Below are 139,730 nucleotides of genomic sequence, written 5' to 3'. Positions count from 1 at the left end.
GTCTAAGACACTGGTGCAATAAATTCAAAACAACATTTCCAAAACTGGTAAGTTATGTTGCTTGTGGTTCCCCCCCTCACAAACCTTTTCACATGATGAACACAAAAGACACAACCAGTGGATACATTGGCACATTTTTATTCATACACAGAAAACACACACACACAAAAATATATTTTTTTTTCCTGTTTTACTCTTTTTTTTTTTTACTCTTTTTTTTTATTCTCTCCTCTAATTTTTTTTATTTATATTTACTTACAGTAAGATTTGTGTGACCAACATATGACAGTAAAAGAGCACACACAAACCATATTCTAATATGGAATTCAAATTGTATTGGAATAGTAAAGAGTGTTGGTCGTGACAGGAGGGTCTCCACTCAAGGATACAATATGATGGATACGTCTAAGGATGTTCCACATATGGTTGAAATACCATCATTAGCCTAGAAAGACAACATTCTGGGAGTCAAGACTATAAAGGATGAAGGATGCCCTCCCTTCACTGTCACACTCTGCAGCCATTCTGTGTGACTGTACGACTGCTGGCCTTGTCTTGCAAGAAAATAAACCTCATCAAAGACTATTGGAAATGTTTGTCTCTTATTCAGTGATAGAATTTTGTTTGCCACCACACCTCCATGAAGGTTCTCGAGGCGACGGTAAAGCGACTCAAATTTGGCCTTACTCGTAGCCCAGCCTCCCTCATAGTCATACCATTGACTAACACATGGGCAACTAGAGTGGCTTGAATTTCATCTGAGACTGCTTGTCTTCTTGTCCTTGCCCTTCCTCCTCCTCATTCTTATCCCTCTTCCTTCATGTCTTTCTGGATCCATTGTTCCAAAACGCAATAAACTGATTTGGGCCCTTTTATATATCTATTGAAGGTTCTGATTGATGTGTGTTAAATTTTGACTCTTAGTGTTTCCACCTGGGTAATTGTGTGCTAACTGAGCTGAAGCTGTGCTAACTCGAGTGGACAATTTTGAATGCTAGTGCTTTCTAAATGACAACATGGTCTAAGCAATGAGAAATGAAGGGATTTGTGTGTAGAGTTTTGCAGTGACAGTTCAACAAATCTGACTCATGTGTCAAAACAGGGAATAGTGTTTATAGTTTAGTGAAATGGGTGTGCTTTTTGATAAATGGTGTTATGGTTTTGAAATTTTAGTTCAAAAGCCTGGTTATAGTGTTTAAGCAATCGAGAAAAACTGTAAGAATTAATTATGACATAAATCATATGCATTAGTACACAAATGACATACTTGTAATAAAAAAGCATTTTATGCCCCATTGCTTAATAACAAATAACTTTGTCACAAAACATACTTTAAAAATGTTATTTCTTTCAAATAAAAGATTATTATATGAATTAAGGGGTTTGGTTAATTACATTAAAAATTGTGATTCCATAATTTTATTATACTGTTCTTTAGTCAAGGCTAGATTTTATATTTTATATTTATACCCACAAAACATAGCTAGCATTCTGTAATTTATTTAAATGTCTAAACTGTTGATACGAAAAATAGTAATATACACAAATAAGCATTATTTTAAGAATATTTTAATAAATAAAAGTGTAAAAAATAATTACATAATTATAATTGCATTACGAATGGCTGTGAATATGGTAAGGCAGTATCAGTGCAGTATAAGCTCAGGAAAAGCTCATAGCACGAATCACGATCATCGGATAACGTTAGCTGTATGCTATGCTATTATCTAAGCTAACTAAAAAACACTACCAACGAGAAATGTTTAATTTCACAATCTATAGCTTCGGTTAAATACTAGTATATGAAACGTATAATTTAAAATACATTAAATACATTAATGATTCGTTATAACGTAGTACAAACGTCTTCTATAATATAGTGATTTTGTATGATTTGTAACCAGGCACTAAAGCGATTACCCATAAAACGTGCTTTGAACCAGTCGGATTGCTTGGGTCCTCAGCCCGTACCCATCACTATAGGGTTACAGAATACTATACCACACCGGCACTGGCATGCATCATGTCAGCCAACTGTGGGCCATGTGTGGCAATGATGGCACTGCATGCATGACGGCAGACAACATTTGGGCCGATTGTGGATGGGAGGTGTGTGGCCCAGATCATGTCAGCCAACTGTGGGCCAAGTGTGGCAATGATGGCACTGCATGACGGCAGACAACATTTGGGCCGATTGTGCATGGGAGGTGTGTGGCCCAGATCAGTGTAGCGATTATGGGCCATACTTTGTGTACGGGACAATTATAAGTATTTAGGCCGCTACTATTATATTCAAGGATTGTCCCCCCCACCACCACAATTTTTCACGGGAGAAATAAAACAGTTTAAAGTGTTGTCCATGGATAGTGCAGTTATCAAAACTACGAAAGAGATGAAATGATTTTAATAATTAATAACAATAATAATATGAATTGACTTATGAGTCAGTGAAAAAAGCTATGTCCAGAAAAAATTATAAATAATTATAAATATAGCATTCAGTTTTCAGCAGTGTTCACAAAATTCAATAATCATTTAAAAATTCCCAAATCCATTTGACCTGAACAAAATATACATGTTCCTAACATGACAACTGAGTTACATGTTTTTAAATTATTTATTTTAATTTGTTTTTATGAATTTCTAATAAAAAAACTTAATTCACATACAAAATAGTCTAAAGTTTTCCATACTCTTTAGTTTAAGAACCACAAAATCATGTTAAAAACTTACTATATATATATATATGTATATATATATATATATATATATACATACATATATATATATATAGTAAGTTTTTAACATGATTTTGTGGTTCTTAAACTAAAGAGTATGGAAAACTTTAGACTATTAGGTCGTACACAATATAATATATGCAACTGTGTATATATATATATATATATATATATATATATATATATATACACAGTTGCATAAATATGTACAGTTAACTGTGCAGTGAACTATTGTTTATTTTGTGCGATCTCCACGGTAACAGCAGCTTTCTGGTTGGTGGATGAGGTTCACGTGATGCGTCGTTTGAAATTTCTCCCGCTGAAGGGTGACGAAGACGTCTGACAAACCGAACCGCTGTTCAGGTAAGTGAAGCTATTTTGTGCACGACCCTATTTTTTTTTACAGTCTATATATTGTGTACGACCTAACATTAAATGCAATACATACAGCAGATATGCAACCACATGGGTTCTCTTTTGCACTCATGCCGAAACAGATCAAGCCTGCGATGTGTTTACAGCTCTCTTATTTTTTTAGTATTTTTATTTAACCTTAACCTCGATTAAAAATCGACCGTGGCGGGTACGAAGGTTATTTTGGCAGGTTATGTAATGGCAATCTTTAAAAAATAGAAGAACATCTCTTTTTTTGAGCTTTTTTAAATACCTGAATTTTTTGCCTATGAACTTTTACCTATGGTAGTTGATTCACTGCCCTGAACTTGAGAATGCGAGTACAGACTGACGCGACCGGGGTGCTTTTGACCGGCCTGCGGGTCATTCAATAGTGCCACATTATAAGCAATCATTTCCTGTATAAAATGTAACCGAAGCAACCTTATTTTAATTTGTTACCTAAATTTATTTACAGTTGGTGGATGAATATTTGTATATGTATTTATTAATTTAGTATTTTGTCTTTTAGCTGCTGTGAGGAAAAAATCGTCTGACACATGCCACTGATCAGGAGAAAGAAGCAACAATACAAAGATGGCTTCAGCTCCTGAAACAGCATCATAGTTTCAGCCGTTTACTGTCTATGGTTTCAGCCCAGATCTGGCCCAAATCTGGTTCATGTGGATTTCACACGGTCCAGATGTGGGCCGGATCTGGGCCGACACAGAAAAGAGGGGCTGCAGAGCTGTACTTCACTTCCTGAGGATAGCATCACTCTCTCCCTCACACATACAAACATTCTTATGTGCAAATTTGTTTTAAGTAATTTGTTTTAATTTGCTTTATGTTTGTTGAGAGTAAAATTACATTATAATATGTTTAAATTTCAGTGCTAGATTCATTGATAGATTCATTTAGTTAGAATTGAAAAATGTTTTTTTTTTTTTTTTTTTTGGCTTGTGCATTACTACAATAAGTAAACTACTGTTTAAGACAGACCAGAACATTTTGAAATTAAATGCACTGTGAGGTGGTAATAAGATGTTAAGCTTTGAATGTTCTAAAAAAAATTGAAAATAATAATAATTTATTATTATTGGCTTGTGCCTATTGTTAAATAAACTATTTTTGAGAATTGAATTTTCTTGTGCCTTATTTGTTCAGATGGTTTGGGTAAGATTAGGCTGGGTTATGGCTCAGTTTTGGGGTTTCTGGTTAAAGGGTGGCGTTGATATGGTTAACTTATGGCTGAGAATTGGTACCAATAATAAAACCTGTTTTGGCCCAGTTCAGGGCCAGTTAAGGGTGACTAACTGGCTGAGATTCGGGCCAGTTATGGCCCATGTGTGACCCTTGTCTTTAATCCAGTTCTGGGCCACTTCAGGGCCGTCATTCTTTGCGGTACTTGGGCCGAGGGAAATGTGATAGTGTGGCCCGGAGCTGGGCCAGAAAAAAATTGCTATGTGGGTAAAGGTATTGTTGAAAACTTTTTCTTCGTCGAAGCAAGAGACCAGGAGACGTTGGGGATCACGTTCAAACAAAGTTATTCTTTATTGAGGACTTCGCGTTGACGCGGCTGCAGTTCTTCCCAAATCAGTCTTACTAATGTAACTTTACATGGTTTCTTTATAGGCATTTCAGTGGGCTGTCCCTTAAGGTTCTGAACTTACACACAGCCTTTAGGGATGACTACTGCTAAAGACAATAGAGGCAATTACCCCCAACTGTGCTCCCCAAATGGTATAAACACAAATGGTCACGAGAACTAAGACTAGTAACATTCACACACAGTTCAACTCTTAGTTGGAAGATCAAAGGCTAACAAAACCCCTGACTATTACAATGTTTAGACAGCTGACTTAAAGCTAACTTCTGATCCATCATGTTCACCTTGAATGCCCAATACAGTGTAATTCACCTTAGTTTTTCATGTGATGTTATGTAAGGAAGTAAGATCAGCAGATCTTAAACATATTCTTAAATTTGGATCCTTCAGTCCCCCGTTTGAGAGTTCTTAAAAACTCTCACAAAATACAAATTTAAACACATAAAGTTAATTCTTGTAACTGGTGTAAGTTACAGGCACATCGCATATGTTCATTCTTGTAACTTGTGTAAGTTACAGGCACATATAACTTGCTCTGTGTTGTTCATCTGTAATTGCATGTTGACACAGAAACAAACATGCACTTAGGGTCCGTGAAATCTTACGGGTGTGCTGGACGTGAGTCATTTGCTGGTTGACAAACTTGATACTAACAGGTTTCCGAACCATGAAAAGTTATCTTCAGTCATATTAACCAGGTGCAGCACTCAGATAATGGTGCAGGCTTGTAGTCTTGATCATATCGATGGATGACTGAAGGTTTTGTATTTCTGCGTTGTGTATTTTTTTTTCTTCTTTTTCTTTTGTGATTGGCTCGTTCAGCAGTGGGTGTAGTTGTCTTCTTGAGGTTGTGGCTTCATATGCAGGTGAGACGTCGTTGCATATGGATTTTTGGAACAGCCATCAAGTGTTTATCTGCACAGAGGAAGAAAGAAAACAAAAGACGACAGAGCAGTATTTGTCCAAACACTAGGGTTGTAGCAGTATTTGTTTAAACACTAGGGTTGTAGCGTCTGCTGCGGTTGTTTCATTCTTTCCCTATTTCTTAATTGATTTGACACCTATGGACCAGTGAGGTGGGGATAAGAGGGGGGATGAGGAAATCTTCACCACATGGCTGACCCCCGAGGCCTGTTGCACATCGGTTCTTCCATTGGCTCCGCCCTGGTCTGTGTGTCCTATTCTGTCCCTGTTGTGTGCACACTGTACAGTGTGTGAGAAAAATTGGCACATTTCCATTCTCCAGTGAAACATCAGTCCTACTAGACATCATTAACAGAGGATGGTTGTCTGACTGCAATATTCTATGGCATAACATTTAAGGCTGTGAGTTTTCTGAATGTCCCCCAAACAAAGGCTGTGACAGTCACTTTCCTTTTGTTCTATTAAACAAAAATAAGTCTTTCATCTTTGTTGTGAGTTACTGGGGAAATTAAGCACTCACAGCCTAAATGGTTAACACCGTATCAAGTTGCCCCACGAGTTTAACGAGGAGGGGAGGGGCTGCTTCAGAGTATCAAGCAGGCTAATCAGAAGCTGGGTAACCTTATTTACATCTTTAAAGTTCTTTTTGCTTTTCCTACACTCATTTCCAAAATGTCCGTGCTTGCCACAGTAAGAACAACTGGCTTCTCTAGGACTTTTGCGTTTCTTTGGCTTCTCTGAGTTGACCTTAACAGAAACTGCTGCAATTCTTACTCTCTCTTTGACATCAGAATCTCTTTCCCAAATAGCTAAACTGTCCAAGTTGTCTTCCAGGGATCTCGTACACCATGTGATGTTTAAGTAAGGCAACGCCTTTCTGTGTTCTGGCAAAAGACAATGAAACCATGTGCGAACCAAAGGGCCATTATCACCTAACACCTTCTCTGGCGTGTCAGCAATTCCGCTGTAAGCGGCAGCGGTCTGGCAAAATCTTTCTGTGTAATCACAAACAGTTTCCCCCTTCTTCTGTACCAAACTAGTGATCTTTGACCAGTCCACGTTCGGTCCAACAATGTTCGTTAACACTCTCAAAACTCCATCTCTCAATTCATCTTTTCTGGCATTTTGAAACTCAGAATTGTTTACAGCACTTTCAAAATCATTGAATTCTGACTCAGTCAAGATCTGTGATATTAGCTGAGTGACTTCAGCTAGAGACATATCGTAGAGCCGCATCTTTTTGGACTCTCTCCTAAACTCAGAAAAATTTATTTGCACTGATGGCAAACTTTCAGCAATTCTCTCAATATCTTTAGGACATAAAGATGTTTTGACTGCTTGTGGCTGCAATATGGGGGTTGCAAATGAAACTGTATCAACACCTTTTCCCTGAGGCTTTTGTCTAGCTACGCACACTTCAACTGCATTTACATCTGCATTGACATTGTCCTCTAAACTATCAAAAGACTGTAAATCAGGATAGCTTTCATCTGACTGTTGGTTTTCTGAGTCACATTTGGTTGAGGCCTTGAGGCCCACCGTTTTCGTGAAACGGGACACTTGAGTAAGCAATTTTTTGTTCTGTTCTTTCAAATTATCTATACAACGAGCTTGTTCTTGTACAATGGATAAGCTAAATTCTCTGTGACAGAAGATAATGCCTTTGACACTGTTCTTGCGAATACTTTCTCCTAGTACCTTCTTACAATCTTCGATTGACCAAACTTTGCCTGGATTAATGCCAAATTTCTTTGTTAAATTCAATCTGACTTTCTCAGTCACGATTGAGTCCATGTGCTCTGATAACAAAGACTTGAATTCACTATCTGTCCAAAAAGGTGTAATCTGTCTAGTACTTTTCCTAAACATTTTGTGAATTTTTGTTACCACAAACAAACACTAAAAAAAACTTCTCTCTACTGTCTTGCAAACAGAGGGTACAATCTTATTAGCACATGAGGCTAAATCTAATTCTAAAGCTAATTCTCTAGCTTACAGATAGGTCTTCTCTAGCAAGAGCATACACACAATATTAACATGTAACTGTTAATCTTCCCTGTCAACAACAGAGGGTAAATTTCATCTCTAAAAGAAAAACTTTTTAGAGGCTCATCTTTAGTTAACCAAACTCTACAGCTGTTTAACTACTTCTCTGAACGGCGCAGAGGAAAACATTTGTACTGGTCTGCATTGGTTCTTTGAATGGAGTGTAAACTCACCGAATCGTTGGTTGTACAGAAAAATTTCGTCTGGAACTCAGTCAGCTTTGTTGAGATCTTTGAGCTTGAAGTTTCAAGATTCAGTCTGGAACTCAGTCAGCTTTGTTGAAATCTTTGAGCTTGAAGTTTTCAATCTGGAGGAAGCTGGAAAGATTCAGTCTGGCAATCTTTGTCAAATCTTTTGTTGAGCTTGAAGTTTCAAGATTCAGTTCATTGAGCTTAAAATTCTTTGAGTTTCCTTCTCCATCCGGGTCACGGCACCATCTGGATGACTACTGGATGACTACTGCTAAAGACAATAGAGGCAATTACCCCCAACTGTGCTCCCCAAATGGTATAAACACAAATGGTCACGAGAACTAAGACTAGTAACATTCACACACAGTTCAACTCTTAGTTGGAAGATCAAAGGCTAACAAAACCCCTGACTATTACAATGTTTAGACAGCTGACTTAAAGCTAACTTCTGATCCATCATGTTCACCTTGAATGCCCAATACAGTGTAATTCACCTTAGTTTTTCATGTGATGTTATGTAAGGAAGTAAGATCAGCAGATCTTAAACATATTCTTAAATTTGGATCCTTCAGTATGATCAAATTAAATACTCTTTTGCTCATAAAATAAAGTTAATAAGTGATCGTTAAATAGTCAGAAAAAAAGAGACAAAAGGCAAGTTAAAGTTTAAGGCAGATAAGATAAAGATTAAATATGATTTAAAAAATAAAGGGTCAGAGCATAAAGATTTAAGAAATCAGTTAAAAGCCTGATTAAAAATATGCATCTTGAGTCTTTTTTAAAAAACATCACAAGTGTAGAGAATCTTTGACCTTCAATATAATATCATAAGTGAAGACCAGGGGGCTGTTCCATAAAAGCCGCTTAGAAAAGCGGGGATTAAAGTCCAAAACCTGACTTGAATGAGCCGAGCTAAACATCCGCGCTTAAATTGGTTCCATAACAGTAAGTTGAGGATCATGTGATCTTACTAATTTGAGTCAGGTTTAAATAGTCTAGATAATTGCGCGTGCACGCCATTGTTTAAAAGTCCTGAAAAGTCGAGCATGGGTCAATCGATTTACTGTGGGCTACCATGGCAACAAAAGGAAAAGATAGAGCAGCGATGTTCACGGCAACGGAACAGCGTTTGCTATTGGAAACATATGAAGAATTTAAAGATGTCATCACCAAAAAAGGCAATAAATAAAGCAAGAGAGAAAGGTTGGCAGGAAATTGCTGATCGTCTCAATGCGCAAGTAGCGGTGTAAACTATTTTAAATACTTTATCAACATTGAATGTGTGTCACAATACATTGCAAAGTTTGTGTGTGAATAACAGTAACGTTAATTGCTTTCACGCAGCAGCAACTTAAGTGAAGGAAAAAGAACCTGGCAGCAGGTGAAAATAAAATATAAAAATATAGTTCAGAATGGTAAGTAAATCTAATGGTATGTACATATGTAATCAATGCCAGCTTGAAGTTACAACTATTCAGGTTTTTATTTTATTGATTTTTTTAATTGCAGCGACCAAAAAGAAGACCACCACCAGCCAGCTTCACTCCTGCAGAGGAGCTGGCTTTGGAAATTAATAAAGGGAGGCCCGTCCTTGAGGGAATAGAGGGGGGGACATCATCTAAAATGATATCACGTAGTATAAGGAGTGAGTATATAAAAGGTGTGTGTGTGTTTTATTATCATTATTCCTTCCTTCACGTAGAGGTACTTGTGCTACTGTAATGGTGCATTTTGGTAAACCAAAATATATTTTTTCTATCAAGATTCTGTATGCTTTATGGATCCACCAGACATCATGTTGCCTGTGAGTATGAGACCTTTTAAATCAGTCATGTAAGCTAATGAGTTTAACTGAGTTTAATCAGTGGTCACAGGGAGAAGGCCCATCAGTTGAGGAGGATGAGGAGACTGTGTCTGTATGTTCAAGGAGGCCTGAGGTAGTCACAGGTTCCATGCGATACTGTATTGAATATTAAAAAGTGTACTTGTGTGATAAAATGATCATAATGTGTTTTCAGGATGCTGACACTGTTCTAGAGCCCTCTCAGTCTGGGACCACATGTGACAAAGTGAGTATTAAGAAATGAAAACAATGTGACAAGAGTATTCAATGAAATAACTTAAATCTATGTTGCTACAGAACCCAGAAAACATAAAAGGAGTGTATGAACGCTACCTCCTTAAACAAATGGAAGCGATTGATATCGACATCCAGTATAAAAAACTGAAGATGAGGAAGTTGGAGCTGGAAATTCAACAGCTACAGAAAAATGCAAGTAGAACTACCATTTTTAAAAAAGGAAAAGAAAAAAAACACATTACCTTTTTGATCACTTTCCACAACATTTATTTGTGTGTTTTCACCCCTAACAGGCAGATTCACTCTGAATAAAGACAAATCACATTAAATACTTTGACTTCTGTGTGTTTGTTCAACTAAGGAGAAAGTTGAGGGGCCAGTGGAAAATTTTAAAGGCTACACATGGTTTAGACCATATTAAGAAAAATAATTATTTGCATATGTGTCTCGTATAAGTCTGCCTGTTTCGTTTTCTTCCAATACTGCTTCATTGCCCCAGTCTTCCTCTTCAACAATCCTTGGTTGCCTCTCTCTCCTCAGACAAGCAATGTTATGGAGCACTACACAAGCAACTACAATGTCACATGCCCTAGGTGGAGTCACTCTGAGGTGCTTCAGGCACTGAAACCTTGACTTTATCAGCCCAAATGCCATCTCTATACGACCTCTTGTGCGTGCATGGGCAATGTTGTAGCGGTGCTGTGCCTCTGTCTGGGGCTCCTGATAGGGAGTCAAGAGGTAAGGCAGGCATGGGTATCCCTTGTCTCCCAGCAAAACTCCTGAGAATTCTCCTGCATAGACAGAATGAATATATATAGATATATAATGTAGTTTTTTTTTCTTCTTTTTTTTTTTTAAGACTTTTTGCATTTAAGTGATTACTAGCATACCTCTTGCTAGTTGCTGGTAGAGAGATGAGGCTCTAAAGATTCTGGAGTCATGCACAGAGCCTGGCCATTTGGCCTCTACATTTGTGATCATGCAATCTGCATCACTAATCATCTAAAATAAATTAAACCTGTAGGTCACTACATTTTAATTGCAATGAACTAAACACTGGTGCCCAGCTTAGTACAGAACACTCAGTGCTAGAGCATAGCCTTCAATATCATCTCAGTGGGACCGTACCTGTACATTGATGCTGTGTACTGATTTCCTATTCACAAAGTCCGCTTCATGTGGACCAGACGGACACTTAATACGCACATGGGTGCAGTCCAATGCACCGATAACATTTGGGAAACCTAGGAAAATTATTTGTTTGTTTTAAATATGTCCCATGTAAAATCAACAGTCAAGAAATATTTCCATGTTTTATAGTTATTTGAACTTACCAGCTATTCCATAAAAGGCATGTTTAATGGTACGAATAGCTTTGTGGCCAGGGAATGTGATGAACACATTGAGTAGTCTTTTTAAAGAAAGGTACACAGTTCATACAGAGCGGCAAACTGATGCTTTGCTGATATTCTCTGCATCTCCAACTGTGTACAAAAATGTTCCACTGGCAAAAAAGCGAAGTGCAATGCACACCGTCTGTGGGACTGTGAGCGCTCTGTTGCGGCGTGTATTATTTGCAATGTGTGGGCTTAGTAATCTACAAATATATGCAATCCCATCTCCTGAGAACCTATATCGCTCATACAGGTAGCTGTCATTAAAAGCCAATGGGTCTGACCTGTCTCTGAAAGTTCTCTCTCTTTGAAATGCCCTCCGCAAGACTATAGATCCCTCATCCACCACCTCATCTATGAAAGGACACGCCATGGTTAAGTTTGGAAACGAGTTCAGCTCCCTTTTAATTAATTAATTACCAAACTCATTAACCAAACTCACCAATTAAACACACAAGTTTTGAACATTTCTTAGTGTATTTATACCTTATAATTTCTTACATTTATTAGTAAAGTACATTTCCTTATTTATTTATTTATTTAAAAAAAAAATGTATTAATAGTGGTTAAGTAAAATAAAATGACATCGAAATACCAGCAGGTGAGTATAAATGGTATGCTCGTTAAGCCTGAACAAAGACTTAGCCTGACAGTTAGCCTGTCCCGGACCAGGTTAATTTGCCAGCATAAGTTGCCGGGGTAACTGAGTTTGAACTTTTTTAAGTTTGATTTATGAAACCGAATCTACCAAAAATAAGCCTGACTAACCGAAATAAGCCTGGCTTATACTCTAATCTTGGTTTATGGAACAGCCCCCCGATCATAAGGCTAGACAATCATTTTAATATAGTCATGATGATCATCAGATACCTGATAGTCTTTGATCAGCTCCTCTCCACTCTCTCCAAGATACTCAACTAAGCAACGGATGATAATGTCCCTTCTGCCATCGATATGATGCTATTAAACACAAAAAGAAAATTTATTGCAGAAAATACATAACATAACATATGTAACATACATACATAACAGCACATACAGATGTAAACAGAAAGTTACCCATGGTTACCCTGTTACCCTACGCCATTGTGGAGGTGGGGGGGTGCTACCACAGAAACCAAAAAAGCTCGGGCCAGCAGCATGTGTCCAAATTTTAATCAAAATCGTTCTATTTCCTCATAAACAATCTGAAAACAGGGCTTTAAGTGTAAAATACCGAACTTGTCCTTTAAATAAGAGTGATACATTCTCAGTGTGTATGACCTCATCATTAGATTATGTAATTAAAATAATTTGAAATTTTACCTCATTCAGTGAGTCCAACATTGGTTTTATTTTGGTCCCTGCAGTCCCGCCCTTCCTCCGAAATATCTCCAGGAGTTTGGTGGTGTACCCGTCCAATCTGGACAAAAACGTTCGCTCCAGATGAATTGTGGTTATTCGCTTAAACTCCTCTTTGATCTGAAATGAGAGATAAAAACACAAAAGCATGTCAAAGATGACTCATGAGAACTCACATACACTTAGTTGCTACACGAACAAGAACTGGATTTACCTGATTTTCACAGAACAGAGAAGGCCATCTCTCCAAGAGGTCTTGGATTGCGGGGCAATCCTTGACAACCTCTGTTCTTCTCATAGCGAAAGACTTCTCCATTTTCTCATTAATTGCCCTCTCATTGTTCTTCTTCTTTATTTCCTTCAGCAAATCTAGTCTCTCCTTCTCTAAGGTTTCCTCAGTCTCACCAAATGGCAGTGGTGGCAGATAGTTGACTTAAGCTTTTTTTGCCCTTTTAAAGCCTTTAAGTGAACCCTCTTCACTGGAGCATCGTCTCTTCAGTGTGTTCACCTCGAGCTCTGGAATGGCTTGTTGGCGACCTCTTAACTTTGCCCTGTAGTTGCCCATTTTATACTTTAGCCTCTGTTGCCAACCATATAAGCCATTAAAAGACCCTGTCTCTTTGAGGCATGGGTATTTTTGTACCAAGGCTTCAGCAACAGCTAAAATCTGGACACCAGTTTGATATGCTGTGAAGCCAAATATAGTCTCTGCAAGCTTCTCAAGAATGCTACTAGTTACGCTTGGGTTGTTCAAAAGTGTGCCATCATTTTCATAAGCTTGCTTTCCTGCTTCAAGTGCAAGGTCTATATCATAAGAAAAGTCTGGTATTTCAAACTTAAATGGCCATGGCTTAGACCTGTAGGATGGTCCACTCTCATCTGGGGAGGACAACAGGATTGTGTCACATCCAGATGAGGAGGAGCTTGCTTCTGTAGATAGTGGAACTGGAGATTCGACTTCTGACATGTCCACAGTAGTGAGACTCAAGATCACTGGTTACATTTTTACTACTTTGAGGTTAGCTTTATCTTGTACTTCCTCAATCGAGGTCAAATTGAAAAACTGACCGTCGAAATCCATGTCCTGGTACATAACAGTGTATGGTCCTGTAATATCAAATGTCTCTCGAAGAACATCATTGAGGTCCTGAAGTGTGCTTGGGATGCCTGCAGGTAAAAGTAGTTTGCGGACATCATTCTCCCCAAAAATTATCCGCAGTTTAGCTGAGGGTGCCATATCAACAGGAACAAGCTGCAACAACAGAGAAGAGAAATACACAGACATTTATTCACAAGCTTCTCTCCTCACACTTAAAAGGATAGGCAAATGTGGTGCTTCAAAGTTGTCAGGCGTCTTCCTGCATGGGTGTATGAAGCCAAAGGATAAAAATCTTTAAGCTCTCTTTGCTCAAGTAACTGCACACTCCCTGTGTTCTCCAGCTCATAACTCCTCAGGTGTTCATTGTACCATGTATTTTGTTGTCTCACGAAAAAAGTCAGTTTGTTACAAATCACCATTATCTGTAACACTTCAGAAAAGTCAGGCAGTCCTGCAGTGGAACCACAACACAACAACATTCCCACTGCATAGTTAGTGCCTAAACTGCACACATTATTGGCAACATGCACAGCCCTAACAGCAGGGAATCTGCATTTCACCAGGTCTTTTAGATCATCCTTAAGCACATCTAAAGAGACCTCTGTTGTTTTTGTGACTGCAAGTGATGGTTTGACAGAATGTGATTGATGGTATGCAACCATGAGCTGGTGCTTATTTGCAATGGACAGCAAAATATTCCTGAAACAACCAGTGTGTCTGACCACCTTCTTGAAAAAGCTGTGTTTGGCCTCGAATCTCATTGTCCAGAGGGCAGCTAGGGGGCCAAATTCCCGAATGAGCTGAGGATAGTGCTCAAGGAAATGGTGCTTGGGAATGAGCTTATGTTGGGGGAAAACATCAAGGAATCTGCTTTGGTGTTCTGAAATGATGCTGTCAAGATAGCAAATGCTTTCTTCGGTATGGGCTGGAGACATGACAAGGTCCACAATGTCTTTCAGTGTCATCAGCATCTGCCATACAGGCTCTTGTTCGGGTACTTTTAAACCTATAATCAGAGGCAAAAGACGTAATAAGCACCAATTTTCATGTGCGTTGCCCCCTACTGATTTTCGAGTCGAAAAGTTAGCAGGAATGAGATGAGGGCGACTTGTTTTATCACTCCACTTGTATGGGAAATTGCAAATGGCATCATTCAGTTCCATGAGAGAAAAATATTGCCAAAGCCAGTTCCACTGGAACAATGCCCTCCAGCAGATCATGTAAAACATCTGGAGGGTAACCAGATGTAACATGAAAATGCTCAAGTTTTTCTGACAATGCACACTGTTTTTTTTACACCATAACAATGTGGGTGATCTGGACTAGACACAGCTGTCTGTACATGCAGTGTATGTTGATCTTTGGTTCTTTATTGAAAAGACCCAGATCTCACTTCATTGGACTGAAACTTGGATCGCTCCCCAACACAAAACCGGCAGACGTATGACCCTGCAAAGCTTTCGACAAATCCTGCCACAGAGTGCGCCCCCAAATTATCTGCCACCACACTGACCACAGTCCCTTTAATGGCTTTCCCTAACGCTGGAACAAAAAGACCATCTTTCTCCAAGCTTTGGATATCTGTTAACAGTGGCTCTAAAACTCGCTGGAATCCAAACTGCTTGGTGTCTTCAGCCTTACACAGAATTGCAAGGTAGATTGATGTCAATGTGGAACGTAACTGCACTGGAATGTTTCCCAACACCCAATAGACAGCTGTGACTTTGTGCTTTTTTCGAGATGTCCCAAGAGGATTACATACCTCAAAGTCATCAATGTACAGGATGAGACTCACTCTGTTCTCCTCTACAGAGAAAAACTCATTTTTTTGATAGTGAGATCCATCACGAAATGTCTGGTACTTAACCCTCTGGGGACCAAGCTGTTTTTGGGGTCCTTGAGATGTTCTGACATGCCTTGACATTTGTGCTTTTTTCAGTTATTTATAAACATGTTAATGGCAAAGGTGTAAATTCACTCTATAAAGCACAAACAGGGCTACCATAATATGCGAGCAACGTGTATGTAGATGTTTGTATTTTTAAGAGAATAATGTTTATGCGTGGTTATTGGAAAAAATTAAAATGAAAGTTGCTGAATTAAGACCACAAAACACATATTAAATATGTGTCCACAAGACTTTTGACTAATGGATGTTGTCCCTTTGAGTTCTAGCTTCAAAATTATGTAAAAATAGTCTTGCTTTATCGTTCACAAAAAAAAAATACATTGATTTAAATGGTGTAAAACAGGTTTTGCTTGGAAAGCCAATATGCGAGGGGGAGGAGTAGTTTACACCTTAGATTATGAATGTCCCACCCACTCTGCATAATTAGCCATTCACTCAGGTGTGAAACTGACTGAGCCACAATGCAAGGACAAAAGATGTATTTAGAAGAAGACTTATATTGACCATTTAAGATTTCGCTTACATCTCTCTTGTAAATATGTTTTGCTATTTTATTAAAAAGGTTACAATTACAACAATAATTACAATTTCAACAATATTTCAAGTGTACTCTTTCTTTGTAAAAAAAAAAAAAAAAAAAAGATTATAGGCCTACATTTTATCATATGTATTCATTAGTTTGAATATAGCCAACATTGGAACATCTAACATCTATTTTTGACAAAAATAGTATTTTTTTTGCAGTTTAATACGTTGCTTATACAAATACATTTTATTTCAACATATTCCAGTCGATTTTTACTCATCTCAGTAGGCTATAGCAAAGCAGTTTATTCTTTCACACACAGACGCGCGATTCATATTTAGGCTAAACAGTCTTTACAAATATGTCCCCTTCATTCATCTCACAGAAAGGCGAGTCATATTATAGAAATGCAATTCATCTTTTTGCGGTTTACATAGGCCTACACTAACGTTATTCCATAACGTTATTCCACACGTGAGAAAAGAAAACAGCCTACCTCACTCCTCAGCGGAATCTGCTCCTCATTTCAGGAGATATTGCTCCTCATCAGCACTGTTCTGAGGAATCTTTTCTCCATAAGGTAGGCTATGTCTCACTCGCGAGGTGTCGTGACGCGCTTTGTTTACAGCTGATGTGGGCGTTTCACAGCTATGAAATAGTTCTCAGAATTTGCGTTTGAATAGCACGCGCTCTCCGGGGAGTGGTCACATTACTGTGAATTAGGTCGTAATGAGCTCGACAGGAGTCGCTCTCTTTTTATACAGATTACAGAAGCTGAGAATATTTGTTTTTTTACATAAATGACTTCATTTAAAAGATGCGATCTCAAGCTTTATGCCCGTGGGTCTGTTTGCCTGTTTGACTGAATTTTCGCGGAGTTATAGATCATTTTCGAACGCGTTTCAAATGGGAGTTTACTGACAGAGAGAAGGCAGAAATCGCATCATGTTAATTTTTCTTTATTTGTCAAAAAGCAAAACACTTTATTTTTATTGTGAGTATACAGAAAAAAAATAGAAACTGAACAGGATCGATTGATGTATTACACGAAAATGAAAGATCAAAATTAACAGAGCATTTAGTGTTTATTTTCATTGCTAAAAAAAAAAAACGAGCAAAACGCGCGGGCGCGTTTGTGGTCCCCAGAGGGTTAAAGTCATTTTCAGATTTGTTTTCACCTTCAAATGTGTTTTCTTGAAAAGACTTACTTAGGACCTGCACCAAGGAGGGCAATATTGGGACATACTGGAAGGTTTTGCCCTTTTTTTTATCAAGTATGTGTTCTTCTGGTTCAACAACTGAAAAATGCTTCTCCATAAATTCTCTTCTCTTGTATGAAGTTGTGAAAGGGCCACCTGTCCCCAAGGCAGTACTTATAGGGTGTGTCTCACAAATATTTTTCACTAAATCTGAGATAATGGCTGGATCCAGATCACAATTATGGCTTTTCAAGGTGGACACCACCACATCTCTTAAAAGTGGACCAGATGCAGAGGTGGATATAAACTGAAGCTCATCTACTATTTCATCAATGCATTTGTTTGGGACATTGAACATGCTTTCCAACTTTAAAAATAGATGGCCAAATTTCTCTTTTATATCTTGAGACAACTCCTGTGGTTCCCCATCCCAAAGCTCTAAGCCAGGGGTCGGCAAGTAACTTTGGCCGCGGGCCAATATTTTTTTTAGCCAGTAGATGGCGGGCCAGCTACACAGAGTAGGCCTATGGATACAAATTAAATACTCAATAGGCCTATAATCGCGGAATATGATGGGTCCGTCACCGTCTGTGGATCATTCGTTCAATCATTTTTTCAAATTAAAACCAAAAATAAAAAGATGAAAAACGACTTGTTTTTCCATTATTTATTTCCTGAACTAAAATGAAAAAACGAATAACGACGGGTTTTCTGATTTTCTGATTGTGCTCAGATCAAAAATAGAAAAAATTAATTACTGGATTAGACCAATTTTAATTTTGATTTTTAATTTTTAATTTAATAACACCTTAGGCATATATCAAGGAAATCATTTTAAACAGATCAAGTAGGCCTAGCCTACTGTGGTAACAGATTACAGCCATTTTAATAAAGGTGTGAATAGCAATCATGCCTCATTCGTTTACAGTCCGACTTTTGTTTTTATTATTATTTTTTCGGGACACACACATACACACCTAAGGTTTAAGGAGGTCTGCGCGGGACTGTTTCCCCCGTCCCGCTCCCACGAGGTTCTATTCAGCAACCGCTTAAAATACACTCTGTGTTCACCCGCTTTATTTCCCAACCTGACGGGTCCGCAAAATTTAGATCTCGTTTCCATAATCTCACATTCAAATGTCTCTAATGGAAAGGAGATTAAGTATAATAATTATAAATGCTATACAATAATTGTGTTCGTGTCAATATAAATATTAGGCTATTTTAACATTGTAGCCTACTGTCAGCAGAGAAAAAAAATGCCACAGAAAAAATTTATGAAATATAAATAGCATAAATTAAATAGGACAAAGCCTATCACTCAAATTTCTAAGCAACATAAACGAAAATCATATTGCCCTACTGACAAATGAAGTAGGCCTAAGCTATTTTCTGCCGATTCCGAACTATTTCAAACATCCTTGCAAAAAAAGAATGTTGTTCAAGTTGACTGACAATGGTTTCAGTACCAAACAGCTCCTCAGAGCTAGTGTACAGGCGGTCAGAATGAAGTGCGGATACGCTGTCAAAAGATGTCGGGAGTGGGCTATTGTCAGTCAGACCGCCCGCTCCGTCCAAAGTACACCAGAGTTCTGACCGCTACCGTCTTTTGATGCGCGAATGGACACAAAGTGGTCAAGCGTATAACTAGACGCGGCAGGCGCGAATTTGACGCGCTATTCGCGTCCGGTGTAAAAGCACAGTTATAGGCTACTTTAAAATGTAAAGCGCCGCATGATTCCCTATGGGCGTTTCACACAGTATGCGGCGGTGAAATCGCCGCGCGACAACGGCTTTTCTCAAGTCGTGGAAGAGTTTTGTGCAGCATGTAGGACTTACAAAATAATCCGGCGGGCCAAGAAAATATTACTGGCGGGCCAGTTTTGGCCCGCGGGCCGCCAGTTGTCCTTCCCTGCTCTAAGCTCTCTTCCACACAGGTCTCATCCTGAGCAAACATGGGTTCATTAGGTTGGCTTTTTAATACTTCAGTTTTAAAATCCTCAAGGGTGTGTGACTGGTGTTTTCTGTGTCTATGTGTAGCAAAGGTGGTATAAATATTTGTACTGAAGTTGCAGTTTTTGAAGACACATGCAACTGCTTCAAACTTCCTTAAGTGTTTGTTAAGATGCTCAAAATACTGCTTCTCTGAATAAAAAAAAACAGAGCAGCAAAGTAGACAAGTAAATGAAAGAGGTCCACTTTGTGTGACCATCTCCACATGGTGTCGAGACAAATGGGTCTTAAGGGAATTAAATGTTTTAAACGAGCAAGGGCAATCAGTGTGAAGACAAGGGACTGACTGGCTGCGACCAGCATTTCCATGCTTTAGTCTGTAGTGTTTTAACAATCCCAACCTCTTCTCTGACTCAAAGTTACATATCTTACACATCCATCTCATGTTGTGGCACCTGACACAGACAAATTAACCATCTCAAAATTAAACCAAACTGCCACACATAAAGAAATTATGTGAAAAGTTAAACCTAATCATTACTAATTTGATCTTACCTTGTGTCAGTCGTGGAGTCCAAATTAGCAGTCAGAAGGTCCTATGTTCTGTAAAAAAAAAAAAAAAAAAAAAAAAGTTATCTACATGCTTTTCAACTCATTTCTACTAACTCAAGGATGCACACTGATATTTCATTTTTTAAAATTTACATACTGTACGCGGACGTTTGAGGGTTCATAGTCCAGCATACCGTGTCAGCTCGGTGTCGCATTTAAAACAGGTCAATATGAAGACTTGAGTGAAATCGAGTGCGTGTACACGGAGGCCACACATTTGTCCGCATCGAGTAGTTTTTTTTTCTTTTTGTTTTTTTTCTTCAAAATACACCTCATGGCAGCGGTGCAGCAATTATTTCAAACTGGACCGTGGTCGTTTTATTCACAAATACACAATCATAAATTCCGTGCTGAAGTTCAGGCCCTGCATATTATATATATATACAGTGCAATGCATAAGTGAATACACCCATGCTAAAGTTGACTAAAAAGAGGAATAAAAAATCATATTTTGGAAATTGAACTTAATGCCTTAATTTAAAAAATTAGGAAAAATCCAACCTTTAAAGACACCAATTTTCTTTGTGAATGAATAATGTATCGTAAATAAATAAATGTTCTTCATTAAAATACATGGTGCATAAGTGAGTACACCCCTATGTTAAATTCCCATAGAGGCAGGCAGATTTTTATTTTTTATTAAGTTCATTAAGTTCAATTTCCAAAATATGATTTTTTATTCCTCTTTTTAGTCAACTTTAGCATGGGTGTATTCACTTATGCATTGCACTGTATATATATATATATATATATATATATATATATATATATATATATATATATATATATATATTTTTATAGGCAGCAGCAGGCGTGTGTTGTTTAGGCGGCCGTCTAAGCTGTAAAGTGCTGTGGGAAATTCTGGACATATCTCCTGCCAGCAAAGTTAGTTAGCTAGTTAGCTAGCTAGCAGGAAAATACACTATTTGCTAGCGCAGCAAGCGCCGCTGCTTTCAGTGCGGAGAAACTGACTTAAGTAGGTGAGCCAACAGGAACATACAAAGTTTGTTTCGCTTAAAACTTACCTTCATGGTTCCATATTCACTTCTTCCCGTCTCCGTCAACAAGTCTGCCAACCGTCGAAATGTGGACCATGGACTGTCTGGTACATGTCTGAGAAAGACCGCTCAAATGTGGGGAAGGGCTTTGACGTCATGCTCCGAATGCAGAGAAGGTTGCCATATTCACTGATGTCACTCCATTACATTTTACTTGGAAATATCAACTAATTAAGCCAATGAACTGGTTTAGTGAATATTACTTGGATCGAATGATTCAATTTACATACAAAACTGAGGACACATAATTACAAACAATCACCAAGTAATGCACTACATGAAAAACTGCTATTTTAAAGTAATAGCACTGAATTGGTATTTTTTGTAGAATTTATATAGATAATTGAAATAATAATTACAGGGCCAAAAAATCATTTTTTTCAGTGTGCAAGCATAAAGGAATATTTGTAGAATGTACATTTTCTGAGTTGTGTTTTGTGTTGACTCTTTGATGTGCTTTTGGAATGTGAAATCTATGTTTTATTGCACTATATTTTATTTAAAATGTGCTGTTTTAAGTATAATAAAGCTATTCTCTCTTTAAAGCTTTGTTTCATTCATATGTTAATCTAAAATGTTATTTGTCATGTTAATATGTTGGGACTTGAGAATTGACAATTGTCAATAGGCATCGAGTAAACGTTGAAGATTGACCTATTTTCAACGTTGAAAAGTCTGACAAATTTGACGTCTTTTCAATTTTCATTTTCAACCTTCAGTGGACCGTAATTAGACGTTGAAGATTTACGTCTATTCAACGTCTAATAGATTACTTTTTGCTAGCTGGGAGTGGTGTGTCAGTGCTTTCCAACGGGAAAACACAGAAACAGCACTGTATGTTTTTTTTTTTCCTGGTTACAGGTTCCCAAAGACTGCTCTGTCACCTACCCTTAAATACCCAGACCAGAACAAAAGGGTTATACAAATATTTTTTTAATATTTAACACCTGGTTTCAGAGGAGAGGGGAGATGTCAGGATTTGTACAGAGGACCCAAAAGCAGAGGTGAATGCAATAATAGAGTTTATTCTCTGTAACTAGTAACAAAGGAGACTGCCATCAGCAGATGCAGATCTGAATTCAACACAAAATAATAAAGCTTGACTGAAGAACAGCAGGAGCAGAGAATCCAGTGCAAGTGAAGTAGCGAGCACCAATAGAGCACAGTCCCCGAGCCAGGTGGAAGAGACACTCAAATGGCTGGTAAGGTGGAGAACCACAAACAGCGGGTAACTGGGCAGAGAACAATGTTAATGCTCCAACAAATAACACAGGACAGGACAGGACAGGACAGGATGAAGTAACTTCTCATGAGAGATGGTTCAGGTAAGATAGCCAACGAAGAGACAGAGCGAAAGCTCAACGTTCAACAATAATCTGGCAAGGAAGCAGAGAAAACAGTGACTAGAAGTAGCAGAGTGAATTAGGGAAAAGAGGGAACAGGTGAGAAAAGGATCAGCGTAAGTGCTGATTACTATGAGGAACAGCTGCGGGTAGAGTGAGCGAGAGAAAACATGAATGGGAATGCGTATGTGTGTGCGCAGCGCGAGCGCTGATATGATGAGGATCAGCTGAGTGTGTGTGCTTGTGTGAAAGAGGAGGAAAACAGAGAGAAAGATGCCCGGATCATAACAGGAGAATTATCAGATATCTTGAAGAGACATCACCCAAAGAGGAGAACAGGGGCACGTTCAAGTTCAAAACGGTGCGCAACGTTTTGCTATGGTTTCCGGGTTGAACGTCATGTTTCCTGGAAACGGCGTGCACCGGTGTGCAACCAAGCGGGAAGGAAGTCGACCGGAAGTTGAAGCCGGCCGCGTGCCACCATCTTGTAGCAGAACTTCACTTGCGTTAGCATTCCATTGACTCCCATTCATTTTGGCGTCACTTTGACAGCGAATAACTTTACATCTGAGGCGTTTGAAGACTCCATTTGTCCATTATTTATTTCTAAAGAAACACGACAATGTATAAAATGCTCCATTACCTTGTAGCTTATATTATGGCCCTGTAGAAGCAGTTTTTGTAAAAGTAGGCTAACGATTGCGTCATAACCACGCGACTCTCTGTCGCACAGTAGAGAGATTACCGTATGGACTGGAGGAGAAGCTCGCGGGCAGTCGGGGGGATGTGGAGGCAAAATGACAAAATAATTAATCAGAATACCTAGCAAAAGTTTCTCCTGCTCCAAGATCATGGACAGCTCCTACTCACACTCTCCGTCTCTGCAAGTTTCGGAAGGGAATGATTCAGATTTCTCGTGCCACAGCCACTAGAAGACAGACGGGTTGCTGACGTCACATCTACGTCGTCAAGCTCAGTTTGAGTCTGCGCGTCAGGAACGGAAGTCCTAAAAAATCGCTAAAAATGGGCTTCACTTGTCTCAAATGAGTTCCAATGAGATGGCTCTGTCCACTTCTTATACTGTCTATGTGTGCAACGGGGTTTGAGATACGTTTTCTCTTGTTTGGTGGGTGTGTCAGAACTGCAGTCCAATCAGCAGCAACATGTATATAAAGCACGCGGTATTAAAGTGAACTCGCACAATGGGTTCAAGGAAAGTAATTTACAAATGTGTTCGATGCAGCTCGGTATACGCAACAACTGAGGATATTAGAAGACATGTTTGTCGTAAGTTTTATTGTAAAAATATAGGATATCAACATAATGATGTAGTTGTCTATATTTTTAGCTTCATTGCAAGTGTATGACATTTGGTATAGAAATAAACAATGGTAATTAAGTGCTTTTCCTAAAAACGAGAAAGAAAAAACAGGGTATTAAAACAGTATGAACTACAAATAAAGTCAGTATGTGAGGCTAAATAGATGTGTTTTAGTCTGAATTAGGTAAGATGTGTGCTTCCATTTCAGTTTCAGCAATCCCTTCACTCGATTGGGATGTTCTCTTTTGTGTTGGGTGGCAAGTGCAGTAACTGTAACATCGGGCATATTTTGTAGCATTAAACACATATTTATACCGACTTCATCAGGCTCCGAAAATTCTTCACAAAGAACACAAAGAATGGCCTTCTCAGCTGCCATAGTTGCAACTCTTGCGTCATCAGAACAGTGTGTTCACCGCATCACGTTTCTGTTTAAAAAACGTTGTGCAACGTTTTGTCGGGGCTGAACGCAGCCCTGGTCTCCTAAGTTCTCAATCTTTCTAATAGTACCAATGACTGCAATGAAATTTAACATTTAAATTTTATAAATTTAACAGACATTTAAAATGATACCAAACATGAAAAGGAAAAACAATAGATTCACAAGATTCATCATATGTGATATATAGACATTCTTAGTGAACTTTTGGTGACTTGACTCAGGGGGAGAGGAAGGGAGGAAGGGAGGAGGGAGAGGGGGGTGCAGAGATAAGGAAGGAGAAAAGTTTGGACAGGACAATGTCCTGTGCTCTTTCTTTGCTATCTTCTGTCCAGGGTGCTTTTTATTGCTTTATTGCAGGGTGAATTTTATCTCAGCTTTTGTTTTAGCAGGAAAATCAGTTCTTACACTGTTTAATCTTCTAAACGACATACAGTAGCGGTGTTCATCAGAGAGTCTTACCAGAGGGTCAATTTGTGGGAGAAGCAAAGTCAAGAAAAAAGCCACAGGCGCCTCTCTCCAATTGGTGAGACAAGATGGTGGGCCAAACATGAGGCACTCCAAAAAGTTTTTGGACATTTTGGAAAGCCAGAGAATGGCCTTTTCACTGATGTATTGTTCACACTGGAAGCCATCGAAAAGAAGGTGCATGAAAAGCCATCTGTACGTGCCAAAGCACGAGGCTTTAAAGAGGGCCTTCATAAATATGAAACCGTGTTAACTGCTCAGATATTCCTCCGAATATTTGACCAAACTACTCCACTCTCCAAGTACCTCCAGACAGAAAGGATGGACATCCTCTCTGCCCATCGAATGGTGATTGCCACACAAGAGAGCCTCAAACGCATAGCAAGGGATTTCTCAAGTGTGAAGGCAGCGGCGGACACGTTTGTGAAATGGACAAATAAAAACATTGAGGAAAGGGAGGAAGGAACAGACATTAAGGTAGAGACTGCATTGCCTCAGAAAGCAGGGCTGAAGAGATGGCTCAAGATGATCTTATTAAGTGATGCAGAGAGAGCGTACGAGGTCAATGTACAACACTCAATTCTTGATACAGCTGTTGAGGCCATTCACAGAAGATTTATGACACATGGCACTCTTTTTGCAGATTTGGCCTGGCTGGACCCCAGGAAATTTCAGCAGATCAGGGCCACTTCTTTCATAGTCAGGCACTTCAAGACTTAAGTAAATGCCTCATCAAATTTGACAGCACAGCTACAGTGGACAATCTACAGTCAGAACTAAAAAGTTTAGCAGGACAATGGGACAGGCTCAAATCGTCACATCTGGATGAGTACAAGACCAGAACAGCGGAGGATGTTTCGATAGGACAGGAAAAGGAGACTGACATTGTGCATAAAAGCTGTGCCTCCTGCAAAAATTGCCCACTGTGCTGCTATGAAATACTCAAGTAGTTCAACATGTTGTCAGGTGCATATCATCTTCTTGGGCTTGCATAGAAGTTCCTGCTTACCCTTTCCCTGACTCAGGTGGCCTGTGAAAGAACGTTCTCAACACTCAAATTCATCAAAAGCAGACTTAGGAGCACTTTGTCAGCAAACAAACTGGAGGCATTTATGATGATGGCCACTGAAAAGACATTCTCATGGCATTGGACTCAGACGTAGTCATCGATAGGGTCGCTGAGAAGAGTGAATTATTGAGAAAGCTGCTCTTGTAGCTTAATAAGGTAAGATGTTTTTGAAATGATTATCAAAATATTCATTGCAATGAAGCAGCTGTCTAACCTCTCCCTCTCTCGCTCACTCTGTGAGTTTACAGTAATTCAATGTTACTGATCATCTGAGCAATCATTTATCGGTAACACTTTATAATAACGTTCAGTTGTAAGGCATTTATAAGTGGTTGGTTAATGGTGAACTAATCATTTACAGAACATTCATAAATGATTAGCAAGTGATATACTAATATTTTATGTATGTTTTGTAAATTCCGTTACAAGTCATTTACAATTGATTAGTTAATGATTAACTAATCATTTACAAAACATGACTATGCGTTCATAAATGATTAATTAGTGATATGTTCATTATTTTATGTATGTTTTGTAGATTCAGTTAGAAGTCATTTACAATTGATTAGTTAATAATTAACTGATCATTTACAAAACATGACTATGCGTTTCATAAATGTTTAATAAATTATGTTACTTTTCTTTTTTTTTATGTTTTGCTCACATCAGGTGCACAGTGGTTAAAGACTCCATGTGTTTCAGAGAAGACAGCTGTCTATACCCTCACCAGTCAGCACTTACACTGCAGTGCACACTACACTACACACTACAGTACACTACACTACAGAAGACAGCTGTTTATACCCTCACCAGTCAGCACTTACACTGCAGTGCACACTACACTACACACTACAGTACACTACACTACAGAAGACAGCTGTTTATACCCTCACCAGTCAGCACTTACACTGCAGTGCACACTACACACTTACACTGCAGGACACACTACACTACAGAAGACAGCTGTCTATACCCTCACCAGTCAGCACTTACACTGCAGTACACACTACACTACACAACACACTACAGTGTTCAACACCTGTTATAGATGTGTAAATGCATGAATAAATCATTTACAACCCTTTCTGCATCCCCTAATCTAAAGTGTAAACTATTTATCACTTGTAAATGTGTTACACATCATTCGTAGATTACCACTTCAAGAATCAAAAAGGCATAAGATCAACGAATCGAATCTACGAATGTATATGTAACACATTTACAAGTGATGAATAGTTTACACTTTAGATTAGGGGATGCAGAAAGGGTTGTAAATGATTTACAACCCTTTCTGCATCCCCTAATCTAAAGTGTAAACTATTCATCACTCTTAAATATGTTACAAATGATCTGTACATGTATTCAAGGCATTTACAGCACTTTCTGCACCATCTAATTGCTACATACATACAAAAAATACATTATTTATTAAACATTTGTATATGATTAGTTAATCATTTACTAATCAATTGTAAATGACTTCTAACTGAATCTACAAAATATACATACAATAATTAATATATCACTTATTAATAATTTATGAATGCATAGTCATGTTTCATAAATAATTAATTAATCATTTACTAATCACTAGTAAATGACTTGTAACGGAATTTACAAAACATACATAAAATGTTAGTATATCACTTGCTAATCATTTATGAATGTTCTGTAAATGATTAGTTCATCATTAACTAACCACTTATAAATGCCTTACAACTGAACATTATTATAAAGTGTTACCCTTTTGTTTTTAAAGGTTCATCCAAGGAGTTCACAAGCCTTCTTTTGACTAAGTGAGTTTACAGTTTATTCAGTGCTATACTTTGGAAAGCATTGATCATTTGATCAATCATTTATCATGTGTATTTTCTTTCTCTCTCTTTCTCCCTCACACACAGGATGCCATCACAGGAGTTCACCTGCATCTTTTTTTACTTGGTAAGTTGGCAATTTATCTAATGCTAAAGACACTTATCCTATGATCAATAATTTATCATATTTACTTTGTCTCTCTGTCACAGTCTTGAGTTTTAAGGATTCATCTAAGGGGTTCACAGGGCTTCCTTTGACTTTTCTAAATGTAAGATTTATTCAACACCACTTTGTTTGGAAAACAGTGATCATCGGATCAATCCTTTCTCATGTCAGTTTATAAACTGCTACTTTTATCAATCACTGATCAATCTTTTACCATCCTTCTCTGTCTTTCTCTCTCTCTCTCTCTCTGTCACACACACACACACACACACACACACACACACACACACACACACACACACACACACACACACACACACACACAGACAAGATGTCCTCTCCTGATTTTTTTTAAGGATTTATAAGGAGTTCACCTGTTCATTCTTTTTGATTGCGTAAGTTTACAATTTATTCAACACCACTTTTTTTGAAGTACAGTATTTAATGTGTCAACTCTCACTGATTGTTGCTTACACATTACATGGCGTTAGTAGTTTTAAGGAGTAGGAGTTGGTATACATATCCAGGGGAGCGCACGGATGGGTGGTTTTTGTGATCTTATGTGGTGGTGGGCCGGTCTGAGCCAAAATGCCAGGGCCGATTTTTGTTCCCAGTCCGTCCCTGCCCTCACGAGTTCATAATGCGGTGAATACCCGCTCCCATTTACTTCATAGTGTAGTGATCTGTGCACTGCTGTCTCTCCCTCGCGCTCGACATACAGGAGTCACTTGGAGAAGTCGGCAGCTTACACTCTAAAACTGTGGGAAAACACCTTCTGTATTGAAATTGGAGGACCAGATTCAGTATACAGTGCACCTTATGAACCATGGCGTTAACTTGAACTGCATTTCTGTCAGTGTGTGACTACAGCTCGTTAATAAAAACATTTTTTTTTATTGATCCATTTCATACAATCCGCCTTCATTTAGCAAGTGCACTTGCGCAAAAACATTTTTCAAATTCAACATTTGTTGTTGTTGTGGATGCTGCTGATAAAACAGCTTCGCTGAGACTATAAAGAGATATGCATTTGTTTGTGTGTTTCTTTTGTAAAAGCTTTCCCGAATATACTTCCCTATTTAATGCACAATTGTCCTTACAAATTATATGATCAGCATTACAATTTGAGTAAATGTAGCTGTGTAAAATGTAAGGGATGATGCCACTCTTCTAGAACAATGTGCATTTACGTTTCAATTGTAACATATTTAATGGCATGGAATTACAGTGTAATTAGTGTTAGCTCACTATCTTAGCCTTTTTCAGTGCATTAGGTGAGGTAAACTGATAATATTAGTGATTCTCATTTCTTTATCAAAACACAAATACTGGTACTGTTTTGGAGAGAAACTGGGTATTTTTTAATCTCTCTATTTAACCCATCTCATGGTGTGTGATGGTGAACTATCATACGAGTTTCGAAAGGTTTTTATTTATTTATTATTTGCACAGTTATGAACATTGATATTTTATGTGCAACAAGTATGCTCAGTGGCTTTACGCCTAATTTGGAATATATATATTTTTTCAAACAATATGATTTAAATGGTGATGAGTGAACTGATTTGATGCATTTTAAAAAGATGGATGATAGATATTCTTCAATCTTTCTGACAAGAACAAAAGATAATTTGAATTATAGTATGTACAATGTTTTTTTGTACTTTATGAATTGTAGTGTACAGTGTTTATTACAAGGGGTAGAATCCGCAGCTCAATACTCACTACTCATGAGTACTTTTAAAGGGATACTCCACTTTAAAAATGAAAATGAAAAATCTGTCATCATTTACTCACCCTCATGTTGTTTCAAACCTGTATGAATTTCTTTCTTCTGCTGAACAGAAAGGAAGATATTTAGAAGAATATCAGTAACCAGACAGTTTCTGGTACCATTGACTTCCATAGTAGGAAAATAAATATACTATGGAAGTCAATGAGACCAGAAACTGTCTGGTTACTGATATTCTTCTAAATATCTTCCTTTCTGTGCAGCAGAAGAAAGAAATCTGTGATCTGTGATCTGTGACATCAGACGTTTTGACGTCCGATGTTTTGTGATCTGTGACTTTAAAGACTTCCAGACATTTCATTTGCACACTTCACTCAAACACAGAACCAGGAAACAGGAATCACATGAGTTCAGGGAAAGAGTACCTGAAGTGTAGTTGAGCTGTTGTGTGTTTGTGTCTCTGTATTCATGCAGTAAAATGGCAGAAGCCAGAATTACTCAGGATGAGTTCATGTGTTCAGTGTGTCTGGATCTCCTGAAGGATCCAGTGGCCATATCTTGTGGACACAGTTACTGTAAGATCTGTATTGCAGACTTCTGGGATCAGGAGGATGAGAAGAGAGTCTACAGCTGTCCTCAGTGCAGACAGACCTTCAGGCCAAGACCTGCTTTAGCTAAAAACACCATTCTGGCTGAAATGGTGGAGAAACTGAAGAAGACTAAACTTGCTGCTGACTGTTGCGCTGGAGCTGGAGATGTGCAGTGTGACGTCTGTACTGGAAGAAAACACAAAGCCATCAAGTCCTGCCTGGTGTGTCTGGAGTCTTACTGTCAAACTCATCTCGACCGTCATGAGGAATTTCACTCACATAAGCCACATAAAGTGACTGATGCCAATGGACGACTGCTGGAGATGATCTGTCAGAAACACGACAAGCTCCTCAATGTTTTCTGCCGCACTGATCAGAAGTGTATATGTGTGCTGTGTGCGATGGATGAACATAAAAACCACGACACTGTATCAACTGCAGCACAGAGGACAGAGAAACAGGTATGAACATTAAACTACACACTGATGAAATAATGTTTATATTGGCACCTATATAATAAGGTAACATCGTTCACACTGCAGACGTCACAGAAGTGAACAGTAACTGCAAGTGGACTTTGTAACTGCTGAGCGTATTTTTGCTTTGCATTGAACTTAACAGAAAAGATGGTGAAAATGCACTCTGTAAACATAGTTATCAGTTTATATGTTTATAGGTTTGACAAAATATGATTTTGTGATTTTATTTTCAAACTTGATTTGCTGTTGTGGTAGGGCAGTTTCAAAGCACATATTTGGCACACTACCTTTGTCTTGCCCTCGCTTGATCTTGTCCTCACTTGTCCCCACTTGATGCTCAATTTAAAGTGCTCCCACACAGCAGAGGTCTTTGGCATTTTTGTCTTATCTTCCAGATGAACTGAATCATGACGTTCACTCATGGGGGATTTTACTGGGGCATGTGAAATCCCTCAGGCATGTTCAGGAATGCGCTTCTGTCCATACAAGTTCATGCAGATGTGCGATAGATAGAGAATACTTCAGTTGCAGGGAAGACTTTACTAGGCTAAGAAGGAGCAAATATATTCATTAAGTATAACGAGGTTGGGTTCCTTCAACTTTCCATCCTATTAAAAAACGACTAGGCTATATAAGATAAGTAAGGGATAATGTAGAGCGAGGCAGTTGTTATAGCGAATACAACCCGGAGGGGTCTTGAATCAGCCTGAAGGGGTTGTATTTGCTATAACAACCACCTCGCTCTACATTATCCCGCTTATTACATGGCTACCTACCAAATAAATCAATAATTTGACACAAAATATTGATTTAAAAAGGAGTTTATTGATTTAAGAACGATTGTATTGCTTCTGCTAAAGTAAATAGTCTGTTCCGTCGCTACGGTTAGAATCCTGGGTCCATAGCAACGCTCTGTTTTTCATGGCAACGGTGTGTTATACTTAGCAGCGGTCTGTTATCAAGAAATAACAGACCGCATTCTACATTAGAATTCAACCAAGCTGTGTAATAAAAAAAGAGGGTAACACTTTATAATAACGTTCAGTTGTAAGTCATTTATAAGTGGTTAGTTAATGATGAACTAATAATTTACAGAACATTCATGATGATTAGCAAGTGATATACTAACATTTTATGTATGTTTTGTAGTTTCAGTTATAAGTCATTTACAATTGATTAATAAATGATTAACTAATCATTTACAAAACATGTATATGCATTTCATAAATGTTTTTTTTGTATGTATGTAGCAATTAGAGGGTGCAGAAAGTGTTGTAAATGCCTTGAATACACATACAGATCATTTGTAACAGGTAAATATAATTTGTAACAGGTAAGTGTAACATATTTACAAGTGATGAATAGTTTACACTTTAGATTAGGGGTTACAGACAGTGTTGTAAATGATTTATAACACTTTCTGCATCCCCTAATCTAAAGTGTAAACTATTCATCACTTGTAAATGTGTTACATATACATTTGTAGATAACATTCGTACATCTTATGCGTTTTTGATTCTTGAAGTGGTAATCTACAAATGAAGTGTAAGACATTTACAAGTTATGAATAGTTTATACTTTAGATTAGGGGATGCAGAAAGTGTTGTAAATGATTTATTCATGCGTTTACACATCTATAACAGGTGTTGAACACTAGTGTGCACTGCAGTGTAAGTGCTGACTGGTGTTTGCAGTATGTAATAAACAACCAGGATCCATGTGCCTCTTTATTTATCGTACGCCATTACAACTGCCCGCAAACCGCGACCAACAACGTCACAACAGGATACATACCATATATGGTATTCACAGTAACAACTGGTGAGGGTATAGACAGCTGTCTTCTCTGAAACACATGGAGTCTAACCACTGTGCACCTGATATGAGCAAAACATAAAAAAATAAAAAAAAGTAACATCATTTATTAAACATTTATGAAACACATAGTCATGTTTTGTAAATGATTAGTTAATCATTAACTAATCAATTGTAAATGACTTGTAACATAATTTACAAAACATACATAAAATGTTAGTATATCACTTGCTAATCATTTATGAATGTTTTGTAAATTATTAGTTCATCATTAACTAACCACTTATAAATGACTTACAACTGAACGTCATTATAAAGTGTTACTGGATGCCAGGTGTGCAAAAATCACACACAAAAAAAACCCCTAAAATTCGAATCCCAAAATTGAAAAATGAATACCAACCCACAGAACGAATATTCGGGTCCAACCCTGTTTCACTCCAATGTCAAAATTATTTGAGTGTGCTTTTAAAGGTGCACTGTGTAATTTTAGCGGCATCCAGTGGTGAGGCTGTGATTTGCAACCAACAGAAATTACTGTGGCCGACAGGAAATGATGTCATCGTCTGAGACAGCAGAGAGTAGCCAGTTAAGCAATAAGGTTTCTTTACAAAGATAAATTAAGAAATTAGGTTTACTCCTCCTAAATATTACACATTGCACCTTTAAATAATGCCAATCTTTAGACACACGGTGTATTCAATTGAAAAATAAATAAATAGACAGAATAAAATGAGAAATGTTATATTATTTATTTTAACAATATGGTTTCTTCACTTTCAAGAATGCAACAGTAGCTTATTACTTTTTAGTAAAACTTAAATGAGCCCAAATCCAAGCATATATTAAATTATTGTTTAGTAATACTATTTCACATTCTAAGTAAACCATACCTGTCAACACTCCAGTTTTCCCTGGGAGTCTCCCGTATTTCACACCCATCTCCCGCATCAAATGGAGTAAATAATTAACACAATTAACACAGCATCCGTTTTTTTCTGTCATCCTTTGGCTGCATGGCGTTACATTATATGATGCGCTTTTATTCTTGCTAATGCTTTTAAACCATTCAAGCCATATAGGCTACTTATTTTATAAAACTTTAAAAGCGGAAAGCGCATCACTCATTCCTGGGAATACATTTGACATTACAGCCTGACCTTGACGGAAATAAATATCTTACGCCAAAAGTACCAGAGAAAAAGTCTCAGCTGTGCTCAGATTTGTAAACCATACAGTTGCTTTGGTTTTTCAATCCGTACCCGTTTCGCCCCGTGGCTCAAAAGGGACACAACAAAAATAGGGACACCCGAGAAAGCCAAAATATGCAAAATTTATTAACAAAATATGCAAAATTTATTAACAAAATAGAAATGAAAGCTTTAGCATAAGTTCTGCTGGGAAGACTCAATTACTACGTCACTTATTGCCTTCACTTCTATCCAATCATATTCTTATGCTCACTGTATAAAAGCACGGTACTTACACATGTTTGAGTTCGCAGATACTGAAGCGACGATTACGTCTTGCTCACCTGCTAAAACCGCCATGTCTACTGACGCACCTGTCGTCTGCGATTACTCAGAATCCGACGATGAATTCATTCCGCCTTCTCCTCTTCCAACACGTCGCAGCTCGCGCATTCAATGCCGCGGCTCGCCATGGGCGAGGTGGCCTTCGGAGGACATAATTATTGCTGTGGAGGCCGCCGGTATCCCCATCAGCCGAGGTTTATCCAGAGAGGATTTACTGATCTTGGCCTTCAATACTCTGGGCAATCCACCAGAACCTGCTCCTCACAGCCCGGCAACCGCTCCCGCACCCGGCCAGACGAAACAAGCCGGCAGGAAGAGAATCGCAAAATCCTCGTCACCACACCCAGCAAAAAGATCTACGCAGCATTCTCAAGCTTCTACTTCGCTGGATCCATCCGAACTCGCTGCAGTTAACTCTCAAATTCTCCAAGCCGTCCAAAGCCTCTCTAAAACCGTCAAGACCTTGGAGTCAAAGATGTCAAAGTTTGAACACTCACTCAATAATTCCAATAGCTCGGTTCCAGCTATTAACGTCTCCGCAATGTCCCAGCTTTCTCCCTCAGCCATCGGATTAAGCGATACATCGAACGTGCCATCTTCTTCAGCCCTGCCAACTTTTCTTCAGCCGATAGAGTCAACATTTCAGGACGCCTCTGCCACACCCGAAACTTCCTCCTTCAACCTTTCTTCAGCCGTTCCAGCTCAGTCTTTTGGTAGGCGGTTCGTCTCTCCGGCTGCAGCTACAGTGTCTCCTCTTATTAGAGCGAACATTGTCCAAGGTAAGGACATTAACTTGGCTTCACTCCTGCTTCCCTCGCCTGCCGTTGACAGAAAAATGGTAGACTGTGGTAACGTGGCAGTCCTCCTCAAAACATCCGATCCCAGATTAAACCGGAATCTTTCATTCTGCGAATTCGTCATCGCATTCAGCCTTTACCGAGATATTTTGTGCCAGGTTTTTCCTGATCGGAGGGAAGAATTAGATCTGTATCTAGCTCTAATGGCTGACTTTAACCAAAGGTACGGGGGAACCTTATTCTACGAATACCACAAGTCATTTTCAGCCAAATCTGCTTCTTTCATCTCGCTCTACAACTCCAGACTAGACTGGTCCGTTACCGACACGGAATTGCTTGTTCGCCACTTCGGGGGTCAAAAAATGCTGGCATGTCCCATTTGTAGCGCTCATGGACATTCGGCTTCATTCTGCCCGAAAGCATTCGCTAGTCAAGCGCCGGGTGCTGTCCAGGGTGCTGAAAATGTAAGGTTTTCACAAGAGAGCAGGAAACGCTACGCGCCTGTTAGAAGTGTTTTTCCCTGTGTTAATTTCAATGAATCTGTTTGTGTTTTTTCTCAATGTAAATATGATCACGTCTGCAGTTTTTGCAAGGATCCTCACCCGAAATCGGTCTGCCCTCGCTGGTACAAACCTCCAATCAGAGGGAGAGGGAGAAAATTCTGAAAAAGCACCCTTCAACCCCCATTAATATACCTAATCTCTCTAACTACCTTTCTTCTCACCCTGACCCGATTTTTGTCGATTACTTAATCACAGGTTTGTCACAGGGGTTTCGGGTGGGTATCCTCTCCCATCTTACCACTTCTTTCATAGCCAAGAACTTACAGTCAGCTATTACTGAACCAGAAGTGGTATCTAACCTGCTAGAAAAAGAGGTCAATAAAGGATACGTTATAGGCCCTTTCACTTCCCCTCCTTTCTCGACTTTCCGGATCAATTCCATCGGCGTTGCAACTCGGAAATACTCCGGCAAAAAACGTTTAATATTCGACATGTCATCTCCTCATTCTGCCTCCACAGCGAGCGTTAACGAATGTATACCTCTAACACCTTTTTCCTTACATTATGCCTCAGTAGACAACGCTATCCATTTAATCAAGATTGCCGGTCAAGGAGCTTGGTTGGCTAAAGCTGACATTACCGACGCTTTTAAAACGATGCCAATACACCCTTCCGACTGGCCACTTTTCGGCGTCAAATGGAATTCAAAATTTTATTTTGCAGTACGGCTCACATTCGGTTGTAGAACTAGCCCTCACATCTTTAATAGCCTCTCTGAAGCATTGTGCTGGATCCTGCTGAACGTCTGCAAGCTTCCATTCGTTTTACACCTACTCGATGATTTCCTGCTGATCGATTTTCCGTCTCAGCAATCTTCAATTCTTGACATACTCAAACAGATTTTCAGCGACGTTGGCGTTCCCCTCTCCGCTGAAAAAACCATGGGTCCCTCTACTTCGTTAGAATTTCTAGGGATTTCCCTCGACACAGTCTTAATGCAAGCTTCTCTTCCCTCCGAAAAGCTATTAAGAATTAGATCTTTCCTCAAATCTTTTTCTTCTCTTCAAACTGTCTCTAAGCGCGACATGCTCTCGCTGCTCGGTCACCTTAATTTCGCCATGAGCATCATTCCTCAAGGCAGAGCTTTCATTTCACGATTGCTCACCTTGGCCCATTCCGTAGAAAAACTTAGCGACCAAATTCTTCTCGATGAAGGGTGCCTGTCTGATCTTAAATTTTGGAAGCACTTGTTAAGCGAATGGAACGGTATCTCTTTTTTCTACCACGACATTTTCGAATCGTCGATCGAATTACAATTATTCACTGACGCTGCCCCTTCTATTGGGTTTGGGGGCTTCTTCCAAGGGGAATGGTTTGCCGAAAAATGGCCAAACGACTTTCCTAATGCTCTTTCTGGTTCAGTTTCATCCGCGCTCTACGAGATTTACCCCATAGCCGTCGCTAGTATGATCTGGGGACACGCTTGGTCTCGTAAACGCATCTTGATGTTCTGCGACAACGAAGCCACAGTTGCCATCATTAACAAAGGCAGATCATCATGCCTTACAATCATGCCTTTCGTGAGACGGTTAATCTGGCAATCCGTTGTTTCTAATTTTATCATTAAAGCTGAACATATCCCTGGCCATTGCAATGTTATTGCTGACGCACTCTCTCGGTTTCGATTTCAGACCTTCAGACGGCTCTGCCCGTTAGCCAACCAGGATCCAGCACCCTGTCCTCCCCAAGCAGCAATAATATTAAATTAAACGATCTGCTTACATCGGCTAGAAATTATATTTCTAAAGGTGTCGCTCCCTCAACTTTCAAAGCTTACACGTCCGCATGGTCAGCTTTTTCTATGTTCTGCTTCGCCTTCCAAATTCCAGTATTTCCCATTTTGATTTCGACCGTTTGTTCCTTTCTCGTCTTTAATTTCGAAAATAGACACCAAAAAATCTCTTCCATCCGTCGACTCCTCGCTGGCATTTAATTCTATGCAAAAATCTATAATCCTAATTTTCCTAGTCTTTTTTCTGAAACTTCCATTCGTTTACTTCTTAAAGGTTTTGCTAAATGCTCTAGTAAACAAATCGATAAACGTCTGCCCATTACTCTGCCGTTGTTGCATAAATTCATCAGTTCCCTCCGGAACGATCTCTTTTCCTTTTACATCAATATTCTGTTAGAAGCTGTGTTTCTAGCTGCTTTTTACGGCTTCATGCGTCCAGGTGAATTCTCCTCAGATACTAATAAATTCGATCCTACCCGCGGTATTTCCTTTTCTGATATTTGTTTCTCATCTAATAGCTTCACTCTAATTCTTAAACATTCAAAAAATGACGCTAAAGCCTCCGGTGTTACCTTATCTTTCCCCAAAATTAACAACAATTTTTGTCCATTCACATCTATGGTTAAATTCCTTAAAATCCGCCCTAAAACTTCTAATCATGCCCCTCTATTCATCTTACCTAACGGTGCACCTCTTTCAAAAGGCTGGTTTCGAGCCCAGTTGAACTCCGTCGTTAAAAGCTGCAGTCTATCTCCCTCTCTCTATACCGGCCACTCATTCAGAATTGGGGCAGCTACTACAGCAGCCGATCGAGGAATCTCCACGTCGGCTATCAAGATCTTGGGCAGATGGTCTTCCTCGGCCTTCGAATCATACATAAGACCAGATTCTAAAACCATTCTTCAAGCCCAGCAAGCTCTACAGTAACCATAAGGTAATTTCTTAATGTAACTACTGGTGGTGGTGTATAATCCTAGTTCCTTCATCCCGTTATTATTTTAGCCAGCACTCCTCATTGGCTACCTAGCCATCTATTATATGTGGCCTAGCGGCTCTGTTCAATGTGGCCTCATCTCCATGTGGCTGTAGCAGCCGTTGTGCCTTTGTTACATGTTCGTCAATTGATTAATAAGAATAATATATAAAAAAAATAAAATAATATATATATATAAAAAATACGGCTTTTTTATGCGATATTCATGTTCTATGTGGTCTACTGTGACCGTGTAGCCTAATGTGGCTGTCCCGTGGTCTTGTGGCCATTAAGTATGGCAGGTTCTGTGTGGCCTAGTGGCTCTGTCTCGCAGCCTTGTGGCCCGGTGGGCCTCGTCTCTGTGTTGGTCTCATGGCTTCGTGGTACCATGTTGCCTTGTCCTATGTTCGGCCTTCAAGGCTGTGGCCCTTATGGCCTTGTTCTGTGTGGCTTAGTGGCCATTGTCTGTACGTCTCGTCTAAGTGTGGGATTATGGTTTGGAACTCTTTATGTTCTGTGTGGTCTACTGTGACCGTGTAGCCTAATGTGGCCTTGTCTCGTGGTCTTGTGGCCTTCATGGCATGGTTAAATGTGGCCTAGTGGTCTTGTACTCAAGTATGTCTGTCTACGTGTGGCATTAGTGGCCTTGTGGCCACGTGGGCCTTGTGTACATGTGGGGCTTGGCGCCTTGTGGCATATGTTTGCCTTGTCCTTTTAAAAGATGCCTGATCGGCCAGTGGCCCCTTTGGGGCATAGGTTCAATGTGGCTTAGATGCCGTAGTCTTGTGTGGTTTGTCTTCGTGTGGCACTAGTGGCTTGGTCTTGTCCTTAAATTAAAAAATAAAATAAAATAAAAAACCCTTATGTGTTGTCCAGTCTTACCTCGTCTCTTTGTGGCATTAGCGGCCGTTGTGGCTTAGAAGCCTCGTCTCTGTGGTCTATTTTGGCCGTGTGGCTCATTAAAGCCTCGTCTCTGTGGTCTATAAAGGCCATGTGGTCCAATGAGGCCAGAGTCTGTGTTATGCTCAGCCCCAGGCGGCTGCTATATGTGGTCCAATGAGGCCTGTTTATTATTTTTGCCAAGGCGGCTGTCTGTGTGGTCCAATGTGGCCTTGTCTATGCAAGCCAAAAGCGCCATTGCCGGTCCATGAGGCCTTGTCTCTGTGTTTTCTTAGGAGTGAACTGGCAATTAAAATAAATAAATAAATAAATAAATATAAACATAGTTATATTAGAATTAATTGTCCTTCTTCCCTATTAAACTTTAGGCACGCTGTATTTTCACATCTAATTTGTATCTTCACCATTTGTATTTTCCTTCTCTATTTTCAGGAACCCCAGGACTCTAGACTGGTGGGTATACTCAGTTACCATCTTTTGGGGGTTGGCGTGCCCCGTCCCGGTGTATTCATACTCCACCTATTTTTGGGGGTCGGCTGTGCCCCTGCCTTCATCTTTAGGCAGGAATTGCAGATCCGATACTCTCGGATTATGCACTACGGACGGGGCCTACGCCAAATGACTTTGTAGATTATCAGCTTGCTGAGCTGTCAATAAATGTATGGTTTATTGAAATAACTCTCCCGAGTCTTTCTGGTAGAAATGAAAGCTTTAGCATAAGTTCTGCTGGGAAGACTCAATTACTACGTCACTTATTGCCTTCACTTCTATCCAATCATATTCTTATGCTCACTGTATAAAAGCACGGTACTTACACATGTTTGAGTTCGCAGATACTGAAGCGACGATTACCCCCATCCTCCCCACCACCACCAGGATGGTCCCGTCCATACCTCCCAGGGGGGTCGGCTGCGCCCCTGCCTTCATCTTTAGGCAGGAATTGCAGATCCGATACTCTCGGATTATGCACTACGGACGGGGCCTACGCCAAATGACTTTGTAGATTATCAGCTTGCTGAGCTGTCAATAAATGTATGGTTTATTGAAATAACTCTCCCGAGTCTTTCTGGTAGAACTATAAAAAAATAAAATAAAAAAAACTACGAACAACGGTAACAGTGAACAAATTCATAATCCGTGCACGCTTTCGCAATCGTTGTTTTGTAAATCGTTCTTTCGCAATAGTTGTCTGTAGTATTCAGTTCCTGTGAAAAATTGTGAAATACTGTTCCAATAGGTGAAGTTACACAACAATATGCTGATTGATTACTTTACAATATTTGGATGTAATATTCAGTTCCAGTGAAAATTTGTTCCAGTTAATGGAGTAGGCTATACACAGGTGATGTGTAATATTCAGTACCAGTAAACTCCACCCGCTGGAACAGTTTCTTACAGTAACTGAATATTACACAACATCACCTGTTCAGTTTTGAAAACTGTAGCCTACTCACAGATTTGTGGCCAATGCCTTATTTTAGAAATCTGTTTTTCTGTATATTGATTTGTTGAAGATGAATACAACTGTCTTAACTGAATTTTTCTATGATTTGGCGATGGGGTGTGTAATGTATAGATGACATGAAACTGCATGTGGTTGAACTGACCCCCCCACCCCCCAGGACTCCCGTATTTTGGTACCCAAATGTTGACAGGTATGAAGTAAACGTAATTAAGGCGAGACACTACAGGTGAATAGGGTAAAATTATAAAATAATAGATATAACCATGAAACTTCCTCAGTTGATTACTTACACAAGTATATAAAAAAATGTATTACAAGTTTTAGAAATGTGTATGTTTAATTATGCAAATTATGCATTATTTCATTAAATATTTTCGGTAGATAGATCTGAACATATGATAAAGCCAGGTGCAATTTTTTTTCATTTTGTTTACACACAAGATGAAAATAAAAACACAGAGGGATTTCAGGATATATGCTTTCATTAACTAGGGAATCAAAATATACTGTCCATAGCCTTAAAAAATATATTTTCGCCATATTTTTTTTATTAAAATGTCACATAAATCAGGCCATGAATGATTTATTAACAAATCCCTCTGGAAATATCTTCAGAATACTGCTAAGTGTATAACTGGAAAGTTTGGTGTACATATGTGCTACATAGACTGAGATGTTTGTACTGGAGAATGACAAAAAACTCATTTTGAGAAAATGGCAGTTAAAGATTTAAATAGCTCTAAATGAGATTTCGTCATTAACTTTAAATCCCCCTTTGGACATTCACGATTGGTTACTGATAGAAAGGAAATGCCCATATTTGGGTTACATAGCGTTGTGCGAGAGACTCAGAGCTTTACAGCGATACCGGTCATTACAGACTTAAGTAAACAGACGGATCTCGGCATGTCGCATTGGAATGCTAACTTCCTGGTAAATTCGGGAGAAACTTACTGCCGCAAGTAAACAAAATGTAATAAAATAAACATCTTAATGTATATTTTCAACATTTTCTTTATAGCAGCTTGAAAGAACACATATTGAAGGAGTAAACTAGGCCAAAATTTCAAAACTGACCACTGCATGAAAAATCGATGTTTTTGCCTGCCTTGTCTCGCCTTAATGAAAACAAAAATATCACATATTATTGCCTTTTCATATGAATTGATCAAACTTTGCCCTATTATTATGTGAATAAAACAAAGGCTTTAGTGATGGTATATTACTGAACTCTAGATTGTATTTCCACACACTGTAAAAAAAGAAAAGTTGACATAACTTAAAATTGTAAGGCAACTTGCTGCACAGTTTTTTGAGTTTACTCAACTTTTAAACAAAGTAGTTCACTTAACTCAATTTACTGAGTAAGGTCACATGTCTCCCAACTTAAGATATTTTGTTCAGCTGATTGAGTTTTATAAAATTTCTACTTTTCATGTTATTTTCACTCAACATTATTACAAGGTTAAAAAAAATAACGCTAAAACTACAGGCTTGATATTTTGGTCCAAGTTTTATTTTAAATTTAACACTTTAGCCATACTCATCATCATTAAAAAAATAATAGAATAAAACACTTTTTTTTAAAGAGTACTTTAACATTCAAAGTGTTCTCACATTCAAATGGTCCTAAATACTTTAAAAGTTCTATCTTTTAAATGTTAAACATTTTAAATGGTTAACACTGAACATGTTACAAAAAGAGCAGATTTATAAGTGCAAGTTAATGTTTGTGCTGAAAGTGCTGAAACAGTTGCACAATGTTTTATCACAGCCTCAAGTTGACAGTTTAAACAAAAACATTAAATGCTTAAGATCCAAACAGCTCACAAATGCTACGTCACAGTAATATCTTAGTTTTTAGGGACTGCATCCTAGCAGAGCAATGAGTGGCCATCTTCATGAACACCTTCTCAGAGTGTATTTCAGTTGCTTTTGGTACTCAAAGTCCAAGGCAAACAAAAGGCCAAACAGGTATGCAAGTGCAGACTGCAAGTCTGGAGCATCTCTCAGTACAATCACCTCCTCCAACACAACAGCAAATGTTGTGACACTAGGCAGTGTGCTGGGGGGGACATCATCTTCAATTACCACAAGGATTCCCACCTTCATTCCTCTGGTCATTCCTCTGTCCTCTGGAGTCTTGTCATAATAATAAAAAAGAAGAAAAGAATAAATCAATATCACTTGACACTAACCTCAAAAACAAACAACAAAAAAGATAAATTAAGGAACCATAAAGTAATCCTATACAATGTGCTCATAAGTTTGCATCCCACTTGCAGAATCTCCAAGTAAATGCACTCAAATACGCACAAATAACAAGTGTTTCGTTTTCAATTTAGTACTGCCCTAAATAAGCTATTTCACATAGAAGTATAAAAACTTAGCCTAGGAAAACCCTGACGAACTTCCGGTAAATTTGAGATTTGCTCTGCAAGTCAGTCTGGCCAAGAGCCCATTTCCAATTTTTCCAAATCGAGGCACCAATCACAAACGTTGAAGTGGGCTTTACACGATGACGATCGCTCTGATTTAGGTCTATCCAATTGCGCCCAGAGGCATTTGAGCGACGTCCATTGGTGACGCCCCTTTGGAAATGGGCTGTGAATGAACCTTCCCCAGACCCACTCTAAGGTACAACTTAGAAGGTTTTGGTGTCATCCAAGCTAATAAAAACTATAAGATGGTATAAATCTAAGTAAATGATTAGGATCTGGCCTATCATTTAAAACATGTTAACTGAAATAAATTGCATACCCAATCATTGACTAAATCATGTTGTACTTACAAAAAAATAATACTTTGAATCAAAAATCAATGAATCATCAAAACAATCTGTTTGCTGTTAACACAAAAATTCACATTCCTTTTAGTCACTCATGGTCATGTAGTAAGATGTTGTATAACTGTTGAAGTAATAAAACATACTCACTGTTTTAATAAGTGCAGAGGAATCTTCACTGAGAAACATGGGAGACCTTCCAGGACAGTTTGCTTTCTGCGAGTCACAATATTTGTGGTCTAAAAAAAAAAAAAAAGGATACAAAAGAACAACAAATTTCTTTAATGCACTTATTAATTTTTACTTTTTATGAGTTTGCATGTATGTTTGAAGTCATAGAGCCTCTGCTAATGAGCCACCAAATCAAATTAGATGTGTTAAGTAGGAAATCAGTATTGTATGCAGTATTCTAAGTTCAGGACCAAAATCAGTCTAATCAGCCAGTGTACACTTGACATACATTGTCAAATTCCTTCAAAAATATCTTCAGAAAATGTCCTTTATATAATAGAAACCGGCTCTGATAAATCTGTTTTTAAACCTATCTTTGACACATGATGTTTATCAACAAGTTACCTGCTGAACAAGCTTGTTGAGATGATCTTCCATTTCTGTTCCAAATGCCCCCTTTCTTGCTCTGTATAGCTCGATGAGTTGTGGAGTGTGCTGGTGTGTTGATGCTCTGAATGTCTCGAGGAGGTCCACAATAACTGGTGATAGAAAAAAAACAGGTCTTGGTTGTAACATTGTTTAACTGGCTTCACATGGCTTACAACAGACATTTAAAGCAACACAACAATAACCTGTCCTGTATTAAAGATAATCTACAGCCAATTAATTTAATTTCAACCTTCTTTATATTACCTCATTTGGAAGAAACAGGGCAGGCCATCGTTCAAGCACTTCAGATACCATTGGCACTACTTCCACAATCTTCTTTCGTCAGAGGGATAAAGTCAAGCTCATTTTCTGATTGATGAACACTTCATTTGTGTTTTTCTTCTTCATTTCCTCTACCAAGATGAACCATTCCTCTTCCAGAGAATCATCAGACTGGCCTTTAGGATGATCTTGTTATCTCCTCCTCTTTTCCTATTGAAAAAAAGTTATTTATTGCACCTTTAAATACATGCACACACATCCATGAACTTGATTGAATTTGCAAATTTATTTTGCAATCCACAAACAAAAGCATTTCAACTTGTGTCTGTGAAATTCAGAATTAAATGAAATGAGATTTGTACAAACATTGACATGTTTGTGAATAGAAATATTCTATTTTGTATAAATGTATCACAATTTGTGGTACTTTGAATTCGATCAAATTCATTGCAGACACAAGTTGAAATGCATGTTTGTGGATTGCAAAATACATTTGCAAATTCGATCAAATTCATTGATTTGCATGTATTTGTTAATAATATCAAATCTCAATCAACTCCATAAAATTATACTTACTTTAAATTAGACGTTTGCAGTCTTGTCGACTCCGTCGAGTAACGTTAGTCTGGAAACACGTGAGAAGGGCACAGATAAAAAAAAATGTGCAGATTTTCACTTTGAGCTCAGTCTGAAACGTGAAATTCAAATATTAGACCACTGTAAAGGGTGTGTGAATTTAAATTTAAGATAAGGAGTCGACTTTAAAATATTTATTTGGTGTATTGCACAAATTCTCAAAATAAGTAGCAAGTACATATTAGTGCATTATAACGTCAAAGCTAGTTTAAAATTATAAGTGGCGATTTCGAACTTGTTCCTAACTTACTACGATTACACAGGTTCTATTCTAAACAGTTTACATGCTGAATACTGAAGTTATGAGACTTAGTTAAGAGTTACATTAAGCTTGCTCGTGAAAAAATGAATAACGTTAGCCGTAACCAGGGCTCTGCGGTCAAGTTGATACATGCACTTTTACAAACGACTTCAATATAAATACATATACTTACATAAAATGATGGCTTTCGCGGTGTAAAGAAGCTGAAGAAAGAAGAAACACGTTGGCTGTGAGTACCATAGGTCTCGCACGCAGATGCTCAAAATGGCTCCTTCGTCCAGTCTGTTCGTTGTTGGCGCCGGCGCGCTTCATTGCACATACGCATGCTCCAACCTCCAACCCAACTTGTATGCTTGTGAACTTGCATTTACAAATCGAATTTACAATTAATACTAAGTTAGACCCAACGATTGTTGGTAATGGGGTCGTTGAGCAGCTCATTAGCGCCCCTCCAGCTGTTGGGACCCTGGACAAGCGCCTAGTTCACCTGTGCCTAGAAACAGTCCTGAATGTCAACTGTGATCTGTTACATTTATGTAATTGCCAGATGTTTGATCATCCAAGTGTTTTTCTAGAAAGTTCACATATAGTTTAAGTGGCAAATGCTACATCTTGTGGCTTCAACATGATAAAATGAATATGAGAAGAATGAAGCTGATGCTGTGAAAGTGCTGGATTGAGGAGAGTTACAAAAGATCAAGAGCCGCACAAATCTGACAGTAGTGCAGATTATGATGAAGTGTGGAGGTGATGAGCTTTGATTTCTGTTTTCTGTAGAGTTTCCAGTCTCTCTCAGCTCCTCCTGAATCTACAGACGTAAATGACAATCCCTTCAGTTCTCTCTCCTCTTTTGATGGCGAGAAAGAATCTGACCATCAGCTGAAAGACAAACTGGAGGATTTCTGCAAAGAGGAGCTCAAGATCTCTGACAGAGGTAAAGTCCTGGAGATTCATCAGCTCTCAGAAATGATCCTCCATCATCTCATATCATGTAGAAGATCATATTAGAGATGTCTTAAGAACTGATGCAGGAATCATTTTCTCTTGAAATGATAATCACACTCTTCATGTCTGTTGATTTCCACAGTCACTTTCACCAACATTGTTCCCAGAACCAGGAACGAATTCCTTCAATGTAAGTCACTAAGAAAACAAGCAGAGAAACTCACTAAGTGTCTTCATGTTCTTCCTGTAGAAGGTGAAAGAAAACATGACAGAAGAGTTTTATAGTTGATCATGTAAATTATGATTTGCACAAGATACATTGAACATGAAGAGTTCAGCTACATTAATAGATCTGACAGACTGATAATTCCTGATTCTGATGTGTTTTCTCTCCATCAGATTCCCATCAGCTCACTCTGGATCTGAACACAGTGAATAAACGCCTCAGTCTGTCTAAGAAGAACAGAGTGATTACTGACACTGGCACAGAGCAGACGTATCCTGATCATCCAGACAGATTTGATGATGTGCCTCAGGTGTTGTGTAGAGAGAGTGTGTGTGGACGCTGTTACTGGGAGATTGAGTGGAGTGGGTTCGGTGTGTTTATATCAGTGTCATATAAGAGCATCAGCAGGAAGGGATCGGGTAATGAGTGTTGGTTTGGATATAATGATCAGTCCTGGAGTTTGTTCTGCTCTCCCTCTAGATACTCATTCAGGCACAACAAGATAAAGACTAAACTCCCTCTAAAGCCCATCAGCAGTAGAATAGGAGTGTATGTGGATCACAGTGGAGGAACTCTGTCCTTCTACAGCGTCTCTGACACAATGAGCCTCATACACACAGTACAGACCACATTCACTCACACACTCTATCCTGGGTTTAGGGTTAATCCTGTGTTTTGGGATGATTTAGAATCATCAGTGAAACTGTGTCGATAGGGTTGCCACCTTCAAGGCAAAATAAGGGAAACCCATCTTTTCTGCAAACTGTGCAGTTTGCCTTAGTTACTTGACATTTACAGAGCCATTGATAACTTTTTTTTTCTTATTCAGCCTTATATATCTCGCAGAATATCTTGCGTTTAACATCCAGACGTGAGCTCAACAAGGTTAAAAGGTTTACGGCAGTTTACAAAGCATTATGTCGACTGATCTTGATACTCCGTAGATAGAAGTACAGTTACTTCTATAGAAATAAAAAGCCACTAAAATGCAATTGCGCAAATGAGCTTCTGTACTATTTGTGAAATTGATTTCTTAGTATTCTACATATTGCAAAATCTAAATCAAGTGCATTCTGCTTTAAAAATAACATACAATGTAATACAATATTTACACTGCAAACAAAAAAATTAAAACATTTTACAGATTTTTTTTATTTTTAATAATGTTAAATAATAAGATGGCTTTCTTTGGGATCCAAATTTCAAAAAATAAATTAGATTTGAATTGTAATGATTTATGACTGCTGTGTATGCCTAATGATGATGATGATTTAATGCTCTTCCCTGAATAAAGGTAAATATTAATATATATTTAATGAACAGGTTAAATCTCATCTAACAATGTTTATACGACAACAATGTTGTCACTGTTGTGTTGTGTTCTGTTTAGTTTGTTTTCATTGGACTTGTCTACCTGTCATCTCGTCACGTGTCATCTTCAGTCATTAGGCTTGTTCGACTTCATGCAGCTCTGCGCAGACCTTTTGGCGGCTGACTTAAAGCAGTGCATGCCAGTTAGAAATTTTGTCCGACTTGATACAGCGCCGACGCCACGTGACTGTGACGTATGCCATCAAAGTACCGCGAGAGCAATTCGAGAGTAGCCGGAGAACTCAGCCAGCGCAGCTTCTCAAGAGCGGATGCACGTGGGCTGATGACGACACAGCTGTTCCCCGATTGGCCGGATTCATCGCATGACAACGATCACGTGTGTTTCGTGTTTATTTGAACACCTTTAGTTCCTCTAAAGCTCTCAAATCAGTTTATTATAACAGTGAACACTCTTTTCATGTCGTTGTCATGTTATATTGTGTCATGTTTATCAAATTAAAACTGCTTAAAAAAACGTAGACTCCACTTCATTGATAGTAGCTTATGTTGAACTTTATTCTTGTTCAAACAGACGCTGTATGAAGCAGTACATAAACTATTGATTGAAAATGTCTCTGAAACATCTGTGTATTATTTGGCAAATATTGCATTTATTTCACTGCAGCTGTGGTAAAGTATGCAAACACCACATGAGCGGTCACTACAGGAACCAGAAAGTGTCCGACTTCACGTCTCCGTTTGCAGCTCCTCCCCGTGTGTGTGTGTGTGTGTGTGTGTGTGTGTGTGTGTGTGCTGCCTGTACCTATTGGATAGGGATGGGCAAATGAAGACTCATGAAGCACTAAGGCTTTCCCCTGATTGTTCTGGGAAAAGATTCAAAGCATCATGAGTGTCGAAAACAGCGCCATCTTGTGACTGGTCAAATTTATAGCAGCCATTCACCCGAGTGTGCAGTGCCGTTGTTTAATCTATTAAGCACAAATAAAAGCCTGACAATGCTAAATGTTCAGTTTTCAGATAATATAATTCACATATTAAAGTGTGCCAATAAATTAAATGTAACAATTATATTAATACTAATTATAAAAATTCCAACAGAGTTAATTGCTTGATGCAAGCAAATGGTGGTTTCATTATTTTATGATTTCTATGCTGTTTAAATGGCAGAATATATGATGATGTGACATAGGCTTATTTATAAAAAATATTTTTAGTAAATGGACTTAAACTTCCAAAAACCTCTAGAGTAGTGGTCTGGGTTCAAAGATTCTGAAACGCAAAGTGAAGCATTCATGTGACTGGAAAGAAAGTGAGGCTTCGTTTTTCGTCGATCACGTGTTTCTCTGAAAACAATACGCGCTCCGGCACGGAGCTTCATGAGAAATTGCGCTGCGAATACACGCTTTGAAGCTTCAGTGTCATACTATTGGAATTATATTGTAAGTAATAGTTTGTATTGGAGCCTTTTGTCTTCTCGTCTTCTTCTGCCTGCACCACACCCTGACAGAAGAACGGACCGCCCTCAAATGGACGATAGGGTCAAAATTATTGTCTTGGCTCAGGAGCGCCATAACTTTTTCCTTTGCCCTGGGCTTTTGCAGCCTTGCCGTCACCAGCGCCCTCGACGATGAGAGCCTGAGGACCTTGTTCCTGATTGGGGCCACTTTCAACCGCCCCATTGATCTCCCTGACACCACGGGACTGAACTGGAGGGAAACCATCCTCCGGTGTCTGGAAAGTGTCGGGCCTTGATCAGGAACAGAGCCAGGGAATCCTCATGCCATGCCTGAGCCCTTGTCATCAGCCAAGATGGCCGCTGCCTCTCCACTTGAGCCCTCAGCCAAGAAGACCGCCTGCACTTCACGTCAGTCCTGCCGAGCCTGCGCTTCGCGTCTACCATCTTCAGGGAGGTGGAGTCGCCGTGGGTCTGCCGGCCTCCAGCTCCAGCCTGGTCGGTGGATCCCCGGTCTCCACCTCCAACCTCCGCAACCTGGACTCCACCTCAGCCCGACGGTCCATTAACGGCTCCTACCTCCCTCAGCTCTACCTTGGCCCATCTGGTCACCAGCTCCGCGTGGCTCCCTCGTTCCCCCGGATCCACCTTGGTCGCTTGTCGACCTTCCCTCACCTCTGGACTGCACTCCTCTGGCTATGCCTCATCCCTTTGTCCCCCTGGCTCCATTGGACTCCTCACTCCCTTCAGTTCCTCCTTGGTCCTCACTCCCTCTGTCTCCACCATGCCCATCTGTGTCCCCGCCTGCACCTCAGTCGCCAGAGCTGGCGGTCCCACCATGTCCCGCCGGATCCTCGGGATCGCCCGGACGCGTCGGCTCTCCGGCTCCACCCTGGGCTCCTCTCACACCTGCTCCGCCCCCGTCAGTCGGCCCCCTGGAGTCGTCAGCCCTGCAGACATGCAGGCAGTGAAGTAGCAATTGTCCGATGCAACAGGTCAGTGCCCGAAAGAGCACAAGCACATTAACTCAATTGCTGGAACAGAATAGAATGACGGTTTTCAAATGACCAAGTCCAAACCTCAAACCCACTGATAAATGGCATGAACGACCGCCCTCAAATATCAATGAACTGAAGAAATGTGTAAAGATAAGTGGGCCAAAACTAATCCAACACCTTTAGAGATAACCTGATAAATAATTACATCACATTATTTTTAAAAATCCCATGACATCAAAATTTAAGCTTTGTGGCTTTGTCTATGTGTGTCATGCATTGAGGCCATAAAAGTTTCCCATGTTCACTTTTAGCATTTGCATACATATAATATTCAGTTTTCCTCTTCCAAGAAACAGAGCAAAAATACTGATGATTCATTCTGCACTATGTCAATTTTTACCAATCAAATGCTTTCAAGAAAGAGAATGTCCCTCTCCCTAATAACACTTGTAACCAACTAGCAAAAACTAGTTCATAGCTCTGACGTAACTACAGCCCATTGCCTAAAAGAGTAGGCTAAAAAAGCCCTTAAATATGTCAGTGTTCATGTTTTTAAAGTAATACTTTGACACAGGAAGGAAGACTGCATAGTTCACATATAATTTGTACATGTTGGCTAACTTGTTAACCAAATTATAAAATTGAATCTGTTATGTGTTGTGCTCCATTTAGACTAACTAGTGCAAAATGCCCGTGCAAAATAAGTTTTTAAGTGTGTTTTTAGTAATTGTTGGTTTGGTGTGTTTGAGTGCACATTGTTACAATTGCACAGCAAAAGTTCAGTGACATTTTTATTTGTGCATGGTAGAAAGCACACAGTGAACTCTGAGAAAACGCTATGCTTGAGCAAACAGTTTGTGCATAGGCAACTACAAATGATGCCCGTGAAAGAGACCGTGAACGCATTGAAAAGGATATGTTTAGTTGGTGAATAGCATTTACACAGTAGCGATAACGTTAAGCGAAACGTTAGATTCAGTTTACATCTACAAATGAATAAGCGCGTCGATTCAGGGAGCATGCAAAGTGCCCGTGCAAAATCAGTTTTTGTGAGCTGATCGCCGTCAAAAAAGTTCAGGAGATATTTCTTAGCGATGGCTGATTTCAACAGTTTCAATATGATAAAAAATAACTTTTATATTGATTCAATGGATTAATTGCATTTTGAAAAAAAAAGTGTCAAGAATTTATTGCATTTTTGGGGAAAAATATGGTGAATAGCATAGGGCTACTATTACACAGTAGTGATAACGTTAAGCGCACCAGAATGAAATATAATATTAAGAAGTAAACAGTGTGACTAACAGATTCAGTTAACATCCAGAGAGTGTGTGTTTATTGTTTATTTTTAAACATCCAGAGAGTGTTAAACCACAACCTATTATGTCAGAATGTTTATTTTTAAACCGCAACCTTCTAAAAATTATATATTTAACAATATCTTTTGCATTTCTCATCCAAACAATGTCAAACTTGGCACTGCACTTACTCGTGCCCGTAGCGAGACACCTGTCGAGTTTGAAATCCATCGGACTAACGGTTCGAGAGATATGCGGTTAACAGACACACACACAGACAGACAGACAGACAGACGTTCCTGCTTGTTGGATTATGATTCTTTAATCTTCAGAGACTAATATTAGCGTAGACGCCATTCTTCTTATGATGTAACGAGTGATGATCTAATCTATGCATCCTAATATGGAATTATAGAAGTCTATAATGTATTATGTGAATGCTAGGTCAAAGAGATGTGTCTTTAATCTAGCTTTGAATTGACAGAGTGTGTCTGCTTCCCGGACAATGGTAGGAAGATTGTTCCAAAGTTTTGGTGCTAAATAGGAAAAGGATCTACCGCCAGCAGTCGATTTTGATATTCTAGGTATTATTAACTGGCTGGAATTTTGAGATCGCAATGGATGTGAAGGACTATAATGCGTTAAGAGCTCGCTCAAGTACTGCGGAGCTAAACCATTTAGTGCTTTGTAAGTAATAAGCAATATTTTAAAATTGATGCAATGTTTAATAGGGAGCCAATGCAGTTTTGACAGAACTGGGCTAATATGGTCATACTTCCTTGTTCTGGTAAGAACTCGAGCTGCTGCGTTTTGAACTAGCTGTAGTTTGTTTATTAAGAGTGCAGGGCAACCACCCAGTAGAGCATTACAATAATCTAGCCTTGAGGTCATGAACACATGAACTAATTGTTCCGCATTTGTCAATGAGAGCATATGGCGTAATTTAGATATATTTTTAAGATGGAAAAATGCGGTTTTACAGATACTAGACACGTGACTTTCAAATGAAAGATTGGTATCAAAGAGCACACCCAGGTTCCTAACCGACGACGAAGACTTAACAGAGCAGCCATCAAGTGTTACACAGTATTCTGGTTTAATACGTGAGGAAGTTTTTTGTCCAATAATTAGAATCTCTGTTTTTTCAGAATTTAGAAGTAGGAAATTACTAGTCATCCAATTTTTTATATCAGCTATGCATTCCATTAATTTTGTGAATTGGTAAGTTTCGTTAGGTTTTGAAGAAATATACAGCTGAGTATCATCAGCATAACAGTGAAAGCTAATTCCATGTTTCCTAATGATATCTCCTAATGGTAGCATGTACAGAGTGAACAGCAGCGGTCCTAGTACTGAGCCTTGTGGTACGCCATACTGAACTTGTGATCGATAAGACATCTCTTCATTTACTGCTACAAACTGATAACAGTCAGATAAGTATGATTTAAACCATGCTAGTGCAATTCCACTAATGCCAACATAGTTTTCTAGTCTATTTAAAAGAATGTTGTGGTCAATGGTGTCAAATGCAGCACTAAGATCAAGTAACACTAATAGTGAGATACAACCACGATCGGATGATAAGAGCAAATCATTTGTGACTCTAACGAGAGCAGTCTCGGTACTATGGTACGGTCTAAATCCTGACTGGAAATCCTCACAGATATCATTTCTTTCAAGAAAGGAACACAGTTGAGAAGATACTGCTTTTTCTAATATCTTTGACAGAAAAGGTAGATTCGAGATCGGCCTGTAATTGACTAATTCTGTAGGATCAAGTTGCGTTTTTTTAACAAGTGGTTTAATCGTAGCCAGCTTAAAGTTTTTTTGGTACGTATCCTAGAGACAAAGACGAATTAATGATAGTAAGAAGAGGATCTATGACCTCTGGAAGCATCTCTTTCAGTAGCTTAGTCGGTATAGGGTCTAACATACATGTTGTAGATTTAGATGATTTAACGAGTTTAGTAAATTCTTCCTCTCCTATAGCAACGAATGAATCAAATTTTTCCTCCGGGAGACTACAATGCACTGCCTGATGCGATACTGTAGTAGACGGTTGCATAGTTATAATTTTGTTCCTGATATTATCAATCTTAAAAGTGAAGAAGTTCATAAAGTCATTACTGCTGTGTTGCTTGGAAACTTCTGGGCTTGAAGCTTTCTTTTTCATTAGTTTAGCCACCGTTTCAAATAAATACCTAGGATTATGTTTATTTTCTTCTAATAGGGTTGAAAAATAAGCAGATCTAGCAGCTTTTAAAGCCTCTCTGTAAGTAACCGAGCTCTCCTTCCATAAAATCCGAAATACCTCCAGTTGCGCTCCATTTTTCTGGCTGCTCTCTTAAGGGCCTGAGTGTGCTCGTTGTACCACAGCGTTGGACTATTTTCTTTAATCTTTAAGTGCAACAGAGCAACTGTGTCTAAAGTGCTGGAAAAGAGAGAGTTAAAAGTTTCTGTTGCAATATCAAGTTCTTCCAAGCTATCCGGGATGCTGAGATGATGAAACTGATCAGGAAGATTATTAATAAAGCAATCTTTAGTGCAGTGGTTCTCAATTCCAGTCCTCAGGACCCGCTGCTCTGCACATTTTGTATGTCTCCTTTATTTAACACACCTGAACCAGATCATCAGCTCATTAGGAGAGACTCCATGAACTGAACTGAACTGAGTGTGTCAGATAAGAGAGACATACAAAATGTGCAGAGCAAGGGGTCCCGAGGACTGGAATTGAGAACCACTGCTTTAGTGGCAGAAGTGATAGATCTAACATATTTATAACACGGAGTCGGCTTTGCAGCTTTGGCTAAATGAAGTTTACACGAGACTAGATAATGATCTGAGATGTCATCGCTCTGCTGCAGAATTTCAATGGCATCAACATCTATTCCATGTGATAATATTAGATCTAGAGTATGATTACGACGATGAGTAGGTCCTGACACGTGTTGTCTAACTCCAATTGAGTTTATAATGTCTTTAAATGCCAAACCCAATGCATCTTTTTCATTATCGATGTGTATATTAAAATCACCAACAAAAAGTACTTTATCTGCAGTCAATATTAATTCTGATAGAAAGTTCGCAAATTCTTTGATAAAACCTTTATGGTGCCCTGGTGGCCTATATACAGTAGCCAGCACAAATCTCAAACGTGATTTATCATTTATACTATATATTTTTACATTAAGCACTAACACTTCAAAATAATTATATTTAAAACTTGATTTCTTAGTGGTTTTGAAAATATTACTATAAATTACAGCAACACCTCCCCCTTTGCGTTTCAGACGAGGTTCATGTTTATAACAGTAATCTTGCGGGGTGGACTCATTTAAAGTAATGTAATCGTTTGGTTTTAGCCAGGTTTCTGTCAAACACAGCATATCTAGATTATTATCTGAAATCATATCATTAACAATGAGTGCTTTTGAAGTAAGCGATCGAATATTCAGCAACCCGAGCTTTAGCATTTGTTCATCTGTATTAATAGCTGTTTTTTATTTGTTGAACATCTATTAAATTTTTTACCTTAGATGGGTTTAAACGTTTTTTGGATTTCCAAATTCGGGGAACTGACACAGTCTCTATATGATGATAGCTAGGTGAAAGAGGCTCTATGTTATGGGATTTATCTGACCTTGGTGACATGAGGCCGCTAGCAGACAGTCGGTTAAGCCAGTCTGTCTGCTTCCTGACCTGAGCCCCAGATTGTCATGTTTGAGCTCTAAGACTATGTGCCATATTACTAGAGAGAAGAGCAGCACCATCCCAGGAGGGATGGATACCATCTCTTTTCAACAGGTCAGGTTTGCCCCAAAAACTTTTCCAATTGTCTATGAATTCTATGTTATTAAGCGGACACCACATAGACAGCCAGCGATTCAGTGAACACAATCTACTATCTCATCACTCCTGCGAACAGGAAGGGGGCCAGAGCAAATTACAGTGCTTGACATCATACTTGCGAGTTCACACACCTCTTTAATATTAATTTTGGTAATCTCCGACTGGTGGAGTCGAACATCATTAGTGCCGACGTGAATAATGATCTTAGAGAATTTACGATTAGCATTAGCCAGCACTTTTAAATTTGCTTTGATGTCAGGCGCTCTGGCTCCCGGCAAACATGTGACTATGGTGGCTGGTGTCTCTATTTTCACGTTCCGTGTGATCGAATCACCAATTACTAGGGCACAATCAACAGAATTCTCAGTGGGTGTTTCACTGAGCGGGGCAAATCGATTTGTTATGGTAATCGGAACGGAAGAGTGGTTTTTTGATCCGCGACCAGAGCGATCCCTCACTGTCACCCATTTGCCTGGCTGCACAGGCACTAATTCAGCTGGAACCGCATCATGTAGAGTTCACTATGCTAGACACATCCAAAATAGTATCTAAAGCTCTAGCACTCTTACTATCCTCAATTAAAGTTTGGATGCGTGTCTCTAGTTCTGAAATCTTCTCCGTCAGCCTAACTGACTCCTTGCATTTATCACATATAAATCCTATATTGCCAACAGAGAAGGCTATGCTAAACATGTGACATGAAGTGCAAGTGACAATAACAGGACAAGACATTACTCGCCGTGTTTGTTGACTGATTCTTACTCACCTGAGCTTTTTATGAACTCAAAGGCGCGGGCGCGCGTGAGAAAAATAAATAAAAAATAGCTGAGCACACGGGTGGCGCGTTAACAGGCTAGCGAATTACTAGCGTGTTGTGCTAGTAGTAACGGAAGCTAGCGATGTCAGGTTAATCTGAGATGTTGGGTAAGCTGTATTTAGTAGTAGTATAAACAACTAGAAATTGTAGTAAATGATAGTTCAAAACAAAGAAATACGAGCCTAAGAGATTACAGAGATTACGGAGCTTACAGCACAGAAGCAAACACACTCACAGCAGGCAGTGAGGCAGACAGGAGCAGCACTAAAACGTTAATATGAAAACATTATTTATTGAACAAAAATAACCATTACATATTTAAAAAATAAGAACAGTAATTAAAAATATATATTTTGGTGCAAATAAGTACATTGCAATATGATTGTTCAGAAATAGGTGTATTAATACACAGCACTATCTGTCACAGACACACGGGAAACTGGAAGATCCAGTAGCAGTATGTTTATTTAAGTGTAATCCAAAATCGTAGTATCCAGGCAGGGGTCAAAATCCAAATAAGCAGTCCAACAAAACAAGAACAAACCAGGAAACAGACATCAGAAGTGTAGTGACAAACAATAAGGACTCCATGACAAACACTAACCAGACAGGGTATAAATACACAGAAACTAAACAATGTAATGAGAAACAGCTGCGTGCAATGATGATGGTGAACAGCTGAGTGCAATGATACAGTGATGGGTACAGACAAGGATTGTGGGGAATGCAGTTCATAATGTGGATGACACCGTGAGGAAGAGGACCTCTAGTGGACACCCAGGGAACACAAACCAGACACTGTGACACTAGCGTTTACAACGAGATATAACCAGGGAACGCTTTTTGCTGGATTTCTGTGCCAAATCATACAGTAGGTCTATGTTTATATAAGGTTTGCAAACGTATAGGTGCTTACAACTCATTTATTGCTGGGATGTGCATGTTGCTACAATATTTCTTCACTTGCTACAATAGACTTTAATTACGTTCATGGCTATATAAGGGCTATGTGGTCCAAAACGGACGTGTGTCTTGGCCAAAATTTGGACCAAATCAGACGGACCAAACAAAGCCAAATTTTCAAAGTCTATTTTTGGGCAAAATTTTTACCAAATCAGATTGACTAAACAAAGACCAAATTTCAATGTCTATTTTTGGGCTAAATGAAGGCCAGTTTGGGTGTCATCAGTAGTAGTAGGCATTGCAATTTTTTTGTGAATTGGTGTTATGGTGGTTGTACGTGTAGTGGTGAGTGTGATCTTGTCATTGAATTTTCTGGTGGATAAATTAGTAAAGTTGTAAGATTTGCCAACATCAACAAGGTTTATTTGCGCGTCCCATACGGACAGTGTGATAGTGCCAGTCACGTCCGCCAGGCAGCAGGTCTTTAGTTCACAGTCATTTTCTCTTATGGTGACTGTTGTGTTGGAAATGTCCATAGTGTAGATCAATGCCTCCAGTTTGGTAATCTGTAATGAATAAAATGTTAATAATTGAAGTACATTATGTTCATTGATTATTAATAACAGTTTATTAATAAGTAATAAATGGAAAAAAACATTTGGACAAGCAAAGTTATTGGGAGATTTATATTTTTTTTATTTAAATATTCTGTGCTGGTATTTGGTAATGTGATCACTGCAATCGATTTTAGTTGGCTAATACTCCCATCAATCAAAACTTTGCTGACTAGACATTGGCTGCTTTATCCAGGCTTTTATCCAGTCGAAAACCCAGGTGTGAGATTGACAGGGTGCGGAGCCTGTAAGGCGCTCTCTTACTGTTTTGGTCAAAAACAAAGCCTGTAATTGAAGGAGAGAGAAGGGGAATGTCTCATTTGATCCGGAAGATTCTAAACTACAGGGGAGAGATGGCTTTTGAATGTTGGAATACGGATTAGAATCGATATTTCACTGAAAATGAACATGATGCGAACTATATCTTGAAAACGCTCATGCAAACAAAGGAGGATATTTCTTTTTTTTCCCTATTTTTTCATTGTTTTGGATTAAAAAGTGGGATGCATTTTGAAGCGAAGACCTTGCTACTCTAGGGTAAAGGTAGTGAAATAATAAAGACCTTTTTATGGATTATTAAGTGGATTATTAACGATATGGATTATATCGTTATAAAGGTAGTGAAATAATAAAGACCTTTTTATGGATTATTTAGAATCATCATTCATCAACATACAGTGAATCAGCTTGCAGTAGCCTATTCTTGTTCTTATCCTTATTTATTAGGGGCTCCGATAGGGGCCCCTAATAAATATTAGGGGCTTATTTATTACCCTGTAGTGCGGAAGGTATTCACGTGTAAATACGAAACCAGCAGGAAGTGGCTCACATATTCCGAGAGACGTCATGCATTGTTTTTTTATGTGTATGGATTTTGAGAAGACAACTGTCACCAGCATATTTATGACTGGAATGTCAGATTGGAGACATATGCACCAGCGCACAGAGGAGCATGAAAAAAGTGTAGCACATCAAAACTGTGCCAAAGCTTTTTTCTTGAGGTGCTCCAAAGCAGACATCAGCAGCATGTTAGCTGGAAGTCAGATGTCTGCTCATAGAAAGCAGGTGAGAAAGAGACGGCAGGTGTTGGAGCGTGTAGTTGACGTTGTGAAAGTGCTTGGCAAAAGGGGGTTGAGCTAAAGGCATAAGGAACATGAGGCAGCGTATTCACTGGATGGTAACTCCATAGATCATGGTAACTTCTTGGAATTAATCATTTTGTTAGGGAAGTATGATATCTGCCTCAAAGAGCATCTCAATGATTGTATAGAGAAGAGCAAACAATTGCACCAATCAAGTGGAACGAGGGGTAGAGGGTCACTAATCACACTACTTTCTAAAAGCACTATTAATTCTACAATTGATGCCATTGGGCATCTAATTAAAGAGTTCATTGCTAATGATGTCCGGAAAGCTGGAATGTTCTCTGTTCAGCTGGATGCCACAAAAGACATAACTACTCAGGATCAATGCTCAGTGATCTTGAGATATGTTACTGACACTGTGCATGAGAGGCTTGTGGCTTTAGTGAGGTGTCAGGCTTCCACTGGGCAATACTTTGTCAACCTACTCTCAAAGGTCTTGGAGCGCCTAGGTTTAGACAAGGCCCTATGTATAGGCAATTCAACTGATGGGGCATCCAATATGCAGGGCCAATACAAAGGATTTTCCGCACTTATGACCTCCCAGTCTCCCACTCATGTGCATGTGTGGTGCTATGCACATGTACTCAATCTTGTGCTTGCTGACACTACTCAGACAGTCATTGAAAGTGGAACACTGTTGTAAAGACCACCCATTGGCCCAACGACAGAAATCCAACGGTATGGGCGAAGGGATAATGCGTGTATGTCTTTTCAGCGCTCCAGTTAAGTTCACTTAATTTATTGGAATTTAGTTTCAATATTACTTTATCTTAGCGCTTAATCTGTCACGGTTCATAAATCCTATGTCTCTTTCTTGTCTCGTGTTCTGTTGTTGTGTGTGTGTGAGTGCTGATTGTGTGGGCGTGCCGGCTCATTAGTGCTCATCAGCAATCCAGCTCATCATTCCCATCACCAGCTGCAGCTCATCTCATCACCCTATATATACTCACCACTTTCTCATCCCCTTTGTCAGATCGTTGTTTGTGGTGTCCCGGTGTGTTTTCCAGTCTGCGGTCGAGTCTTGTGCCTTCCGTGTTCCTGTTCGTGTTCCTGTGGATTTACTTTGGATTATCTCACCTCTGGACTCACCTCATCGCACTGCTGCACCTTCACCACTGGGTTCATCTGGCCATCGGGGTCCCTGCACCGCTAGCCTGTTCTCTGGACGTTACGTCAATTATTATCAATAAAAGAGTTTACTTGCATCTTGCTTCCTTCCATAATTTCATGACAGAACGATCTGACCCGACCATGGAAGCAGCGAGTGGCTCTTCAAGTTCACTGGAAACGTTTGTGAGCAACATCATACAGAAAATGGACGCTCAAGAGAAAAACCTCAACGATACAGCTCGCGCTGTTCAGGCGTTAGTGGCGCAGGTGTCCGGGCTCACCCAGCAGATTCAACAGCTTCGCGTTCCTACTGCGCCACCCACGCCACCGATTCCCCCACCACCAGTACAGCCCTCCCAGTCGGAGCCCCGCCTGCCGGTTCCCGAAGCCTATTCAGGTGAACCAAATTACTGTCGAGCTTTCCTAACCAGGTGTTCGATGCATTTCTCTCTTCAGCCCAGGACATTCCATGATGAGCGAACCAAGGTCGCGTTCGTATTGACGATTCTGACTGGGAAAGCGGCGCTATGGGGAACAGCGGTGTGGGAGAATCAGGACGAATGCTGCTCCTCGTTCCAGAGGCTCTCCGACGAAATGAGGCAGGTATTTGATCGTGCTGTTGCAGGAAGAGAGGCTGCTAGAGTGCTGGCCAATTTACGACAAGGTGAGAGATCCGTGTTGGATTTTTCGATTGAGTTTCGAATCCTTGCAGCAGAGAGCCAATGGAACGAGGAGGCGCAGTGGGATATGTTCCTGCATGGGCTGGCTGACCGCGTCCAAAAGGAGATCTACGCCATGGACCTTCCCACCAGACTCAATGACCTCATTGCTCTGGCCTTGAGAGTGGACGCACGGCTTTCTCGTGTAGATCAACGTTGTCAACCTAACCGTCCTTCTGGAGGGATCGAGGGACAGTGTTCCGGAGGCGGGGACGCGGTCAGCCCCGTCTACGATCACGAGCCCATGCAGGTGGGTCGAGCCCGGCTTTCCCGGGAGGAGAAGGAGAGGCGGAGATCCCTGGGCCTTTGCATGTACTGTGGAGGAGCTGGACATTTCGCTTACAGTTGTCCGTTAAAAGGGCCCAGCCCGACAGTAAGTATGAGGCTACTGTTGGGTGGGATCTCTGCCAAGAAGACCTCATCAACATCTACTCTCCTTCCGGTAAGACTCCAATGGTCAACTCACCTCCACGACTGTCGGGCACTTCTTGATTCAGGGGCTGAAGGTAATTTCATGGACCACACTTTTGCACACAAGTTTCAAGTTCCTCTCAGACCCCTCACGCACCAGATTGCAGTACACGCCCTCAATGGTCAGAAACTCCCCACCATTTCACTGGCCACCGAAGACATCACCCTCATCACATCAGGCAATCATACCGAAACCATCTCCTTTTACTTTCTGGACACTCCTCTTGCACCCATCGTCCTTGGTCACCCCTGGCTCACCCGTCACAACCCCAAAGTGGACTGGCAGTCTAAGTCTGTGTCGGCGTGGAGCAATCATTGTCATAAGTCTTGTCTTGTGTCTGCCTGTCCGTCTGTTTCTGTCCCTGTGTTTCAGGAGGAGGCAGTGGATTTATCTAACGTGCCCGCGGAGTACCTGGACCTGAAGGAGGTGTTCAGTAAGTCTCGGGCTGCTTCTCTTCCCCCGCATCGTCCCTATGACTGTGCTATAGAGTTATTGCCAGGTACGTCTCCGCCTAAGGGCAAATTATATTCACTCTCTGTTCCGGAGAGAGAGGCCATGGAGAAATACATTTCTGATTCTCTAGCAACAGGGTTCATCCACCCTTCCTCTTCTCCAGCGGGGGCGGGGTTCTTTTTTGTGGGGAAGAAGGATGGATCGTTGCGACCTTGTATTGATTACCGGGGGTTGAACAGCATCACGGTAAAGAATACTTATCCTTTGCCGTTGATGTCTTCAGCCTTCGAGAGGTTGCAGGGAGCATCTATCTTCACGAAATTGGATTAACGGAATGCTTATCATTTGGTCCGCATCAGGGAGGGGGATGAGTGGAAGACCGCTTTTAACACCCCCAGGGGGCACTTTGAATACTTGGTTATGCCTTTCGGCCTTTCCAACTCCCCAGCGGTCTTCCAGGCACTTGTCAATGACGTGTTACGAGACATGGTCGATCAGTTCATATATGTCTACCTGGATGACATATTGATTTTTTCATCGTCTCTCCAGGAACACGTGCAACACGTCCGACAAGTGCTTCAGAGGTTGCTAGAGAATGGGCTTTTTGTCAAGGCGGATAAATGCGCTTTTCATGCACAGTCTGTTCCTTTTCTAGGTTACATCATTTCGGATGAGGGAATGCGCATGGATCCTGAGAAGATCAAGGCTGTGGTGGATTGGCCAAGTCCAGATTCCCGTAAGGCCCTACTGAGGTTTCTGGGGTTCGCCAATTTCTACCGGCGTTTCATTCGCAATTTCAGCCAACTAGCCGCACCTCTGACCGCCTTGACCTCCCCCAGAACGACGTTCAGGTGGTCAGACGCAGCCGAGGCTGCGTTTGCCAAACTGAAGGGTTGCTTCAATTCAGCCCCCATCCTGATAACCCCTGATCCATCACGCCAGTTCGTGGTGGAGGTCGATGCGTCAGAGGTGGGGGTAGGTGCAGTGTTATCCCAGCGTTCTCCTTCAGACGACAAGATGCATCCTTGCACGTTTTTGTCTCATCGTTTATCCCCTGCCGAGCGCAATTATGACATTGGCAACAGAGAGTTGTTGGCGGTCAAGTTAGCATTGGAGGAGTGGCGCCACTGGTTAGAAGGGTCGGGGGTACCTTTTATCGTCTGGACCGATCACAAGAACTTGGAATACATTCGGACTGCTAAAAGACTAAACTCCAGGCAGGCTCGGTGGGCTCTTTTTTCCGGTCGTTTTGATTTTACTCTCTCGTACCGCCCGGGTTCCAAAAACATCAAACCCGATTCTTTATCACGTATTTTTGATCGTTCCGAACGCCCGTCTACTCCCGAGTGCATTTTACCAGAGACTCTATTCATCTCTACACTCACATGGGAGATCGAATCGAAGGTCAAGAAGGCCTTAGAAGGGGTAACGCCTCCGGCTCGTTGTCCACCGAATCGTTTATTTGTGCCTGAGGGTTTACGGTCCAGCGTTATTCAGTGGGGAAATTGTTCCAATGTGGCTTACCATCCAGGAGTTAATCGCACTAAATTTTTAGTCAAGCAACGATTCTGGTGGCCTCTTATGGCTCGTGACGTTCACAGTTTTGTCTTGGCTTGCTCAGTTTGCGCCACGGGTAAGGCTTCTAATCGACCTCCAGATGGGTTACTTCAACCGCTGCCGGTGCCTTCGAGAACCTGGTCCCATATCGCTCTAGATTTTATCACCGCCCTCCCACCCTCCCAGGGTCACACGGTAGTTTTGACTGTGGTGGACCGGTTCTCGAAGGCGGCCCATTTCGTTCCCTTGCCCAAATTACCCTCAGCCAAGGAGACAGTGTTGATTGTCATTAACCACGTCTTTCGGCTACATGGCCTCCCGACAGACGTGGTTTCTGACAGAGGACCCCAATTTGTGTCCAAATTTTGGCGAGAATTTTGTAAACTCCTGGGGGCGACTGTCAGTCTGTCCTCTGGGTTCCATCCCCAGAGCAATGGTCAAACTGAGCGAGCCAACCAGGATTTGGAGAGAACGTTGCGATGTTTAGTGTCCAAGAATCCTTCCTCTTGGAGTCAGCAACTGTCTATGGTGGAGTATGCCTACAACACGTTGCCAGTGTCATCCACGGGCCTATCACCGTTTGAGTGTAGTGTAGGGTACCAGCCACCAATTTTTCCTAGTCTGGAATCCGAAGTCGCGGTCCCCTCCGCCCACGCCTTCATCCAGAGGTGTCGCCGTACTTGGACTAGAGCCCGTGAGACTCTACTCCAAGTGGGGGCGCGCACAAAGGCCAAAGCCGATCGCCACCGGCGTAGGCCTCCCGTATACGTCGTCGGTTCCAAAGTGTGGCTTTCTACCAAGGACATTCCTCTCCGCTCCGTTTCGAATAAGCTTGCACCTAAATTCATTGGCCCATTCTCTGTCACTAAAATCATTAGTCCGGTGACAGTCCGCCTCAATCTCCCTCCAGTGTACAGGAGAATTAATCCCGTTTTTCATGTGTCCAAAATTAATCCCGTTTTCTTTGCTCGCATTAATCCCCGGGAGGGGGGTACTGTCACGGTTCATAAATCCTATGTCTCTTTCTTGTCTCGTGTTCTGTTGTTGTGTGTGTGTGAGTGCTGATTGTGTGGGCGTGCCGGCTCATTAGTGCTCATCAGCAATCCAGCTCATCATTCCCATCACCAGCTGCAGCTCATCTCATCACCCTATATATACTCACCACTTTCTCATCCCCTTTGTCAGATCGTTGTTTGTGGTGTCCCGGTGTGTTTTCCAGTCTGCGTTCGAGTCTTGTGCCTTCCGTGTTCCTGTGGATTTACTTTGGATTATCTCACCTCTGGACTCACCTCATCGCACTGCTGCACCTTCACCACCGGGTTCATCTGGCCATCGGGGTCCCTGCGCCGCTAGCCTGTTCTCTGGACGTTACGTCAATTATCATCAATAAAAGAGTTTACTTGCATCTTTCTTCCTTCCATCATTTCATGACATTATCTTACTCCAATTTCAAATGATAATCAAATTTGTGTTTCTTATTCTTATTTCGTGTTTCTTATTAGAAAATAATCATAAATATTGATTATGATTTAATTTAGATCTTTGATTATTCTGAGTATCCATATTTTCAATTATTCTTTCATTATGGACCCAATGCTGCACAGAGTCACATGCCCCGGGATTACGTGTTTCTCATGGACACAAACTTGTCAGTTCTGAAATAGTCAGTGGATGTAGGGTTTGCTAATACCTCTGAAGTCGGTTGCCTACTGCTCACTCGTACAAAAAAGTGTCGTTTATTTTAGCCACTTCCATACAACTTGCTAAATCAGTGATAGACAGAAATCAAAAGGTCTTCAGATGACGTGCCTACTGCTCCATTCATACATGCGCCTTTAGTTTGACCTACCCTAACTAAGATTTGCGGTAGCACCAGCCTGCTTATAATCGACTAAAATAATGATTTCAGAATACTTCAGAATAAATCAAGATGTAACATTTATTTGTCAGGTAAAATTGTATCATGCCAATTACACAAGTAAATGATTAAAAGCCAATTCAGAAATAAGAAATACATGACATCAATTACTCAAAGATGACTCTAAAAGTAAGCAATGCATTCCTTTCAGAGACACACAGTGGTGTGTGAAACAGCACTGTATGTTTTTTTTTTTTTTTCCTGGTTACAGGTTCCCAAAGACTGCTCTGTCACCTACCCTTAAATCCTTAAATACCTAGACCAGAACAAAAGGGTTATACAAATATTTTTTTCATATTTAACACCTGGTTTCGGGGGAGAGGGGAGAATTATCAGATATCTTGAAGAGACATCCCCCAAAGAGGAGAACAGGTCTCCTACGTTCTCAGTCTTTCTTATAGTACCAATGACTGCAATGAAATTAAGACCATTTTACCAATCGCACTGAGACATTTAAAATGATACCAAACATGAAAAGGAAAAACAATAGATTCACAAGATACATCATATGTGATATATAGACATTCTTAGTGAACTTTTGGTGACTTGACTCAGGGGGAGAGGAGGATGCAGAGATAAGGAAGGAGAAAAGTTTGGACAGGACAATGTCCTGTGCTCTTTCTTTGTGATCTCTGTCCAGGGTGCTTTTTATTGCTTTATTACAGGGTGAATTTTATCTCAGCTTTTGTTTTAGCAGGAAAATCAGTTCTTACACTGTTTAATTTTCTAAATGACATAGAAGTGTTCATCAGGGAGTCTTACCAGAGGGTCAATTTATGGGAGAAGCAAAGTCAAGAAAAAAGCCACAGGCGCCTCTCTCCAATTGGTGAGACAAGATGGTGGGCCAAACATGAGGCACTCAAAAAAGTTTTTGTACATTTTGGAAAGCCAGAGAATGGCCTTTTCACTGATGTATTGTTCACACTGGAAGCCATCGAAAAAGAAGGGGAAAAGCCAACTGTACGTGCCAAAGCACAAGGCTTTAATGAGGGCCTTCTTAAATATGAAACCGTATTAACTGCTCAGATATTCTTCAGAATATTTGACCAAACTACTCCACTCTCCAAGTACCTCCAGACAGAAAGGATGGACATCCTCTCTGCCCATCGAATGGTGATTGCCACACAAGAGAGCCTCAAACGGATAGCAAGGGATTTCTCAAGTGTGAAGGCAGCGGCGGATCCTGCTTATCCTTTCCCTGACTCAGGTGGCCTGTGAAAGAACGTTCTCAACACTCAAATTCATCAAAAGCACTTTGTCAGCAAACAAACTGGAGGCATTTATGATGATGGCCACTGAAAAGACATTCTCATGGCATTGGACTCAGACGTAGTCATCGATAGGGTCGCTGAGAAGAGTGAATTATTGAGAAAGCTGCTCCTGTAGCTTAATAAGGTAAGATGTTTTTGAAATGATTATGAAAATATTCATTGCAATGTAGCAGCTGTCTAACCTCTCCCTCTCTCGCTCACTCTGTGAGTTTACAGTAATTCAATGTTACTGATCATCTGAGCAATCATTTATCATAACTACTCTCTCTCTCTCTCTCTCTCTTTCTCTCTCTCACACTCTCTCTCTCACTCTCTCTCTCTCACACACACACACACACACACACTGCTCTTTTGTTTTTAAAGGTTCATCCAAGGAGATCACAAGCATCCTTTTGACTAAGTGAGTTAACAGTTTATTCAGTGCTATACTTTGGAAAGCATTGATCATTTGATCAATCATTTATCATGTGTATTTTCTTTCTCTCTCTTTCTCCCTCACACACAGGATACCATCACTTTTTCTTTATTGGAGGATGAGTTCACCTGAATCATTTTTTACTTGGTAAGTTGGCAGTTTATCTAATGCTAAAGACAGTTATCCTATGATCAAAAGTTTATCATATTTACTTTCTCTCTCTGTCACAGTCTTGAGTTTTAAGGATTCATCTAAGGGGTACACAGGGCTCCTTTTGACTTTTCTGAGTTTAAAATGTATTCAACACCACTTTGTTTGGAAAACAGTGATCATCGGATCAATCCTTTCTCATGTCAGTTTATAAACTGCTACTTTTATCAATCACTGATCAATCTTTTACCATCCTTCTCTGTCTCTCTCTCTCTGTCACACACACACACACAGACAAGATGTCCTCTCCTGATTTTTTTAAAGGATTTATAAGGAGTTCACCTGTTCATCCTTTTTGATTGGGTAAGTTTACAATTTATTCAACACCACTTTTTTGAAGTACAGTATGTAATGAGTCAACTCTCACTGATTCTTGCTTACACATTACATGGCGTTAGGAGTTGGTATACGTATTCAGGGGAGCACACGGATGGGTGGTTTTTGTGATCTTATGTGGTGGTGGGCCGGTCTGGGCCAAAATGCCAGGGCTGATTTTTGGTCCCAGTCCGTCCCCGCCCTCAAGTGACGAGTTCATAATGCGGTGAATACCCGCTCCCATTTACTTCATAGCGTCGCGATCTGTACACTGCTGTCTCTCCCTCACGCTCGACATACAGGAGTCACTTGGAGAAGTCGGAAGCTCGTTGCGCGTGATGCGCGCTGTGAAGGTGCGTTGGGGATAGGGATGTGATGGTTAGTATATAACCGTGAGACCGACAGTTATAGTTGAACACCGTCATTACAACTCTATAACCGCCAAAACCGTGTTATTAAAATATTTTTTACAAACATTTTTTATCATAGAGAATGTTTAAATACTAATTAAAAACAATTGTTAACAGTCTGTGTTAAATAATGGTCTACGTCGTTTCCAACTGTATTTGATTCTTTGCCAAGTACCCCCTGACCGACCGCCAATCATCTGAGATAGAAATAAAAGCTATGATATAGTGATGTGCCATCATTATGAGATTTATTAAACAAATGAAAAACATTTGCAACAATAAACATTAGCAATGAACATTTGCAATCGGGAGACATGGTTTTTACCACTTAATGAAGTTTTGTTTTGTAAATCGTCAGACAAGATTTTTACTTTTACTTTTTACTATTAAGTTTTGCTTTGTACTAAACTGCATACTGTATAACTGTATAACTGCATTACTGTATGAACATTAGCTCAAATGATATATAAGGAATTTTAATAATTAATCAGGAATATGATTAATATATATCGCATATTACAGTTACATTAAATTATCGAAGCTGAAAATAGATCGACTGTATATATGAAAGATCACCACAATGAGTTATGGTTCGTCATTCATATATCAACAGTCTTATTACAGATCGATCATATAGGATAACTTTTAATGGAATTAATTTAGTTATCGAACAATCTGTTCGTCCAGCAAACCGACCATACGACTTCTTTATCAACTCTCAAGAAAAATGATCCTTCTTATAAACGCAAGAAAGAGTATTTTTCCTGGCCATGAAAAAACAGCAACTCTCTGTGTTTATAAAATTAGGTTACTAAAATCGTAACCAAAGTAAAGCATGTAGCTAGATCGAAAACATTTCATTGACTTTTAGTAATGTGAGCAGAAAACAGTCAATCGAGGATATATTGGGTTTTAATAATTGAACTAAGAATACATCAAACTACGGTTACACACGGAATATATGTATATACACCCAAAACAAACAAAACGAAAAACATTACGAGAACAGACACGAATTAACAGAGGATGAGAGAGAAAGAGATCAGAAGATGAGAGAGGTGAGAGAGAGGGAGAGAGGATGAGCGAGAGAAAGTGAAAGCAAAAATGTCAGGATGACAATTTTCACAGTCAACTCGTGAGAGACACCAAGCAATCAAATCACCTTAAGCAGGGGCAGACAACCTTAAACGAATTAAAAGCTTGATTAAGCTTATACTTGCATATAGTCTGTTGTGTTGCTGAGGCAAGAAGGCGCGTGTATGTGTCCTTTTGGAGCTGGGCGTCCCTCTTGTGCTTCCGGAGTAAACGGAGTTCGTGGGAAGTTTAAGTCTACTCAAAGTTAAAGTTGCTGGCTGTTCACTTCACTGAACGTAGAAAAAGTCTGAAGACGAAAATAAAGACAGAGATTTAAAGAAAAGAAAAGAAAAGAAAAGAAAAGAAAAGAAAAGAAAAACGGAGGAAAAACTCCCTAAGGAGTCGTGGGACAACTCTCACAGACGAAGTGCTCTAGAGAAACTTTCTGTGTCAGTCTCTTATGGAGGGGCTTAGGTTACGCCTACTTTGCGTACATGGACCAATCACCTTCAGAGATTTCAGAGCGGGAAAAGTTCCTTTGTCCTGTCTTCTGCATAGTTTATGATGGTGTTTAGAATTCGTCATTTCTGCCCAGACAGATGATACACACAGAATAATACATTTTACTGTAATCTCCTGTATACGGTTGGTTCAGTCAGAACGAAACAGATACCAAGAATGGCAGGTAAAGTTAGTAGGGATATAAAGTTACATTCATATGCAGAATTACACACATTTAAAGTTCACTCACACGACTATTAAGCCATGATATCGGCTACTATGACACGGGAAAATCAAATCCATGTTTATACATTTCTTAAGTGGTTATACATATAGAAAATATAAGATTGCAGGATCTAGTTCTCTTTCTTTACAAGAATTCAAGTGAGAGTTGTGGTTCCCTTGAAATTCCTTTTGGGGGTCGTAACTTTTATGACCTAGCAAGAGGTAGGGTTACAGAATGTGATCCTGTTAGGGGAATCATTCTTTAGGAATATACTTAAAATTCGAAGTTACACACCAGTCTCAAATTACACCTATAAAATAAAACAAAACTAATCAGACGTGCATGCATACCGGAAGGTCAGATACAATTCTGAGTTACATACAAAGGATGTTTGTGTGTGAATGTGCGTGATTGGAATGTCACGTAGAAAGTCCATTATCTCTTCGGTGCATCTCTTTGAGGCTCACCCATAGACTGTAAAAAATATGGACAAAGCGTCTGTGACGTCACCCATAGACTTTCTGAAGAACGGTTTTGAAGTCGTTTATGGGGGGTATGGGCGGCGCCATCTTGTAAAATCTTGGGAAATCCTAACCCCGCCCACCTTCTGGCCAATCCATATATGGGTAAAGGACACAGCGCGCGTCACTCAGCTCGCTCTGCTACTCCGGTTATCTCTGTATATTTTAGGCAACGAAATATGTTATAAAACACCACACTAACTCTTTTCGTTTTCATTTAAAGAAATCTTAAACATTATAGCCACACAAATGTGGTTCAGGCAACGCGTATTGATTATATTCACTGCATATAACGTTTGCCTATTTATAACAAAACGAAATATAAAACACAAACCTGCCTCTTTTCGTTTTAAATATAATATAAAAATATTAAACATTTTAATATGGTCCAGGCAATATGTGCATTTGTACTAAACAACAGATGTTGCAGTAAACAACATTACAGATCATCTTCGTTGTATTAAAATTTAAAATGACAAAACTCAACCCAGTCTCTTTTTGTTAAATTTCAGTTTTATCAATATTAGCTATTATAAAAGTATAAGTAAAAGGTACAAGAAGCTATACAAATAAAGCAAACAATTCAGTCAAACATACAAAGTCAGCGCTCTAGTCTAACCATACAACAGTAAAGTTAAATAGCTTATAAAGTTATGAAACTTCCTCTCAGCCAAAACGATTGGCCAGGGAACAAATTATAGATTCACGAGACCAAAAATCACCCGTTAGATATACACAAGATGAATTATATCTCATATTTAACCACTACAGAGACGCCAGAGTCAGCGGCAAACGTCATAACGACTTGCCGAGGAAAGGGTACATGAGCGCCGAGCGCCCGGTCATCGCTGGATCTCACAACCTGGATAAAATTTTCATAAATCTTTATAAATAAACCACAGATTTGAGCTTTAAACAACTACATTCTCGCCTGAAAAACTCTTAAAACTACATTTCATGATTCAAAAACAGTAGTATTATATTTCAACTGTGTTAAAAAATGGCCCTTCTTATGTTATCATTCTCCTTGGCGCAGCCTATGCTCGTTATCAGCTGTCAATCAAGCTGTCAATCAAAGTTAACCACGCCCTTATTTGTCATACATTTTATATCTAATACGATCTAAAAAAATTCACCCCCCTCACAGTTGTCAGGCACTCGGAACCTATCGAAAAATACAATAAAAGTCCATGGGACCAACCTGTAAAAACATGTATTTATGCTGTGAAAACGGACATTTTAACATGGTGGTCTATGGACATTTGCTCCTTTTTGGGACCTCCCTCTAGCGGATTTTCGATGTATTGCAGTTTTTCGCACTTCCGGGTAGGCTTCATTTTTCAGATTAGAATGTTGCCGCTTGGGCTCACCACAGGCACGTTAGTTTTAAGTCCTGGAGTATCTCTGAGAGGACTCAGCATCGTAAATGATGTCAGAAGGCAACCTAAACCCATACCTGGTGGCTCCATGCCAGTAATTTAGATGCTCAAGAGTCAGGAGGTTAAAAGCTTTAGTAAGCTTAGCAAAGAATGTGTTTAGAAGAAATGTGCTTAGAAAACACAGAGAGTCCGAATTTGTTAATTCAGACCAAACGAACGAATGAATGATTCAATAGCCCAGTCGTTACAGTAGAAAGCCTTTCTTTAAAGCGAATTTCGTTTTGTACAAATTGTATCTTAATTTTAATTGCATGTATTTAATAAATAAAAAGCAAATATAGGAGACAATATAATAAGACAAGGGCTTTCTTGCGGCTCGCATCAGCAGAGTATTGCATCGTCCATAGACTGCAAAACAATCAGCAGATGGCGGGCGGGTGCGGCTTTGAAATCTGGTCAAAAAAACGTTGGTGCGGATGTTGAGTTGTACCCACTGAGACTTCTTTAATTGCAAATCCTGCTGCACCCAATATAACAGATTCCTAATGTTTGCTGCCCAATAATAGGTTTGAAAATTTGGCAAAGCCAGGCAGCCCAAACACTTTGGTTTCATAAGATGACTTTAATTAATTCTTTTTGACTTATCCCATATGAAAGAAGAAATATTCCGTTGCAAAACTGTGAAAAAGGATTTTGGAATAAATATAGGAAGGCATTGAAAAAGATATAAAAATTTAGGAAGTACATTCATTTTGATGATATTCACCCTTCCTATCAAAGAAAGAGGGAGACATTTCCAGGACATGAAGAGACACTTGACACGATTATAAAGAGGACTAATGTTGGCTTTGAACAGGTCAGAGTATTTACGAGTCACCTGAATCCCCAGGTATTTAAAACGATTTCTGACAACCTTAAATTGAACATCTGAATATGAAATCTGAAGGGAAGATAAATTCAATGGGAACAATTCACTTTTACAGAAATTTAGTTTGTATCCAGAGAAACTACTAAAGACATTCAGAATGGAAAAAACTTGAGGAATTGAAATAAGAGGGTTAGACAAAAAAAGAAGAAGGTCATCAGCATATAAAGAGACCTTGTGTACTATACCTGCACGGGTGATACCACAGACCTGTGCACTGGACCGCAGGGCAATTGCAAGGGGTTCAATGGCTATGGCAAATTATTAAGCTCCTTTTTTACTCTTACTCAAGTAGTTTTTTGGACAAATACTTTTTACTCTACTCACACTACATTTTTTGGAATGTAATGGTACTTTTACTTGAGTATGTTTTTTCAGTACTCTTTCCACCACTGGTTATTAATGATGTTGCCCTGATTCTCTGTAACTTATATTCTTTGAGTGTCTGTCTGAGACTGATATCTAGTGGACGTTTTGTGATCTGTGACTTTAAAGACTTCCAGACATTTCATTTGCACACTTCACTCAAACACAGAACCAGGAAACAGGAATCACATGAGTTCAGGGGAACTGAAACTGAAGTGTAGTTGAGCTGTGGTGTGTTTGTGTCTCTTTATTCATGCAGTAAAATGGCAGAAGCCAGAATTACTCAGGATGAGTTCATGTGTTCAGTGTGTCTGGATCTCCTGAAGGATCCAGTGGCCATATCTTGTGGACACAGTTACTGTAAGATCTGTATTACAGACTTCTGGGATCAGGAGAATAAGAAGAGAGTCTACAGCTGTCCTCAGTGCAGACAGACCTTCAGGCCAAGACCTGCTTTAGCTAAAAACACCATTCTGGCTGAAATGGTGGAGAAACTGAAGAAGACTAAACTTGCTGCTGACTGTTACGCTGGAGCTGGAGATGTGCAGTGTGACGTCTGTACTGGAAGAAAACACAAAGCCGTCAAGTCCTGCCTGGTGTGTCTGGAGTCTTACTGTCAAACTCATCTCGACCGTCATGAGGAATTTCACTCACATAAGCCACATAAAGTGACTGATGCCAATGGACGACTGCAGGAGATGATCTGCCAGAAACACGACAAGCTCCTCGAGGTTTTCTGCCGCACTGATCAGAAGTGTATATGTGTGCTGTGTGCGATGGATGAACATAAAAACCACGACACTGTATCAGCTGCAGCTCAGAGGACAGAGAAACAGGTATGAACATTAAACTACACACTGATGAATTAATGTTTATATTGGCACCTATATAATAAGGTAACATCGTTCACACTGCAGACGTCACAGAAGTGAACAGTAACTGCAAGTGGACTTTCACTGCTGAGCGTATTTTTGCTTTGCATTGAACTTAACAGAAAAGATGGTGAAAATGCACTGTAAACATAGTTATCAGTTTATATGTTTATAGGTTTGACAAAATATGATTTTGTGATTTTTTTTCAAACTTGATTTGCTGTTGTGGTAGGGCAGTTTCAAATATATTTGGCACACTACCTTTGTCTTGCCCTCGCTTGATGTTGCCCTCACTTGATGCTCAATTTAAAGTGCTCCCACACAGCAGAGGTCTTTGGCATTTTTGTCTTCTCTTCCAGATGAACTGAATCATGATGTTCACTCATGGGGGATTTTACTGGGGCATGTGAAATCCCTCAGGCATGTTCAGGAATGCGCTTCTGTCCATACAATTCATGCAGATGTGCGCTAGACAGAGAATACTTCAGTTGCAGGGAAGACTTTACTAGGCTAAGAAGGGGCAAATATATTCATTAAGTATAACGAGGTTGGGTTCCTTCAACTTTCCATCCTATTAAAAACGGCTAGGCTATATAAGATAAGTAAGGGATAATGTAGAGCGAGGCGGTTGTTATAGCGAATACAACCCCGACAGGCTGATCAGGACCCCGATGCGAAGCGGAGCCATTTATTTGGCTACCTACCAAATAAATCAATAATTTGATGCAAAATATTGATTTAAAAAGGAGTTTATTGATTTAAAAACGATTGTATTGCTTCCGCTGAAGAAAATAGTCTGTTCCGTCTCTACGGTTAGAATCCTGGGTCCATAGCAACGCTCTGTTTTTCATGGCAACGGTGTGTTATACTTAGCAGCAGATTTCTTGATAACAGACCGCATTCTGCATTAGAATTCAACCAAGCCATGTAATAAAAAAGAGTATTGTACTGTATATCGCCAGATTTTATAGTATAAACATTTTCAAGTGTAAATGAGAACCATTTTGAGGAGGATGGCAGGTGTGCAAAAAACACACAAAAAACAAAAATTCAAATCCCAAAATTGAAAACTGAATACCAACCCACAGAACGAATATTTGAATATTCGGGTCCAGCCCTGTTTCACTCCAATGTCAAAATTATTTCAGTGTGCTTTTAAAGGTGCACTGTGTATTTTTAGCGGCATCCAGTGAGGCTGTGATTTGCAACCAGCAGAAGTTACTGTGGCCAACAGGAAATTATGTCATCGTCTGAGACAGCAGAGAGTAGCCAGTTAAGCAATAAGGTTTCTTTACAAAGATAAATTAAGAAATTAGTTTTACTTAATTATTCAGTAAAACAATGAATGTTATTGTGAATATTATTGTTACTTGTTCATCATTGTGTCAGTGTCAGTTATTCGCTGACTTTAGCTAGGTTCTTTGCTCGAAAAACAACATTGTGACGAAACACGTTTGTCAGTTTAGGGCTACTGTAGAAACATGTCGGCGCATTTCAATGTTAGGGGACATGCGCTGTATGTAGATAGAAATGGCTCGTTCTAAGGTAATAAAAACATAACGCTTCCATAGCACCACTGAAAACATAGTTATGTATATGATATTGCATTTCTGTCAACAGATCCTCCTAAATATTACACATTTCACCTTAAAATAATACCAATCTCTAGACACACGGTGTATTCAATGAAAAATAAATAAATCGACAGAATACAATGAGAAATGTTATATTATTTATTTTAACAGTATGGTTTCTTCACTTTCAATAATGCAACAGTAACTTATTATTTTTCAGTAAAACTTAAAGGGATACTCCACTTTAAAATGAAAATTCTGTCATCATTTACTCACCCTCAAGTTGTTTCAAACCTGTATGAATTTCTTTCTTCTGCTGCACAGAAAGATAGATATTTTGAAGAATGTCAGTAACCAAACAGTTAACTGGAACCATTGACTTCCATAGTAGGAAAAAAAAGTACTATGGAAGTCAATGGTTCCAGTTAACTGTTTGGTTACTGACATTCTTCAAAATATCTTCCTATGTGTTCAGCAGAAGAAAGAAATTCATACAGGTTTGAAACAACTTGGGGGTGAGTAAATGATGACAGAATTTTCATTTTAAAGTGAAGTATCCCTTTAAATGAGCCCAAATCCAAGCATATATTAAATTATTGTTTAGTAATACTATTTCACATTCTAAGTAAACTTAATTAATGAAAACAAAAATATCACATATTATTGCCTTTTCATATGAATTTATCAAACTTTGCACTATAATTATGTGAATAAAACAAAGGCTTTAGTGATGGTGTATTACTGAACTCTAGATTGTATTTCCACATGTGAATAAATCACTTTCAGTGTTTTCACTGTTGCTGTCATTCATTCATTAAACATATAATTTCAAAACACTAAATTGAGAATTATGATTGCAGTCTTTCCAATACATCTAAAATATAATATCTTTCTTATGATAATATTCAGCTTGAATGTACTTAGCATGTGGTGAATGTTTGCTTATGCCTAGTTCACACTACACAACTTTAAACGTCGGCAGATTGCTGTGCTGTTTAGACTACATGACTTGCTCTGGAGTCTTGAAGTCGTTGTGGTGTTCACACTATGTGACACTACGTAAATGATCTGCAACAGGGGGTTACACACTACATGAGCTGACAACAACGACACATTTTGTCACGAAAACATGCGCAAGAAGTGGAATGGGAAATGGCGCATTCCATTTGAAAATGGATGGCGGGACAAAATTGGCGAAAAAATAAATAAATATATATATATATTGTTTGCGCAATGATCCTTTTAGAACCCCGAAAAAAAAAAAAAGAATATGGGTGAAAGGATGGATAAGCACACGAGGGATTGTCTGTCAGAGAGAGTTGGAGGTGAGTAAAACATTATTATGAAAAAGCAGCTGCCTGTTGTGGTTTGGCAACGATGGTTACAAATACAAAAGGCTTTTGTAATGTCATAACAAGCTGATCATTGGCTGTTGCTCGTCGCGACACGTGACACCACAGGCTATTGAGTCGGCCGACAGCTCCAGATATTTGGCATGCTAGATATTTGTCGGCGACACGTCGGTGATGTGTCAGCAAGCGTTTTTGATGCGTCGTTAAGTATTTCACACTTAAAGATTATGAGCGCGGATTAGAGTCCTGCACAGGTTCGGGTGACCCGCAAATTTTGCTCAAACGGGTGAAAAATATCCAACTGTGTCGGATACGGGTGCGGGTCGGGTCGGACACGGGGGAAACACGGGTTTAAAACAATCATGCAAACATAAAAATATATGCATATTTTTAGGAACACATCTACAAAAATATGCCTGTATTTCAAGTTGATAAAATAATTTAAAATCCACATCAGTTTATTTGTGCCCACGCGCCACGCCCTCCCAGGAATCTATAACGTTACCTATAGGCTACTTTCACTTTTGAAAATTCCTCATAACCGCGCGCGCGATCTGCTTACAGTCGTCGAGATGGATGCTGAGGAGTTGAAGAAAAGAATAGCTAGTAGTGGAGATTGTAAATGTGGCAATCTGGGTTTCAAGTGTTTACTACAATGCCAATTATGGCACTAAACCGACTACGCCACCCCGGAAATGGGCCGGGGACCCACAGTTACACAAACTGTAAAGCACACAGATTCACAGTGGCTGAGTCAGATATCAGACGATGGATAAACGGTTCACAGATTTTATTCAATACATACAATAAAATACAAACTGGTATCTTTTGAATATACAAACAAAATTCCAAAAAAGGAATACATCAGTCATGGAGCATGATACACAGACACACACACACACACACACACACACACACACTACCACTTCAGAATTGGGGAGTTCATCTTGCCGATCCAATAAACACAGCAACTACTCGTGCTCTCACACAACACCAAATTCACCCGCTGGGAACACTGCAGATCGATAGCCGAACGAAAAAGACTCTAGCTAATCTGGAACCCCAATTCTGAGTGGAAGAGAAGACAATGAGATACAAACACACAAATACACATTCCATGTAATTCCATGCTACCAGAAGGAATTGGTTTATCAAAAAGATGCAATCGTTCACTGGCTGGTACTAACTCTGTCAGCTCAGCGTCGTCCTATAAAAATGTATTCTCAGACTACAATACTCAAAAGCACATTCACAAACAACCAACATTCAAATAGACATAATATTCGCAATAAAACAATAGTAGTGACAAAAACCAGTAGCTTCTTGCCACTGTAAATTACTCAAGTCTTAATGTCAATTCTGGAAAAGACTAAATTTAGATGCGTCACTACAGGCTGTGAACGCGCTATCGTTCCGGTCGTCAAGGAGATAGTAGTGGGAAGTTCGGATCATTTTACTGACTCGGATCTTTGAGTCTCGTTCAGCAAAATGAACGAATCTTTTTTCGAGTCATTTCGTTCATTTCAGCAGAATATAATTAAAATTACATGTTAAATAGCCCAACACATATAGTACTTGTGAAAATGTTGATTACATTTGTAAAAAATAAGAAGAAGAATTATAAGAAACTGAAATGTTTAATTAATTGATTAGTTGTTGAGTCTTAAGTTCAGGCTATTGCAGTTTTAGTTCATCTGACCTCACCTCCTGATCCGAGACGTTCTTTCTTTTGCAACTTCATATTTATCACGTTTGTTCTCCTCCTCTCGTGTCTTCGGGTTCGTGTCGAGACGTTAGTTGTCGACTCGTCTGTGTCTGACTCTGATCTGGGCCGGGCCGTGTGACACAGGTCCGGTCCGGACTCCGGAAACAGAAATGATTAGTTCATCTCTCGAGTCTTCGGGTTCGAGTCCGAGTCTTTCGTTCTTCCTGTCAGTCCCATAGAGGCTATGCTGTCAGTAACGGAAACAGAAATGATTAGTTCATCTCTCGAGTCTTCGGGTTCGAGTCCGAGTCTTTCGTTCTTCCTGTCAGTCCCATAGAGGCTATGCTGTCAGTAGCGGAAACAGAAATGATTAGTTCATCTCTCGAGTCTTCGGGTTCGAGTCCTTCGTTCTTTTGTCACGTGACTTGTAACCGTATTGAACACTAATTCACAACCTTTTTACAAACAAGCGCGTAGTTATTTTTTTTATTATTATTATTATTATTATTATTTTACTCTTACAGTTACGTGATGCGTTTCTGTTCTCAAGATTATTTTCTATAACATTGAATGTGATATTTAAGAGTTGGTTAATGCAAAGCTTTATCCATATGATAGGGGAAACCACTTTGATGAGACTTGTATACAGTGGATTATAATTTTCAGTTAATTTCATAAACATATACAAATATGGGAAATATATTGACTATTCAAATCTAACTTCACAAATTCAAGTCAATTAGACTATTACTAATTTTGTATCATCTGTATTTTATTTTTCTCTATTGAGTTGTTATATTATTTTGTTGTCCTTGTGTTATTAATGAATAAAAATCAGTTTAAAAAATTGAAATGAAGTGTTGTGTATTTTGGATTCATGTATATTTTTGAGTCATTCACTAGGTTTTTTTGTCCATAATAAATCACCTAAAAAGTTTGAAACCTACACCTTTGTACATAGCTTATTATAACACTGTACACATTCTTGACTGGTTGTTTATTGTTTGTTTATTGTTGTTGTTTTTTTGCCAACAAAGCTTTAAAACACATTGGATAACCATCCAAAAAGGAATTAAATCAAATTAAATAAAAATAAATACAAATTAAAAGAACACTATAAAGCCACAGAGCATAATAACCATAACTATGAACTTAAATCACAATATAAAGCCTAAAAACAATATTTCACAACAAGCCAGGCTTTTCAAATAAATTAATAATTGTGAAACACACTGTGGCTATATTTTAGGGCCTGCTTTAAGGCATGTTTGCATTCAAAAAAACAAGCTCCCGGACCTTGGCTGGGCTGAGCCTGTTCCTTCTGTCCGAGATAATCTGCCCCATCTTAGAAAATACTCTTTCCGATGGTACAGATGTGGCCACGATGCAAAGTCTAGCCTCCATGACCTCAGAAAGGCTTTTATAAACAGCTGAACATCTCCTCCACCATGCCAGAGGGTCCGATGTGCGGGGTAAGAGTGGCTCCGCAAGGTAGGCCCGCATCTCCACCATAGCATCTGATGTAGTTGAAGTGGTAGCAGAAGGCCTCAAGCTTGCTACCCTCTCATCGAAGTCTTCCCAAAACATGGCCCCTGCACTGGAAGACGCACCAGAATCTGGAGGATGCTCCTCTTCAGTGTGAGTTGGGTTAATAGCTGCTGCAGCTGCTGTAACCCTTTTCACTGTGTCTTCGGCTGCCTGGTGGTTGACAAAGGCTTGCTTTTTGAACCTTGGATCCAAGCAAGTTGCATCCGCAAGCTTCTCAATGAGCTCCACTCTGCCAAATCTTCTAGTCATTTCTGACATCAGGGTGTCCACTAGTTTTTTTACAGGCACAAAGCTGGAGGGATTCCTTTGATTCTGGGCAACAATCCTCTGAAGACCTCTAGTCATCAATATGATTTTGGAGGCAGTCACAAACCTACAAAAATGTACAATTGTTTACATACTGTACATATAACAAAGCCAAAATCAGCATTACACATACTAGAAATACATGCATGATTAAGAGATATAGAGTTTAAAATGTGGTTTTGATATGAATGTTAATCAAAAAAAAATTATTTAAAAATACTTACTTTTCTGCACTCACTTCGGTAGTGACCTCCTCAAAAGGATGAATGATATCCACAATTTCTCTGCACATTTCCCATTCATCTGGCGACAAGGTTGGCAGAGATGCATTAGTGAGAGCCATTGCGGAGATGATTGGCTCTTTGATGTCAATAAATCTTTTCAACATATAAAATGTTGAATTCCACCTTGTGGCCACGTCTTGTTTTAAGCGCAGCTGCTCTTGACCCATTTGTTTTTGCGTGGCCTTCAGCTTATCTGAAGCAACTGTGCTTCTATGGAAGAACTCAACCGTTGTCTTGACCTTTTGCAATATTGCTTGGACCTCTTTCAGTGCAGCTCTCACAATAAGGTTCAGCAAATGTGCAAAACAGTGTATGTGATCCCAGTGGAGGTGGTATTTCAGGGCTGAAACGATGTTGCTGGCATTGTCTGTGACACAGGCTACAATTTTGTCAACCACACCCCATTCATTGGTAACCCTGGTCAGCTCACTTGCCAGGTGAGCAGCAGTGTGTCTGTCAGTCAAGACAAAGCAGTCCAGGAGATAGGAGGTCATCTGAAAGTCCTCTATGAAATGACAAGTCACAGCCATGTAACTTGTGGTAGTCACAGAGGTCCAGCAGTCTGTTGTAAGACATACGCTAGATGCACTTTTGATTTTGTCCATGATGTCTGCTCTTAACTTCTCATACAGCCTAGGCATTACAGTTTTTGTAAGTGTTTTTCTGCTAGGTAGGCTGTATGATTGGTCCAGAAGAAATGAGTATTCCTTAAAGCCCTTATCCTCCACTATAGAAAAGGGCTGAAAGTCGCAAGCAATCATTTTGACCAGAGCCTCATCTAGTTTGTTCTGTCTCAGTGGATCCATTGGTCGTGTTATGAAACTGCTCATAGAGGTTTGCTGTTGTGGCCTCCTTGACCTAACTGCTCCTTGGATGGTGGTGGGTGCTGCTGGTATACTGGATTCTGCTGATGAGGTGCCAGCCAAAGAAGTCGAATATCCAGCTGAAGAGGTGCTGGTGGTGGAAACAGCTCCAGCTGCTGCAGAGCCACCATCTTCAATCTCTGTTCTAACTTGTGCTAACAGCACAGTTGGATGTGAGGTTTTCAGGTGTCTTCTCAAATTTGAAGTGCTTCCTCCTTTGGTGGAAAAAAATTTCTTGCAGATGTTGCATTTTGCCTCAATGGCCGAAGTTGCCACAAAATGAGTCCAAACATCACTCCTTTTTCTAGAGCTCATCCTGATCTGTCTGTGTGTCTTCTCTGCTCTTCACCTTGTGCAAAACAACGGGGGATGGGACGGGCGTGTCACTGTCCCCTTGGTGACAGCTTTGAGAGACAGTTGCAATATAACTCAACCATTGGCTGAGCAATCAACCAATCATCCAACATGTGTGTGTGTGTCAAACAAGGGTTTAGCCAATGGTTGAGTTATATTGCAACTGTCTCTCAAAGCTGTCACCAAGGGGACAGTGACACGCCCGTCCCATCCCCCGTTGTTTTGCACAAGGTGAAGAGCAGAGAAGACACACAGACAGATCAGGATGAGCTCTAGAAAAAGGAGTGATGTTTGGACTCATTTTGTGGCAACTTCGGCCATTGAGGCAAAATGCAACATCTGCAAGAAATTTTTTTCCACCAAAGGAGGAAGCACTTCAAATTTGAGAAGACACCTGAAAACCTCACATCCAACTGTGCTGTTAGCACAAGTTAGAACAGAGATTGAAGATGGTGGCTCTGCAGCAGCTGGAGCTGTTTCCACCACCAGCACCTCTTCAGCTGGATATTCGACTTCTTTGGCTGGCACCTCATCAGCAGAATCCAGTATACCAGCAGCACCCACCACCATCCAAGGAGCAGTTAGGTCAAGGAGGCCACAACAGCAAACCTCTATGAGCAGTTTCATAACACGACCAATGGATCCACTGAGACAGAACAAACTAGATGAGGCTCTGGTCAAAATGATTGCTTGCGACTTTCAGCCCTTTTCTGTAGTGGAGGATAAGGGCTTTAAGGAATACTCATTTCTTCTGGACCAATCATACAGCCTACCTAGCAGAAAAACACTTACAAAAACTGTAATGCCTAGGCTGTATGAGAAGTTAAGAGCAGACATCATGGACAAAATCAAAAGTGCATCTAGCGTATGTCTTACAACAGACTGCTGGACCTCTGTGACTACCACAAGTTACATGGCTGTGACTTGTCATTTCATAGAGGACTTTCAGATGACCTCCTATCTCCTGGACTGCTTTGTCTTGACTGACAGACACACTGCTGCTCACCTGGCAAGTGAGCTGACCAGGGTTACCAATGAATGGGGTGTGGTTGACAAAATTGTAGCCTGTGTCACAGACAATGACAGCAACATCGTTTCAGCCCTGAAAGACCACCTCCACTGGGATCACATACCCTGTTTTGCACATTTGCTGAACCTTATTGTGAGAGCTGCACTGAAAGAGGTCCAAGCAATATTGCAAAAGGTCAAGACAACGGTTGAGTTCTTCCATAGAAGCACAGTTGCTTCAGATAAGCTGAAGGCCACGCAAAAACAAATGGGTCAAGAGCAGCTGCGCTTAAAACAAGACGTGGCCACAAGGTGGAATTCAACATTTTATATGTTGAAAAGATTTATTGACATCAAAGAGCCAATCATCTCCGCAATGGCTCTCACTAATGCATCTCTGCCAACCTTGTCGCCAGATGAATGGGAAATGTGCAGAGAAATTGTGGATATCATTCATCCTTTTGAGGAGGTCACTACCGAAGTGAGTGCAGAAAAGTAAGTATTTTTAAATAAATTTTTTTTGATTAACATTCATATCAAAACCACATTTTAAACTCTATATCTCTTAATCATGCATGTATTTCTAGTATGTGTAATGCTGATTTTGGCTTTGTTATATGTACAGTATGTAAACAATTGTACATTTTTGTAGGTTTGTGACTGCCTCCAAAATCATATTGATGACTAGAGGTCTTCAGAGGATTGTTGCCCAGAATCAAAGGAATCCCTCCAGCTTTGCGCCTGTAAAAAAACTAGTGGACACCCTGATGTCAGAAATGACTAGAAGATTTGGCAGAGTGGAGCTCATTGAGAAGCTTGCGGATGCAACTTGCTTGGATCCAAGGTTCAAAAAGCAAGCCTTTGTCAACCACCAGGCAGCCGAAGACACAGTGAAAAGGGTTACAGCAGCTGCAGCAGCTATTAACCCAACTCACACTGAAGAGGAGCATCCTCCAGATTCTGGTGCGTCTTCCAGTGCAGGGGCCATGTTTTGGGAAGACTTCGATGAGAGGGTAGCAAGCTTGAGGCCTTCTGCTACCACTTCAACTACATCAGATGCTATGGTGGAGATGCGGGCCTACCTTGCGGAGCCACTCTTACCCCGCACATCGGACCCTCTGGCATGGTGGAGGAGATGTTCAGCTGTTTATAAAAGCCTTTCTGAGGTCATGGAGGCTAGACTTTGCATCGTGGCCACATCTGTACCATCGGAAAGAGTATTTTCTAAGATGGGGCAGATTATCTCGGACAGAAGGAACAGGCTCAGCCCAGCCAAGGTCCGGGAGCTTGTTTTTTTGAATGCAAACATGCCTTAAAGCAGGCCCTAAAATATAGCCACAGTGTGTTTCACAATTATTAATTTATTTGAAAAGCCTGGCTTGTTGTGAAATATTGTTTTTAGGCTTTATATTGTGATTTAAGTTCATAGTTATGGTTATTATGCTCTGTGGCTTTATAGTGTTCTTTTAATTTGTATTTATTTTTATTTAATTTGATTTAATTCCTTTTTGGATGGTTATCCAATGTGTTTTAAAGCTTTGTTGGCAAAAAAACAACAACAATAAACAAACAATAAACAACCAGTCAAGAATGTGTACAGTGTTATAATAAGCTATGTACAAAGGTGTAGGTTTCAAACTTTTTAGGTGATTTATTATGGACAAAAAAACCTAGTGAATGACTCAAAAATATACATGAATCCAAAATACATAACACTTCATTTCAATTTTTTAAACTGATTTTTATTCATTAATAACACAAGGACAACAAAATAATATAACAACTCAATAGAGAAAAATAAAATACAGATGATACAAAATTAGTAATAGTCTAATTGACTTGAATTTGTGAAGTTAGATTTGAATAGTCAATATATTTCCCATATTTGTATATGTTTATGAAATTAACTGAAAATTATAATCCACTGTATACAAGTCTCATCAAAGTGGTTTCCCCTATCATATGGATAAAGCTTTGCATTAACCAACTCTTAAATATCACATTCAATGTTATAGAAAATAATCTTGAGAACAGAAACGCATCACGTAACTGTAAGAGTAAAAAAAAAATAATAATAATAATAAAAAAAATAACTACGCGCTTGTTTGTAAAAAGGTTGTGAATTAGTGTTCAATACGGTTACAAGTCACGTGACAAAAGAACGAAGGACTCGAACCCGAAGACTCGAGAGATGAACTAATCATTTCTGTTTCCGCTACTGACAGCATAGCCTCTATGGGACTGACAGGAAGAACGAAAGACTCGGACTCGAACCCGAAGACTCGAGAGATGAACTAATCATTTCTGTTTCCGTTACTGACAGCATAGCCTCTATGGGACTGACAGGAAGAACGAAAGACTCGGACTCGAACCCGAAGACTCGAGAGATGAACTAATCATTAATGTTTCCGGCCAAGCAGACAGATCAGAGTCAGACACTGACGAGTCACTGACCCATATGTTGCGTAATGCGCATGCGCGGTCAACACAAAATGAACGAATCATTCTCCGAGACAACTCGGTAGTCCCGAGTCATATTAAAGATTCGTTCAAAATGAACGAATCGTTCATGAACGACACATCACTACAAGGAGACCCTCGTTCGCTGAAATGAGATCGTCAAACAATTAGAGTAAATGTACAGATAAGCAACAGATGCGTCGTTCCGGTCGTCGAGACCCTCGTTCGCTGAAATTAGATCGTCAAGTAATTAGAGTAAAAGTACAGATCGGCAGTAAATGCGTTGTTCCAGTAAAAGGCAAAGAAATGGTCGAAGACAGCTTGAAGAGGAGAATACAACTCTGTTCCGAAGCGCTCCAGTTCGAATAATGACTACCAGCTGCAGGCAATCCTAATTCACAGGACCAACAATGGGTCACATAAAGCCTAACAGCGCCCACGAAGCCTGCTGCAACACCTCCTGGCCCCCATTGTGACTGTTAAAATATAATACACAAAATTTCAATTTAAAGTCCGCGTGAACCGGAAGTTGCCAACGACTTTTCTCCAGTGTTGTGACGTATTTCCCAGTGAAAAGGAATACTGAACAGAGGGCAGGGTTTTACTCTAGCGCTCCTCCTCTCCATCTCTCGCTCATAACAGACTAACAGTTTGAGGGGAGTGGTTAAGCGTTTCCCAAACCAAGCCGTCAAACCTACGTCATCAGAGAAGGAACGCCATTCCAGACCGGAAGTAACTTTTCTGACTTTGATTAAAGATTACGACGGCAAAGAATTTTTTTCTGTGTATTAACTTGCACGGATTAATTGTTCACCACAAGACTAGTAATATGCGCTAACAAAGTAAATAGGGTCAATTTTGATTTCAGTTGGACTTTAAGAAATCACTGTTTAATGCTGTGAAGCTGCTTTGATGCAATCTGTATTGTGAAAAGCGCTATATAAATACACTTGACTTGACTTGACTGTCTTGTGAACCTAACATTAAAATAAGTGTAACATACCTGCATATGGTAACTCATACCGCCCAGTGCACTCGATGGCGGGCTAATTATGGCCTCACATTGACATAGTTGTTCGACATGTCTAACGTACTCCTCAGCCACACACTGTTAAATCAAATGCGTCTCAATTACCCTTACACACAAAACATTCACGGAGAGAATGCCATTAGTAGCTCTTACCTCCTGGACATAAACACGGTGCGCCAGAAATGACGTCACTTCCCAAGACCCAGAAAGACGCGCTTAGTGAGATGTCAGTCTCATCTCCTTTTATACTCACTGAACGCACCATATCTGCCCCTAATCACTATCGTAATTGATCGCATCACCACATAAAGTTGTCGACAATACATCATAAAGAATCAAGTCCAGTGTGTGGGAGAAATTTGGAGTTATCTGAATAAAATCTTGTGAAAGGCTTTGCTGCATTTTCGTGTTGGATAGTCGCAAATGTGGAACTTCATCGCTGAGGAAGCACAGATAACTGTGGTAACAAGCAGTTCTATCGAACAGTATTTTTCAGATTTAACACTGTTAAGTATGTGTGGTGTGCAGGGCGTGTTTGAACCCAAAATTGTCAGATGTAGGCTAGACGAAATTGCGTGGCAGATATAGTGTTGTAGCCGCGTCTGTTCGATTGGTAAAATGTGATAAGGCTACTCAGTTTTGTGGTAACGTTTGCCATGTTCTTCATGTAACGGCCTTTTGACAGCTTTGGCTGAAGTTGTCCTTGTGTTAATTGTCGTGTAATATATTCTGTATGACCTGGCAGTAAACATTTTTGTAATTGTGTCTAATGTGATTGGCTAAACTGATTTTATTTTGGGTGCGGGTCAGGTGTCGGTTCTATTTTAAGCGGGTCGGGTGCGGATTTTAATTAGTGCTGCTGTCGGAAAACGGGTCGGATGCGCCCCGAGCACTGCTTTTAAGCACTGCTCTGCGGGTACGGGCGGGTGCGGATTTACAAAATCGGACCCGTGCAGGACTCTGGCGCGGATCACCCGCAGATTTGCACGCTATTACAGCCTGACCTGTCGGCGAGCTCGTTAACTTGCAAATCGGGCTAAAATCAGGCTTAAAATCCTGTAGTGTGAACTAGCCATAAAGTGCAGTGTAATTATGTTACCGTGGTAATGGGGTCGCTGAGCAGCTCATTAGCGCCCCTCCAGCTGTTGGGATCCTGGACAAGCGCCTAGTTCACCTGTGTCGTCTTAGCGGACCCTAATTTAATAACAAATGATCGTTGCGACGGAAGCGAATCAATCAAAACTCACTTTAGCTGGAAAATAACTTTATTAAAGAACCGATATAAAGCCAAAACAATCTCTGTTACCTTAAATTATACATTTATCTCTGTAAAGCTGCTTTGAAACAATCTACATGTTAAAAGCGCTATATAAATGAAGATGACTTGACTTGACGTTATATACTCGTGTGTTAACAGTCGTGTTTATTGCAGTCATGTGACTTTAAAAAGTACGGCACATACACTTATTCTGTGTCTTGTCCTAGATTTACGTAAGTGTAATAGTTCTTTCAGAACCATAACTGTTATACGATAAGGAATGGTAACATCATGTCCACAACTGATGACAGAAAACCATGTATGAAAGTCTATGGCGTCTTGAGAAGCTGTGAAGTCTGATTTAACAGCGTATTAAACAGCTGTTAAACATTTAATGTTTTGCTGTGTGTTAGTTGTCAAACTCAAAAATTAGTTTATTGTTTTATATGAAAAACTTAATAGTTTTTTTTTAATTAAATATTTTAGTTTGTCTTGTATATTTTTTTATTAGATCAGATACAATTTTAAGCTGTCATACAATGTACCCCTATGGGGCATGTTGTCACATTTCACTTCCATTCTTTCGGGGTAAATCAAGAAAAAAAATATACACTGTATAAAGAAACATAGTTGTACTAGACGGGTGAAATGAATGCAAGAAAAAATAAATACTCTGAACCCCAAGTGTCTGCACAAACTGAGAAAGTAAAAAGGCGTTAGGTTGTGCCCCGCTTTATTCATTATAGACTTCATTCTTGATTTCAAAAACAACACATTTTAGCGCTAGATCGTCACTTATTTAATAATGAACTAAATTTATTCTCTGCTAGTTAACTGCAGATGTTTTATTTATTAGTATTATAGGCTACATTATGAAGGACTAAAAATGACAGAACGAAAAATAAATAAATAAATAAAAGTAGAAATAAATAAATAAATATATAAATAAATAAATGTATAAATACATATAGAAATGCATAAATAAATAAATAAATACATGTAAAAATACAGAAATAGCCATGTATATTACCAAAATGTATTTATTTTCACTATTATTTCTGAATGTATTTATTTATTTCTTCTTTTATTTATTTATTTATTTATTTTTCCTTCTGTCATTTTTAGTCCTTCATACATCCGTGCCTCGAACTGTTTCAAAAAGCGTGGGGACAATATCGACCCTGAGAAAGAGCGTGGGACATGTCCCGCCTGCAAATGATGCCTATGATCATACATCAGTTTCTGTGAGGATGCATGCATGCCTACCTGACTTCCTTATCATTCACAAATGATAAACCATACTTTACTGTCTTTTTTATGTTGTTTGATGAAAAATAAAACCAAAAGCTAAATATTTTTATTTGTGATGTACCTTAACAAACACAATCACTACATTAAAATGATAATAATAATAATAATAATAATACATTTTATTTAAAGGTGCCTTTCTCGGCACTCAAGGACACCGTACAAAGATACATAATACATTTAAAAACAGTAAAAGCATAAATAAGTAAAGAATAGAAGAACAACTGAAAACTCAAAAGTCGTTCACAGCCATGTTCACTCCGGTATTTCGCTCGATGGTTTTGTTTTCACATCATACATGTGTTTACAGTGGAAGTTTGATGCGGCTGAGCCAGCGCATAACACATGTCATATCCAAACGTTATGTGACTGGCTTACGGGTAACCAATGATTTTAAACTTCAGACAAGAGCCCCCCCCCGCGAGAAAGAAAACGCTTTTCAATTATGCCCTTCCAGACTCTGTCTACGAAGCAAAGCGAAGTAGCAGAGTTTGGTATTACCCTATTACCAGGCTAGTAGTGAGTTCGGGGGAGCAGAGCGGCTAAAAGCTCTGCTCCCCATAGTGGTGAGACGGGCAGGGGGAACGAACAGGTGTATGGAGGACGAGGATCTAAGAGAGCGTGGGGGTTGGAACCTGGAAGAGATCAGACAAATATGGGGGTGATAGGTTGTGGATGGCCTTGAATGTTAACAGAAGGATTTTGAATTGAATACGGAATTGGACCGGGAGCCAGTGAAGCTGTTGGAGAACAGGAGTGATGTGGTGAATGGAGGGGGTTCGGGTTATTATGCGGGCAGCTGCATTCTGGACCAGTTGAAGTTTATGAAGGGATTTGTGAGGAAGGCCGAAAAGGAGAGAGTTGCAGTAGTCCAAACGGGAAGTGACGAGACTGTGGACAAGGACAGCTGCAGTGTGGGGGGTAAGGGAAGGGTGGAGGCGATTAATGTTTCGTAGATGGAAGTAGGCTGACCGGGTAATGTTATTGATGTGAGATTGAAAAGATAATGTGCTGTCAAGGATGACACCCAGACTCTTAACCTGGGGGAGGGTGAAACGGAGGAACTATCAATAGTGAGAGAAAAACTGTTGGTTTTAGATAAAGTGGATTTAGTGCCAATGAGGAGAACCTCAGTTTACTATTTAATTTGAGGAAGTTTTGTGTACAGTAAACCAGGTAAATACAGTCAGTAATAGAGATTGGTGGGAGAGTGGATAAGAGTTTGGTCGAAAGGTAGAGCTGGGTGTCATTCATGCAGATGTGTGCTAGACAGAGAATTCTTCAGTTGCAGGGAAGACTTTACTAGGCTAAGAAGGGGCAAATATATTAATTAAGTATAACGAGGTTGGGTTCCTTCAACTTTCCATCCTATTAAAAACGGCTAGGCTATATAAGATAAGTAAGGGATAATGTAGAGCGATGCGGTTGTTATAGCGAATACAACCCGGAGGGGTCTTGAATCAGCCTGAAGGGGTTGTATTCGCTATAACAACCACCTCGCTCTACATTATCCCGCTTATTACATGGCAACCTACCAAATAAATCAATAATTTGACACAAAATATTGATTTAAAAAGGACTTTATTGATTTAAAAACGATTGTATTGTTTCCGCTAAAGAAAATAGTCTGTTCCGTCTCAAGAAATAACAGACTGCATTCTACATTAGAATTCAACCAAGCCGTGTAATAAAAAGTATTGTATATCGCCAGATTTTATAGTATAAACATATTCAAGTGTAAATGAGAACCATTTTGAGGAGGATGGCAGGTGTGCAAAAAACACACACAAAAAAATGAAAATTCGAATCCCAACCCACAGAACGAATATTCGAATATTCGGGTCCAGCCCTGTTTCACTCCAATGTCAAAATTATTTCAGTGTGCTTTTAAAGGTGCACTGTGTAATTTTAGCGGCATCCAGTGAGGCTGTGATTTGCAACCAACAGAAGTTACTGTGGCCGACAGGAAATTATGTCATCGTCTGAGACAGCAGAGAGTAGCCAGTTAAGCAATAAGGTTTCTTTACAAAGATAAATTAAGAAATTAGTTTTACTTAATTATTCAGTAAAACAATGAATGTTATTGTGAATATTATTGTTACTTGTTCATCATTGTGTCAGTGTCAGTTATTCGCTGACTTTAGCTAGGTTCTTTGCTCGAAAAACAACATTGTGACGAAACACGTTTGTCAGTTTAGGGCTACTGTAAAAACTTGTCGGCGCATTTCAATGTTAGGGGACATGCGCTGTATGTAGATAGAAATGGCTCATTCTAAGGTAATAAAAACATAACGCTTCCATAGCACCACTGAAAACATAGTTATGTATACAGGGATTAAAGTTCTCCGTCGCTACGACGGATTTCCGTTAATTGCAGCAAGTCTATGACGGATTTCCGTCAATTGCAGGGTTCCAGTCTGTCCTTAATGTCTTAAATTCACTTTTCATAATTTTATGGCCGTAATAGGCTTTCATTTCTCAAATAGTGTAATAAATGTCTTAATTTTAGTTTGAATAGGTCTTAAATTAAGGAAAGACGAGGTGTATTCACCCTGCTGAGGGGGATGTGATCAAAGCCTGGAGTGGAGCAAAAGCACGTTCCTCTCTCCACTCTAAGCATTCTGTAATCACTTCGCTGATGATCCACTCCGGGTTTTCAATTACCGCTCACGGAAAGTGCATGTCAGGCTACAGCTGAGCGCTGAGGTAGAATATTTCAGTTACCATGGACACACTTATTATAATGCAGGTAGGACTGGGCGATATATCGATATAAAAAATATATCGATATATTTTTTAAATGCGATATGGAATTAGACCATATCGCATATATCGATATAGTTCAAATTTGCGCTGTGATCCTTGCTCCCCTCTCCTCCGCTCCTCCTTTTCCACTCTGCGTGCGTGTTTAGAGCGTTATGTTATGAGAGGCGAATCATGACTACTTCAGAAAACCCAGCACAATAGGAACTACCATAAGTGACATAAGTGTACGCTGAAATAAAGTTTTTTCACCTCAGAAAAACGGACTTTCTTGTCCTGTCAGCCGTTATCCTGTTCTCGTAGCGAACACTCTTCAATTGCACGCGCAAATGCAGCGGCGCGCGCTGTGTATCGCCTCACTGTATATAAAGTGCAAAATAAACTACGAGCATGCAATGCCGTTACGTTGTAAATTACACGAAATAAAAGTAATGCAGGGATGATTTTCATTCTATTCACTAGGAGCAGTTTCCATGTTTCATTAACAGTTATTGTTAATATTGTGTAATCACCATGATAACTGTCGTTTCCATATTAACCCCAAAATGCCACTATTTTTTTATTTTTTATTATTGTTATTTTTTATATTTTTAAATGACTGCAGTGGCTCATACCAACATTGTATTAACAAAAACTAGTTTGGGACTGCTATTTAATAGCTTTAGCATAGGCCTAATGTTTATTTATTAGTACTAGTCTACTATTAGTCATATTCTTACAATTTATGTTATGTAAAGGGGAAAAGTACTTGTGTGTGTTAACAAATTTTGTGTAAACGTGTTATAATTTGACTATATATACACACATATTATACACGTGTATATAAATATATATATATATATATATATACATACATACATACATACATACACACACACACACACACACACACACACACACACAACCGGTCAAAAGTTTTAGATTTTTAATGTTTTTAAAAGAAATATCTTCTGCTCACCAAGGCTGCATTTATTTGATTAAAAATACAAACAAAAATTGTAATATTGTGAAATATTATTCCAATTTAAAACAGCTGTTTTCTATGTGAATATATAGTTAAGTGTAATTTATTCCTGTGATCAAAGATGAATTTTCAACATCATTACTCCGGTCTTCAGTGTCACATGATCCTTCAGAAATCATTCTAATATGCTGATTTTATGCTAAAAAAAACATTCATTATTATTTTCAATGTTGAAAACAGTTTTTTACATTTTTATTTCATGATGCTATGATGAATAGAAAGTTCAAAAGAACAGCATTAATCTGAAATGGAAAGCTTTTGTAACATTAAACACTACCCTTCAAAAGTTTAGGGTCAGTAAGAATTTTTATTTTATTTTTGGGGGAAAGAAATAAAATAAATCAATACTTTTTTTCATCAAGGATGAGTTAAACTGATCAAAAGTTACAGTAAAGACATTTATAATGTTAGAAAATATTATATTTTAAATAAATGCTGTTCTTTTGAACTTTCTATTCATCAAAGAATTTTGAAAGAAAATTGTAAACAACTGTTTTCAACATTGAAAATAATATTGAATGTTTTTTTAGCATCAAATCATCATATTAGAATGATTTCTGAAGGATCATGTGACACTGAAGTAATGATGTTGAAAATTCAGCTTTCATCTGAGGAATAAATTACATTTTAAAATATATTAAAATAGAAAACAGACATTTTAAATTATCATAATATTTCACAATATTACTGTTTTTTTATTGTTTTTTTATCAAATAAATACAGCTTTGGTGAGCAGAAGAGACTTCTTTTAAAAACATAAAAAATCGTACCAATCTAAAACTTTTGACCAGTAGTGTATATATACACATATACGTGTATATGTATGTGTATGTATATGTATGTGTATATATATATATATATATATATATATATATATATATATATATATATATATATATATATATATATATATATATATATATATATACATACACACACACACACACACACACACACAGTATATGTATGTAGGTGTAAAAAATAAATGGAGATGGGCTTGGCTTAGCGAAATGGGGGGAGAATGGCAAGCCTTTTAGTTCGTGGACTAAAAAAATCAAACAGCCAGGTACGTGTCTTTGCACAGTATGTCACAGGAGACTTCAATATGGCAATAATGGCAAAAAAGTGCAAGCTCGCCATCAATCAGAAGCTAGGCACAATGCTGCCGTTCGTGCTCTACAGTACACATGCTCCCTACCTGGTTTTCATAGATTAAAATAGCTTTTAAAATACGCCTACTGGCAATATTAAAGTGGTTTAAAATGTCTCCCCTTAAAACGCTATTGGTCGCGACTATTTAAAAAGTTAAAGGAATATGACTTGGCCTAAAAACACATTTCAGTCAGAAGAATTTTTTTCACTTTAATCCCTGTGTATATGATATTGCATTTCTGTCAACAGATCCTCTTAAATATTACACATTGCACCTTAAAATAATACCAATCTCTAGACACACACGGTGTATTCAATGAAAAATAAATAAATCGACAGAATACAATGAGAAATGTTATATTATTTATTTTAACAGTATGGTTTCTTCACTTTCAAGAATGCAACAGTAACTTATTATTTTTCACTAAAACTTAAATGAGCCCAAATCCAAGCATATATTAAATTATTGTTTAGTAATACTATTTCACATTCTAAGTAAACGTAATTAATGAAAACAAAAATATCACATATTATTGCCTTTTCATATGAATTTATCAAACTTTGCCCTATTATCATGTGAATAAAACAAAGGCTTTAGTGATGGTGTATTACTGAACTCTAGATTGTATTTCCACATGTGAATAAATCACTTTCAGTGTTTTCACTGTTACTGTCATTCATTCTTTAAACATATAATTTCAAAACACTACAGTTTGAGAATTATGATTGCTTTCCAATACATCTAAAATATAATATCTTTCTTGTGCTAATATTGAGCTTAAATGTACTTTGCATGTGGTGAATGTTTGCTTAAGTGCAATGTAATTATGTTACCGTGGTAATGGGGTCGTTGAGCAGCTCATTAGCGCCTCTCCAGCTGTTGGGACCCTGGACAAGCGCCTAGTTCACCTGTGCCTAGAAACAGTCCTGAATGTCAACTGTGATCTGTTACATTTATGTTATTGCCAGATGTTTTATCATCCAAGTGTTTTTCTAGAAAGTTCACATATAGTTTAAGTGGCAAATGCTAGATCTTGTGGCTTCAACATGATAAAATGAATATGAGAAGAATGAAGCTGATGCTGTGAAAGTGCTGGATTGAGGAGAGTTACAAAAGATCAAGAGCCGCACAAATCTGACAGTAGTGCAGGTTATTGATGAAGTGTGGAGGTGATGAGCTTTGATTTCTGTTTTCTGTAGAGTTTCCAGTCTCTCTCAGCTCCTCTCGAGTCTACAGACGTAAATGACAATCCCTTCAGTTCTCTCTCCTCTTTTGATGGCGAGAGAGAATCTGACCATCAGCTGAAAGACAAACTGGAGGATTTCTGCAAAGAGGAGCTCAAGATCTCTGACAGAGGTAAAGTCCTGGAGATTCATCAGCTCTCAGAAATGATCCTCCATCATCTCATATCATGTAGAAGATCATATTAGAGATGTCTTAGGAACTGATGCAGGAATCATTTTCTCTTGAAATGATAATCACACTCTTCATGTCTGTTGATTTCCACAGTCACTTTTACCAACATTGTTCCCAGAACCAGGAACGAATTCCTTCAATGTAAGTCACTAAGAAAACAAGCAGAGAAACTCACTGAGTATGTTCATGTTCTTCCTGTAGAAGGTGAAAGAAAACATGACAGAAGAGTTTTATAGTTGATCATGTAAATGATGATTTGCACAAGATATATTGAACATGAAGAGTTCAGCTACATTAATAGATCTGACAGACTGATAATTCCTGATTCTGATGTGTTTTATCTTCATCAGATTCCCATCAGCTCACTCTGGATCTGAACACAGTGAATAAACTCCTCCGTCTGTCTAAGAAGAACAGAGTGATTACTGGCACTGACACAGAGCAGCCGTATCCTGATCATCCAGACAGATTTGATGATGTGTATCAGGTGTTGTGTAGAGAGAGTGTGTGTGGACGCTGTTACTGGGAGATTGAGTGGAGTGGGATTGGTGTGTATATATCAGTGTCATATAAGAGCATCAGCAGGAAGGGACGGGGTAATGAGTGTTGGTTTGGATATAATGATCAGTCCTGGAGTTTGTTCTGCTCTCCCTCCAGATACTCATTCAGACACAATAACATGAAGACTAAACTCCCTATAAAGCCCATCATCAATAGAATAGGAGTGTGTAGAGTAGGAGTGTATGTGGATCACAGTGCAGGAACTCTGTCCTTCTACAGCGTCTCTGACACACTGAGCCTCATCCACACAGTCCAGACCACATTCACTCACACACTCTATCCTGGGTTTAGGGTTAATCCTGTGTTTTGGGATGATTTAGAATCATCAGTGAAACTGTGTCGATAGGGTTGCCACCTTCAAGGCAAAATAAGGGAAACCCATCTTTTCTGCAAATTGTGCAGTTTGCCTTAGTTACTTGACATTTACAGACCCATTGATAACTTTTTTTTTCTTATTCAGCCTTATATATCTCGCAGAATATCTTGCGTTTAACATCCAGACGTGAGCTCAACAAGGTTAAAAGGTTTACGGCAGTTTAAAAAGCATTATGGTGACATTATGGTGACTGATCTTGATACTCCGTAGATAGAAGTACAGTTACTTCTATAGAAATAAAAAGCCACTAAAATGCAATCGCGCAAATGAGCTTCTGTACTATTTGTGAAATTGATTTCTTTTTATTTGCTATTAGTATTCTACATATTGCAACATCTAAATCAAGTGCATTCTGCTTTAAAAATAACATACCATGTAATACAATATTTACACTGCAAAAAAATTACTACATTTTTTTTTTTTTAATAATGTTAAATAATAAGATGGCTTTCTTTGGGATCCAAATTTCAAAAAATAAATTAGATTTGAATTGTAATGATTTATGACTGCTGTGTATGCCTAATGATGATGATGATTTAATGCTCTTCCCTGAATAAAGGTAAATATAAATATATATTTAATGAACAGGTTAAATCTCATCTAACAATGTTTATATGACAACAATGTTGTCACTGTTGTGTTGTGTTCTGTTTAGTTTGTTTTCATTGGACTTGTCTACCTGTCATCTCGTCACGTGTCATCTTCAGTCATTATCAGTTCATCCGTATCACCTGTGTCTAGTTAATTATCATCTGTTCCACCTGTGTTTCTGTCATTAGTGTTCATCAGTGTTAGCATTTAAGTTCCTTCAGTTCACTCAGCCTTTGTCCGTTCTAAGTCTTAGGCTGCGTTCGAAATCGCATACTCAATGAGTAGGTACTTAATTTCAATGAGTACTTACTTAACGAGCGCTAAACGAGTAGGTACTTTATAGCCATATCTCGTTGAGTATGAATGCAAACCGGACATCTGCCATGTTGACGTTATCATGTGACCTACGACGCGTTATCACACGCGCAACAGCTTAAAAGATTTGAACGACACGTTTAATTCATCTCTCTGTAAATATCTTGATATTGATTAAACTTGCTCATTTTGTGGTCTTTTTGAAGAAACTGCTGCCCATTTATTTTGTGAATACATTTAGGGTTGATTTAAGTTCTTATATTTAAGCCTACTAATGTGACCCACCGTTTTATCCTTAACGATATTATTTATTTTTATTACGAAATCTCAAAATTGTCATCTCTTGTATATGTTGCTAATTTCTTTATTTTATATCCAAACATTTTCAACCACAAGCAAAGGTGGCAATTACTGCTTTGTTGTCCTCTTTTTCTTGTTGAATTTAACTCTCGTTTCATCCCTCAGGCCTATAAATAACAAAAAATGCATTTTTTGAATGTATTATAATGAATTATTTAAGAAAATATATATTAAGATATTCAGCCTTAGGTTATTTTTTCCTGTGTATAAAATTTCATATTATGTATGCAAACCCATGATATATATATATATATATATATATATATATATATATATATATATATATATACAGTGCAATGCATAAGTTAATACACCCATGCTAAAGTTGACTAAAAAGAGGAATAAAAAAGCCCTTGGCCTTTGGAATTAAAATAGCCCCACATCATCACATAGCCTTCACCATACCTAGAGATTGGCATGGGGTACTTTCCATAAGATCATCTCTCAATGCAAATCAAACGAGCTTTTAGGCTAACTGAAATAAAACCATGCCAATCTCTAGGTATGGTGAATGCTATGTGATGATGTGGGGCTATTTTAATTCCAAAGGCCAAGGGAACTTTATCAGGATGCATAGTATCCTAAAAATTAATAATAAAAAAATACTTAAAAATAAAAATCTGCCTGCCTCTATGGGAATTTAACATAGGGGTGTACTCACTTATGCACCATGTATTTTAAGGAAGAACATTTATTTATTTACGATACATTATTCATTCACAAAGAAAATTGGTGTCCTAAAAGGTTGGATTTTTCCTAATTTTTTAAATTAAGGCATTAAGTTCAATTTCCAAAATATGATTTTTTATTCCTCTTTTTAGTCAACTTTAGCATGGGTGTATTAACTTATGCATTGCACTGTATATCCTATACCTCATAACATCAGTAACTGGACAGCTCTACCTAGAACGGTTTTCCTCAGCATTTGTAATGTCTGCACAAAGGGCAGCTGTGCAAAGATTCGCCTTTGGAGAAAACTTGATTTTATATGCGAAACATTTATCTTTGGTAAAGTATCATTAATATGTATGTCATATGAAATAGCTATGCATGAATACACTCTAGATGTGTATGTAGTGAACATATCTACATTTTCATTCAAACAATAAATAAAGCATTAAATAAATAATTATATTTTATTTACTGACAACAATGTTTTTTACAATAAATTAGTAAAAGAATGAATCAAAGTCACCATCACACAATAAACAAATGCATATACAAGTCAACACATGAAACAAAGCTTTATTCAAACTACAATCATGTATGTAGGCTGAAGGCACTGAGGTTGTTGCGTATAGTGTTGTGCTTCACAATCTGAGACAGTAAGGGCAGGTGGAGTGATGGAGGGTCTCATAAGGGCAGGTGGAGTGATGGAGGGTCTCGTAAGGACAGGTGGAGTGATGGAGGGTCTCATAAGGGCAGGTGGAGTGATGGAGGGTCTCATAAGGACAGGTGGAGTGATGGAGGGTCTCATCCATGGCACCATCTCCAGGATTCAGCTCTGGGCTCCTCATCCTCAGCACTCACACCAGCCTGCTGACATTTCAGATCCTACAAAAATGCACAAACATAACACAAAAGCAGTCATTTTAACCGCACAATGTAATTTGATTTCAGTATTATTTAGAAGACAAAAACGCTTTTTTCCACAAATGCCGCCATCATCTTCCCTTGCAGGTCCTGCTCCACAAAAGCTGTGCGGCAAATGCACAGAAATCAAGAATCAGAAAAGTGCTGTAATAGCTCTGTTTGAAATTACAATATAATTAAAATGAACTACAACTTAATATTTAAATAGTTGTTGTTGTCCATTTCTGTAGTATACTCACTCAAAGCCTTTGATGGCAGCATTCAGCTTCATGAGCCACTCTCCACTGGATAAACACACATCTGTTCATCTGTCCCTGTAACATCCAGACAAGATTCACATAACCTCTGTTATTTATGAACTCAACACTACATTTACATGTTGAGGTTGTTTTAACTTTTTATCCAACATAAATGTTCCTCAATTTATCAACAGTAATGGACAAATAAAATAGATAACTTATGTTTAGTTACTTTATAGATTTGTTCTACATAATAGCGCACATTCATCACTCAGATGTCTATTTCATGTTGTGATGTGCTCTTCTGCAATACTTACTGAAGATTTTCCTGTCAGATGTAAATAGACATTTAAAATAAGCTTCTTTAAGATGTATATGGTTTATGTAAATCCACTTTAGAGACCTAACTTGCGTGTCCTTACTGGAGCTCCCCTGTTAGCTAACGTTATACATAATAAAACGTGTTTTTACAGCGAAATCATAACTATACTATACTGTGTAACCTCTTTACACCTCCAACACTTCAACAGTTTACTCTACAGTAGTTCAACACATGCAATTTTAACACAAGGAACGTGTTTACTCACATTTGAAAGCACCCGCGTCGCTGATCTCTGCGATGTTTGATAATGACGTATCCTCTCGCGTGGCCTCCTGGGATAGAAGAGTAGCCATCGGTCGAGCACTCGAAAATCTGGCCGGAAGCAGTAAGCCATCCGGGAACTTCTCGCCTACTCTTTTATGAATACTGATGTTTCGAACGTACTGCTTCCTTCACGTACTGTTTTCGCCTACTATATAGTAGGAAAGTAGGCATATTCGAACGCACTTAAGTCCGAATCTCGCGATAATTAGTACATCACCCAGGTAATTCTCGCCTACTCTTTTGGATTCGTACATACTTTTTCGCTCGCCTACTCTTTTTCCCATACTAAATAGTAGGGAAGTATGCGGTTTCGAACGCAGCCTTAGTCAGTGCGTGCGTGCGTGCGCGTGTGTGTGTGTGTGTGTGCGCGCGCGTGTGTGTACACATCCTGTCTGCCTGTACCTATTGGATAGGGATGGGCAAATGAAGACTCATGAAGCACTAAGGCTTTCCCCTGATTGTTCCGGGAAAAGATTCAAAGCATCATGAGTGTCGAAAACAGCGCCATCTTGTGACTGGTCAAATTTATAGCAGCCATTCACCCGAGTGTGCAGTGCCGTTGTTTAATCTATTAAGCACAAATAAAAGCCTGACAATGCTAAATGTTCAGTTTTCAGATAATATAATTCACATATTAAAGTGTGCCAATAAATTATAAAAATTCCAACAGAGTTAATTGCTTGATGCAAGCAAATGGTGGTTTAATTATTTTATGATTTCTATGCTGTTTAAATGGCAGAATATATGATGATGTGACATAGGCTTATTTATAAAAAATATTTTTAGTAAATGGACTTAAACTTCCAAAAACCTCTAGAGTAGTGGTCTGGGTTCAAAGATTCTGAAACGCAAAGTGAAGCATTCATGTGACTGGAAAGAAAGTGAGGCTTCGTTTTTCGTCGATCACGTGTTTCTCTGAAAATAATACGCGCTCCGGCACGGAGCTTCATGAGAAATTGCGCTGCGAATACACGCTTTGAAGCTGCAGTGTCATACTATTGGAATTATATTGTAAGTAAAAGTTTGTATTGGAGCCTTTTGCCTTCTCCTGCCTGCACCACACCCTAACAGAAGAACGGACCGCCCTAAAATGGACGATAGGGTCAAAATGATTGTCTTGGCTCAGGAGCGCCAGAACTTTTTTCCTTTGCCCTGGGCTTTTGCAGCTTTGCCGTCACCAGCGCCCTCGACGATGAGAGCCTGAGGACCTTGTTCCTGATTGGGGCCACTTTCAACTGCCCCATTGATCTCCCTGAAACCACGGGACTGAACTGGAGGGAAACCGTCCTCCGGTGTCTGGAAAGTGTCGGGCCTTGATCAGGAACAGAGCCAGGGAATTCTCATGCCATGCCTGAGCCCTTGTCTTCAGCCAAGATGGCCGCTGCCTCTCCACTTGAGCCCTCAGCCAAGATGGCTGCCACCTCACCGTCTGAGCCCTCAGCCAAGAAGACCGCCTGCACTTCGCGTCAGTCCTGCCGAGCCTGCGCTTCGCGTCTACCATATTCAGGGAGGTGGAGTCGCCGTGGGTCTGCCGGCCTGCAGCTCCAGCCTGGTCGGTGGATCCCCGGTCTCCACCTCCAACCTCCGCAACCAGGACTCCACCTCAGCCCGACGGTCCATTAACGGCTCCTACCTCCCTCAGCTCTACCTTGGCCCATCTGGTCAGCAGCTCCGCATGGCTCCCTCGTCCCCCCGGATCCACCTTGGTCGCTTGTCGACCTTCCCTCACCTCTGGACTGCACTCCTCTGGCTATGCCTCATCCCTTTGTCCCCCTGGCTCCATTGGACTCCTCACTCCCTTCAGTTCCTCCTTGGTCCTCACACCCTCTGTCTCCACCATGCCCATCTGTGTCCCCGCCTGCACCTCAGTCGCCAGAGCTGGCGGTCCCACCATGTTCCGCCGGATCCTCGGGATCGCCCGGACGCGTCGGCTCTCCGGCTCCACCCTGGGCTCCTCTCACACCTGCTCCGCCCCCGTCAGTCGGCCCCCTGGAGTCGTTAGCCCTGCAGACATGCAGGCAGTGAAGTAGCAATTGTCCGATGCAACAGGTCAGTGCCCGAAAGAGCACAAGCACATTAACTCAATTGCTGGAACAGAATAGAATGACGGTTTTCAAATGACCATGTTAAAGTCCAAACCTCAAACCCACTGATAAATGTCATGAACGATCACCCTCAAATATCAATGAACTGAAGAAATGTGTAAAGATAAGTGGGCTAAAACTAATCCAACACCTTTAGAGATAACCTGATAAATAATTACATCACATTATTTTTAAAAATCCCATGACATCAAAATTTAAGCTTTGTGGCTTGGTCTATGTGTGTCATGCATTGAGGCCATAAAAGTTTCCCATGTTCACTTTTAGCATTTGCATACATATAATATTCAGTTTTCCTCTTCCAAGAAACAGAGCAAAAATACTGATGATTCATTCTGCACTATGTCAATTTTTACCAATCAAATGCTTTCAAGAAAGAGAATGTCCCTCTCCCTAATAACACTTGTAACCAACTAGCAAAAACTAGTTCATAGCTCTGACGTAACTACAGCCTATTGCCTAAAAGAGTAAGCTAAAAAAGCCCTTAAATATGTCAGTGTTCATGTTTTTAAAGTAATACTTTGACACAGGAAGGAAGACTGCATAGTTCACATATAATTTGTACATGTTGGCTAACTTGTTCACCAAATTATAAAATTGAATCTGTTATGTGTTGTGCTCCATTTAGAATAACTAGTGCAAAATGCCCGTGCAAAATAAGTTTTTAAGTGTGTTTTTGGTAATTGTTGGTTTGGTGTGTTTGAGTGCACATTGTTACAATTGCACAGCAAAAGTTCAGTGACATTTTTATTTGTGCATGGTAGAAAGCACACAGTGAACTCTGAGAAAACGCTATGCTTGAGCAAACAGTTTGTGCATAGGCAACTACAAATGATGCCCGTGAAAGAGACCGTGAACGCATTGAAAAGGATATGTTTAGTTGGTGAATAGCATTTACACAGTAGCGATAACGTTAAGCGAAACGTTAGATTCAGTTTACATCCACAAATTAATAAGCGCGTCGATTCAGGGAGCATGCAAAGTGCCCGTGCAAAATCAGTTTTTGTGAGCTGATCGCCGTCAAAAAAGTTCAGGAGATATTTCTTAGCGATGGCTGATTTCAACAGTTTCAATATGATAAAAAATAACTTTTATATTGATTCAATGGATTAATTGCATTTTGAAAAAAAAAAGTCATGAATTTATTGCATTTTTGGGAAAAAATATGGTGAATAGCATAGGGCTACTATTACACAGTAGCGATAACGTTAAGCGCACCAGAATTAAATATAATATTAAGAAGTAAACAGTGTGACTAACAGATTCAGTTAACATCCAGAGAGTGTGTGTTTATTGTTTATTTTTAAACATCCAGAGAGTGTTAAACCACAACCCATTATGTCAGAATGTTTATTTTTAAACCACAACCTTCTAAAAATTATATATTTAACAATATCTTTTGCATTTCTCATCCAAACAATGTCAAACTTGGCACTGCACTTACTCGTGCCCGTAGCGAGACACCTGTCGAGTTTGAAATCCATCGGACTAACGAGATATGCGGTTAACAGACACACACACAGACACACACACAGACAGACAGACAGACGTTCCTGTAATTAGACGTTCCTGCTTGTTGGATTATGATTCTTTAATCTTCAGAGACTAATATTAGCGTAGACGCCATTCTTCTTATGATGTAACGAGTACTGACCTAATCTGTGCAGCCTAACATTGAATTATAATGTATTATGTGAATACTAGGTCAAAGAGATGTGTCTTTAATATAGCTTTGAATTGACAGAGTGTGTCTGCTTCCCGGAAAATGGTAGGAAGATTGTTCCAAAGTTTTGGTGCTAAATAGGAAAAGGATCTACCGCCAGCAGTCGATTTTGATATTCTAGGTATTATTAACTGGCTGGAATTTTGAGATCGCAATGGATGTGAAGGACTATAATGCGTTAAGAGCTCGCTCAAGTACTGCGGAGCTAAACCATTTAGTGCTTTGTAAGTAATAAGAAATATTTTAAAATTGATGCGATGTTTAATAGGGAGCCAATGCAGTTTTGACAGAACTGGGCTAATATGGTCATACTTCCTTGTTCTGGTAAGAACTCGAGCTGCTGCGTTTTGAACTAGCTGTAGTTTGTTTATTAAGCGTGCAGGGCAACCACCCAGTAGAGGATTACAATAATCTAGCCTTGAGGTCATGAACACATGAACTAATTGTTCCGCATTTGTCAATGAGAGCATATGGCGTAATTTAGATATATTTTTAAGATGGAAAAATGCGGTTTTACAGATACTACACACGTGACTTTCAAATGAAAGATTGGTATCAAAGAGCACACCCAGGTTCCTAACCAACGACGAAGACTACTAGTCATCCAATTTTTTATATCAGCTATGCATTCCGTTAATTTTGTGAATTGGTAAATTTCATTAGGTTTTGAAGAAATATACAGCTGAGTATCATCAGCATAACAGTGAAAGCTAATTCCATGTTTCCTAATGATATCTCCTAATGGTAGCATGTACAGAGTGAACAGCAACGGTCCTAGTACTGAGCCTTGTGGTACGCCATACTGAACTTGTGATCGATAAGACATCTCTTCATTTACTGCTACAAACTGATAACGGTCAGATAAGTATGATTTAAACCATGCTAGTGCAATTCCACTAATGCCAATGTGGCAGCTTTGACCAGAGGTACACTAAAGATTTAGGAAAAATTACCGACTACGCCACCCCGGGGGCCTCTTTCCGGGGAAACGCCCTTTAACTGAACAAGGCTCAGAGGTTCGTTGATCAGAGTCAGATATCAGACATGGTTGAGTATAAAACAATACAAAACTTTATTTTCTCAATAAAAGCATATCAAATTTTATTTAAGACAACACCAATAAATCTAAAATAATCTAAACACAAAATGACACACGGACGCTCACTTCAGAATGGGGCGCTGGCTCTCCTTGGCAGAAATGATATAGCAATCATACGTGCACACTCACTGCACACTCACTCCACACCTCACTGTGAACACAGCATTCAGGCAAAAGAACCCACCACCACAGTCGGGACGCTTATTTTCTGCAACTGGCTGCCCCAATTCTGAAGAGAGAAGAAAAGAAAAGTAACACGAAACACACACACAATAAACCAATAATATTAAAAACATTAAACAGAGCAACAGGCAATCTAAGACACAATTTTAAAAGAGTTCACCACATCAGTTTGGCTCATCAAATCGAGGTGCCGCGTCCGGTCACCCCGACAATGCTGGGTGGACAGAAATGGGCAAAACAGCCAACAATGTTACAATAAAGAAACACCACTTTCAGGCTGCCCTCAGGTTATCCACACAGAAGAAATAAACATAAATAAACTTAAATCACACACAATATATATATATGGATAATATATCCAGCACAACTCAAATCAATAAGAAAAAATTATAATTATAATTCACACAACAATGAACTCACAAAAAAAAATCAAATAATGTTTAAAGAAAACAAACTGCAGAAGAGCTGGTGACAGTTAGGTGGCTGATCTGATACTTGGGCGCCACTGGAGGCTTTCGACTCAATTTAGTTACTCACGACACAGTTGATGAGATAAAGGTACCACGCCAACGGCCCACAGTCATCGGTCCAGCTGATGGAGCGCATTCAACACCATGAACATAAACAATGGACGAGGGATCAAGCAGCACAGCGCGTCGACACGCGAACTGAAAGAGAGTTAATAATGCTCGTTGGCCGGTTCAATAGAGCAGACAAACTCGGAACAGTCCCGTCTCACTTTGAACCAGAGGTTTAGTCACTGTAACGAGTCTGATAAAGTCGGAAAAGGCAGCAAAACAATGCTGACAGCAAAAAGGAACATCCGCACAGAGGTTTAGATGAACCCAAAGCCCACTGTAACGTCCCGTTGGCCCGCACCTTAAATATAAAATATAACAAAATATGAATTTGGCCAGCCCGGCTACTAGCAATCATATGTTCATCAACTGTTAAAACATACCTGTAGTGTGATTCACACGGCACCAAACCTGCTGTGTATTAAACACGCATCAAATCGACCGCATCCCACAAAGTTCCCCTGTCCAACCTTTAACAAGAAAACCCATATAATCCCCGTGAAGCCCACGAGTAAACCATGCTAAGTCACTGTCAACAGCTCTTACCGTACAAACATTCACGCGTCCTGCCGGAAACACGGTGTCTCGCTCAAATGATGCAGAGAGAACGCACTCCCATAGCGACACCCCTTTATACGGAAGGAACGCAATTAAAGGGCACTCCCCCTTCATATTAAATAACCCGACAGAAATAAACAGTACTGCTACACCAACATAGTTTTCTAGTCTATTTAAAAGAATGTTGTGGTCAATGGTGTCAAATGCAGCACTAAGATCAAGTAACGCTAATAGCGAGATACAACCACAATCGGATGATAAGAGCAAATAATTTGTGACTCTAACGAGAGCAGTCTCGGGACTATGGTCCGGTCTAAATCCTGACTGGAAATCCTCACAAATATAATTTCTTTCAAGAAAGGAACACAGTTGAGAAGATACTGCTTTTTCTAATATCTTTGACAGAAAAGGTAGATTTGAGATCGGCCTGTAATTGACTAATTCTGTAGGATCCAGTTGCGTTTTTTTAACAAGTGGTTTAATCATAGCCAGCTTAAAGTTTTTTGGTACGTATCCTAGAGACAAAGACGAATTAATGATAGTAAGAAGAGGATCTATGACCTCTGGAAGCATCTCTTTCAGTAGCTTAGTCGGTATAGGGTCTAACATACATGTTAGATTTAGATGATTTAACGAGTTTAGTAAATTCTTCCTCTCCTATAGCAACGAATGAATCAAATTTTTCCTCCGGGAGACTACAATGCACTGCCTGATGCAATACTGTAGTAGACGGTTGCATAGTTATAATTTTGTCCCTGATATTATCAATCTTATAAGTGAAGAAGTTCATAAAGTCATTACTGCTGTGTTGGAAACTTCTGGGCTTGAAGCTTTCTTTTTCGTTAGTTTAGCCACCGTTTCAAATAAATACCTAGGGTTCTGTTTATTTTCTTCTAATAGGGTTGAAAAATAAGCAGATCTAGCAGCTTTTAAAGCCTCTCTGTAAGTAATCGAGCTCTCCTTCCATAAAATCCGAAATACCTCTAGTTTTGTTTTCTTCCAGTTGCGCTCCATTTTTCTGGCTGCTTTCTTAAGGGCCCGAGTGTGCTCGTTGTACCACGGCGTTGGACTATTTTCTTTAATCTTTAAGTGCAACGGAGCAACTGTGTCTAAAGTGCTGGAAAAGAGAGAGTTAAATGTTTCTGTTGCAATATCAATTTCTTCCAAGCTATCCGGGATGCTGAGATGATGAAACTGATCAGGAAGATTATTAATAAAGCAATCTTTAGTGGCAGAAGTGATAGGTCTAACATATTTATAACATGGAGTCGGCTTTGCAGCTTTGGCTAAATGAAGTTTACACGAGACTAGATAATGATCTGAGATGTCATCGCTCTGCTGCAGAATTTCAATGGCATCAACATCTATTCCATGTGATAATATTAGATCTAGAGTATGATTACGACAATGAGTAGTTCCTGACACGTGTTGTCTAACTCCAATTGAGTTTATAATGTCTTTAAATGCCAAACCCAATGCATCTTTTTCATTATCGATGTGTATATTAAAATCACCAACAATAAGTACTTTATCTGCAGTCAATATTAATTCTGATAGAAAGTTCGCGAATTCTTTGATAAAACCTTTATGGTGCCCTGGTGGCCTATATACAGTAGCCAGCACAAATCTCAAACGTGATTTATCATTTATACTATATATTTTTACATTAAGCACTAACACTTCAAAAGAATTATATTTAAAACTTGATTTCTTAGTGGTTTTGAAAATATTACTATAAATTACAGCAACACCTCCCCCTTTGCGTTTCAGACGAGGCTCATGTTTATAACAGTAATCTTGCAGGGTGGACTCATTTAAAGTAATGTAATCGTTTGGTTTTAGCCAGGTTTCTGTCAAACACAGCACATCTAGGTTATTATCTGAAATCATATCATTAACAATGAGTGCTTTTGAAGTAAGCGATCGAATATTCAGCAAACAAAGCTTTAGCATTTGCTCATCTGTATTATAGCTGTTTTTTATTTGTTGAACATCAATTAAATTTTTAACCTTAGATGGGTTTAAACGTAACAGAACAGACACAGTCTCTATATGATGATAGCTAGGTGAAAGAGGCTCTATGTGATGGGATTTATCTGACCTTGGTGACGCGAGGCCGCTAGCAGACAGTCGGTTAAGCCAGTCTGTCTGCTTCCTGACCTGAGCCCCAGATTGTCATGTTTGAGCTCTAAGACTATGTGCCATATTACTAGAGAGAAGAGCAGCACCATCCCAGGAGGGATGGATACCATCTCTTTTCAACAGGTCAGGTTTGCCCTAAAAACTTTTCCAATTGTCTATGAATTCTATATTATTAAGCGGACACCACATAGACAGCCAGCGATTCAGTGAACACAATCTACTAACTATCTCATCACTCCTGCGAACAGGAAGGGGGCCAGAGCAAATTACAGTGCTTAACATCATACTTGCGAGTTCACACACCTCTTTAATATTAATTTTGGTGATCTCCGACTGGTGGAGTCGAACATCATTAGTGCCGACGTGAATAATGATCTTAGAGAATTTACGATTAGCATTAGCCAGCACTTTTAAATTTGCTTTGATGTCAGGCGCTCTGGCTCCCGGCAAACATGTGACTATGGTGGCTGGTGTCTCTATTTTTACGTTCCGTGTGATCGAATCACCAATTACTAGGGCACAATCAACAGAATTCTCAGTGGGTGTTTCATTGAGCGGGGCAAATCGATTTGTTATGGTAATCGGAACGGAAGAGTGTTTTTTTGATCTGCGACTAGAGCGATCCCTCACTGTCACCCATTTGCCTGGCTGTACAGGCACTAATTCAGCTGGAACCGCATCATGTAAAGAGTTCACTATGCTAGGCGCATCCAAAATAGTATCTAAAGCTCTAGCACTCTTACTATCCTCAATTAAAGTTTGGATGCGTGTCTCTAGTTCTGAAATCTTCTCCGTCAGCCTAACTGACTCCTTGCATTTATCACATATAAATCCTATATTGCCAACAGAGAAGGCTATGCTAAACATGTGACATGAAGTGCAAGTGACAATAACAGGACAAGACATTACTCACCGTGTTTGTTGACTGATTCTTACTCACCTGAGCTTTTTATGAACTCAAAGGCGCGGGCGCGCGTGAGAAAAATAAATAAAAAATAGCTGAGCACACGGGTGGCGCGTTAACAGGCTAGCGAATTACTAGCGTGTTGTGCTAGTAGTAACGGAAGCTAGCGATGTCAGGTTAATCTGAGATGTTGGGTAAGCTGTATTTAGTAGTAGTATAAACAACTAGAAATTGTAGTAAATGATAGTTCAAAACAAAGAAATACGAGGCTAAGAGATTACAGAGATTACGGATCTTACAGCACAGAAGCAAACACACTCACAGCAGGCAGTGAGGCAGACAGGAGCAGCACTAAAACGTTAATATGAAAACATTATTTATTGAACAAAAATAACGATTACATATTTAAAAAATAAGAACAGTAATTAAAAATATATATTTTGGTGCAAATAAGTACATTGCAATATGATTGTTCAGAAATAGGTGTATTAATACACAGCACTATCTGTCACAGACACACATGGGAAACAGGAAGATCCAGTAGCAGTATGTTTATTTAAGTGTAATCCAAAATCGTAGTATCCAGGCAGGGGTCAAAATCCAAATAAGCAGTCCAAAACAATAAACAAAACAAGAACAAACCAGGAAACAGACATCAGAAATGTAGTGACAAACAATAAGGACTCCGTGACAAACACTAACCAGACAGGGTATAAATACACAGAAACTAAACAATGTAATGAGAAACAGCTGCGTGCAATGATGATGGGGAACAGCTGAGTGCAATGATACAGTGATGGGTACAGACAAGGATTGTGGGGAATGCAGTTCATAATGTGGATGACACCGTGAGGAAGAGGACCTCTAGTGGACACCCAGGGAACACAAACCAGACACTGTGACACTAGCGTTTACAACGAGATATAACCAGGGAACGCTTTTTGCTGGATTTCTGTGCCAAATCATACAGTAGGTCTATGTTTATATAAGGTTTGCGAACGTATAGGTGCTTACAACTCATTTATTGCTGGGATGTGCATGTTGCTACAATATTTCTTCACTTGCTACAATAGACTTTAATTACGTTCATGGCTATATAAGGGCTATGTGGTCCGAAACGGACGTGTGTCTTGGACAAAATTTGGACCAAATCAGACGGACCAAACAAAGCCAAATTTTCAAAGTCTTTTTTTGGGCAAAATTTTGACCAAATCAGATGGACCAAACAAAGACCAAATTTCAACGTCTATTTTTGGGCTAAATGAAGGCCAGTTTGGGTGTCATCAGTAGTAGTAGGCATTGCAATTTTTTTGTGAATTGGTGTTATGGTGGTTGTACGTCTAGTGGTGAGTGTGATCTTGTCATTGAATTTTCTGGTTCATATATTTATGTAGTAATTAATTAAGATAGTAGATATGTGCTGGTATTTGGTAATGTGATCACTGCAATCAATTTTAGTTGGCTAATACTCCCATCAATCAAAACTTTGCTGACTAGACATTGGCTGCTTTATCCAGGCTTTTATCCAGTCGAAAACCCAGGTGCGAGATTGACAGGGTGCGGAGTCTGTAAGGTGCTCTCTTACTGTTTTGGTCAAAAACAAAGCCTGTGATTGAAGGAGAGAGAAGGAGAGAGAAGGGGAATGTCTCATTTGATCCGGAAGATTCTAAACTACAGTGGAGAGATGGCTTTTGAATGTTGGAATACGGATTAGAATCGATATTTTATTGAAAATGAACATGATGCGAACTATATCTTGAAAACGCTCATGCAAACAAAGGAGGATATTTCATTTTTTTCCCTATTTTTTCGTTGTTTTGGATTAAAAAGTGGGATGCATTTTGAAGCAAAGACCTTGCTACTCTAGGGTAAAGGTAGTGAAATAATAAAGACCTTTTTATGGATTATTAAATGGATTATTAACGATATGGATTATATCGTTATAAAGGTAGTGAAATAATAAAGACCTTTTTATGGATTATTTAGAATCATCATTCATCAACATACAGTGAATCAGCTTGAAGTAGCCTATTCGTGGTCTGTTCCTCCTTTATTAGGCAGGTGCTCATGGACAGTTTACAGAAATGAAATTGAGACATCTACACAGCTTTATTTGTTTACTAAATGAGCAATTATTTGTCTGTTTCATACATCATATTGTTATGCCAGTGCAGTTTTGTGTGCCTCTTTGTCAGAGGACCCAATAATGCTGGACCTGATTGCATGATTATGTTAAAAAAAACTCACCCTAGTTTCTCCTCATTTCTTGTTGAGCCAGGTTGAGATAGCATCCCCAGAAGAGGACAGAGTCAGCGTGAGAGAGGAGAGCAGAGAGCAAGAGGATTACATAGATTACTTTGACCGTCCTGAGCCTTCTATGCTACAGAAGTTCTTAGATCACCACCCGCAACAGATTTCCAAAAACCCTGTAGTGCGGAAGGTATTCACGTGTAAATACGAAACCAGCAGGAAGTGGCTCACATATTCCGAGAGACGTCATGCATTGTTTTTTTATGTGTGTATGGATTTTGAGAAGACAACTGTCACCAGCATATTTATGACTGGAACGTCAGATTGGAGACACCAGGAGCATGAAAAAAGTGTAGCACATCAAAACTGTGCCGAAGCTTTTTTCTTGAGGTGCTCCAAAGCAGACATCAGCAGCATGTTAGCTGGAAGTTAGCATCATTCTGTACTGTAATATTGTTTGGGGTGCAACATGCCAAACATATCTAAATAAGATTTTATTAATACAAAAGAAATTCTTAAGAATTATGAGTAATTCAAATAGATCGTCATCATCTGCTCCGCTTTTCATAAAATATAACATTTTGACAATATTTAATGTTAACATCTATTGCATAAATATCTTTATGTACAAGTATGTGAATATGACAAATATTATGCCCAGAGCTTTTAATAACTTTTTCATGTATTCTTCGGATGTTCATGCCTACTCCACAAGGCGCTGTAAAGACTTTTATCTTCCTTTTTGTAGAACTACAGCCAATCAATCTACACTGAAATACAGAGGGCCTTCCCTCTGGAATCATTTAGACCCCGCTTTAAAGACTAAAACCACTCTAAACTATTTTAAAAGAGAGCTGAAAATAATGTTAACATGTAAATAAGTTTATCTTGTTAATTTGTTATATTGAAATGATTGATGTATTGTCTTGTTTGATTATGTAATTTTATGTCCATTTAATGTGATTTTGGGGAGGTGGTTTTATAAGACCTCATGGTCTTCTCACTCTCTCCCGCACAGTATTTTCGTTTTCTTCTTTTATGGATTTGTAAAGTTGTATTTTAAATGTTATATGTGCAAATAAACTTTCAACTTTCAACTTTCAAGTCAGATGTCTGCTCATAGAAAGCAGGTGAGAAAGAGACGGCAGGTGTTGGAGCGTGTAGTTGACATTGTGAAAGTGCTTGGCAAAAGGGGGTTGAGCTAAAGGCACAAGGAACATGAGACAGCGTATTCACTGGACGGTAACTCCATAGATCATGGTAACTTCTTGGAATTAATCATTTTGTTAGGGAAGTATGATATCTGCCTCAAAGAGCATCTCAATGATTGTATAGAGAAGAGCAAACAATTGCACCAATCAAGTGGAACGAGGGGTAGAGGGTCACTAATCACACTACTTTCTAAAAGCACTATTAATTCTACAATTGATGCCATTGGGCATCTAATTAAAGAGTTCATTGCTAATGATGTCCGGAAAGCTGGAATGTTCTCTGTTCAGCTGGATGCCACACAAGACATAACTACTCAGGATCAATGCTCAGTGATCTTGAGATATGTTACTGACACTGTGCATGAGAGGCTTGTGGCTTTAGTGAGGTGTCAGGCTTCCACTGGGCAATACTTTGTCAACCTACTCTCAAAGGTCTTAGAGCACCTAGGTTTAGACAAGGCCCTACAGTATGTATAGGCAATTCAACTGATGGGGCATCCAATATGCAGGGCCAATACAAAGTATTTTCCGCACTTATGACCTCCCAGTCTCCCACTCATGTGCATGTGTGGTGCTATGCACATGTACTCAATCTTGTGCTTGCTGACACTACTCAGACAGTCATTGAAAGTGGAACACTGTTGTAAAGACCACCCATTGGCCCAACGACAGAAATCCAACGGTATGGGAGAAGGGCAGAGATGGGAAGTAACGAAGTACAAATACTTTGTTACTGCACTCAAGTAGATTTTTCAGATATTTTTACTTTACTATTTATTTTTGTGCCGACTTTTTACTTTTACTCCTTACATTTTAACATGAATATCGGTACTTTCTACTCCTTACATTTTAAAAAATTGGCTCGTTACTTTAGCTTCAAATAATTTCAGTGGAGTCGTTATTATTTTTGCGTCATCAACCCTTCACAGGGAGTATGATTGACAGGCGATGTGACCAATCATAATCCGCCATTTTGTCCGACAAAGCAGTCAGGAGAGTTAGTAGATTAACATTGGAGGATTTAAACTTGAAAAACGAAGTGTACCGACATCTTTTCGTGTAAAAACATCATTCCCTCCTATGTTCGTTCATGTTTATTTGATGCTATAAATTAACTAGAAGGAAGAGATGATCGGTTCACGAGCAGCTTTAACTGAGGCTCTACAGCGATCTGTCACAACACATTAAAGAGACACAAAACGGTATTTATTTTTTAAATTTCTTTAAAAAATGACCAAATTTGAAAGGTGAGTCTTTGTTTCATATAAAAAATAGCCTGGTCTGTCCTGTCTCTCAGCCCCTTGTCAGTGTCCTCTCTGCTCCGCGATGCGTGTTTAAAGTGTGTGAGAACATGGTGTGGCGTAAGAGCGGCGTCGCTTGTCGGACATAGCAACAGTAACTAAAGGGAACGGAAGGGTTTGGGACTGTTCGCAAACTGGTCTTTGCGAACGGTCAAATGAATGGGAATATACGTTGCACACTTGACCCATCACTACAAGACGACTCGACAGATTCGGCGGCATTCATTCGCGGAAAAATCATTACATAGCCTACATGTAGATTCCTTTAAATGTTAAGGGGAAGATTAAAAAAGAGAAACTGGGTCTGTGAATTCTCACAGAATCACAATTGAATTCATATATTGCTACTCAGTCAGAATCTCTCTCTAACCTGGATGAGTCTCTGTCACAATAATCATATAGGCTATGTGATGTTTTAGGCCTATTGGCAGACATCCATTTAAAATGTAACGTTAGGCAATGGCATATAAAGAACCTTTTTTCCAGATCCACTTAAGTTTCTCAGCTTGCACTCTAGTAACATTTGTGTGGTCCAGGTAGCTTTGCATAAAAAAATGGTTATCATTCGCAAGGCTACTTTTACTTTTATACTTTAAGTAAATTTCCAAGCCTGTACTTTGTTACTTTTACTTGAGTAAAGAAGTTAAATCAGTACTTCTACTTTTACCAGAGTATTTTTTAACACAAGTATCTGTACTTCTACTTGAGTACGAGAAGTGAGTACTTTTGCCATCTCTGGCGAAGGGATAATGCGTGAATGTCTTTTCAGCGCTCCAGTGAAGTTCACTTAATTTATTGGAATTTAGTTTCAATATTACTTTATCTTAGCGCTTAATCTTACTCCAATTTCAAATGATAATCAAATTTGTGTTTCTTATTAGATATCTTATTCTTATTTCGTGTTTCTTATTAGAAAATAATCATGAATATTGATTATGATTTAATTTAGATCTTTGATTATTCTGAGTATCCATATTTTCAATTATTCTTTCATTATGGACCCAATCCTGCAAAGAGTCACATGCCCCGGGATTACGTGTTTCTCATGGACACAAACTTGTCAGTTCTGAAATAGTCAGTGGATGTAGGGTTTGCCAATACCTCTGAAGTCGGTTGCCTACTGCTCACTCGTACAAAAAAGTGTCGTTTATTTTAGCCACTTCCATACAACTTGCTAAATCAGTGATGGACAGAAATCAAAAGGTCTTCAGATGACGTGCCTACTGCTCCATTCATACATGCGCCTTTAGTTTGACCTACCCTAACTAAGATTTGCGGTAGCACCAACCTGCTTATAATCGACTAAAATAATGATTTCAGAATACTTCAGAATAAATCAAGATGGAACATTTATTTGTCAGGTAAAATTGTATCATGCCAATTACACAAGTAAATGATTCATCAGGGAGTCTTACCAGAGGGTCAATTTATGGTCAAAGTGAAGAAAAAAGCCTCAGGCACCTCTCTCCAATTGGTGAGACAAGATGGTGGGCCAAACATGAGGCACTCCAAAAAGTTTTTGGACATTTTGGAAAGCCAGAGAATGGCCTTTTCACTGATGTATTGTTCACACTGGAAGCCATCGAAAAAGAAGGTGAAAAGCCAACTGTACGTGCCAAAGCACAAGGCTTTAATGAGGGCCTTCATAAATATGAAACCGTGTTAACTGTTCAGATATTCCTCCGAATATTTGACCAAACTACTCCACTCTCCAAGTACCTCCAGACAGAAAGGATGGACATCCTCTCTGCCCATCGAATGGTGATTGCCACACAAGAGAGCCTCAAACGCATAGCAAGGGATTTCTCAAGTGTGAAGGCAGCGGCGGACACGTTTGTGAAATGGACAAATAAAAACATTGAAGAAAGGGAGGAAGGAACAGACATTAAGGTAGAGACTGCATTGCCTCAGAAAGCAGGGCTGAAGAGATGGCTCAAGATGAGCTTATTAAGTGATGCAGAGAGAGCGTACGAGGTCAATGTACAACACTCAATTCTTGATACAGCTGTTGAGGCCATTCACAGAAGATTTATGACACATGGCACTCTTTTTGCAGATTTGGCCTGGCTGGACCCCAGGAACTTTCAGCAGATCAGGGCCACTTCTTTCATAGTCAGGCACTTCAAGACCTAAGTAAATGCCTCATCAAATTTGACAGCACAGCTACAGTGGACAATCTACAGTCAGAACTAAAAAGTTTAGCAGGACAATGGGACAGGCTCAAAGCATCACATCTGGATGAGTACAAGTCCAGAACAGTGGAGGATGTATTGATAGGACAGGAAGAGGAGACTGACATTGTGCATAAAAGCTGTGCCTCCTGCAAAAATTGCCCACTGTGCTGCTATGAAATACTCAGGCGGTTCAACATGTTGTCAGGTGCATATCATCTTCTTGGGCTTGCATAGAAGTTCCTGCTTATCCTTTCCCTGACTCAGGTGGCCTGTGAAAGAACGTTCTCAACACTCAAATTCATCAAAAGCAGACTTAGGAGCACTTTGTCAGCAAACAAACTGGAGGCATTTATGATGATGGCCACTGAAAAGACATTCTCATGGCATTGGACTCTGACGTAGTCATCGATAGGGTCGCTGAGAAGAGTGAATTATTGAGAAAGCTGCTCTTGTAGCTTAATAAGGTAAGATGTTTTTGAAATGATTATGAAAATATTCATTGCAATGTAGCAGCTGTCTTACCTCTCCCTCTCTCGCTCACTCTGTGAGTTTACAGTAATTCAATGTTACTGATCATCTGAGCAATCATTTATCATAACTACTCTCGCTCTCTCTCTCTCTCTCTCTCTCACACACACACACACACACACACACACTGCTCTTTTGTTTTTAAAGGTTCATCCAAGGAGTTCACAAGTGTAGCGGGACCGTAAGAGAAGACTACCTCTACATATGCACGACTACGCCACCCTGTTAAACAGGGAACTATGTATAAATTTAACTTCCTACAAAAGGACACACAGGAGCGTGGTTATCGAAGAAGGGCCTAAGACGTGGATACAAAAAAAATACAAAAGCTTTATTTAAGTAACAATCTTAGAAGACAGCATTAAAAGACTGGGTCATCATTCATCACTCGACATTCACGGCTCTAATGAACCCACAAAGGAGACCGAGGCTTAACAATGGCAGGTACACTATTTAGTGAGCACAAGGCTCCTATAATCACTCTTACCACCCTGTGCACAGGTATCAACACACGCACTCCAATAAGCTCAAGCATGAACGCACAGCACTCTGTGACAAAACCTCCACACGTGAGGGCCTACTAGCGGCCTGCCCGGAAGCCTCGGCTCCTGTAATGAAGGCACAATTACCACAATAATCTCAAACAAAGGACACTTAATTTACAACAAAACAAATGATAAACATTTAAATTAATAAATCAGAAAATCATGAAACAATACTACAATGATGGAGATCAGGATTTGATATCAAAGCTAGGTGTATGTTCACCTCAATATCCTTCTCGCTGCACCCCTCAAACAAAACAAAAACACACTACAAGACAACTTCACAAAAATAGTCAAATAAAGAACACAATTACACAAACATTCATCAAGGAATACACTAAACAAAATTATAAAATAAATGTACAAAAAAACACAACTTGCAAACACATTGAAGGACTAGTAAGTAAGTAAGTAATTTTAATTTATAAAGCACATTTACACACAGCGCAAGCTGACCAAAGTGCTGTACACTCAATGACCAAAAAAGCACAGTTAGAATAAAAACACATAGCACCAATAATCACAATTGTATGAAACATAAAAAAAATAAAAAAAAATAAAAACTTTCAATCTCAGAGCACACAACACAGAAAATACAGATAACAAACAGGAGTGCCAAATTTAAGGAGCAAGAAAGGCCAGGGAATAAAAATGAGTTTTTAACTTAGATTTGAATGCGACAATGGAGGGGGCAGATCTAATATCCTGGGGGAGCTGGTTCCACAAACTCGGACCAGCGACTGCAAAAGCTCTATCACCCTTCTGTTTAAGCCGTGAGCGCGGCACAAACAGGAGCCCTTTATTTGACGATCGTAATGACCTTTGTACTGAATGTGGCTGTACAAGGTTAGTGATATAAGTTGGGGCGAGCCCATTAAGTGCCTTAAAAACAAACAGTAAAACTTTAAACTGAATCCTAAAATGAACTGGTAGCCAATGCAAGGAGGCCAGAACTGGGGTGATGTGCTCACGCTTCCTAGTGCCAGTTAAAAGGCGCGCTGCTGCGTTTTGCACCAGCTGCAAGCGTCTAAGAGATGATTGTGGGAGGCCGAGGTAGAGAGAATTACAATAATCCAGCCGTGATGTTATAAAGGCATGGATAACTTTCTCAAGGTCATTATAAGATAGAAAAGACTTTATCCGTGAAATCATTCTAAGCTGATAAAAACTATTTTTGACAACTGAACTAATCTGTTTGTTAAGGCAGAGTTCTGAGTCAAGGATGACACCCAAGTTTCTGACATAAGGTTTGATGAATGGAGTGAGGTGGCCTAAATTTTGCTCCACAGTGCATCTTGCCTTGCGAGAACCAAAAATAATGACTTCTGTCTTATCATCATTTAGCTGGAGAAAATTGTTAGCCATCCAATTTTTAATGTCATCAAGACAGACTAGGAGAGAATGTATGGAATCCCGAGATTTTAAAGGCAAGTACAGCTGTGTGTCATCCGCATAGAGGTGAAAAGAGATGTTGTGCTTCCTTATGATATCACCCAGTGGGAGCATATACAGGTTAAAAAGCATAGGACCCAAGATGGACCCCTGAGGGACACCGTATGAAACGGAAGCAGAGGATGAGGAGAACTTGCCAATCGATACTAATAAAGTCCTATCCTTGAGATAGGATCTGAACCAAAGTAATGCGGTCTCCCTAATGCCCACCTGCTGATCAAGGCGAGTAAGGAGGATGTTGTGATCAACGGTGTCGAAAGCAGCACTAAGATCCAGTAATATCAAGATGGCATTATCACCTGAATCTAGTGTGAGAAAAAAATCATTAGTTACTTTGAGTAAAGCTGATTCAGTGCTATGAAATGATCTAAAACCTGACTGAAAAGGTTCTAGTATGTTATGGGTGGTCAAAAAGGGAAGCAGCTGTGACAAAACAGCTTTTTCCAGAATTTTAGAAATAAAAGGAAGCTTAGAAATGGGACGGTAGTTATTTAGACATTTACCATCAAGATTGTGTTTTTTAAGCAGGGGTTGGACAATCGCATGCTTAAAACATGTAGGGACATTGCCAGATGCAAGACATGAATTTAAAATGACCTGAATGGACGGGCCAACTACATCAAAAACATCCTTTATAATAAAAGATGGAATAGAATCACAAGATGAAGTAATAAGTTTCATATGTGAAACTAAATTCCTCAATTCAGTGAGAGAGATGGGCTGAAATTGGTTAAAAATAGCTAATGCACCAGAGCAACCAGGCGGAGTAACAGATGAGGTGAGGGTAAACACTGATCTAAAGTTCTCAATTTTATTAGTAAAAAACTTAAGAAATTTCTCACAAGCATCAGTGGATGCATCAGCAACTGGGGAATTTGAGGGGTTGATCACAGAGTTTATAGTACTGAATACAATTTTTGGTCTGTTTGTGTGTTTACTGATCAAATCAGAAAGATGCTTTGCTCTGGCTATTTTTGCAGCTGCCTGAAAAGAAGCTAATGCAGATGTAAAAATTTGAAATGAAACATTGAGATGATCCTTTTTCCATTTCCGTTCAGCTATACGGCAAGCCCGCCTAAGAGAGCGCGTATCCTCATCTAACCAGTAATGAGATTTTAATTTGGGGCGAGTGTATATAAAAGGTGCTACAGAGTCAAGTATGGAAGAGCAAGATGAGTGAAAAAGGGTAACTAATTCATCCGTGCTAGAGGAGAACGATGCCGCTGTTGCAATAGTAGAAGCAACATTTTCACTCAAAAAACTATCAGAAAACTGAACTGCAGTGAGAGGATGTATCTGGCGAGAGTAACAGTCCTGAACTCTGACAGTTTGCAGAGAACTAAAAAGGGTAATGTCAAATATAATGGGCTTATGATCAGAGAAAGTGGCCTCCTCAATCATAATGTTATCAACAGTAAAACCATAAGATAAAATTAGATCAAGAGTATGTCCCAGCTTGTGAGTAGCTTTATCTATATGTTGCGTAAGGCCAAAGGCATCTATTAGATCACAGAATTCGCTAACCATAGGTCTATCTGGACAGCAGACATGAATATTGAAGTCACCAAGTATAAGGAGACGATCATACAGTGACACAAAATGAGAAAGAAAGTCAGAGAATTCTGTTATAAAGTCTTTGTCTGGCTTAGGGGGCCTATAGATCAGTGTACAGACCATTGATGACATAGTAGATTCTACAATTACACATTGCAGTTCAAAGGAGGAAAAACTCCCTGCAGATAGTGTATGTAATTTAAAAGTGTTCCTAAAAACAAGAGCCACACCACCTCCTCTTCCAACGCTCCTTGGCGTGCTAATAAATGAACAATTAGTTGGACAAAGTTCACTAAAAACAGACGACTGGCCAACTCCAGCACTAATCCATGTCTCAGTTAAAAACAGGAAGTCCAAATTATGACGAGAAAAAAAGTCATTGAGAATGAAAGTCTTGTTAGACACTGACCTGCTATTGACCAGAGACATTTTAGCATTTGAGTAAACCGCAGCCTGGGGGCAGTGAGAGTATTCCAAAGAGCGAATGTTCAGCGAATTTACACCACCACTACGGATACGCAGTCTCGGTTGAGCAGGTTTGACGTACATTTGGGGTCTATGCAGGGTGATGTGAACGTGACAAGAGTACCTCAGATCCCACGAACGTCGAGCCAGGTAGAGACCTTTCCGATCTAGGATGTCCGCAGAGAGACGGCAGGGACCTAATTGTGCGGTAAAAGCACTCGCTCCACTCCTGATCTTCACCCGGATGCCTCCACGTTTGCCTCGGCGCCTCCGACGCTTTCTCCGGTTAGAGATGCAGCAAGGAAGCCGAATGACGCACTCCGCGATAGGGTAAATAAACGGAGGGTGACAACCGTCGTTGAGAACAGGGTTCACCGATGCGTTTCTGAGATCCAACAAAGTTTTGTGATCATAGGACCTTGTTGTAGCAGCAACAGAACAGTGCCGACATATCGTAAATGACAACACAAACAAACATAGTAGAAGTTGACGGAGCTGACGGCAAGCCGACAAACACACTGGCGCCATCATGCTCACGTCAACGTAAAGCCGACTAGTTAAAGAAAAAAAAGAAACAAAAACACAGCGATCACGAGAACCATGCTGGAGAGCATGCGTCACCCAAACATAGCCTAGATCGAGCGCGCACGTGTTGATAAAAGAAGTTCAGTTGTCACAGGAGAAATCCGGGATACAAAGCAGCAACGTCAATCAGCGTTTCCTTGCCGAACAGTCTATTCCTCCTTCATTTCATAACTAGGCGCACATCCACGTCACGCACACACAGAAGGATACCACCGTGTCACAAAGCACAGGAATGCAGGCAGGGCATATGAATAGCCACCGCCAACGACGAACCATCAGCCATAATGCTCAAAGCAAACGGGATGAACAAACCGGAACGGGCGGTCCCCGGCAATGACGCACAGACGGTGACCACCCACGGTGCATTCAAATCCCTTTTTTTTATACACTCCCTCGCGGAACATAATTGGACACTAATTACCCACAAGCATTAAATTAATTTGTTAAAAAAAAAGGAAACTCTGTACGTCCCACCACACAAGCATCCTTTTGACTAAGTGAGTTAACAGTTTATTCAGTGCTATACTTTGGAAAGCATTGATCATTTGATCAATCATTTATCATGTGTATTTTCTTTCTCTCTCTTTCTCTCTCACACACAGGATGCCATCACTTCTTTATTGGAGGATGAGTTTACCTGAATCCTTTTTTACTTGGTAAGTTGGCAGTTTATCTAATGCTAAAGACAGTTATCCTATGATCAAAAGTTTATCATATTTACTTTCTCTCTCTGTCACAGTCTTGAGTTTTAAGGATTCATCTAAGGGGTACACAGGGCTCCTTTTGACTTTTCTGAGTTTAAAATTTATTCAACACCACTTTGTTTGGAAAACAGTGATCATCGGATCAATCCTTTCTCATGTCAGTTTATAAACTGCTACTTTTATCAATCACTGATCAATCTTTTACCATCATTCTCTGTCTCTCTCTCTCTCACACACACACACACACAGACAAGATGTCCTCTCCTGATTTTTTATAAGGATTTATAAGGAGTTCACCTGTTCATCCTTTTTGATTGGGTAAGTTAACAATTTATTCAACACCACTTTTTTGAAGTACAGTATGTAATGAGTCAACTCTCACTGATTCTTGCTTACACTGTCACGGTACATGTATTCTCTGTTCCTTCTAGTCTTGTGTTTATGTTGTTGTTTGAGCGCGTGTGTTGTGGGCGTGAGTGTATGACATCACTTGATCCGCTCCAGCTGATCATCATCACATCACCAGCTGCAAGCAATATCACGACTCCATAAATACTTACCGTTGTTCTATCATCCTTGTCAGATCGTTGTTTGATGTCGTTCGTGTTGGTGTTCCCGGTGTCCAGTTCCTGCCTTGTGTTCCTGTTCCAAGTCTTCGTTGTGGATTCATCCGTCGTCTCACCGTCACCTTCACTGCACTTCTTCACGGATCCTGACCATCGAAGTCCCTGCGTCACTCTTCACCACCGGCTTGTACTGTTGTCCTGATATTCTAATAAACCACTTGCAATTGCTTCCTGTCTCGTATCCAGTCATTATGACATACACATTACATGGCGTTAGGAGTTGGTATACGTATTCAGGGGAGCGCACGGATGGGTGGTTTTTGTGATCTTATGTGGTGGTGGGCCGGTCTGGGCCAAAATGCCAGGGCTGATTTTTGGTCCCAGTCCGTCCCTGCCCTCAAGTGACGAGATCATAATGCGGTGAATACCCGCTCCCATTTACTTCATAGCGTCGCGATCTGTACACTGCTGTCTCTCTCTCACGCTCGACATACAGGAGTCACTTGGAGAAGTCGGAAGCTCGTTGCGCGTGATGCGCGCTGTGAAGGTGCGTTGGGGATAGGGATGTGACGGTTAGTATATAACCGTGAGACCGACAGTTATAGTTGAACACCGTCATTACAACTCTATAACCGCCAAAACCGTGTTATTAAAATATTTTTTACAAACATTTTTTATCATTGAGAATGTTTAAATACTAATTAAAAACAATTGTTAACAGTCTGTGTTAAATAATGGTCTACGTCGTTTCCAACTGTATTTGATTCTTTGCCAAGTACCCCCTGACCGACCGCCAATCATCTGAGATAGAAATAAAAGCTATGATATAGTGATGTGCCATCATTATGAGATTTATTAAACAAATGAAAAACATTTGCAATAATAAACATTAGCAATGAACATTTGCAATCGGGAGACATGGTTTTTACCACTTAATGAAGTTTTGTTTTGTAAATCGTCAGACATGATTTTTACCACTTCATTAAGTTTTGCTTTGTAGTGTAACCGCATTACTGTATGAACATTAGCTCAAATGATATATAGGAAATTTTAATAATTAATCAGGAATATGATTAATATATATCGCATATTACAGTTACATTAAATTATCGAAGCTGAAAATAGATCGATTGTATGAAAGATCACCACAATGAGTTATGGTTCGTCATTCATATATCAACAGTCTTATTACAGATCGATCATATAGGATAACTTTTAATGGAATTAATTTAGTTATCGAACAATATGTTCGTCCAGCAAACCGACCATACGACTTCTTTATCAACTCTCAAGAAAAATTATCCTTCTTACAAACGCAAGAAAGAGTATTTTTCCTGGCCATGAAAAAACAGCAACTCTCTGTGTTTATAAAATTAGGTTACTAAAATCGTAACCAAAGTAAAGCATGTAGCTAGATCGAAAACATTTCATTGACTTTTAGTAATGTGAGCAGAAAACAGTCAATCGAGGATATATTGGGTTTTAATAATTGAACTAAGAATACATCAAACTACGGTTACACACGGAATATATGTATATACACCCGAAACACACAAAACGAAAAACATTACAAGAACGGACACGAATTAACAGAGGATGAGAGAGAAAGAGATCAGAAGATGAGAGAGGTGAGAGAGAGGGAGAGAGGATGAGCGAGAGAAAGTGAAAGCAAAAATGTCAGGATGACAATTTTCACAGTCAACTCGTGAGAGACACCAAGCAATCAAATCACCTTAAAGAGCATATTGCAGGTAAAAAAAAATCAAAATGAATATATAACCGTGTATGAAAATATCATATGAAAAGATAATGCAGGATTTAAAATGTTTTAAAACAACACAAGGACACCAATTTAGTAGATAAAGTGAGCGTTTCTTTGACTGCTCGTAAAAAGCGCTTTTTTTCAACATCGCGTCATTTTACGTCACAAGAGGGAGATGTGTGCTGTGCTCTGCTGCAGCTCAGTGCAGAGTAGGTTGGTATTCAGTAAGAGCGGTCGTGAGTCAGTGTGTTTTCAGTAGTTTTTGTATTTCAATTTATCATCATCATGGTAAATTATTGTGTTTGTGGAGCTTGCAAAAACTCCAGCCTGTCAGGACATCGAGTCCACCGGTTTCCTAATGTGGCAAGTGGCACTAAGGGAACTGACTACGCCACCCAGGGAGTTTCACCCCGGGAAGTAGAGTTAAATTAGTTGGATAATTAAACCCCCAAATTTACAAAAGCACACAGGTTCGATTCATGCACGAAGCCAGAGACGTAGTTCCAGTAATACAACAATAATTTTATTTATACCATTAAAATGAACAGCAAGAATAAAATACCATTCACACTAAATAAAGAGAATAAAGATAAAGGGGAGTGCTGAGGCCTTACCAGTGGAGGAAACCGGGTCAAAGGTTTGGGATCTCAGGGGTTAAGGATTCCCTGATCACACATAAGCACACACAAAAAAAATAACCAAACTCAAAATACACCAAAAGGGGGAAAACACAGCACACAGGAGGAGACACCACCACCGAGGACACCGACACCACCACTCCCGGCACTCAGCACTAAAAGAAAAACATTAAGTTAATAAAGAATAAAAAAAAGAACATCAATCAATGGAAACAACCACAAAGAAAATCTTCTTTATAAACACTTAAATCAAAAGAAAATATAAACTAATCAAACGTCACTCAATCAATAATAAAGTAAATTTAAAGAATTAAACAAGAAACCATAAGTCAATGGAAACAACCACAAAGAAAATCTTCTTTATAAACACTTAAAGGGGTGGTTTACTGCTTTTTTTCTTTGCATGACTGTGTTTATGGGGTGCAATATAACATGTCTTCGGGGTTTTTTTGTTTTTTGTTTAAGTCTTATTTTTCATAAATTTCACCTTTATTGTAAGCCGCTTTCTCCTCTGTCATTTGAACGACCGGTTGACTTCCTGATTCTATGAAAACACTCCCTCGGAAACAGGCAATGGGCTCAGATTGGTTAGTTGGGCCGATGTGTTGTAATTGGCTAAACTGCGTAGTGCATGTTGTCCGGAAACTTCACGCCCATTACCTTTACGGGCGAAAGTTGCATGTGCTCCGGTCAAATGTAAATATCAGACCCAGAAAGCGGCAATGAAGAGAGTCAAGCAACCTCCGCAAACACGGCTCTTACAAAACGTTTCTGAATGGTACATTTTTTATTATTATTATTCTATTCTAATCTACTATTATTATATATGTATTTCGATATGCTGTTACTTGAAAATGCTACTGCTGCTTGTTAGCTTTTGAGATACGGTTTTCTCCTGATTAAACATTTAATATAACTGAATAAATGACTGAGTAATACCGTTTTTTAAAGTTATTGTTTTAACTTCAGCAGCTGAAGTTTGCTGTTGCGATTAGGCTACATATATATTTTTTTAACTTTATACACGTTTGTCTTATACACACAAAATAGCATCGAACTAACTGGCTATAAACAAACAGCGTTGGCATTGGTTTACGTTCTTGATCAAATCGATCGTCATAAAATATACATGGAAAATACATTTACAAAATTAGTGCATAATTACAAATTCAGGTTCAAAATGTTTGTACGCGTTTGTACGTGTAAGTGGCTACTAAAGCCAGCGCTGGCATTTGTTTACGTCCTTGATAAAACTAAAACATTACGTCTGAAATTATACATGCAAATACATTTCAAATTATTAAGTCTTACTTACAGGTTGTGGCCCAACAACTGCTGTCTCTGGTTGTAAAGTTGGAACTGCTTCATGTTTTAGTAACAGTTTCTTGTTGAATCCGGCATTGAATTCGTGGAGATTCTGGAAGCTGTCTTCCGTAAAATGCGCAGCACAGAGAGCTATTACGATTGAAATTTTCAGGAACATAATCAAACATAAATTTTAGCCATTGTTGACGAGCTACAGCGTCCGTATGAAGCCCGAACACAGAAGACCTGGCAGCTGGGTGAAAATAACACACTTTCGACAGCATGGCTACAGCTCTCCACTATAACTCCTCCTCTTCGACAAAGCCGCAGAAATATGGCCATGCCCCCTTTTTTGCATGGGTTAGTTACATATAAAACCCGGGAAGTACCTCGTTGTAGTCCCATTCGAGTCGTTTTTGTAGGCATTAAACTTCCTGATTTTTAAAAGTCGATATCTCTGCTTACATTGAACTTTCAGCGCAGCAACTTTGCAGATAATGTTCATGCACCAACAGCAACATTACACACTATTTAAAATGAAAAAAGTGAAATCACAATCAACCAGCCCTTTAAATCAAAAGGAAATATAAACTAATCGTAATCACTTAATCATAATCAAACAACAAAAACCTCACAAACACACACACACACACGTTAATAAACACAGGCGGGCCCCAGAAAGGCAAAGTTATCTTCTGTGTAACAGTCACTAAAATACAAACAGGTCGAACGCCCAATTGCGCGTCGAGTCCCGCGCTGTAAAGTGCTCAGGGCTCATATAGCTTTCCCCGTTAACAGTCCGTTGTTGAACACAAATTAATTGAGACAAAACACTCCGTAGCGTAGAGACAAAACAGCAGCGGGGCGGGAAGGATGAGACTCGTGCAGATACCGACGCCAACACGTGCTTCACCGTCCTGACGTACATAAACAAATCACATTTAATAACAAAGCACGATTAAACATACACGCAATGCCGGCTCGCATACATACATACCTATCAGGGAGCTGCACATCTATAGGCGATATATATACGCCAATCGTATCGTTAGTACAGCTACACGAAGCCTACAATACAACTGCCCATTAAACTCAGGTCATGCAAATGTTTAAAGAGGAAACGGATTCAACCTACCAGCAGCACAACGTAACCCGGTTCCGTTGCAGGAAAGGTCGTGTTTATGACAGGAGAAACACTGCAAAAGACATTGCACATTGTAATGCCCATTGCAACACTAACAAGGTCTCTAAGCAATGAGAAAGTTATATTACCTGTCCAATAACCACGACTGCCCCATGAACACGAGAGGACCCACAGCGGAAGTGCGCCTCTAACAACAACACCGTAGTGTCACGAGCGCTCACCCTCTGCCCATATAGCACGCAGCTACGTCCTGACTGGTCCAAAGGGTGTGATGACACCACTACAACCAATCAACCCAATCAACCTGCTACACTAACAAGAAAAGGGACGGTGCTATCTTTCGTGCCTGGGCGCGGTTTGTGCAGGTGAAGATCGGCTTCGGAAAACGAAAACGTAATCGGTTACTAACGTAACCTCGGTTCTCTCTAGAAGAGGGAACGAGTATTGCGTAAGTTAGCTTACGCTACGGGTAAAGTCATCTTTTCTCGAGATATGAAGCCAAAAAATTATTCTTAATTTTTAATTCATTGTCAACGCAGTGCAGCAGCTAGCAGACCTAGAGGGGGCTATCTAGCGCGCTCATTGGCTGCTCCGCGGCCCTCACGCGTCACAGCCCGCCAAAATGGGGGTGGCTTAGCGCATAAAAGGAAGGCTCGGAGGCTGATTCTCTGGTTTTTCGTCGACTGAAGCGACATGAGCTCGTGGCGCGAGCACGGCGGGTTACGCAATACTCGTTCCCTCTTCTAGAGAGAGGGGAACACTGATAAGTGGGAAACAGGTGACCGACAGAGTGGGCCAACACATGTTCATAAGCACACGTTAGGGGGTGTAGAGCGGCTCGGCCGGTCTATACAGATACTGACACAACCCTTTCCGGTGCAGCTCAACCAGGAGAGCTAAATCGAGTAAGTAGCCCGCGCACAGCCTGGGCAAGGCATACACACGACCAAGACTGATAGAAGTTTAGCCTGCAGGGCGGGAACTTCCAGGTTATAGAACCTAACAAATGTAGAGGGGGAGGCCCAGCCTGCCGCTGTACAAATGTCATGAATGGAAATCCCACTGGACCAAGCCCACGATGAGGCCATGCCTCTGGTGGAATGAGCCGGGATGCCCAAGGGGCACTGCAGGTTTCTGGACGCGTAAGCTGCCGCAATAGCGTCCACTATCCATCTGGACAGGCTGTGTTTCGAGGCGGCGAGACCCTTGGTGCGCCCTCCAAACGAAACGAACAGCTGCTCCGAACGCCTGAAAGCAGCGGAGCGCGTGACGTAATTCCTCAGAGCCCTGACAGGGCAGAGGAGGTTACTATCAGTCTCGCTACCGGATGCCGGTAGGGCTGAGAGGGAAATGACCTGCGCCCTGAAAGGAGTGCCCATCACCTTGGGGACGTAACCATGTCTCGGTTTGAGAATAACTATTGAGTCATTCGGTCCGAACTCGAGACACGCCGCATTAACTGATAATGCGTGCAAGTCACCCACGCGTTTGACTGAAGACAGAGCTATCAGAAAAACGGTTTTGAACGTGAGGTATTTCAGATCCACAGTGTCCAAAGGTTCGAAGGGATATGCTTTCAGGGCCTCTAGGACCAAAGACAAATCCCAAATCGGAACCGAGGGGGGCCGTGGGGGATTCATCCTCCTGGCTCCTCTGAGGAAGCGGGTGATGAAAAAGCGCCCCCCACACTAGGTTGGAGGCGTCTGTCGAGATCGTTTTCCGGTGCGAGATAACTCCCATTGTCACCCCCCGTTGGTACCATTCGGCCGCCAGCCGGGGCTGCAGGGCTGAGATGCAGCCCTGATTCACACTGACTCGCGCGCCGCCGGCAATCCACGCTCTGCGGGGTGCTCTCGCTCTCAGCCAGCGCTGAAGCGGGCGCATGCGCAGTAAGCCCAGCTGAAGCACCGCTGCAGCTGAAGCCATGTGGCCCAACATCATCTTAAATGTTTTCAGGGGGAAACACCTGCCTTTCTGAAAAGGCGCGGCGAGATGTCGAATACGGCGCGCGTGCTGTGTCGACAGTCTGGCCGTCATAGCAACCGAGTCCAGCTCTATTCCCAAAAAAGAGATTGACTGACTGGGTATTAATGAGCTCTTGGTCCAGTTGACCGAGAGACCCAAGCTTTCCAGATGGCTGGGAAGCGCTAGCCTGTGGGATATGAGTTCTTCCTTTGACTGCGCTAGAATCAACCAGTCGTCTAAATAGTTCAGAATTCGCATGCCCTGTGTTCTCAGGGGAGCGAGGGCCGAGTCCATGCACTTCGTGAATGTACGGGGTGCTAGAGACAGGCCGAACGGGAGGACGGTGTATTGATATACCTGACCGTCGAAGGCGAATCTCAAGAATGGCCTGTGACGGGGTATAATCTGAATCTGAAAGTATGCGTCTTTCAGATCGAGAGAAATAAACCAGTCCTTCGGGCGAATTTGCGCGAGGATTTGTCTGGTTGTGAGCATTTTGAACGACCGGCTCATGAGAGCTTTGTTCAAATATCTCAGATCTAATATGGGTCTGAGAGCTCCGTCCTTCTTGGGAACGAGGAAATCTCGGTCAAGGAAGGATGCACTCGTTCTATCACCCCTTTGCATAATAGTTTCGCTATTTCTGTATGAAGCAGATGGGCTGCTTCCGCATTCACTCTCGTCTCGGTCCGTGCTCGAAAGCACGGGGGACGGCGAGCGAATTGCAGCGAATAGCCCCGTTTCACAATGTTCAGCACCCATTCTGACACGCCCGGGATAGCCTCCCACGCTTTTGCATGCATGGCTAGGGGTCGAATGGCCTCTGGGTCCCGGCCGCTGCACTGCGCGGGATAGGGAACACTTAACAGAGGGATTCGCGCTGTTGATGCTGGGGAACGGGGGCTCGCTGATAGCGATAACTGGCTGGACAGCACTCAATGACTCGGTCACTTGGGACGGAGAACATTTTGCAGTGAGAAACCCGCGACGCGAGAGCGGCGTGGTCGTTAATGTGTTTACCAGTAAGTGTGAGCGCTCGCAGGCGGGCACAGGGCTTACATTCATAACACGGCCAGTGGTGGGGGGCTTTATGTGATCTAACCCCCGAGGCAGTTGTGAGACAGAGCGGGCAATGTGTAGGTGTGGGCACTGGATCGTGGGCACATGGCCTACATTTGACACTCGAGCGGCGCGTGCCCGCTTTATGAGAGTGTGCTCTGTGGGGTACACAGGGGAGATCGTGTTTGTGTGTAGGGGTGAACACTGGGGTGTGGGCACATTTACTACACTCATAACACTGTCGGCGTGAGCCGGATAACCAGACTTTATACTCTTTTTGAGATTTCTCTGGGTCGCCGTGAGAACGGCGTTTGTGTGCAGGCGAGCGATTTGTGTAACTGACTCGTTGGCTGCGGTGAACACTACTGCAGTAGCCTTTTTTAAGGGGACTGACAGAGGAAAACATGTGCGTTTTGACGGCGGTCCGGCCGCGGCGGGACCCAACCGTCTTTTCCTCCCTGCGCATGCTAGGAGGACTTCGCAGGCTCGGGCTTCAGCGTGATCTTAGGCCGGGGGCCCCGAGGGGGAGGCGGCCTGCGCTGGCTGGATGAGCGCGACCTAGGGCGGCCGCGCTGTCGTTGCTGCGAAGACAGAGGTCGAGACGAGCGCTGTGTAGAGCTGCGTGCAGGAGGCTGTGCTTGAGAGCTGCCTGCAGCGGAACTCGAGCGGCGTGGCAGGAAAAGGTTCATGGCCTGTGACGCTTTCTGTACCTCCGAAAAACGATCCACGATGCCGCGTACAGCAGGACCGAAGAGGCCGGTGGGGGAGAGTGGGGCGTTGAGGAAGACGGACTACTCAGACTCACCCATGTCTGCGAGCGTTAGCCACAGATGGTGCTCGGTGACTGTAAGCGAGGCCATGGATCTCCCGATGGCTTGGGCCGCGGTCTTGGTAGCGCGAAGAGAGAGGTCTGTCGCGCTGCGTAAGTCCGTCAAGGCGGTGTGACTCGGGCCTTTCTCGTCCAGCTGGCGGAGGAGATCGGCCTGGAGTATCTGGAGAACCGCCATTGTGTGCAGGGCGGAAGCAGCCTGTCCAGCGGCAGCGAAGGCGCGGCTGACGAGTGCTGACGTAGTCCTGCAGGCTTTAGACGGGAGGGCAGACTTTGAGCGCCATCTCGCGGATGGAGAGCAAAGGTGCGCTGCAACCGTTTGTTCCACCGGGGGAATCTGAACATACCCCTTTTCCGTGGCTCCGTCCACGTGAGAGAGAGTCGAAGAGACTGAGGAGCGGAGTCTCGCGGAGAAAGGAACGTTCCAGGACTTGGAAAGCTCAGTGTGGAGCTCGGGCAGGAAGGGTGCTGGCCTAGAGGCAGGCGCTTGGCGGCGGCTAGGCAGAAAACACCTGTCAAGCCTGTTAGGCGCGGGCGCCTTTGGTGGTGACCATTCGAGGCCTAAGTGCTCGACAGCCTGAGTGAGGAGGCGGAGAAGCTCGTTGTCCACACTGGCGTGAGCCCGGCCAGATTCCTGGGTCGAAGAGGAGGCGGAGCGGTGAGATCCGGACCACTCCTCGCTATCCGAAGCCAGGAGAGAGAAGCTGTCGATGATGGCGTCCTCATCTGCTTCATCCCCTGAGGCGACGGCAGTGCGGGCAGGAGCCGGCAGCTGCGCGTCGGGAAGCGGGGACGGAGAGGGAGAGAGCGAGGCTCGCGGGAGAGGCTCCGGCGAAAACCTAGCTGGCCCATCAGACTCCGGTGGTCTCTGTGAGCGGCGTTTCTTCTTACGCAGCCCAGAGACAGGTGGAGTGGCAGCATCAGCGTCGAACAAGGCGAGTCGAGCCCGCAGGGTCGACATCGGCAGTTCTTCGCAAAACTCACAGCCACCCGAAGACATGGCGACGGCTGCATGGTCACGTCCCAGGCAGAGAGCGCAGATCACGTGGCGGTCCCTGGCGCTGAGATGGGCTCGGCACGAGCCGCAGGAAATACGAGGCATTTTGAAACAAACGCCCCGGCTCTTTTAGAGAAAGTGTGTCGCGGCGGCAAACACACAGCAGAAGCACAAGTAAAGTATACTGTCGCCGGATAGCAAAGCAGGCACGGATGCCTGAAGGCGGCGAAGACGGCCGGCTTCCTCAGACGCTTTCCTCAGCTTGCAGGTGCTTGATTCAACGGCGGCGGCTTCTCTCAGAGTGCAGCGATGCGGAGAGCTTCGCTGAAGAGACGAAAAATCAGAGAATCAGCCTCCGAGCCTTCCTTTTATCAGTCCCTCCTGAAAAACGCGATTATGCGATCGCATGATTCAATGCATAATCAGCCAAAGTCCGCATATTTATGCGGGGGACGTATTTTTTCAAATACGCCACACTTTCGCCGAATAATTTGCAGATTTCCGTGCGCAAAATATGCGGGCTTGCATGATTTCATAATCCCCGCATTTTCATTGCAAAAAGTCACATATATCTTAGCAGAAAGTTGAAAAATGTTGCGTTTACTTCACACAAGCAGCCATTTCCCCTGTTGCCATGGGAACGTTATGAAGTGACGTAATTACCGACATCGCTGAAAAGCTGCAAACCCTGCGATGCCGATGAAACCAATAATATCTGTCTGCAGAACCGCAGAGCCACAGTTTTACCCCAGCAGTTTTACCCCGCGCATGCGCAGTTTCAGGTTGTAATTCAAGCCCTATAAATAGTAATTTATATGCAAAATTGTCGTTATGCCCGTGTTGTATTCTCCGAGGCAAGAGTAATGCTGCTGCTTCTTCAAAAAACAACGATAAAACAGTCCGTTTCCATTACATTAACCCATACAATTTGTATTATGCATTTCCTGAACATGTACTTGCTAATCAAACACTTTATATGAACAAACTACTAAATCTATAAAATTTGTCAATTGATGTTAATATGCGTGAGGGAGAGAGAGCAATACAGCATATTGTTTGAAGGCGGTGAGTGCGCGTGCACAGCCGGGGCGCTCTCTCTCTCTCTTTGCTTGTTCTTTTATGCGCCCTGTGTCCACTGATCTAAATAATTAGTTGTTGTTACGACGACTTATTTGTTCCCTCGTTTTAATAAATCGTGGACACAAACTATAATTCCCTCCCTCATTTTGATTTAACGAATTACATGGCCACAATATAGTAAAACGAGGGAACAAATTAGTATAACCTGCTGAGGTATTATTAATTCATGGCCACGAAACAATATTGATCTGAATATTCACAAATTCACAAAAATATAGGTCTTTTTTAATATATTTGTTGGGGGAATCACTTTTTTTTCTCTTTCATCAAACTGCAGTTTTTGCAAGTTCCCGCAATTTTTGCAAGTTCCCGCAATTTCATAGCATAAAATTGCATAAATATCCCGCATATTCCATCGCATTTTTTAAGAAAACGTGCCGCATAATCAAGGATTTTTGCCCGCAACTATCACAAAAAAACTCCGCGTTTTTCTGGAGGGACTGTTTTATGCGCTAAGCCACCCCCATTTTGGCGGGCTGTGATGCGTGAGGGTGCGCGCGCCCTCATTGGGCGTGACGTCACGCCAGGCTCACTGGTAGGCTTATGCAGTTGCCGCGGAGCAACCAATGAGCGCGCTAGATAGCCCCCTCTAGGTCTGCTAGCTGCTGCACTGCGTTGACAATGAATTAAAAATTAAGGATAATTTTTTGGCTTCATATCTCGAGAAAAGATGACTTTACCCGTAGCGTAAGCTAACTTACGCAATACGAGAGAACCTCTCGTAAGAGAACTGAGCTACTCATCATTGTGTTTGTGTGGACCGTTTATCAGTTTGGACCAGTGCAGCGCGAGCCTGATCAAGCCTGATCAAGCAACACTGTTACTGCGAGATCCAGTAAATAAAGCATTTGAATTCACCACTGAAGTAATAACATTGCTGCGAGATCTAGTGAGAAATATTCACATTTCTCCGTTATTAACGGATCAAACAGCGCTGGCGTGGAAACCAGGAATAAACTGTGCAATGAATGAACTATCCAGTGTCCACAGATCAGCAACATTCACCATGGATTTACTGTAGTAACACTACTGTCTGCAACCATGGACGTTTGACAGGAATAGTAGGATAAAATGCTTTCAATTTACATTACGTCGGTTTTATTTTGACATTATGAATACAATTGCTGCCCTCAAATGTTAATCTGAACTAAAATAAACCTTTGTTTATAGCCTACTACCAATATTACATTTCATTTTGTCCAAGGAGCTGTTTTCTTTTATTTGCTTCTAAGAAGAGTCAAGTATAGCTCCATCAGTGCTCAAAGTAAAAAAATATCATATTTATGATGTTAGTTAAAAAAAAAAAAAAAAATGAATTCAAGGAAATTTCAAGGAAACGTATCTATAAGCTAACACTGGTCTCTCACCAAGACACCTGCCCTGTTCTTCACTATCTCCTCACACCACAACTCAATTTGTCTCCTCTGACCGTTGTTCTGTCTAACATTAATCCTGGCCTGTCCCTGCTTTCTTGGCTGCCTAGCAGGCTCATAATTGTATTAGCTGTGGTCCGTCATACGAGTAAGTATGAACAATTTCCTCAGCGTCCGAAACGTCATGCGATCCATTATTTCCCTGTTGTTTGAATCGACCTCTCCCTCGTGCTACGTCATGCCCGCCACGCCCATTTTCAGATGCGGAAGTAAAATGTTCTCACAAAAACGACTCCAGAAGCCACTGTAGCGTATTTTTACGTTTTTTTTGAAAGAAAATCTAGTTCCTACATTATTTTTCTATACATTGACTCATTGGGTCTTCTAACCTGCAACATGCTCTTTAAGCAGGGGCAGACAACCTTAAACGAATTAAAAGCTTGATTAAGCTTATACTTGCATATAGTCTGTTGTGTTGCTGAGGCAAGAAGGCGCGTGTATGTGTCCTTTTGGAGCTGGGCGTCCCTCTTGGGCTTCCGGAGTAAACGGAGTTCGTGGGAAGTTTAAGTCTTCTCAAAGTTAAAGTTGCCGGCTGTTCACTTCACTGAACGTAGAAAAAGTCCGAAGATGAAAATAAAGACAGAGATTTAAAGAAAAGAAAAGAAAAACGGAGGAAAAACTCCCTAAGGAGTCGTGGGACAACTCTCACAGACGAAGTGCTCTAGAGAAACTTTCTGTGTCCGTCTCTTATGGAGGGGCTTAGGTTACGCCTACTTCGCGTACGTGGACCAATCACCTTCAGAGATTTCAGAGCGGGAAAAGTTCCTTTGTCCTGTCTTCTGCATAGTTTATGATGGTGTTTAGAATTCGTCATTTCTGCCCAGACAGATGATACACACAGAATAATACATTTTACTGTAATCTCCTGTATACGGTTGGTTCAGTCAGAACGAGACAGTTAAACAGATACCAAGAATGGCAGGTAAAGTTAGTAGGGATATAAAGTTACATTCATATGCAGAATTACACACATTTAAAGTTCACTCTCACGACTATTAAGCCATGATATCGGCTACTATGACACGGGAAAATCAAATCCAAGTTTATACATTTCTTAAGTGGTTATACATATAGAAAATATAAGATTGCAGGGTCTAGTTCTCTTTCTTTACAAGAATTCAAGTGAGAGTTGTGGTTCCCTTGAAATTCCTTTTGGGGGTCGTAACTTTTATGACCTAGCAAGAGGTAGGGTTACAGAATGTGATCCTGTTAGGGGAATCATTCTTTAGGAATATACTTAAAATTCGAAGTTACACACCAGTCTCAAATTACACCTATAAAATAAAACAAAACTAATCAGACGTGCATGCATACCGGAAGGTCAGATACAATTCTGAGTTACATACAAAGGATGTTTGTGTGTGAATGTGCGTGATTGGAATGTCACGTAGAAAGTCCATTATCTCTTCGGTGCATCTCTTTGAGGCTCACCACAGGCACGTTAGTTTTAGGTCCTGGAGTATCTCTGAGAGGACTCAGCATCGTAAATGATGTCAGAAGGCAACCTAAACCCAGACCTGGTGGCTCCATGCCAGTAATTTAGATGCTCGAGAGTCAGGAGGTTAAAAGCTTTAGTAAGCTTAGCAAAGAATGTGTTTAGAAGAAATGTGCTTAGAAAACACAGAGGGCCCTATCTTGCACCCAGCGCAATTGACTTTGTACACTGACGCATGTATCATTCCTATTTTGCACCCGCGCAAAGCGCGCTTTTCCCTCCACAGAAGCACGTCAATAAACTAGGGAATGAACTTGCGCTCCCTGGGCGGTTCAGCGCAAAAAAGGAGGCGTGTTCCGGCGCAAACGTTCCTTCATGCTATTTTGCAGGTTTAGAAAACAATTGCGCCACTAACCAGGAAAAAATAGTTTAAAGTCAGTGGCGCGTTGCGCATGTTATTCATATGCTATTTTAAGGGCGCATGCTTGGCCATAATCAATGTAGCGTGTGCACAACGCGCATGCACTTTGATTCTCTCATCTACACAGAAGCAGCAGTTTTCATTTTTGCAAATCATACATTATTACGATAGATAGATAGATAGACAATTTATTATAAAAGCATACATCTAGCTTACACGTTTACCCAAATTATCATACGCCTGTTTAACCGAAGTTAATTTGGGTGGGTTTCTCCATTTCAATGTAACTTCTCTCTTTTATGGCCGTGACGAGAGCGTTGCTCTCCTTGGCTGTGAACCGCTCCTGGCGCGCGCCTGGCAAATCCACCGTTACAATAGGAATCCGCTATGGAAAAAGCGCGTCTACTCTTAAAGGAAATGTGAGATGACGCTCTGATTGGTTTATTTCACGTTACGCCCAAACCACACCTATGAATAATGAAGCTACTTCAGACCAACCCATTTTAGATTTGCGCCTGGCGCAAGAGTCATTTATCCCGCTGGGAAAATAGCAACAGCGCCCAAGACCCGTCCACAAAGTTACTTGCGCTTTGCGCTTGACACTTGCGTTTCAGATCGTTAAAATAGGGCCCAGAGAGTCCGAATTTGTTAATTCAGACCAAACGAACGAATGAATGATTCAATAGCCCAGTCGTTACAGTAGAAAGCCTTTCTTTAAAGCGAATTTCGTTTTGTACAAATTGTATCTTCATTTTAATATGTATTTTAAAATTAAGTATGTATTTAATAAATAAAAAGCAAATATAGGAGACAATATAATAAGACAAGGGCTTTCTTGCAGCTCGCATCAGCAGAGCATTGCATCGTCCATAGACTGCAAAACAATCAGCAGATGGCGGGCGGGTGCGGCTTTGAAATCTGGTTGCGGATGATGAGTTTTGTGATGCGGTTGCGGATGAACTAATACCCCATCTGCGTATTTCTATTGATAACAACATTGAACACTACACAAATATTAATTTTATTCAAACTAAGTTGACCTATAACAGACGAACGTCGCAAACCCCCCCGACGACGGTTATGTTTTGAACCGTCACATTTGACTCACGTCATAACCGTCATCACCAATTCTGAAATCGGCACACCCCTAGTTGGGGACACTCTAAAACTGTGGGAAAACACCTTCTGTATTTAAATTGGAGGACCGGATTCAGTATACAGTGCACCTTATGAACCATGGCGTTAACTTGAGCTGCATTTCTGTCAGTGTGTGACTACAGCTCGTTAATAAAAAAAAATGTATTGATCCATTTCATACAATCCGCCTTCATTTAGCAAGTGCACTTGCGCAAAAACATTTTTCAAGTTCAGTAAATGTAGCTGTGTAAAATGTAAGGGATGATGCCACCCTTCTAGAACAATGTCAGGGTGTCCGCGCGGTAGTAAAAAGAATCTACCAAAATTAAGGCCCTTGAAAGGTAGTAAAAGGTAACAAACGCAATTTGACCTGGTAGTAAATTTTTCATCACCACCTCAATATATGAGTTTCCATTTTTTTGCTTAATATTTGTGTCTCCATATTTTAACTTCATCTAGCATAATTTAAAAATATATACGGTGCTAACAACAGGACCTGACGGGCTCGACATTAACGCTTGTCCGCTTGTCTGGGACAAGTGGATTTTTTGAAGGGACAAGTAAAAGAGAATTTTCCTTGCCCGACCGGACAAGTAGCCTGATTAAAAGTCAATAACAAAAAAAAATAACTAGGGAATCACTAAAATGAGAGAATGATTCTGATTGTATCATTATTGTAAGTTGCGATCGATAGTGGATAAGTATTACTGACGGTAACAAGGTTGCACTGTCGAGGCTCGTGCAGCCTCTCGAGGAGAAGTCCAAACAAATGTAAACTCAGTTCAAACTCAGTTAACAACATACTGCCAGTGCCACAATTCAAAATGTGTTTTAATATTTTTAACATATGATACAGTTTAGCAACCTCACACGACGAGTGCACGGCGAGTGTTTTCCTGAATACCATCACGACTTAAAATGTGACATTGCTTTCATACAACAGTTCAAATTAAGTCACTTACATTTTAGACACAATATTGACTGTTTTTGTTCCGTTTCAGCCGCGAAAATAGTTCCAAACAAAGATCACAGCAGAACCGTATCGCATCTCACAGCAACACTTAACCGTGTTTTCATTACTGAATGATTCAGCGTTTTGAACGAATTGGCTGAGTCAAAGATTCAATGTCCCATTCATAAACATGTCTCATTCTTGAATGAATCAGTTGTTTGAACGAATCGTTTGAATGAATGACTCAATGACTCGCTCATTAAGACGGTCGCCTTCCGCCTCCTACTGGCGGTTTACTTTCATGTTTAAAAGTATCATTCTTTCCAATGTTTCTTATTTGTATATTCAAAAATATTTAAAACATCTCATATTCATAACATTATATAATGCAGTTGTAAATTTTCAGTGTAAATTATTTAATTTGATCAGCCCTACCTAGGGTAACAACAGCCCTATATTATCTTATTAGGCTATTCCAATTTAATCTATTGATACAATTTAAAACTAATGATAAAGCATACATTTAATAAGATTTGGGGGGTGGGGGTGGCACCATATCTGCACCTTTAAAGCCCTTTAAAGGTGCAGATATGACAATATGCAGATTTAAATATATCAGAGCTGATTGAACACGGATGAGGATATTTCTTCAGAATAAATTATATTTACAGCACACACACACCAAAAAAATTCCGGACAAGCAACTTTTTTACTCGGACAAGTGAATGACAGATTTACTTGTCCAAAGGACAAGCACATGAAAAGGCTTAATGTCGAGCCCTGAGTGAGTCGGAGTTGATAGCAATGACAAAGTGGCAAGGTTATTATTCACCTTATTAGGGCTAAGGGCTATGGTTAGGATAACTCAAGGGCTAGGGTTAAGATAAGGACAACTGAAACTCAACTCGACACTACAAAAAAAAACATAATTGACAATGACAATACTTAATGATCACAATTAAACATTAGTGTACCTAATATGTATGATGGGTGTGACAGTGTCACACTTATACCTTATAGCAAGTAGTGCTCCCCCCCCCCCCCCCCCCCCCACACACACAGACACACCCCCCCTCCTCAAAAAGGGCTGCTGCTTGATGTCGTGTTGGTAGTAAAAAATATTGTGGAGGTGGTAAAAAAGGTAGTAAAATGTAGTAAATTCATCTCTATGATTCCTGCATATACCCTGAATGTGCATTTACGTTTCAATTGTAACATATTTAATGGCATGGAATTATAGTGTAATTAGTGTTAGTTCACTATCTTAGCCTTTTTCAGTGCATTAGGTGAGGTAAACTGAGAATATTAGTGATTCTCATTTCTTTATCAAAACACAAATACTGGTACTGATTTGGAGAGAAATTGGGTATTTTTTAATCTCTCTATTTAACTCATCTCACGGTGTGTGATGGTGAACTATCATACGAGTTTCGAAAGGTTTTTTTAAATTATTTGCACAGTTATGAACATTGATATTTTATGTGCAACAAGCATGCTCAGGCTCAGTGGCTTTACGCCTAATTTTGAATATATATATTTTTCCAAACAATATGATTTAAATGGTGATGAAACTGTTTTGATGCATTTTAAAAAGATGGATGATATATATTCTTCAATCTTTCTGACAAAGAACAAAAGATCATGTGAATTACAGTATGTACAATGTGTTT

General features: G+C 40.0%; 3 protein-coding genes and 2 long non-coding RNA genes across 6 annotated transcripts; 3 read left to right on the top strand and 2 right to left on the bottom strand.

Moving 5' to 3' along the window:
- Positions 1-29,819: 29,819 nt before the first annotated feature.
- Positions 29,820-47,954, top strand: LOC311081147 (zinc-binding protein A33-like). The gene is made up of 4 exons (XM_084111561.1): positions 29,820-30,475; positions 45,616-45,772; positions 45,926-45,973; positions 46,183-47,954. The coding sequence occupies exons 1-4, from the start codon at positions 29,903-29,905 to the stop codon at positions 46,722-46,724; spliced, it is 1,320 nt and encodes a 439-aa protein (XP_083967687.1). The 5' UTR covers positions 29,820-29,902; the 3' UTR covers positions 46,725-47,954.
- On the bottom strand, positions 38,197-44,062 carry LOC311081157 (uncharacterized protein). Its single transcript, XM_084111576.1, has 4 exons — positions 43,923-44,062; positions 43,635-43,768; positions 43,209-43,297; positions 38,197-42,415 (listed from the first exon to the last, which is right to left on the bottom strand). Exons 1-4 carry the CDS (start codon positions 43,925-43,927, stop codon positions 42,173-42,175), a joined length of 471 nt encoding a protein of 156 aa, XP_083967702.1. The 5' UTR covers positions 43,928-44,062; the 3' UTR covers positions 38,197-42,172.
- An 18,822-nt stretch (positions 47,955-66,776) lies between the features above and the next one.
- Positions 66,777-96,929, top strand: LOC311081145 (tripartite motif-containing protein 16-like protein). 2 transcript variants are annotated; one of them, XM_084111559.1, is made up of 5 exons: positions 66,777-66,846; positions 72,639-73,096; positions 94,322-94,478; positions 94,632-94,679; positions 94,889-96,929. In XM_084111559.1, the coding sequence occupies exons 2-5, from the start codon at positions 72,743-72,745 to the stop codon at positions 95,443-95,445; spliced, it is 1,116 nt and encodes a 371-aa protein (XP_083967685.1). In that variant the 5' UTR covers positions 66,777-66,846; positions 72,639-72,742; the 3' UTR covers positions 95,446-96,929. The 2 variants fall into 2 exon arrangements, with proteins under 2 accessions (XP_083967685.1, XP_083967684.1); XM_084111558.1 differs by lacking the exon at positions 66,777-66,846 and having other exon boundaries at positions 72,448-73,096.
- A 315-nt stretch (positions 96,930-97,244) lies between these two features.
- LOC311081169 lies at positions 97,245-99,762 on the bottom strand. The gene is made up of 3 exons (XR_014605818.1): positions 99,161-99,762; positions 98,574-98,648; positions 97,245-98,295 (listed from the first exon to the last, which is right to left on the bottom strand). It is a non-coding gene; the product is annotated as an uncharacterized lncRNA (long non-coding RNA).
- A 20,476-nt stretch (positions 99,763-120,238) lies between these two features.
- On the top strand, positions 120,239-122,004 carry LOC311081174. Its single transcript, XR_014605822.1, has 4 exons — positions 120,239-120,318; positions 121,176-121,229; positions 121,527-121,595; positions 121,861-122,004. It is a non-coding gene; the product is annotated as an uncharacterized lncRNA (long non-coding RNA).
- The last annotated feature ends 17,726 nt before the right edge of the window (positions 122,005-139,730 follow it).

This window comes from Abramis brama (assembly GCF_963993115.1).
Source record: "Abramis brama genome assembly, chromosome: 4".
Lineage (NCBI taxonomy): Eukaryota > Metazoa > Chordata > Actinopteri > Cypriniformes > Leuciscidae > Abramis > Abramis brama.
Note: the sequence above shows the minus strand (reverse complement) of the source record. Positions and strands in the feature narration are given on the sequence as shown.

Bases quoted from the DNA above. Each gene is read 5' to 3' on its own strand.
- LOC311081147 (XM_084111561.1), top strand. From the start codon at position 29,903: ATGGCAGAAGCCAGAATTACTCAGGATGAGTTCATGTGTTCAGTGTGT. The intron at 30,476-45,615 runs GTATGAACATTA...TGTTTTCTGTAG, and splicing joins CACAGAGGACAGAGAAACAG to AGTTTCCAGTCTCTCTCAGC. The intron at 45,974-46,182 runs GTAAGTCACTAA...TCTCTCCATCAG, and splicing joins CAGGAACGAATTCCTTCAAT to ATTCCCATCAGCTCACTCTG.
- LOC311081145 (XM_084111558.1), top strand. From the start codon at position 72,524: ATGGCAGAAGCCAGAATTACTCAGGATGAGTTCATGTGTTCAGTGTGT. The intron at 73,097-94,321 runs GTATGAACATTA...TGTTTTCTGTAG, and splicing joins CTCAGAGGACAGAGAAACAG to AGTTTCCAGTCTCTCTCAGC. The intron at 94,680-94,888 runs GTAAGTCACTAA...TATCTTCATCAG, and splicing joins CAGGAACGAATTCCTTCAAT to ATTCCCATCAGCTCACTCTG.
- LOC311081157 (XM_084111576.1), bottom strand. The intron at 43,298-43,634 runs GTAACTTGTTGA...TTTTTTTTTTAG, and splicing joins TCAACAAGCTTGTTCAGCAG to ACCACAAATATTGTGACTCG. The intron at 42,416-43,208 runs GTGAGTATGTTT...TATTATGACAAG, and splicing joins CCTCTGCACTTATTAAAACA to ACTCCAGAGGACAGAGGAAT.